General features: G+C 39.2%; 1 protein-coding gene across 1 annotated transcript; it reads right to left on the bottom strand.

Moving 5' to 3' along the window:
* Positions 1–52,243: 52,243 nt before the first annotated feature.
* Positions 52,244–133,218, bottom strand: PIK3C3 (phosphatidylinositol 3-kinase catalytic subunit type 3). Its single transcript, XM_075078209.1, has 25 exons — positions 133,049–133,218; positions 131,074–131,262; positions 130,431–130,574; positions 128,052–128,181; positions 120,292–120,378; positions 118,689–118,784; positions 112,520–112,591; positions 111,319–111,423; positions 110,742–110,834; positions 108,812–108,997; positions 107,417–107,571; positions 106,121–106,208; positions 104,925–104,992; positions 101,840–101,945; positions 100,872–100,988; positions 99,211–99,342; positions 96,845–96,973; positions 96,435–96,504; positions 95,702–95,766; positions 92,805–92,889; positions 91,612–91,686; positions 80,346–80,514; positions 74,213–74,303; positions 58,344–58,469; positions 52,244–52,982 (listed from the first exon to the last, which is right to left on the bottom strand). The coding sequence occupies exons 1-25, from the start codon at positions 133,114–133,116 to the stop codon at positions 52,968–52,970; spliced, it is 2,661 nt and encodes an 886-aa protein (XP_074934310.1). The 5' UTR covers positions 133,117–133,218; the 3' UTR covers positions 52,244–52,967.
* Positions 133,219–144,179: the final 10,961 nt, after the last annotated feature.

The raw sequence follows: 144,179 nt of genomic DNA, 5'->3' as shown, positions 1-144,179 counted from the left end.
AACTTGATCTTTCTGGGTTCCTGGTCAACCCAAATTCTTACCATCATCTTAGCATCATCTGCATCTTGGTGCTCAGAGAGTTTGAAAAAAATTAATTCTCTGTAAGTTAATTGTTGAAGAGAAAAGGTGAATGTTGCTTTGTGGATTTGTTTATTTACACAAGTAGGGCGTATGGAGGACAGCTGTAACTTCTACTTTCTTTAAACCACTCATAAATATTCCCAAGATAGTTCAGTCTGCTGAAAAAGTAAAACACAGTGGATTTATTTTCCTTTCTTTCTTGTTTACCATCATTCCAAACTGAAATTATATCTTTACTCAGTGTCTTAACATCTGAGTGTGTGCAACAGTTTCCCCCTGTGAAGAGGTGGAGACCTCACATTCATGCCATTGCAATTAGATTGGAGACTGCATCACTGGAAGGAATCCTGCATGAAGAGAGGGATGGGGCTAGGCAATCTCACTGTTCTCCCTTCTCCCTAGCATCTAGGACTTCGTGATGCACAGTGCATTCCTCCTCTCCTTGTGATATGTGACACTTCCCTAGGGACACAGCTGTTAACATGCCAGCCATGCAGCATTGCAAAGCAGAAATGTCTCTTGCTTTGGGAGTGCCTTGGCAACAAGGCGACAAGAACAAAGACTGAGCTTATTGGAGCAGTGGACTAACATGGCAAATATTCACCTGTCTTGAAAGACAAGGTATTTAAACTCCACGGAGGTGGTCATACTTGACACTGAAATCACCCAGACAACTGCTGTTGCATGGCCTTCTCTTCATAAATTCTGATTATTTTCAAGGTTTGACACACAGCAGTGAATAAACTTCTAACATTTTGATCAGAACTATTGTTCGACAAAGAATCCTTTATGCTCTGTGTCATCTCTTATAGACACAAACAACTCATTTGTGCCCAGCAGTGATGGTGAATAGCCTACAAAAAGAAAATGTGCATAATAAAAGCTGCTTTGTTTACCTTATAGTTTACTTATGGGTCTGCTCTGGGTTAAGAAGAAAGAAATAAGAAGGGGCCTGAGATCGAGAATTATGTCTGTTCTTTCCATCAACTACTCAGCTGGTATGGGAGTAGATGCTCAACTTTGGGGTTTTGGGGAACTAACAGTTTTTGATAATCTAAATCTTAGTTTCTGAAGTTCCATTTATATTGCAGATAACTGTACACTAGAGAGCAGTCCAGCTCAGCAGGCAAATTTAAGGCTTTCCCTCTACTTGCACCAGGTTGTCATCTGAAAGCTAACTACTAGCACCCAAGTAACAGTAGACATTGAGGACAGCTGGCAAATTAGGGCTTATGGCTGCTTTTGAAACAATAGGAGTGTAACCTTATGCCATAAATTTATTAAGAAGACAAAAGCAGTTCCCTGTAGAAGAGAATTACTGTCAGGATATCTCTAGCAATGATTCTTAGAAGCTGAAATTCATGTGAGTAATTAAATACAGCTTGGTTTATGAAACAATAAAAAGCACATTCAATATTTCAAAATCCTTTGTCTTTAACACTAAGATGCTAATGACTTCACAAACTACCTATTGTTTTTCAAAGGCTGATTCTAATCTGCATGAGATTACCTTCAAGACTAAGATACCTAAATGCAGAGGTTTACAGGTCAATGGAGATCTGCTTAGTACAGCCAGTGGAGCTTGAGTTGTTCAGCAAACTATCGACTGGGGTCAGGCTTTAGTTACCTACATGCAGGGCTCTGGTGACGTTTAAGAGGCTCTAGGGCATATGGAACGTTTTTGGAGGATGGTGGCTGTCATATGGGACCTGTGGGAGGCTCCACCGTTTTTCAGCAGTGCTTAAAAATCAGATAGACAATGCTTGACACCTCTCAGCTCTGGATACCTATGTGTAAGCAACTGAAATGTAAATCCCCATTGACCAAAACAGGAGATACATGTAGACATTTACATGTATATTGGCTTTTTCAACACGGAGCTAACTCTTTGCTAGTTGGCTCGTTAAAATTAATTAAGAAAGAAAAGTCTGGCTAACAGTGGGCTAAGATTATAGAGGACCGCCCTTAGTTTCCCTGTCAACAGTGTGTCTTCTGAAATGTGAAAAAAACTGTAATTTAGTTTCTTTGGCTAAATCCATACTCTTTTGGGGAACGCAGAGCTCAAGCACATCAAGAATGTTTCAAATACCTCAGGGTTAGCTGGCTTAAGCTCATTGCATCTATTTTTTGTGCAGAGGCAGAGAAAGAGCAGGACCTGGTCCTTCTACCGGATCCTTACCCAAAGCAGAACATGAGTGAAATTTCGGTAGCTCAGACCATCTGAGCGTTCATGTTGAGTTCAGAACCAAGACCAAGAAAACACAGGAATCTAGGTGTCACTACTGTTTTTCAGTTTCTCATCCATAAAGTAGAGGTTCTGAGGGTTTGGCTTTTCATTTCAAGACCATAATCTTTGTGAGGCTTGTCTCAGCTTCGCACTATGTTTTTGTGCAAACTCAAGAGAGAAGAGCCTCCAGCACTGTTATAAAACTTCTTCCCTTGTCCTAGAGATGAATCAGGCTCAAATTCTACTAGCTCCATAGTGAGCTGCTCTTTGTGCTTTGGCATACAGTATATTTAAATCCCTGTCTGTTTATGACTTAGCTGATTCCTCCATGGTGGAGGAATATTCTCAGGCCAAAGGGCAGTTAAACACTTAACAGCCAGTCATCCTTTACCCAGCAGATATGTCCAAACAGCTGGAACTCTTTTCTTATTTCCACATCACGGACTCCCCCTTTTAACACATCTTTTTGGTCATTGTCTCTTTTCTCATATGCTTTTGCAAGCTTACCACATGAAACTGATGGTAACATTTCATTTCAAAAAGCAGATGTCTCTGTGTGCCAGATTACTCAAAGGTCTGTGTTTCTACCACATGCAACAGAATGAAATACACCCATATTTCAAACTGCTTTGTATGTTTGTATGTGTCTGTAGAAAGATCACCTTGCCTCTGCGTTGCTGTAATATAACAAATAAAGGACTGAATCTGGAGATGGGAGAAGCAAAATGCTTATTCAAATTGTGGGCTTATTATAGGAAAATACTTCTAAGTCATATTTCTTAAATTCAGGAAAAATCAGTAAGATGGCATAGTATTTTCACACGTACCTAGCATCTCATTTTGTTAGTAATGCCTCAGTTACTGAATTCCATTCAGTGCATAATCAGGTCCTAAGCTATTTCTCCAAGTCAGGGTTGGAGCACCAGACACTTAAAGAGGACACAGTTGGTTAATCGTGCCTTCCAGCTGTATCTAAAATCACAGAAGGCGTTATCTCTTTGCTTGTATTAGCACATCAATGAACTGATAGTTGTTCTTTGAAGAGTTCTGCAGACATCAGAATTAGCTATCAGCCGCTTTAATAGGCTAATATAAACTGACTGTGTTTCCTCCTAAAGCAAGCAATAACAAGAGTAACATTTTTACTCTTACTATTATGCACACAGCAGAAATGAAATAGCTGGGCACATCAATTTGCCTGCACACTTAACAGACAGTAATGATATCCTGTACTGAAAAACTAAGCCAAAGCTGTGCTCGCATTTTTTTTTTTCAGTTGAGTAAGTTCTAAAAGTATTACAATATTCCCAACCAAAATATCAGGAGAAAAAAATTCAAAACCCAAGGAACAAAAAGAGATTGCAAGATTGTAGCAAAAAGCAACATGACCAGTTACAGCAACTGAAAAAGCCTAAGGCATAAAAAACATAAGCTTAATGCTTTGTATTTGTGGTACAATGGGACCTTTTGATGGGTTATCAAAATGATGCCAAGTATATTGGAAATTGGTTGAATTGTAAAACACTGATACTTCAGAAAACAACCCTGATAGGCACCTTTAATCTACTAAGGCACGCAACAGCCCTCTTAACTCACCAGTGCCTTGGCTTGAGTTAAACCTGCATCTGCAGCAGTGTTTCCTCTGAGGTCCTAGTTAAGGGTAAGGATTTTGCTTTCGCTTTTTGACTGTCTGAGTTTTGTACTTGATTTTCAAAGAAAAACAGAATCCTCAAGCTACTGCGTTATCCATGAACTTGAGGCATTTAAAAATAACACTGCACTGATATCCAAGATAAAACTGTGAGTACTGGCAACAAGCTATTTACATAGATCACAGTTCAGAGATTCAGCCTGCTGTGAGGATGCTTTACTCACGCAAGTATCCTTAGAGCCATCAATATAATGGATCACCTTGTATCAGGGTTACTAAACCATGGGTGAAAAGACATTCATTTGGGTAGTAGGAACATAAATATTTATTCTGATTTGTAATTTTAGGATCCTCTTTTTTCCTAGCTAAAAATGAAATGGTACAAGTATGTGCAGAATATAACAGAAGTCCAATTAAATTATTGGACTTTCCCAAAATATTGTTCAAAGTCAATGTAAAGAGGGACAAAGCCCAAGTTTATTTAAAACATATATAGTTTCACTGCATGCAGAGAAGCCAGTTTGCACCAAATGGGATCTAAACTATGCCAAGAAATGGTCATGTTCCTTTACACTGATAGCTCTAGCCCTGCAGACCCACCTGCAAAGCACCTGTCATAAATGACATTCTGTTTCTGAATGTCCAACCCCCAAGACCACAGCCATCTTATTTACCCTTTCATTTTATATTCTGGTAAGGAGTACAAATCTCAGTTAGGACTTCCTTGCATCAAAACAATAATGTGAAATTGGAATCCTTAAACTATCCTATATTTACAATTAGGTTAACTGAGTTTAATGTACAGCTTTTGCTGTTATAGGACTGGAAGAAGGGGAACCAACCTGAGAAAAGGCAACACAGAGCAAACAGGTTAAATTCTGGCTGAGTGGAATCAAAGCAAAACGCCCATTTGCTTTAGAAAGGGTAGGATTTCACCCTGGGGCTTTATGAGAGTGAGAGATGGAAAGCATGCCCTGACTTACGAGGCAGGGGAGAGCCTCACAGGTAACTTTTGTTCTCTTTCATGTAGTGAAATCTATACTTACTTAAAATACTTGATTTATTTTAGAGCTGCTTTTAGCTACAGTTGCAGGCTGAGAATGCTTGAGAAGATGACACGGTTGCTATTGCTCAAAAGCTGAGTGTAGCATGTGGAAGACACATACCTTTATATGTACAAAGATGCAATGAGGTATGATAACGGGCTTTTCAAGGATTCAAGGTGCCCATCAAGTCAAGAGCATGCATTTTCTACAAAACCCCCAGGTTACATTTCCTCTATAACCTGCTAAAAGCCCTTAACCTTCTGTCCCACACTCTCCCTAAAGGTTCCTTCACATTTGAAGGTCTCCAGCTACTGCTTTTACTCCTGGGAGGTTTCCCAGTGAAATTATGTCTCACTCTTTTAGCCTAACTCCACCTCCCTCTTGCCAAATCTCCTGGTCATACTAGTAGTGGTAGACCACCTCCTCCTGCCTACTGGACAACCACCTGCATCCTCCCAGTGATTGTAGCAACAAACCTCTGGTGATAGCCATTTCCCCTAAATTTATCAAGCCTGCGAACAAATAACCTAGCATGCATCCCATTAAACTTGTAAGACTTCATCCACTGACACCTCAGAAATCATTATCTCCTGTTCTACGTGGAAAATCAAAGGATCCTGAATGGTTAATCAGCTAGCTCTTTAAACATGTTGAAGGTATTTAAATAGCAGTTAAGGGAGAGCCCACTGTCCTGACAATCACAGGACAAGCTGTGTGGCTTAATATCACTGGTGTCTCTGAAATGTGTTTTACTTTGTCAGCGAAAGAGACATATCATATTGACTTTTCAAGCATTGAAAATTATGACTTTTACTAATATCGGTTTGCATGCTGACTCTTAAAATGGGAATGTAACCTTAACAAGTGTCAAATCTATTGCAACATACTGATACAGAATGCAGAAGAATAACAATTAGCAAAGCAACCATATTTTCTTGACAAAATCTGTTTTACTGGCAAGACTTGTTAGGATCAATCTCCATATTCCTCATATTAAATTTTTCCATCAGTAGCTGGGATGTCCAATACTGTAATAATGTGGATGGGTATTTTTGCCATTCTTTCATTACTTTGAAAGAAGTACAAGAAATACAGTCTTTAACATATACCAGTTAAAATCATGAGATATCATGTAAGTTTGTAGAAACAAAGGTGAAGGTTGAGCATCTTTTGGTTCCTTTCTTAAGGTGTTTGGTCCTTGGCTGTACTAGCTTCCTTCCAGATCAGCTGTATGCCAGTTCATAGTGGTTTATTATTTCTTATTTGCAGAGTACTTCAACTCTTCAGTGTGAACAGCACTTAGTCCTTCTGTGTCAAACATTTTCCCTCTTCTTTCTTGCCATTGAATTTGTAGCAAATGTATTTACTCCTTCTCTGCAAATTCTCACACACGCTTTTGAAAGCCCATTACTGAAACCAGCAGTACTATCAGCGCAAACTCCTTCTTTTCATATTTCTACCCCACAGAGATTCAGCCTGCAAAATAAACCAGAGACCCACCATGGCATTAGCTTATTTTATTTTTGACCCACAAAGTTTGACTCTTGTGTGGAAAATATCTGTGGGATCCATCACTGTGCTTGGGCTTTTTCCTAGTGACGTGCAGATGCATTGATCCTAATGTAAGATTAATTATCACAAACTGATAATTGTGAGACAAAGGAAATAACACACAGAGTAAAAACTCTCCTAGAGAGCTGAAATTTCTACCAATATCAGCAGAGGTAGGTTAAAGTTATGATTACAGTACTTTTGTAAGTAATAACTCTCTGTAAATAATTGAAAGACTCAGGCTAAATTGTTAACAAGCATCAGTGACAGTCTGCACTTATATAGTACATTCTAGCTCAGAAATGCACAATTAACCATAGTACCTTGAAAAAAAAGGAGTGTTTGGATTAATAAAAAGAAATTAGCTCCTCGAAAGTAAACAACTTCCTGTTTTGATTTTGAAGAGTGAGGTATCATGCTTCATTTAAGATGGATTCTTTCCTACCTGCTGTTTTGAGCTTATGCCTGCTTGAATTCTCTGCTAGAAGTCCTAAAACAGAGAAACTTTACTTAGGCTTCTTACAACAATATTTTTTTTAAAGGCAACATTGGAACTACAATTAGAAAATTCTTCAAGGAAAGTATTGGAAACACAAAGAGCATTTGCTTATCAGTTTCCCTAAATTAAGGAGAATTCTATTACTGATTGCAATGAAAACGTCCTGTCATTAGAGAGCTATTTTGAAGTTATTGAATTTAAGAAAAGTATTTCACATCTATGATATGCAGTAAATCAGGAAAGGCACACCCTGGAGCTGAGTATCAATAAAAATTTTAAGCAATTAACAGACTAAATATTGTAAATCTTTTCAGCTCTGATATTTCTTTTTAAAGAACGAACAAACACTGATTAAGGGCAAATAACATGACTGGTGTTGATGACATTCAGAGTGTGTTGCCTTGGGTTACCTTCCAGACAAGCTGGCAGCGTGCAATTTCCCAGCCTGCTGGTGCAATCCTTAGGCAAGTTGTTGCTCTGGTGGTTTCTAAAAGACCTGCCTAACACCCTGGGAGCTTGACACTGCCCCAGTAGCCCTGGACTCACCACTGGGCACTTTTCGCAGTGGCAGGGCTGTCCTTCAGTGTTGCAGACACAGCTTCCTAGTCTGATGGAGGGGTAGATGCCCTGGCATTAGCCTGGTGAAGAGCTGCCATTCCTCTTGACGTCCCCCGGAGTCCAGCCACCACCTACGGCAGAGGCATTCTTGAAAGCCCTAAGAACTGTGATCCAGTTAGCTCTCATCTGAGGATTAATTAGCTGTTACTACAGATTGCTTTTGAAAATTCTGTCCTAATTTATTTTTGTAACAGTTTTGGAAACTACTGGAGCCATCCACAGAACTTGCAGGGGAGAGGCGAGTGTGCCACCTTCATGGGTTGGTAGGTTCGGCTCTTTTGGCTTTGAATTTAACAGATCTTTCTATCTATCTGAGCCCTTGAGGTTTTGCAGTCAGTAAAAAACCTAAATAAATAAATAATTTAGAATTAGACTATGTTTTGGTTAATATTACTTGAGGGTTTTTTTTTTTTTTGTCATGTTGCTTTAACTTTTAACTGAATAAATTTTCATTTTACAGCATATGCCTTGTGAAATGACTGATGTTTCCTTGCAAATGCTTATTAATATTCACATTTGTAAACACAGTACTTAGCTCCATCCTCAGACATGTTGATTATTGCTCTAACTAGTGTTCTATTTTTCTGCTCTCTTCATAGCTAATAGCCTTTTAGATGAAGATAAGTTTCACTAAGGAAACTTTCTCCTAAAGGACTTGCAAATGTGTTAATCTGAAAACAACATTGCATCTGCAATGTGGTGCAGTATACACATATATTCACCCAGAATCACTGAGAACCACTGGATGCATGGGAAGATGAGAGCCCCAATCCCTGATGAGCTTGGGAGGGAGGAGGAAGACGGGCAGCAATGAGAACTACACAGGGCTCTGGAGAGTCTTTTCTACCCCATGGTAAATCCAGGTCTGTAAAAGCCTCTGGAAGTGAGAAAAGCAGGTCGGAAAATAGATTTACCCCTCATGTTTGGTCAGGTCAGACTGACAATGGGAGCCAGTCTCTCAATTAAAAGTGATGGGAGAGTGTGTGAATATCAGCAGTTCTTGAGCAACAGCGGCATTTACAGAACTGCTTGTAATGGGGTGTTCCATAAGATGATGAAAATGAGCATTTTTAAAGCCTTTTTGCCATTAAGAATGAGGTTTCGGAGACACTTATGCCCATTGTCCAGTCCTCCATGTGTGTACATCTTAAGGCTTAGCTCCTCGGTAACTGTGCTACAGGAGTAAGGGTAGATTGTGTGTAGCTCAAGCAACTCATATTCAGCTAGCTGAAATGTATCTAGGCTACACTGAGAAGAATATAAATATGATTCTTTTGCCTAGCCTTTCTCCACCCTCAAGCATAAAGTGGTGAAGGAAGTCACTACTTTTGAGGCATTTGGATACTATAGCAAGGGTAAAACATTTACAGACTTTAATCAAGGTTTTGTGTGATTTGTGTTTGTAAAAGGAATAGAGGAAAATTAAAAGAACTTCCAAGATTTTTAAAGGAAGCCAACCATCAAATTCAGAAACTCCAAAATGGGCCATGATTGGCTTCATTCACAGGACAGTGACACATTAAATACTTTAGGGAGAGGAACAACTGGCAGAAGTAATAAACTGGCATCTTATCTTTTTTTGGTATACCCACATGAAAACAAGACATTTTTTTCTGACAGCAGATGACAAGACTCGGGAACTTGACTTTGCCTTCAGGGCTCTGGAAACCAGCATCGTCCGGAGGTCTCTACTGACTCTACTATTTTTCCCCAAAGCTGTTGTTTTAGTCTCATTTCCTCCAGCAGTCCTTTCTCTGCAGTTCCTTTCAGGTAGCTAATCTGAGATAGTTAACCTGAGATGCACCGGGATACTGGTACATCAGTTTTCATCCCACCTCTGTACCTTTGTATAACTTGTTCCTGTTCCCCCTCAGCTGCACTCTGCAGACATGTCCCCCATCAAATTTCTTTTCCCACATCTAGTTCCCATCCTCCAAACGCAAGTGACCCCGTAGAGGAACAACTTGCGACATTCCAGGCCAACATTGTGCTGTTAGGCTGCCCTGTCTGTCCTCAGTTTGGAGCAGATGTGAGTCCGGATCTTTGTACCTACAAGCATAGATGCCAAGTTGAAACCACTAACGTAATTAGTTGCTTCACCAGGTTGTGGCTGCAAAGTGGGGAATAAACTCTTGTTTCACAGAGCAAAATTATATGAGGTGGCAGAGAGAAATTTGCATTATGTCTGGCTGTGAAAAATCTAAACTGAGGGATAAAGAGCTGTGATGTGAAGTGCAGCTGAGCCCAGAGTTCTAGAAAGACAGTCAACCACATCATAGATGCTAAATCACTGAGGGATTCTCAGTTTCCAGGATGCTTAGCCTTGTTCCTGCGACTCCCAACTGAATTTAATAAATACCTCCCTCTCCACATTTCTTGAAGAACAAAACAAGATCTGAATAGCGGAGTCCATTATCACTCCATATGGTGAAGTGAGGCAAGATGGGACAGGATCCAAATCACAGCACAGCCGCTTTGCTTTGTTCTTCTTCCACCAGCTGCAACAAAGAATATATGAGGAAAAAAAAAAAAAAGGAGAGAAATTCTATTTGTCAGAAGACAGACAAAATGTAAGCTTGCTAGCCAAGCCTATATTATGACCCAGCTTTCTGATACTGAAGGCCTGGCTGTACTGAGACTTCCACTTCCCCCCTATATAACACTGACTCTGCTGCTTGGCCAAAGCAAGTCACGGCAGAAGAACAATTTCTCGCTCTCCTGCTACAAGTCTGTTGATGGTGACTGGACTGTCATATCTACCAACATGCAACTTCAGAGTTTCCTAATGCTCCTTGAAAAAAAATTTTTCCCCGACACTGATCACTCTTAAGTTTCATTTTTTGGTAGTAATGGGTTTGCACAGAGAATTTCCCGAAGAAAATCTTATGAAGCCACAAACAGTGGAAGGCGTTTTAATTCCTAGACAAGATCAAAAGAAGATATCAGGCTAGAGAAGCAGTCGGTCCCAGTAGACACAGAATTTTCTTTGGGACTGTTTATTTGTGCCTTTTCTTTTGATCAACAAGTAGAAGTTGATGTTTTGTACTGCACTGATATAGGCAAAGAGAAAAAAAAATGTTCCTTATTTAAAAAATTTAGAGAGGCATTTTCTGGCTGTCAGCTGGAGTATTGCACTCCAGTGCAGAGAAGACAGAGGGGCATAAGTGCCACCAGAAGTGACAGCTTGTCTCAGAGACACTGAAGTGGTCACTTTTTCCAGATACACAGTTCACTGCACAGAATTATTACTGAACAGAATTATTACCCAACATGTACTTCAATGTCAGCAGCAATAGATATTGACCCTGTATCAACCCTTTTCTAGTATTGTTTTGTTATTTGGTTTTTGGGTTTTTTTTAATGAAAGCATTAGGAAAAAAAATAAGTAAAATGAGGTGAATGGAAAGGTTTCACAAATTTGACTGCTATGACCAACGAAATCTGTGTTTTCTGGACCAGATCCCCATGCTGCTGGAGCAATGGACAGCAAGGCCATGATGACAGCTTTGTCCTCTTATTTCAATATGTGAAGAATGGAGTAGTTTTCTACTACTGTTCCAGTTCATCACCTTATCCTAAGGCAATATCCAAATGTTTTGTAAGTCTTTGTTCATAGTATTTATGTTGTGTTACAGTTGAGTGGAGAGACAAGTCACATGTGTCTCTCAAGTCATGCTGTAAATTCTGCTGAAACACATCCAGCACAGCCCAGCATCATAGAATACCTCATCATGAGTGTACAGATTTAGTTGCATGATTGAATCTAAATTAATCTCCCTAATCCCCTTACTAAGGTCCCCAGCATCCTCCTAGGCACGCACTATGCAATCCAGGCCTATGGTGTATCACGCTGCGATTGACTGAAGCTTTCACATACTCACTGTGTCTTACCTGTTGAACCTTGGTTTAAAGAGGGGTAAAGAAAAAGTAAATAATCCATGAATAACATTCCCAGTGCTGCAGGAAATGCTTCCCCTTTAATGATCCAGCAGCTGGAACAAATGATTGCTCACTCATAACATACCCATTGCAGTTGTCATAGAAACGCACTTAGCAACAAAGAATCCTTGACCTTTTCCCCATCTGTTTTGGATCTTCACAAAGGCGCATTAATTTCTATATATTGATTTTCCCTTTTTTTTTTTTCCCCCCCAAGAGGGTAATGCCACATTTTGCATGGCTCCCACACACCATCAGAAGCCCTCCATACCTTCAGGGGTAGTCCTGCAGAGGCGCTGCCTCGCCTTACCCCTGCTTAAAGCGGGACACCAGCTAGTTCCTGACAAAAAGATAACTACAAATTCGGCTGTACAGTCGGGAACCCCACCTCAACCTGTAAACTTGAAAAATAATCTGTTTCAATTTGGGAGAAGAAAGGGAAGCTCAGAGCTTTGTGGTTTTGGATATAACCACCCAGGGCATGTACAGTGACAGACTGTAATTAAATCAGAATGTCCCCTTCGAATGGATGCAGACCATCCAGGAAACAAGATTGTATTATCAAAGGCCAATATGTATATAGCAACACCACTGAGATGAATGCATCCTTGGTACAAAGGGCATTGTTAAATTCCCTGAAGAAACACAAATGGATGAAATTAATTCTGACTCTGAGTAATGGTGAAATCACTGCATGTTCTGAAGGCACAGAGTTTTTAGATAAAGCTTGCTGGCCTAATCGGATTAGCCATCAAATTAGATCCCTGGAGTTTGTTTTTTTCCCAACAGGTATGACCCCATGTTTACATTTGGGATAAATAGAATAAACGCAGTTGAAAATTATTTTAAACTAAAGGTAAGAAAAGGGAAAATAAACATTTTTACAAACTATTTCAGTAATTTTGGAAAGATTTTAGGTTTTGTATTAAATTTTTTATTTTACATCTTCTCTCAAATAGATGATGTTTACAGTAGGATATCTTCTCCTCTCCTCTCTTCCCCTCTCCTCTCCTTTCCCTACTGTCCCGAAAAAATTAGATAACAAGGAGAAGATAAAAAAAAATGCACACAGACACATGACGCGCACACGCACACACACACAAACACATGCACACCACCTGAACATCTGTAAAGAAAAAAAAATAACAACTTTGAAACACCCAGTGCTTCTTGTGGAAAATTATTAAATATATCTTTTTCCTATTAAAGCAGCTTTTTGAAGTAATTTCAAATAACAGTTATCACGCAACTTAAATGTTTTCTGAATTATACTATAGAGAAGAGAATGCAAAGGAGCAGCTCTCATTTGTGTAACAGCACACAGGACGTGACAAGGCATTGGCAGCTTTACCAAAACTTCCAAATCAGTGGATTATTGTTAAGGCTCAGATTTTTCCTGCATCATCATGTCTCCTTAGTACCCGAATTTTTATCTGTAAATCACATATAAGGACTAGTATGGGTTATTATGATTTCGAATATCAGTTAGGGATGACCTCCTTGGTCATTTTTCGTCGGCAAACCACAGTTCACGTACCAGTGGTGAAGGAAATGTCTGCCTTGGTTGGACAGACGAACAATATGCCTACAAGCCACCTTCCATTTCATCTGCTCTGACTACACTAAAAGGGGAGTAAAGGAGATACATAGCTGTGAAGGCTTGGAATGAAATCAAGAAACAAAAAAACCACGTTTTGAGGACTGAGGAGTCCTGAATTGTAAGCTTTAAGTTCTTTGTCTGCAATTTAGCTAAAAACAGGTGATGCATGTCTGAGTCTAATGATCCTCAGCACTTGCCATTTAATTGTCAACTGGAAAAATTAGTAAAGAGGAGAGCCAAAGATAGCAAGACAAAGTGCAAAACAAAAGAGAAGCTAGACAAACAGGCATGAAACACAAACTCAACCAGGGCTGCATTTAGTAGGAACAAGAAGATGATGCTTGGATTTTTCTCAGCAAGATAGAGCCATGTAGGTACACCTCCATATTTTGTCAATTAGTCCAAAACACCAAATACCCTTTTTTTCTAGTATTTTTACTTTTTTTTTGAGCATTTTTCCTTTTTTTCCAGCATTCCTAATTACATCAGAAATTTGGTAGGTGTAGGGAGGAACAGGAGGGCCTGTTAGGTCAAAATCTTGTTTATGTGCAAATAGGAAACACACCTTATACGTATAAGGCCAGGAGTTTGTGGTTAGTATAACTGAAATCTTAAAGTTCTAACCTTAGAATCATGATTAGCCAGATCTAACTATTACAGAATGAGAAATAATATTCCGTACAGAAAAAGTTTTTATACTACTACTACTACTATACCACTAATAAAGTTGATATTGGTATATGTACAATTCTTAGGTTTTAAACCCTTTTTCCTATGGTTGTACTCACCTTTCTCCTGCTGCTTTGGGTCCCAGGGTTGGTGGTTTCTCTCTAGAGGTGGTGGGGTGTTACGGAGAGTTGTCTAAGCTCCACTTGGGGCCATTTTATGTTTCCTAGCACTCTTTCACAACTTGCTTTTTCTTCATTGTTTTGCAGCTCCGCCTTACATCTGAATCTATTATATATGTTACCTTTTCCATATATTAAATATTATTTATTTGTTCTGTTACCCCTAAAACCATCTCTGTCCATCTACATATCTACATTTCTTTAACCATTGGTGAGTTGTTTAGAGATGTGAGGTCTCCAGTGCCAGCCCATCAGATGTGCCCCACCTCTATTCCCTAAAACGTTAGAGTGATAAAACCATGGTGGCACCACACAAAGATCTACAAATTAAAACATATGAGCCATAAACACCAGTTGTAACAACAGCAGTTACCGCCAAACCAAGTAGAACTAAGCTGCAGAAGGTCAAGAAATGCTCGAACAGAGCAGGTTGGGCAAGCTTCCATCCTGGGACTGGGTGAACTCAGCCCACAGCCTGTCCCTAGCAGTGGCAGTGCTGTGTTAACAGAGCTACAGGGTTATGGGCGCTTGTGATGTCCAGCTCTTTCTGCTGAATGGTTGGTGTCTCTTCTTCGTGCTCTTAGAACTGAACCAGGCATCAGACTTGCATCAGAAAACTTTGATAAGACTGGTAGAAACTCCTTCCTTCCCTCATTTCCTTTTTCCTTCCTTCCTGCCCGGGCACATGACCCGCTACCTGCTGCCAGCTCAGAATCGAAACTGGCAAACTCCATAGTGTTACAGGCTCCTGACACACCCACCTGTCCTGTCGTCTCTTTTACTACCTGGAATAAGGTTTCTGAGATTTTATTATAAATCCCAGCTGTGCTGCAGCGTGTCATACATCACGTGCATGTGAGTGAGGTATGTGAGGGAGGTGATCAGTCGATTACCCTGGACTACCCTTCTACTGCACAATTGCCTGAGATTTCCTGTTCCCTCTGTCTGCTCCTATAGCCTGTATTTGTAGGTTATCATGAGGTACATATGTGACGGCATCCTAAAAGGTGCAATTTACTTTTCCTGTCTGAAAAACAAGCAGAGCAGGGGAAAGAAGAGTGTGGTACTGTAGAGAGAGAAAAAATCTGTAGATTTTCAGAGTTGCTGATTTTTATACAAGCTGGTTTGTGTTCAGCATTTTTTAAATGTTTGGGTTTGGGTCTAAACGGAGACATCAGAATCAGGCCTTGGGTTCCCACTTAAAATTAATCATAGCTGTGTATCTACAAATCAGTACCTAGGTGCTGTCTTTGGGCAGCCCTTTCTGAAGAACCCTGTATGCACAATCAGAACCTCAAAAAGCATCAGAATTGCTTGTTTCAGGCAAAGCTAGCTTCAGGTCTAATTCCCTTTGTTAATACAGGTCAGAATAGTCTGAAATAGTTAATTTCCCAAAGAGTGCCAAAAGAAACTATAAACAAACCTTGGCAAACCTGTGCCCTTGCTAGAAAGTTATGAGGTTCTTTTATTAGAAATATTAGTTAATGAAACCAAGAACAAACAAAAATCTTTTTCATCTATGAGTCCCATAGACATTCCTGAATCCAGTTCTTCTGGTATGTCATGATGCCCAGTGTCAGCTTAGGTCGTGTCAATGATTTCAAGTCTCTTCTCCAAATGTTACTTATGTGCCAGGATACTGCCTGGTATCCTGAGTTATACAGACAGGCTCAAACAACCATCACAGGCTGTGCTGGTGGAGGACCACCACTGATGACTCCTAACACAGCTCAGACACTACATCTTTTCCTCCTGAACAGGGCCAGAAGAAAAATTTCAGGCACTGGGGAACTGGCAAGAATTACCCATGGAGATGAGGTTTCTCCAAATATTAGTATCTGCTAACCTTGACAGTTCAGGGTCAAAAGTCTTCTGTACAACTAATGTGTAAGAGCTTGCGCAACTTTACATCAGAAGGAGCTTGAGCTGAATTTTCCGAGTCCCTTCTGGGAGCTTGGACCAGCCTTTTGCCCAGACAATTGCATGAGCTCAAATGTATTTTTTCAGTTCTTCAGTTCCACAGCACTTTTAATCTTGCTGGTATTTAAGCTGATGACATGAAAGACAGTTACAGAGATTGAAGATAATTCTGTTTATAGGGATTTAATAGAAACTCTCTGCATAAAATTCACTGAGCAGCATCTTGCTATTGGAACTGTTATATTTTAAACACCATTAAACATGACGGAAATCACAGCACACATCCTCACATACCTTTCAGTAAACTTCAAATGTGGAGGCAAATTCCTCTCCAGGAAGGGTGGGACATAGCAGCACAGTTTCAGAGAGGCCGTCTTAGAGTTAATAAAGCCATTCAGCCTGAAATACATCGTTTCTCCAGAAGTGCCTCTCCTCCATAATTTTTATTCCTTAAAAAAGCAAGGAGGGAACTACTACTGAGAAATTAAATTGCTGAGATGTTGCTGACTCAGTGAGCTATGGGACACAGCGGAGTTTCTGCCACCCCAGCTCCAGAGAGCTGGGCTGCAGTGGTCCCCTGTCCCCAGCCAACTGCTGACACCTGAACCCTCCAGCTCCTGAGACTCGTGGTCCTACACCACAGTCTGTACCCAGACCTCTCATCCTACTGCTGGCTAGTCCAGCCAGAAATTGGCTATTGTCACACACGCATCCTCTGAGACTGTGACTGTACAAAACACAGCCAAAAATAGCGTTGATAAGGACAGAGGACAAGCAAAGGGCAAGAGTGCTGGTCAGTCACCAGTCTGCATGTGACTGACCTTTTTATCCACTTTTCCTTTTATATACCCATGCTTTGTCCCTACCAGTCTCCCTTGAACCTTTGTTTCTCCACCTATAGTCCTTTCCCTAAACATCCCATTAGTAAATCGTGCCCATTATCCCCTTAAAACACGTCACCATAAATTTTACTCGGTCCCCAGATTCTGTTCTCTGCACTCTGGAATAGGTCCTATATGCTTGTAGGTGACACAAGGCAACACAGGGTCCTGTACCCTTCAGCCTGAAAGGTTCTGGGGGAGAATATATTAGGTCACCGCCCTTCAGTGGGGTTCACAGAAGTGACAATGGGCTAATCCTTCTCCTTTGATGGTCTCAGGAGTAAGCAATGCAGTGTCCTCCATCTTCAGTGATTACGTGTGCTTCTTGGGTTTCTTCACCTGACCCTCTGCAAAAATCTGTTTACCATCATTTGCCTTTAATAAAAACACCTAAAAATTTCCCTCCTGTAAATAATACATGGAAAGTCTGCAGTGGAAAGTGAACATTTGCAACATAGGGAGTTCGTTCGTTCATTCTTTGCGCAAATAGAAAAGGCCAGTCTAGTCCTCAGACTCGAGCGAGTCACATCTACTGTGACTTTTCCCCGCAGACAATATTTAACTGTTCAACCTCACAGCCCTGCAGCCCAGCACGCCTAATAGGGTCAGCAGAGCTACCTCGGAACAAAGGTCTTTGTTCTCGTCATCAAGATTTGGCTTGGACTCGAATAGGGGAAGGTAATTTATTCATTTGAAATCGCAGTATCAAATAATTGCATTTAAAATGCTTGCCATAATCCTCAGGGCATGAAACATGGGAAGAACCGTCCTAGAGCTCTTGTGTGTTTCTAAGGGCTAGTAAGGGCTTAGGGAAAAGTAATATCTGCTATAGATGGAGAAATAGTCAAGCTTTTGACACACAAGCTCTTCTTTTGGTCTGAAAGAGAAGCAGCAATTGTCAGTGTTAAATTCAGGTTGAGAACAATTGCTCTGAGCTGAACTTGATATGGTAATTAGTTAAATCACCTGAGAGAAAATGTTTCTGTATCTCTAAAGCAAAAATAAGTGTTTGTAGGGAAAAAGGTGATGAGGAGATTATCTCCTATGGGGAGAACAGAGCTGGATGATCACCTCCAGGAAAGGTAGGAGGTGGCAAGGGGAGGGAGGAGGAAACTGAAACGTACCTAACTCAGCATCTCTCCTGAAGTCCAGGATTTTCAGTATCCAATGCAGTCTTGAATTCCAGTTCACAGACTTACCTCTTGAAGGACTGAGGGTGGGGATTTTTGGAAGAAGTGGGGTGTGGAATAGCTTTCCTTTGAGATTCGGGACTGAGAGGCCAGAGCTAGAATGGTAATTCAGTGAGAAATTCGCTCTCCCTGATACCTTGATGATTCTGTCCCTTATTGATTATTCTTAGAAGCCTGAGCCTGTGCATAATGGATCTCTATTTCTGCACACATGGTTTCCAGGAGAACACATTTTGCATGGGAGGATGTACATTACATTCAAGTATTATCCAAGTGTCATACAAGTAAAACTTACAAGTCTCAGAGGCTGTATCGTGAATATAATTTACCATGATGGCTGTGAAAATATGTTTTCAGACTTCACTTCCACTCTTCAGGAACAGCCTGGCTTCATCCAGAGTGTGTAACGACTGATGAGGAGTTGGCTTTCAGTGAAGAGCTTTGAGAAGCTGGCAAGTGCTTTGTAAAGGCTATAGAAACCTATGAAAATACATGGAAAATCATAGTGTAAAAGACAGTTACGACACTAAGCACAATGAAGCAGAGAGTAGACTGTTGTTGATCCTAAGAAAAGATTTCTACTATTTATGTATATTATAATCACATGCAAACACATATGGGAGATGTACATGTTGTTACATTAATGACTGCCATCAAGTGGCTCCGAGAGGCAAACATAATCAAGCCTAAACCTAACTAAGAGCACTTTTCCTGCCCAGACAGGTGAGGTGATCAAGCATCTTGATCAAGTAAAACCGGATACAGGTAGTGTTGGAACTGTCCAGAGCAAAAATACCACAGAGCCGGACCCCCCCCAGCCTGCTTGAAAACATGAAGGGAAGATCATTAGTTTCCAGACTACGTATTCACAACGCTCTCTGCCATTCAGACCACACTTCTTCCTATTTACACTTCCAGCAGTTATTGGAGTGACTGCCCCTATATTGGGACTCTCATGCTAGAAACGCCCCTCCTGGCCAAATGCACCAACATATGATAAACTAGTGATGTAAGGCATTTACAGTCCGTCTTCTTAGGGGCACCCAGTCTAACTCCTGCCAGAGGGAAAACAGCCTTGCTAGGTCCTTCCCACCCTCCAGATCACAGCTGCACCCTGACCTATGTTACAGGTGATGAAAAACGTGAGTGGTTTTCTGTCTTGTAATACTTTGAAAAGACCAAGTTCACTATAAAACTGCTTTACTAGATGTGGAAAAGTGAGAAAAGCTTTATAAATTTGAAACTTTAAAACAACAGAGTATTATGAAAGAGCTAGAAAACCACACGGTTAGAAGTTCCCCAGAGTTTCTTCTAGGCTTTCTTTTTTCTTCATCATGGAAGAAAATAAAAGATACATTGGTCATAATTCTGATTTCACCTTATCAGCTCCACTGACTGTTAGAATTACTCCCATTGACACTAGTACAAAAGGATATCCTGACAGATCCAAACAAACTCAGGCTTATTAAAAGCAATAAATAATTGTTATGATTCCAGAGAAGCAACATCTACTACTCTATTCTTTTTGTGTACGACTTCAGAGATTAGGGGACCCTGCTACTTAATTGCTCAGAGGGACACTAATCTTGTAAAGCTCTTTTCCTAGAAGAAGCTATCAAATAAAAACAGGACTCCTTAATAAAATTATAGTTGTTAAATTCTCAGTTTTGCTGGGAAGTTACCAGGTCCAGAAACAATCCCCCAGAACACTCTTAGAAGAATAATCAGGCTGCAGTATCAAGATCTGAAAAATTTAGATAAGCTAGAGCTGAGGTTTTAGTTCACAGCCTTTTCGTGTGTTTATGTTATTTGGTCATACATGCTTTTTCTTTCCCACAAACGAAGTTTTCACACCAAGCAACGGTCACGGGAGGGAAAGCTACTTCTCAGCCTCAGCTGTCCTGGGGAGGAGGAGGCACTGTCCCTTTGAAGGACAGCACCAATGGCAGGGCCAGCCATGGGGCATGCTCTAGATAGATAAGGGGTTTCAGAATCGTGGTTTCCAAAATCTCTTTTGCACCTGTGAGATTTTACAGACCCAACATGTACAATTTCTGATACCACAGTTACTCGCCCACTGGCACTTCAGCCTCTCTTGGAGAAATTCTGAGTAACTATGAGGTTTCAGTAAAACAGTGGTAAGAATGGGTTTTGCTGTGTGAAAAAGGAATGTTTGAAAAAAGAGTTCTCCCTGAATTGTTCTAAGACATGGCTGTAGACATCTGACCTGGAAGACGTGATGTTGAATAAACTTTGGGCAAGTTATAGGTAGCTTGAAACATGGTGGTGTAATATGTAGAGGAGTACCTGTCACACTCTTGACTCCAGGACTGGCTGTTTGCAGATAACCAGAGGATAACAGACCCAGCATTATGATACAACTCCCAAATGCTCTCCATCTGCCTTCAGTTGAATGGCAGTAAAGGTGGCTTTAACTGCTAGAAAGTCCATCTGTGCTGCTAATAATAGCAACAGAACTGAAGGAAGGTAGCTCACTGATCAGGCTGAGCTGTGTTATGCAGGAAGCTTCCTTGAACCTCTTTGTGTGGTACCCAGGACTGGCGCTGTTGGTGCTGCCCCATTACACGGGATACAACAGCTAGAGATATCTCCCCAGGGTCTGCTCAGTTCAACGCAGCTCACGCCACATTTGATCCATATGTCAAACCCAGACCAAAACAAACCATCTGACTACTCGATCGAATGGGATTTGCTATGGAAAATGGGGCTGCTGGAGGCCCCTCGTTATTAATAATTATAGCATAATAAAAAGCACACAGTTAATTGATGATCCTCTGCAATAACCTGTTAGATTAGCAGAAACAGTTCTTTCTTCTCAGGAGAGTAGTCTCACTTTCACATTACAAAAATAATTAAAATGTAATCAAGTGCTGAGAAGTCACCCAGGAGGTCTGTGTATAATAGCCCACGCATACATTTTTCCTTTTGAGCCAAAGCTGCTCACAAAGGACAAAATCTGTTCTGCCACCAAGTCCTGATTCCCCCTTTGCACATGAAAAAGAGGCAGACAGACCACGATATGACAGCCTTACCTTTCACATGGGGTCTGCCCTACTGCTGGCCCTCCAGCTGTGGCACTGTCCCCAGTTACACCGTGTCTGTTAAACAGAAAAGTCTTCCCATGTTAACCTATATCTTGTAATTGCACATCACTACATTTTGCTTTGAGATTTGAAGCTCGGGAAGGGGTTGCAACAGAAGGGTGTTTGTCCGTCTGTCCTTCAGATGCTAAATACCGCTACTACTACCCTTACTCAGGAAGCCCAAGCATGGAAGGGACAGAGAGGACACCTCCCTTGTTCAGTGAGGGAGCCCTGGGGATGCTGTCTGGGTCCCGCAAAGGAAAACTCACTCCACTGAGCCCAGTGACATGCTGCTGCAAATGCAATTACAGGAGCTTGCACGTTCCCTGAGCACATTTCTCCCTCTCCTGGGACACTTCAGCACTACCTTCTGTTTCAGTGCAGTTGCTAAAGATGCCTTCCCAGCATCTAAAATAAGCCATAAGATTGCTGCAGCTCCAACAAAAGCAGCACAAACCCAGAGCTTCAGACTCATTGACCAATAAATCTTCTTGTGTCTTTTTTTTTTTCTTTCTAATTACTCTTTTAATCTCAGAAGTAATTTGCAGAGGGAAGATCAGAGGAAAATTTCTACTCACACACACTTACTTCTCTCTCTATAGCCAATTTTCAGCTTCCTTTCACTCCAGGGTGAAAATGTACTGCAATCCTCATCTTTTCTCTTATCTGCACCTGTGCATGGAGTCAAAATTCCCCTGCAATCACCACAACGTATTCACAGGGTTTCAGACTGCAGATCTTCATTATCTATAGAATGAGGCATTAAACACTTATTCGCATATTCGTCTTTAAAAAAAAAAAAAAAAAGTTCGTATCTAAAACTTAATTATGGTCATTACAATCAGAAAGAGAATTTTCACACCCCTCATTTTGGATATTCCATTCTGATTTTGGGACAAAGAGGAAAACACTATAAAAATATTAACTCACAGAAAGACCAAAGTACACAGCTTGATTTTGACAGAATTTAATGGGAAAAAAGGAGCCATTTCTTTATCGTATCTGACTTTTCATATTCTACATGTGACTTCTGTATGTTATCCAGATCTCTCACCTGAGTCAGAGTTGGGCATTTCAGTTCTTGAAAGCATAAACTATCACTGAGAAAAAAGAGAAAGACAGAGATAGCAGTAATGCCCATGGCCCATCAGTTACAGAACAGAGTTCTGTTCAGTATGTGTGCCATATCATCCAAAGAAAAAAATAAGGATTGAAAGAACCCGTTCACCCTCAAAAATCTGAACCCAAACCCCCATGATCCCCAGAAGCAAAGCCTATGGAAACCTCTTTCCACAGCTGAATCCAGCAGGGGTTTGCTTCTGGGTGTGTGGACAACAACCAACCCATGAATCTAAAGAAAGAGGATTCACCTTTCCGTTCTTCAGTACTAACCCAACTTGGCCACGCCTTTGGTCTCTTGCTATGCTAAGGTGATCTTCCTACTCTGAATCATCTTCTGTATTTGGTGTTGGGACTCCCAGTTGTACCTGGCTGCTTTCCTTTTGTGTCTTTACAAATCCTTTATCTTTGACTCGTTTAAGATGTATTGATGCCATGCATTCCGTATCTTACTTTCCAAGTTAGCAATTGGCTTCACTATATCAGGTGTCTTGTCCCTGCTATAACTTGTCCCAGGGATGCATCTTCAATGAGCATGAACACATCTGGTGGGTCAGGCAAAAGGAGTTAAAGAGTGGTCCTTCGTTTGAGAATCCCATTCGGATGCCATTAGGAATTTCTTACCAGGCAGAGCTCTGAGCAGGCATCTGATTCTGCCTTGGGTCAACACTCAAATAATTTTTTCCATTGCCACAAATTGGAATTAATGCACCCATGGAAGTACCTTCAGAAGACTCCACATGAAGAATGCATCTCCCATGCTTCAGAGATTATCAGTGGAGTCTAACGAGTGGGCACAGAGCCTGGAGGAGGCAGCAGTGCACCCAAATACATCTTAAAAATGTGTACCTACTTGACTTCAATTTCACAAACATTATATCTGCTTTTCACCTCTTCTATCTGGAATAAACCAGTAGTGCCACGTGTCTGTAAAGCTAATAGAACAAGAATCGTGGACAATGTGGGGATTTTTCAGTAATCTTTTTTGACATGGATAACATGCTGTCTTTCACATCTAATTTTTTTTTAATTACTGTCTGGTTGGTGATTATTTACATGAGATAAAGAATGTTTGAAGGCTTCTACAGTAATTAAGTTTCATCTTTTTAGACTGTTCTTTACATGTAAAGGTAATTGGTTTTAGTTGTAATAAATCTTGTGTAAAATTCCTCAAGCAATAAACACAAGCTGTATCTCAGTAATTGTCTATTGACTACACTTTCCAGTATGAATTAATTTTCCATTACAAACTTCCTTTTTACAGTATCGGGTTGAAAGTCTGCATTTTGAACACGTAGATATTCTCATCTTGTGTAGATTTGCCTCACATTATACTGGAAAAAAAAAAAAAGAGACAGATTCATTGAGCAACCATCAGTCTGAATATCAATGCAGCGTGACAATAACAGTGTATGTCAAAACTCAGATTTCCTCTGCAAATTCCCAGACAGTAACAAAGACCCATTTCCAATCCTAATTATTTTTATTGCTGCTATACTGTACTCTTCTCTACTGCTTCTTTAAAAGTTAATGGCTTGGTTAAGAAGGGGACCAAAATTCAATGAAACTTTCACCACAACCACAATGAAATCTATCCCTACCAACTTAACCAGGAGTGTTTTAAGGGGTAAGCATCTAAGCCAGCTAAGAGGGGTAAGTAGGCAGCCCTGGGCTGAGCTATCACATCTCTTTCTGAACAAGAAGTTAGAGACTATAGTAAGATTTTCCCAAGTGTTCATCTGAAGTTCGGTGCCCAGGTTGCTCTTGCTGTCAGAAATGCCCCAAGGTACCAACCTGCGTTTTTAGGTGTGGAAAACTTTTCTAATTAGAGCAGCTAAATTCTGTCTACAAAAGCCACATGACTTACCTAGCACCACAAAGTTAGGTGCGTAGCTCTGCAGAGGCTATGCACCATATTGAGAGAGGTGCCAAATATCCTCCCACATCAGATCTGGGGGGGAGCTGCTGGCTTTGGGCCTGAAAACAGACAGTTGGCCTGGTGGAGAGAGTGCCAAAGCCCTCCACAGAGAGCCACGAGAGGTGCTGATTCAAATGCAGGAAAATGCCATAATAGATTTCTGCTGCCAGAAGAGGTCTCCATCCTTTCTTGTCCCTCTCTCACAAGGTCCCACCCTACCTTGAAATGATTCTGGACCTGTGTTGTCCCAATTTAGTTAATCAAATAGCAGAAAATTACGCACTCATCCCTCCCCAAAGACACTTGCCGCCATTTTAGTGAGGTAAGCTAGCTCATGCTAAGGTCCTAAGAATGCCAAAGGCAGCACCAAACAAGCGACAGAGAAGACACCCAGGACGGGGAGGTGGAAGGAGCTCCTACCCCAGTGGCACATGTGCTCACTGATGTCAGCAGCCTTTGCACTCGTTCCCTAGAGGACTGAGGCATCCAGAGTTTATAAAGGTCTTGTAACACTCGGGGGAAGACAATCCCATGTGGTTTCCCCACCGGCTGCCCATATGCTCTCCAACAGGGTCCAGATGCCCCAGATTTCCCATGTCTTATCTGCAGCACAGCAGAGGTATCTCAGATACCCTATAGCATCTAAAATGGCCCTGGACATCTAGGTTTAGGCACGTGAATCTCTCCACCAGTGACCCCACATCATGCCACTAAAAATTCTGTAATCTCAATGGATTTAAAGGGGTGTGTTTAGTCTGAGAAAAGTGTGTATATCAAATTTTCATTAACACATAAAGTGTGAAAAAGCAAGGGTGATTTTACGAGCAGTTCAAGCACAATGAATGGTTTTTAAAGTATAAAATAAGAACTAATAAATAAAATATTTCCTCCATACATCTATGTGTTTAACATATCTGCATTTCAAATTTCTGAATTCCTGTTTAGGATTGTTAATAAGTTTACCAGGCTCAGTGTTACCAAGTTTCTGAAACTACAGCAAAAAAAGTAAACATACACACACATATATCTGTACATGGTCATATATTTAGGCATTTATTTAACAGGGGACATTTTTCTATTCTCTGGTATTTGCTGTAATTGAAAACAAAAAGAAAAGGTAAAAAAAAAAAAAAATCAGATTATTCCACCTGCAGAAATCCTGAGAATGGGACAAAAGAAAATGTGATGGTACAGGCACATAAAATGAGGCTTGACCATGTCACTTGACCACTGCAACATGAATGCCTCCATTAGCGAGAACTGTCTTTCCTCCTCTTCATCTTGTGTAAGATTTGTCCTTCTGTTTGTGGAATAAAGACTTCAGCTAACAGTGCCACCAGATGGGCCCTTGGCGGTACTGTATTCCCTCAGTGATATCCTAATGGAAAAGGAAGGAAAAAGAAAACTCCAAACTTCAGCATTTCTGTTCATTTCATCCTATCTTTTCATCTCTGCTCTGGAAACCTCTCTCCAGCAAGAAACTGAAGGTTTTATAGTGTCTTACATAATAAGGTGAAAAGACCTTGGTTTTACTTTTCAATGCAATAACTTAGTGGCTTGCAAATTTCTCACTTGAGGTTAATTGTATCTTCAGAACGCGTGACCCACATTGCAGGCAGACAGAATAAAACAGTTCTGTATACTTTTAATGGATTTATTTAAAAGGATGAGCAAGAAAATGTTCACTTAAGAGAGCCTATTAGTGAGCTAATATACTACATTTTTACTAGGATAATTAAAGACCGAACAACGGGATGGTCAAATTGAGGTCACAATTAAAATTAAATCAGTAAATCAATAGACTCAGAATGATCAAATCACTGCATTAATATAATATATAATGAAATCGAATTACGAAGTTGATAGCAGATTAAATTACTACCTGATAGTCTTCAGCTTTTGTTGAATTTAACTGAGGCAGTTTTCTTCCAGCAAGGCCCCACTGGTGGTGTACCCACATAGTCCTGACCCAGCAGGTGAAGGCAGCAAATATCCAAATCTGTGGCTCTGCTAGTCTCTTGGTGAGTTTTTCTGGGAGAAATCTAACAGACAGTAATGGAGTCTTGGCTTAGACTGAAAAATATAGCTCCTGTTGTGTGATTTTAACAGTCCCTCCTCAACGCTTACTACTATTAACACTTTGCTGTGGTTGTTCTTAATTACCACCCTCTGGTTTTGCTGCAAAACATGCAATCTCCCTATGGACTCAAACCAGAATTTATGGTTTAGACTTACTTAACTGTGGCTTTGGGGTAACAGTCTTTCTCCAATGCAGAAGAATCCGCTCACTAAATCAGTAGAAGTTTTGTATTTATTTTAGGGAATTATAGAGGTGTTATCAATACTAATCTCATAATGGTATTTAAAATACTTGTGAAAACAGCCCCTCTTTAAACAATGAGAAAAAAAGGAATCCAATTGCCACTATTGGCAATAAGAAAGAACAGGAGAACCGTGCTTATTATATAAAATACTAGATTTCATAATGGTTATTTCTGTTTACTCTGTCTTTGGAGTCAACAGGTACATGAACTCAAGTACTTTGAATATTCAACATGGTCCAGTAATTCAGTCAATACTTAGTATTTTCTAAGGTTTTGTGCCGTGGAAGAAAACTCAAGAATCAATTTAACCATTTCTGTCTGCCACACCAGCTGCTGCAGAGATAATGCTCCAGAAGGAGTGGAAGGTCTTTGATAGAAAGGTACAGTGATGATATTTCAGCCAATAAAACAGATGTGAGATCTTGAAGATTAAGTAAATATACATACAGCAACGAGACCAAAATATTCTTTCCAACTCAGCTTTCTTTTAACGACTGTTCTCTCAGTGTTTTTTAGCAATTCCTATTTTTTCATGGACGTTTTTTTTTCTCAGATAAAAATTCAGGAGCAGAAATTAAGGACTAATTCTAATGGCTTTTGATCTCAAACACTTACAAAAACTTCTATATTTTTAGCAGGATAGGCTTTATATATTATTACAACATTTGGGGTGTCTTCTCTTCCTCCCCATTTCAACTTAGACTCCCTATATTGTTAACAAAAAAAAGACAGGGAGTTCCAAAAGTGGTGTTAGTGACCCCACTTGGTTGTCTCCATTAGGTAAGCCTAAGTTATCTACCCAAAAGGACACAGTAAATCTAGAACAAAGGTTAGAAGCTTGATTCTTCAAATATCATCTCTGTCCTCTTAAAAACTATGCAATTCTTTACATCACTCATCATTTCAGAGCTCTGTTCCTAACTTTCAGAACTCTTGACCAGGTAGTCTTCTCTCTTTAACCACTGACAAAGCTCTCACAAAGAATTTAATAGTGCCAAACCACCACTTCATCAGCTGACTGAAGAGATTTACCCTATTTTAAGAGAAATTATGGAAATGTTTTGGTAAAATCACTTATAAGTATTTTAAACTTTATTTTTCCCAGTTACTAATCCCATTAATGGGCCACTTCATCTGTTATTATTAATCAGTATTTCCTATTAAAATGCTTTCAGGTAAAAAGGGAAATTAATTTATCTTTGCAATAATAAAATAATAAATGTAAACAATATAAATATAGAAATAAAATAATAAAAATAAATTGTGTCAACACCACAGGATTAATGCTCAGATATTATTTAAATTGTAATGCAACAGGCTTGGGAAGCCATTTGCTAAGGAGGGGAAACACGTATACTTCTTTGCATCATGGTATTGGATGGAGCAGACATATTATGTTCTTGAAACAGGAGCACTGGCAATGCACACTATAGAGCACTGGTCTGATGTTTTGCTCTGGGCCTGTCTCTAGCAGCAACATGGTCCTTTGCTGTATTCCTGTAAGAAAAGTTAAAAAGACTGCCAAATTTTGTTTGACAATGGCTGCAGTGATTTGTTTTGGAACTGAGGCCCGATTTTGAGACAAATCCCCAGATGGTCTCCATTTACTGTTCACCAGTTCAGTTATCAGAGTAGTTTAAAATCCCACTGATTTCTGTGGGACAGGGAAGGAAACAGGGACCTTCTTGGTCAGGCACTGGCAAGGACCTCCAGATTTCTCCAACACGTCATGCTGTGACTTGTAAATACTCACGCAAGTAAATACTGTGTGAACTTGGGTCGACCACGCAGGTTGCAATTCATCTCACCTAGCTTCGGCGGGTGTGTATCGAGTCCAAGACAGTCAAATGTACTCTTTGTGCTCTTGTCTGACATCTTTTTCAAGACCACATGCTTATTTCTCCTGTGAATGGCTAGCTTTGACTAAATTCCTGGCTTTCAAGGCTGTTAACATGCACCTCGGTTCCCTGCCCTTTTCCCTGAAAAACAGCCCTTGTCTTTCAGCGGAAAGTTACACTCCAGACTTGTTTTGTGTCTGTGCCAGGGTTTTTTGTTTCAGAGCCATCACAGCCTAACAAACATGCAGAAGAGACCAAAACGTGTATTGCATGACAGAGTTGCTATAGCCTTGGTGTGTCTCATAGGCTCTGTGCAAAGCTGTCAAAGTGGTTCTCCTTTATCGCAGGAGGAGATAGGAAGGCAGCAACCTGGGCTTAAGGAGCAGGACAAGCTTAGTTTAATGCCAAATGTGACAAGCATTTCAGATGGCCACCATGGCTGTGGACTGACAACCAGCAGTTCTTAAGCTCTGCATGGCTTGAGCTGGTGGAGGGAGCGGAGGCAGATAATAACTCATGAACTTCCTAAACAAACATCAAAACAGATTTGAATGCAAGAAGGTTTTGTACTATTATATTAATAAAATCCCTGATAGATGGCTAAGTCACAGGAGGCCAGTAGCAAGCCTTTGCTGCTGTCAAGTGATTAATTTCAGTAAGAACATCAAAGAGAGGAAACAAGGAAAATGGATGAGACACTTGCTGCTTAGGAAGCGACAGCAGTGAGGGATTTTGCCCACATTAGAACTGCAGCCCTATGCCCAGAGCTGCCATAACACATCGTAACTTCCATTGCATTAGATTCACGTAATCGTGACAAGTAGTAAAACTCAGTTTTCTCCAGAGCAGCAGTAAATAGCAGGAGGTATAGACATTTGAGAGAGGCAGGATAGCATACTCATCTGCCCTTACCTACCCCAAAAATTGTGAAATGAAGTTAAGAGTCACAATATTCAAAAAGAAAAAAAAATCATTGTGTTATGATTTGCAGCCTTCCTCTCAGATGGAGATTGTAAACTCTCCTCTGCAGCTGAGAGAGAGATAATTTCATCTTTAAAAAATAAATAAAGGATTCTTATATGAATAAGGTGAATACTGCTGTCACGGCCTTACGTACAAAGGGACCAAAGGGCATGGGAGCCCATTACACTCTGTCACATTTCTATGGGCAATATGCTGTCTAGAAGACCCTTCAGTGTTACTAATGCTCACAGAAAGCTGTCAATGTGGTCCCGAGACAGAAAGAAGAATGTACTCACTGGGTTAGTATTTCCTTCCATGGACCAGTGAAACCTGGGGACAACTGTAGAAGACAAACTAGGAGACGGAAGAATTTTTGAACCCTGATTCTAGCTTCGTATTGAACTTCTGGGGAGGCTTTAGGAAGAACATAGAGTTCAATCAAGACTGAAGAGAGTGACGACATTAATTTTATAATGGAGGTCATGGGTGGTTTGTTTTGGTGGTTTGGTTTGGGTTTTTTTTTGTTGTTTGCTTGTTTGTTTTCCCCTGCGTCAGAGAGTTGTACCTTCATCAGAAAGGATGGATGTTATCTGATGCTTGTGGAGAGCCTGGCGCTTCAGATAAAACCCACCAAGCCAGCTAGGTGGAGTTTGAGCTCCCATTCCTGTGACTAATGTAGCTCAGAGTATCAGCCAAGAGGGTGGAAACTGCCACTTTTAGGGAAAAAAAAAAACAAACAAAAACTAGTGCCTGCTCTCTAGAGATGATTCCAGAGTTGCAATTTCCATGGACATACACACCTACTGCTTTCAGACACGTTTCACCTACTGTGGGTTCTCCTCTGCTCCATTTAGAGGATTTGGACCTATCTTTTCCAGTCATCAGATTCTCCCTAATACTGAGGCTGTAGAGCCCATTGGGGTGATGGGGGACAAATGAGCCTGTATCCAATTCCCACTGCCTCTTTGGAAATGGGATTTAACCCACAGATACTGTAACACAAATTCTAGGGCTGTAGCAACTTGAGAGTGCCTAGGTGACACTGCGGTTTGCTACTGTTTGTATTGAGGCGCATGTGTTCAAAGGCTAGATAATTTTTGAGATTAATACAATGGCAACCAATTTCACATAGAGAAGGTCTGGGACTTCCCTTCACATATTCAGTAAAACACATACCAAATGGCAACCTTAAAACACCTTCCAGCAGAGATTCATAGATCTTGAAAGAGAATTGATCATAGCCCTCTGCAAGCATGACCTTCTGTTTAACACAGGCCACAGGATTTCACCCACCGTGGCGGAGGGAATTATTCTTTCTTTCTTCCTAACTGAACACTATCACGCCCAATAACTTGCTGGTGGCTGAACTATAGCTTATTGTTAAGTAAGACATCCAGTCTCGGCATAAACGCTCCACTGTAAATTTACCACCTTCTTTGGTTAGCTTACAACGTGCTTAAACACCTTGACAGAACTCATTCTTTTCCATTTGGATTTATTTGACCTAAACTTCCTGCTATCCAACTCTATTATGCTTTAGTGCACTGGATTAAATACTCCTTGATGTCATTTCCCTGGTTAAGATTGCTACACAAATCACCACACAGCAGACACCAGGGACTGAAACGGGCACATTTAGCGCTAAAATCTTCTGCCTCCACATTCTGAGATAGTGAAAAGGTGCTGCTCCATGGCAGGATAAGCTAAATTGGGACTGCCACAAACAGACACCCTGTCCCACTTGTACCAGTCATTGTGCTCCTGAGCTCGCTGAGTAAATCAGTTCAGTGAGTTCAGCCCCAAGAAATCCAATACTGTAAAAACAACGGGTCGGGTTTTTGTTGGCTTGCTCCTTGAACTGGGTAGTCACATGACTTACCCAGTGCTGGGACAGGGAAAGGTAGCTCCGACAGACTGAGTTAGGCTGTGATGAACTTGCACTTTGGGAGAACCACAGTAGATTTGCACCATCTGTGAAGCCTGGTCACACAACACACAGTGATCGGTAGGTTACAGCTGATCTGAAGGAGATCTGAAGATGCAATTCTGAACTTAATGCAAGGCTTCAAAACACCAACCCAACCCTTGTTGCTCCAACTGGTGATTCCTAAATTAATCTCCAGTACATTCACCACCGTGTACAGGACTTCTGAGGCCGTAAGAGTATGGGAGGAGTCACACTGTAGAGATGGAGTTTCAAAACAAAGATGGAAGACCAGACCCAGAATGCATCTCGCATATCCTAAACAACCACCAGGAAGAGCTCCTGTTTCTGAAGTGAACTAATGCAAGACAGATTGATGGACTGGCCTGAATAAAGGAGACCCATTTTTCATATTCTTTTAAAATATTATCTTTTCTCCCGTCCTAAATAAAAGGCTGGAATGGTAAATCAGCTAAGTGCATCACTTTGATAAAAACTATGCAAATCTATATATATATATAAAGGCACCATCTATAACACTGACAGTCCAGATAAAGGCTTTAGTTTTAGTTTAAAATATAAGTTCCCGGTATGGAATGTAAATGCAAACATTTACTTTATTTTATTTTTTAAGTACTTTGTATTTTGCACTCTGACAGTTACAAATTGCAGGGATAATTTATTGAACTTTTCCTTCCCCACAAACCCAGTTCCCCCTTCTTGAAAAGACCCCCTAATATAGGAGCCTGGCAAGAAATACATAACTTGAGGGGCAGTGGGAAGGAAGATAAAAAACACAGAAAATGACACAGATTAAAGTAAAATAAATAGCAGGCAGCAGTTCAAATTACAAAGTGCTTGGAGTATTAAAAAGGAATCCATCATATGTGCCAAGAAAATGCATGCACTGTATAGCATTCCTGTGCTAGTCCTTCCCTTCTAACTTGGGATTGCAGTCCATCTTCTTTCCCTTTCAAAGGGAACTGGCTATTACTGATGTGACTAGCTCAAACCCTTGCTTATCAAGAAAGCAAAGAGTACAGCAAGCAAGGATGAAACTACACACACTTCTTCAGTTTCCTTCTCCAAAGACTTTCAGATTGCCCCTTCCCTTCCCTTCCCTTCCCTTCCCTTCCCTTCCCTTCCCTTCCCTTCCCTTCCCTTCCCTTCCCTTCCCTTCCCTTCCCTTCCCTTCCCTTCCCTTCCCTTCCCTTCCCTTCCCCCCTACCTGCACCTCTCCCTGCCCCTCTGCTGTATCAGCACAACAAAGTCTACAAGTGATACTGGGCAAGACAAAAATGTAAAGAAAATGATAAAATAAATCAGAGAACAAGGTTGTGCTGTTGATTTTAACCCAGATAATTTCAGAGACCTGGTTTAAGCTGCAACCCTGCACATAGTTGCATCAACACAGCTGAAGGGATGGCAGGGAACTTTGCATGCTGCAATAAAAATGTGGCATATAACTACTCCTGGTGGAGCCATTTAGTCAAACGGTTTGCTGTGCCTATTCTGCCTGGGGAGAGCAAACTTTAGGACAGATTCAGTTCAATGTGATTGCACGGCAGTTAGGACCTTGCTCAATGCCAAAGTGTTGTGTGGTGGCTTTTCTTTTTCCCCTGAGTTAATGTACATAAATGATCTTTTAAAACTACAGTCTCTAATTTAATTCTGACTTCACAGAATCTAAATGAGGATAAAAGGAAATTATACAGGAAAAATGGAAATCCAAGGAGTCACCTAAAGGTCTGAGGCAATGTGTCATGAAAATTACTGTGAATTAGATAAACGTTCAATTTATTACATGCTGGAAACAGCAGAAACAATTTTGTATCTCCCTGAACAACAAAGCAGGTTAGAAATCCTACCCTCTAAAGACCACTCGTGTATAAAACAACACAAAACTCACCTTTGCCAGGGACTTCTATAAGCTAAAAATACTGAGCCCAGAGCACTTCACAGGTCTGCAGTCATTCCAGCACCATCAGGTGCCTGCAACGAATGAGAAGTCCAATGTATTTCTTGATATTTAGCTGCCAGAAATCACTTAAAGGCCTAATTCAAAAAGAGGGTGCCATCATACCCTCTACAGACTCTTTTTTTTCTTGAAGAAACCACTGTTCAGAGAAATAAAGCACTCCTCCCCTTGCCTTCTGGATTTTTTTGAATCTGTTTTGAAGAAGATAAAGAGCCATACAAGAGCCAGCACACAGAGGTCTAAAGCACTTCATTAGCTTTTGGTAGGGCATTACAGAATAATTATTGCTTGATTACTCTAAGGTTTACTCTCTGCCTTTAAGATATGACTAGGATTCAACACATGTTTTCATCAGTTTGCCTGGAAAAAGCTACACACCAGAGAGGTGGCTTGATAAAACTATCAGTCTTTATCTCACAGCCTACAGTTTTGAAAGTCAGTAATACAGACAGATGGTAGCAAAACAAGTCAAATTCCATGGGAAACTCAGACCTGACACCACTTTCACATCATTGTTATGTTACGTCAGTAAGGACAAGCAGTAAAATAGCTTAATATGCACAAAGTGAGCACTCAGGCTGCAAACAGCTGAAAATTATAGCGAGTAACCCCATGGACTGCAAACAAATTCTCCAGGCAGATATTACAACATCCTACAGCAATGGTACCCTGATGCAGCAAAACTTTCAGGTTGCTAAAATTATCTCATTAGAAACAGATGCCACCCCTGGGTCAGGATATATCTCACCATAAGCTGGCAAGCCTAAAACTGAGACATGTTACGTATGTTAGGGATTTTGGTCCCCCTTTGTAATGAAGCAAGGAAGAAACAGGGCTGCAGAGTGCTGCCCCACGTGTCTCAAGTTGGCACCGGAGCTGGAAAGAGCCCAGCCTTTGGTGAGCCCAGCTCTCCACATCCTCCACGGACAAGGCTCTGTACTCCAGCAGCAGCTCAGGGCAGCTTTCAGACTCGCTTCTACACGGAGGAAAGAAATCTCAGAACGGGGGCATAAGGAAACCTGCCCCTATTAGGAAAGCAGGACTGTAATTGCTGTCTGGCTTCTCATGAAAGGTTTCAGCTGGGTGTGGTGGGGACTGTAAAGCACACATCCTTGGGCCTCCCCAGTCCTCCCCCCTGCCTGCCCTGGCCAAGACCGCATGCCCAGGCTCTGCTGGAAGGAATTCACTCACAAACACTGCTGCCGAGTACCCGCTGTAGTAGTATCAACAGCATCAGGGAGCCTCATCGAGGAGCAGCCCTCCGTACACGTCATCGTGGGATTTTCATCATATCCTAGTGACTGCCCCAAAGCCACACACTGCGCATTTTTTTTTCAGCATTATTCCCCCTCCTTGCTGTACCAAACTCCTTAATTTAATTCTTTCTTTTGATTTTTCTCCCTCCTAAGCCTCCTGCCTCCCCTGTCAAAGCCTCATCTCGCCATCCCTCCCTGATCTAATTAGTTCCCACAGAACACCTGGGTTCTGCGTGCCGGACTGACATCTTTTGCGATGCACCAATCTTTTGCTCAATTGCCTCAATTAGCTTCCATTGTACACCTGGGTACGGCATTAATGTGACATCTGTACAGTTCAGGGAACGTCTGCTCCATTATGGAGCTTTTCCATCACTTCTCGGAGAGAGAGAGATTATTGTGCCCTTAACTGTATCCCTGCCTTAGCCAGAGGGATGATTCTCTGCCTCCTTGTCTCACATACAGCCACTCAGCCTCTCTGCAGAAATTGAAGCTTGGAAAAAATGGGTCCTCTGTGAGACACGTGAAATCGCAAACCATCAAGGCTTTGGAAATAGTAATTTATTGGAATGCTTGGAGCCAGAATTGCAAAGCTGGGTAGAGCTGTTAGAACTGTTGCACCTTGGTTGAACTCTGCCACACTCCCACCAAAGTGTGGCTCTTTGCCCCGTTTGGGCTGGTTATAAAGTTGAGGGCTCCTCAGGCTGCATAGCAGGACCTTAAAACCTTTATTTGGCTCGGACTGCTCAAGTTGCTTGCAACGAATTGCAGACCAGGATGTTCAGGGGATAGGTCCAACTTCATCACAGATATTTTACATTTGCATCCGTGGAATTGCTGGCCAAATTTTCCCCATGACCTTCAAAAGGAGACTGAAGGACAGTGGAAAGAGCACCCTCAGAAGAGGAAACTGCAGAAAATGTAAATTATTTAAAACTTAACTTTAACAATAATAAAAGATGTAACAGAAGTTTGCTGAGTGTAGATGAGAAGTGAGGGCTAATGCTTCCTAACATAGATAGAGTCTTTCTCCCTGGATCCAAAATGATAAAATAGCATTTATCAACAAGTCACCGTGTTGGGTTCATAAATTAAATTTTTATTAAATCCAAGCTCCTAATAGGCCTTATTTTGGGGATTGGTAGGGAAGAAATTAGGTAGTATAATTCTATTTAACAGACATTAAAGCTAAGAACAACATTTTTAGTGATGTTATGCTGAAGCTGGAAGGTTTATGTCACCACTCTTCATCCATCTGTCCATCCTTTGCAGTATAACTGCTGAAGCTCTTGCCAGTTTCAACTATATGTGGTGGACCAAGGTTGTCTCAGAGAAATTATATGAATGTATGTTTCATGAAGATGAATCTTTAATCGAGAAGGGAGACCTTATTCATTTCTCTGCTGATTAAAACAGCTATAGTGTGAGGGCAAGAATCATTAAACAGAGAAGCTGCAGCAGAAGTTATGAACTCCCTAGCTTTAGGGGGGAAAAAACCCAACAACCCCCCCCCCCCCAAAAAAAAAAAAAACAAAACAAAAGAAACACTGTCACTATTTGCAGTTTAGTAAGCACATGAAAATTCAGCTCCATAACAGACCAGTCTCTTCAGTTCTTCAACACTTCCACGGTCAAAACCCAAGTTGTTTCAGTGCATTAGTTTGGGCGTCCGAGAGATGCCCCCTTGGACACTTAGAAGAAAGCAAAGGAGCAATGGGTGATCACTGTGTTGCATTAAACATGTTTGTCCCAGTCTATCCCTCTGCTCAGTCTCTGATGAGACACCACAGAAATTGCCATGAAGTGCATATTTCAGGAAGTCAGCAATAGGTTCACCAAGAATCAGCATTAAACATGCTATCACCTAGTTTCTAAATGGTGACTCCTTTTAGATGTAGCTAAACTTTGAGGTCACATGAAGTGTCCTAGGCATATTTGCTCCTATTCTTAGAAGAAAAAGACGATGATGCTAGAATAAGTCTTCAGGTTTACTGTTGTTGATTAATTTTTCTTCTTGTGGTCATCTTCTTCTATTGTGACTGTTTTATTGCTTCTCATCCACAAAAACCACATCAAGCCTCCTCTTCCACAAAACAGAAATTGAGTTGCTTATGCAAAACAGGCCTCTGGAGCTCAGAATTTAACCCAAAAGCTCTGTTTGGGTTGCTTTTTATTCTGTCTCTTTTTTTCCTTTTTGTGCCCAATTCTGTGGTATTTTTCTTACCTTTCTTCACGTGTTCAGGTCTCCTAGAAAACAGCTTTAGTTCACCAAATTCAAATGCCAGAGCAATCTGCTATAACTTTGCTGGCATGCCTGAAGCAAATAGAGAAGTCTAATGGTTTTTAACGGCTATTAAACCCCTTGTTTCCAAGAAGTTTAATCCACCTCATTAAAGGCCTTTGATTTCTCCCACTGGATTATTTGGTTATTAAAACTAAATGACTAAGTATCAAGCTGAATGGGAGCCAATCTTCTAAACCACCTTCAGCCCTCAATGGAATTTCTGCAAAGCATTTCAGCTACTGCCATAAAGCCCTTAGAAGGCAGCAGGATAATGGAGAAAGAACTGGACTGGTTTGGAAAGGGAGAACTCGGCTGTCGTTAGAGGAGGGAAGCACCGCCTTGCTGCATTCAATTACATCTGCTCTAACAGGGACAACTCAAGCAATGGTGCTCTTCGGGGATGGGGCACAACAGACAGCAGATGCTTGCGGGCTGCTGTACGGCAAGAGCAGACACGTCCTTATTATTGCTGAGAAGCAATGCGTGACCGGAACAGCTACACACTTTCAAAGCAGAGAGACATTCCCCAAGGGCTGGGACGGAGGAGCTCTGGAGTCTCCCTTTCCTCCCATAGTACTGCTTGGCGGGTACCTGCATTCCTTGCCATGCAGGGAGCTTTCTCGACTCTTATCACAGCTTTCTTTGGGCTCGAAGTAGTGTATAGGAATTGATTTCTGTGTCTTTAAATGCTAATAATGCATATGTTCCTTTTGGTTCTAAGTACTTTGACTACGTTCCTCACCTCTCTGAGTTAAATTCTTCCCTCATCCCATTTCTTTATCCATTCCTCTGTCACCTTTCTTCATTTGGAAGGCTCCTGGATTTTTTTATTGTGCTTTGTGTTAATTCAGACGATTTCATCACACACAAACAGTGGCTTAGCTGAAGGAGCGGCACAGTATCACACACAGAGGAGAATAAGCCCTTGGGACAATGGAAAGAAAAGGCTAAACTGGTTCTGTTGCTAGAGAAATACTATGAGTAAGATTTGAAATAGGTGTCCTGAGTCACAACACGTGTCTGCTCCTCATCCTTCGGGAAGAAACAGAAATAAATAAGGCCATTTTCTTCGGCCGCTGTGCTGAGCCAGTAAATCATTTCTCCTGGAAGTAGCACACCATTTTTCATGTCTCTCAGACCATGTGACATGCAGACAGTAATTTTCTTTTGACAGTGGTCTCTTTTACATACTGAGAGACCACAGCATATCGTTATAGCGGAATCCTAGAACGAGGTCTACCACCTTCAGGGGGAAACTATTCCTTCCAGAGCATCCTCTCATGTACCACTGCATTAGTCTGGGCTTCTTCCTGGGGCATATATCATTTCTATTTACTATAGTTTGTCTGCTGAACAGGACAGCTCCACCAGTTGAAAATATTGTTCTGAAAACAAACCTGAACTAAATATACATGTACCAATATATCTATAGTTTTGACTTCTTTCTGGAAAAGGAAAAAACGCTAACACCCTCAATTCCATTTGTCAGCATGGCCAGGGTTTGCTTTCATAGCAAGTCCCTCCATTGAAGAATGATTAAAGAGAACAAAATCACTATATGCCGAGTTTTAGAAAAGTTTGTCCAAATTGTGTGAGAGGCATTTGACTCACTGGAGTGTAGGCTTGACTTGACTGTTATGGACCAAAAGTGTTTTTTCACAGCTCTTTGTGTTATGCCATCTATAACATCTTGAATACTGCATTTTCTACAATGTACGATAATGTGAGCTCACATGCAGTGAATAATTAGCAGCCAATGGACTAAGAATAATGGATATGGACACAGTTTCCAAGAGGGGATTTCTCCTCTTTTCTCTCTTGACTTTTCAGACAAGTATTTGAATAGTCAGAGACAGGAGGGATTATATCCTGAAGGTAATTAATATCACTCAGTCATCAGACCTAGCTGCTTTTGTGAGCTCTAATTACCAAGGAGTCCGGCAGCTTGGTGGATCATGCTACACGGCGGGTCCTGGCCGTTCCTTGCCCTGGCCCCTGCAGTAACGGTGGACCTTCACATAGTCATCCAGTAGAGAGCTCCCTGAGGGAAATACACAGAACAGCCTACGGCAACCAGCGGTGCTCAGGGAGAGGATGTCAGCCCCTGGTTTGCTGCCCGGAGCCCAGGGAGGACACAGCCTTTGGCCCTCCTTCTTCTTGGAAAGTTTTTATCAGTAGCAGGCGACTGTTGTGATGTGGCTGGTGTGCCTCGCCATGACGTCTGAGTTTCCTGAAGGGCACATTTTGTATCTCCTTGGAGTAAATCCACCAGATTGAGCCAGCCACAAACTGAGAGGGTCACCCGCTCTAAGAGTCCTGATTTAAGTTTCAGTGTTGTTTAAACCTAGAAAAACAGGCACTGTGCCTACCCTGAGGCACGAACTTTAAGGTCAAAGAGAGCAATTGAAAGATTTGTCAAAGTCCTGTCTGATTCAGTGGGCTGTGTCAGCACTACAGACACACAAAGTCTGCATAAAAGCCATTTTAATCATGCAGGTTCCTCCTTTTAAGCGCCTTTTAAGCACTCAGTTCCCCTAAGACCTCACTATTCAAATGGAAGCATTTTTTTCCTGCATCCACCACTACTCCTTCGTGTTTCTTTTGTGTCTGATGTTTTAAATGTTCTTTAATTGTCATCACACACGATGGAAGAATATTATCAAAGCAATCAAACTATAGACAAAGGGACTTAGAGCATTTACAGCTGCGTTCAGCTCTCCAGATTAAGCTCATGACAGCTTGAAGGCACAGCAAGCACCAGGCTCAGCTGCCAGCCACAGCAGGTCAGTGCTCACCCAGGGCAAATGTGAAAAAAATTAAAAAGGGAAAAAAAAAAAGCTGGGCTATCCTAAGTGAACTTAGAGCAAGAAATAGATGTGATATTCCATGGGGCTTTTCCTACCCAAACAAAACTACCAGCCTTTCCAGGTTAGTAACCTGGAGTTCCTCCTTTTTACCATCTCACACCAAAGTTTTGCAAAGCAGGCAACAGCAGGAAAAAAGCAGTCTTAAACTAATACCGACATATAATTGATCTGGGTTCCTAATCACTGCTCCGCAGGGACCGGCAGTGCTGTAAAAACAAGATGTATTTAATCACAGTGTCCCACTGACATCAGTTCAAAGGCAGCTTCAGCTGCTCTCATCTTCAAGAGAGAACTTTCTTGCCCAGACTTCAATTAATCCCTATGCTGTCTAATTTTTCAACATTTTCAACCTTGTAAGATTCTTTGCACAAAATCCTGTCACCTCCACTTGTTCTTTCTTCTCAGTTTGAATATACAGGCCTTCAGCCAAAAAGGAAATAAGAAAACTCTCTTATCCAGACCTTTCCTTCCCTGCACTGCAAGACAAGACCATAGTTGCTTTTTGATTTGCTTTATTTGTCATAATCAAAACCAAAAATAACCCCCAGGGCTCAGTCTCCTCAATTTTAGTCCATTATATTGTCAGTTTTCTGGCTTGTGCAAATCAAGTTCTTCACTATTTTGCCTATGAATTAATTATGATGAACAATTTCTTCAGCATATGCTCCAGATTTTCCTAAAACTGTATGATTTGCTTTTTAAGTATGGGAAATTCTTCAGTCTCCTAATACACAGCTATACCCCTGTGCTTTTCAAAAGGAACAGATTTCCTAAATCCCATTTGACTCTAAGGCATTTAAGCAATTGTATTTATACTTATATACCTCAGAATTACACAACGACTCTGTAAAGCATATCAATTTTTCACTTATGCTTGAATAGCTTTCAGTACTATATATCAAATATCATTTTTAAAAAAAGTCTTAGAATACAGTAGTCATCAAAAGCAGACATGAGGTTGGAACTTTCCTGCTTAGCTAATCTGCCCTCTATGCAAATAATTTATCTGTTCAAGAGATATTTTCTTTCTCTAAGATAGTCACCCACTTCTCTCAATCTTTTCACAGAGCATTTGCAATGAAATGGATCACCAAGGGCACATGTATTACACTACTAAACATATGACCAACTATCCAAGGACAGCTGTCTTGTGTCACATCATCAACTGTGACCAGTAACAAAAGACAAAAGAAGAGTGAGGAGCGGGTAAGAATATATTAATATTTCTCTGTTGTATTCTCTCAGTTTTCAATGACTTGTAGGTTCAGGGAATTCAAGAACTGTGGGTAATACTGTGTTTAACTGACCTTGATGAATGTTTCTTCCATGCATTTTTCTAATTATTATTTAGCATCCACAAAACACTATGATAAGGAGCTCCATAGTTCAATTATTCTGTGTGTAGAAAGCACTTCCTTTTCTTTGTTTCAAACCTTTCCCTTGCTAATTTCCTTTTGATACCATCTGTTCATTAAGAAAGAGAAAAAAAAAAATCCTTTCTTGTTCATTTTTTTTTCCATATTGCTCAGGATTTTCCACAGAATAGCTTAGGATAGAAGGGGCCTATTGAGACCACCCAGTCCAACCCTCCTGCAAGGTCACCTGTAGCAGGTGTTGTCCAGTTGGGTTTCATGCATCTCCACGGATGGAGACTTCTCTGGGAATCTGTCTCCAAATTTGACTACCCTCACAATAAAGAAAAAAAAAAGAAAAAAAAAAAAGAAAAAAAGTTTCCTTGTTTTCAGATTGAATTTCCTGTGTTTCAGTTTGTGCCATCGCCTCTTGTCCTGTCACTGGGAACTACCGAGAAGAGTCTGACATGACCTTCTTCATTCTTCACCCCCAGGTATTTATAGACATTCATAAGTCCCTCCCAAGCCTTCTCTTCTCCAGACTGAACAGTCCCAGCTCTCTCAGCCTCTCCTCATAGGAAAGATTCACCAGCCACTTAATCATCTTTGCAGCCCTTTGTGGACTTGCTTCGACAAGTCTGTATCTTTCATGTACCGGGGAGCCCAGAACTGGACACATACTGCAGAATTTAAAGACCTCTTTCACAGTCATTTTCAGCCATCTGTCTTCTAGACTGAAGCATCCCAGTCCAGCTACCGGTCCTGTGTTGGGAGTAATTTTGTTCCCTTGCTTGTCCTTTTTACTTATCTTCATATCCTCTAGGTCCAATATATCCATTTCCGGATGGGACAAACAGCTTTGCTGGCATTCACTGTGTGGATGCGCATACACACACGCAGTGGCATGAGGACGTTTTCTGTACATTCTCTATTCCTTTTCTAACAACTCCTAATATTCAGTTGCTCTTTGACTGTTACTGAGCATGAGAAGATGTTTTCCTAAAACTACGTAGTAGAACTCTGAGATCTCTTTCCTGAATAAGCCTTTTAACAGATGGGGTTGTATAATGCCAGTTTTTCCTTATGGTATTATTGTTATTTTTATTATTAGAATGACTTCCAAATGCTTCCTGCTATTCTTCCTTAGTTATTGCTTTGCTTTCTTAAACAAAAACCGAATAAAATAATTTATTTTGCATTAGTGTTTTTGCCCGCTTTCAATTATTTTCCTATGGCAAAACAGAAAAGTGAATGAAAAGGGGAAAAAAGAGAAGGACAAAAAGGGTAGAAATGTATGTATAAAGATGGAATACTGAAGTAATGTATCGATCCTACAAGTGATTTTCTTTGTGAGATGGTTGCAGCTGAGCTTACGGGAATGCTTTTACATGCTGGTCTATGCAATGACAGAATTCCAATTACTTTATCAACATTGTGGGCACAATTTTAGATATACGTAAAGCAAGCAGCCCGAGAGCTGAAGGGTTGCAGCTTGTGAAATGGAGAAGGAAGCAGAACAGCCATGCTTTCACTACCTACTTCTGCTACGTAATTCACTTTTCAAAGCTACATTGGCTACCACGACCTATGACTAAATGCTTGGAGGGGTCTGAAGAAGTTGCATGTCCTTGTACAAAACAGACATGCATAGAGACTGCTCGATGGTAAATATTTGCATTGTTTTCTTTCTTTTTACATTTCCAATAAAGTCATGTTTAACTTCTGATATGCAGATTAGTAGATGTAAACCCCCATGGGATTTGATGAGAAACAGCTATTTGTTCAGGGGCAGAGAGGTGCGTCACACTATGAACAAGGCAGGAATTTGGGAGTATTTTAGGATTTCATTCTAAATGGATAAGAAGCACTCAAAAAACACTTGGGGCCAAACTGTTTAGTAATCAGAGGGATGGAACACCTCTCGCATGAAGAAAGGCTGAGAGAGCTGGGATTGTCCAGCCTACAGAAGAGAAAGGTGTGAGGAGACCTTATTGCGGCCTTCCAGTACTTAAAGGGGCTTACAAGAAAGATGGGGACAAACTTCTTAGCAGGACCTGTAGCGATAGGACAAGGGGTAATGGTTTTAAACTAAATGAGGGTAGGTTCAGACTAGATATAAGAAGACAATTTTTACAATGAGGGTGGTGAAACTCTGGCCCAGGATACCCAGAGAGGTGGTAGATACCTCAGCCCTGGAAACATCCAAGGTCAGGCTGGACGGGGCTCTGAGCAACCTGATCTAGTGGAAGGTGTCCCTGCCCATGGCAGGGGGGTTGGACTAGATGATCTTTAAAGGCCCTTCCAACCCAAACCATTCTGTGATTCTATGATTTTGTTACTGACAAAGCTTGGCTATCTGCTTTTTGCAATCCAGCACATGGCTTCATGGTGTGGAGTCAGAAATTCACAGGGGTGCACTACTGTCACCTTAACAATAACATTTTTTCTGACTGAAGTTTAGACATTTCTTTCCAACTCTGTCCTACATAATGGTAAGCTATCTGAGTATCTTAACTGTTTGTTCTCCTCCAGAAGTTATCTGCTGCAGTCTAGCAGGCTGACTTGAAGAATTTCATTGGGTGCTTATAGAGTTTGGTTTAACAATAGTTGACAGTTCTTCTTACTTTCATTTAGAAAACAAAACCCTCATTTATTTCTGATATTTTCAGGTTGACCAAAGTGAAAAATGTATGAGTTATTTCTAGCAGAAGACATACGCTTCAGAGGTATGCCCCTTTTCAGAGGGCTCCTCCTGTCTTCTATGCAGCAATCTAATGTCCCTTCCCATTTTACAGTTAATTTAACTATCCAGATCCAGGTATATTACTTACATGTGCCTTTTCATTTGGGTTTGGATTGCTGGTTTCTTCCATAATTATTTGTATTATAGGAATGCTCAGAGATTCTAGATCACTGTGCAAACATAACAATATGATCCTTGCTCAGAAGAGCTTCCAAATTTAAAAGGTCAGGAGAAGACAATACAGATGGATGCAGCAGATGAAATACAAAACACTTGGATCCCTGAAGCTAGATATATAGGATTTAAAGGAGACTGGATAAACTGTTCATACATACAAAACGGCAAACAGCTGGCGTGATATCTATGGAGCACTGGGATCAAGTCTCCTTCACTGTGCCAGCAGAAATTCACTGTAATGATTTCAAATTCAAGTAAAGCTCCTTTCTTATATTATTTAGATTGAAAATAAATGAATAAATAAAAAGAAAGTAGCCTCCTTCCCACCCTCAATCATGCTGGATTTCATGAAATTAAACAAAATAAGAGGGGAATAATCAATAAGATCCTCAAGAGACATTTGAAAACTGCAATATCAGGATAAATTAATGTTTAACTTCAGATAATTCATGCAAATTTCTACCTTTAAAAAGTAGCATCTTTCCACTACCAGGGAATACCACCGGTATACCACTATTTTAAGCTTCACAAAACACCTGAAAGCAGTTAAAGAATAGGGATCAGAGCAAGCACATCTGAAGCCTAACTACCAAGGCAATAGGATGCTACAAGAAGATTTAGAGCCCAAAGCTGGGCATAACAGAACAGCCAGTTGATTTCCTAGGGCAATGTAATTATCCACCCTATGATTTAAGCTTGGTTCATGTGCCTAGTTGTGTGATATACATTTGACTCTGCTCCAGCTTCCAGGAAGATAGCATTTCTGGAGGGTGGTACTCTGCTGCAACATCATCCACTAATGAATGTAGGTAAAAGCAGTCTGTCTTCTTGGGACACCACCACCTCCTGTGGCTCTGCGGTGAGACCTCTCATTCTAGTTAAGTTTATGGGCGTTTGAATTGGGAAAAGTATCTCAGTGTTCAGTGACAGGGCTGTACTCCTAGTGCTTTACTATATGTGAAGCTCTGAACTTCTGCAGGAGTTGGGCTCATGGAAATAATCTTTTCAAGGCAACCAGCTGGATGAAAACATGATGGGATTAATGCTTTCTCTGAACATTCCTGTACCTATGACTCCTATCAGAAAACAAATGTATGACCATGCAGCCAAACAAATTAAAGCCTAAATGTGATTTTGTTGCACACTTAATCCACATCTCACAGTGAATTCCACTGCTTGGAGAGTAACATAGTGTCTGTATGCCAATGGCTGTGACCTCCTCTTAGAGAAGGAGATGGTCTAGTGCCTTGAACCTCTCCCCTGCCAATGAGTAGGCCCTCAGACTCCCTTAAAATTATCCAAACTTCCCGTGACTGGGAGACCCAGCTAGGGATGCCCTCTGTTTGGCCCTTGCAAAGAACATGCCAGTACTGGAAAACAGAACTGCCATGCCTGTAAATACCTGCACCTAAGCTTCCAGCATGGTCCATGGAAGCCTACTTAGTACAGTCAGTGAAATCTAATAATTTCAAAGCCAGCTCATCCTAAAGTAGGCATGTAAGCCCTGATTCAATCTGGCTAAAACTAAGCACACAGTGCCATTTGAAAAGGCCTGGGGTAGCCAAGACCTCCAAGGCAGGCTGGCAGATATAATATGGAATCATGGGTCACCTGGGGTGACCCAAACTCTTCTAGAGCAATAACTACAGTCCAGGAGGAATACTGGTTAGATGTGGACCTACCTTAAACAAACTTCCTTCAGAAATCCTAACCTGTGATCCAAATATCACAATATAAAGATAAGGCTGCTGATCCTTACCTGCTTGCCTGGCAAGACAAATGGGAAGGAAGAGATTACTCAGTAGTTAATCAAGGGAAACAAAGAACTGAACAGGATCCTGTAGATACTGCAATCTACAGGATTAGAACATGCATACACCTGGCAGCTTTGATATAGTAGGATTAATTGCCCCAGATCTGTGTCTGTGTGGTACCAACTGCAATGGTCCCAGGTCCCCTTTTCATGCTCCTGTATTACAGTAGAGTACATTGTGTAAACTGTAGGAAGTATTTGAGCCGTGGCTGCATCTTCAGATACATTCTAGTCCAAGGTTGACACTCTGCAGTCACAAAAATTAGGATAGCTGGTCACCCTACCACCACACTTGTGCTTGCCTACTACCAACCTTTGTACTACTGCCAACACCGTGACTGAAAAATGGCAAGCTACGATAGTAATGCACTAGAACTGGATATGCAAAAAGCTGAGCTACAAAAAGAACAATCGTTATGACTGAACTAAAACAGCTATTGAGGAGCACTAGTAGGTACATAACCAGGGATATTAGCAAGGGCAGCAAAACTATGAAATAGTGGTAAAATATATGCTAAGTAAGACTTTTACATACATACATAATGGTGATGTAAGACTGTTCTGATTTACGCTGTTTTACTAGTCTTAAATGAGTTGGTCTTCCTGCTTATTATATAGCTCTAACTGTAAATGAGAAAATAATCTCTGGAACTCATAATTCTCAGTTGTTATTGTAGACACCCATTTACAATACATATGGTGTTAAACTAGAAAAAAAGGTACAGCTTTTAGCTACCTTATGGCTATATTGCTTCATTGAATAAACTAGTTTATCTTTTGCAGCATATTAAATTAGGATCAGGTACCCATTAAGCCAGATGACATGGATGCAGAAAACATGGACCCTGACAAAAAGGCCGGACAATGTGCCTTGTGGCTCTTGCTTGCTGAAGCTGAGAAACCGATCATCTTATTTTGCTGTGTTTCAGTTAAGCTTTCTTTTTGTATGTACAGGACTATAGAATTAGTTAATGAAAGGAAAGAAACATTTTCATTCTCCCTATTTTTACTAGTTTTCTAAGACAGAAGGATGGAGAGAACTGCCAGAACAGTGTTTGACAGGAATAGGAGTTCCAGCAAGTACATTTCTTCAGGCATCTTTCAACTGTAACATATGGAACAAATACAAGCCAACAAACCCAGGCTGAATGCAAAATGCAATCAAAATGCACCGCAGTTTGGCAGATTACAATGTCATTTCCCAAATACATCTGAAATTAAAGCCCCAAGCTACGGTACTTCTTGTGTGAGACAAGTTAAAAATGGGTCCTGCACCACTGCGATTACAGAGCTGGGAGGGAAATGGGAGTTGAAAAAGTGAAAAATCTTCAAGGGCAATGGACAAAAAAAGCCACAGCCAGGACTGCAACACTGAGCATCTCGGCCATTATTTCAGAAGTAGCGTCTGTCAAATTAGAAACAGAATGGGAGCTAAGACCTGTCATCTCTTGTTTGCAGGGTACGATGCCACTCACCACCTTGTAATGGTCATGTTGTTTGCAACTTGGAAAAGATAAATGCAATATGGCCCAATATCCTTGAAAAGATACCACCTACAGGTTTTAGTAAATTGTGTGGACTAACCACACAAAATACCTCCTAACTACATAACCACATTGTTTTTGTCCATTCAGGATTTCAACAAGTACAGCTCTTGCAGTAGCCAGCTCTCCACCGTGTATTTCCTTTTTAAAACGACCTCATTCCAAGATCTGCTGCTGTGTTCTCCCTTGGAAATTCCCTGAATTAACTTCCAGTTTAATGTTGCCTTGGGAGAACCTGGTCAGAGACCTCAGCTGAATCACTCCCTTCAATAACTTCCTGCCATGCATGCTGCTGTCCTCACTCGAGTTTGGTGAATGAATCATAATCATTAAAGCATCAAAGATCTCCCCTTCACCTCTGCTGGGTCAGAAACCTTAGTATCAGTCAGTCACTGCATCATCAGACCTGAGTGTCAGAAGGGAAGCAGTTATCCACACAAAAATGGCTCCCAGCAGGGGCAGCCAAATGGGAAAAAAAGCGCCCAAGTTTAAGCTGAAATGGAAACTGCCTATCTCAGGGAACAGACACTGCCACTAGACCAGTTGTGCTTTCATCAGAAATGTCTCCCAGGTATGTCAGTCGATGATGATACAGCGTTAGAAAGGTGGCAGACAGCTGACTGGAGTGAAACAGTACAGCTGACATCACCAGATATAGGGGAAAAAAACAATGTAGTATTTACTGGAAGAAATAAAAAGCTCTGCCCCTGTCCTGGGGATACAGTGCCCCTGTCAAGGGGCACTACAGCACCAGCTAGGCAAGATAAGTAGGCATGTCTCTATACCTGCATGCAGACATGGAGCTTTTTATTCCACCTAAAGTTCAAAGGGAAGTAGTTTGTGAATGGTTTGTTAACAGCAGAGATTTTCCCTAATTAACTCCCATCTTTCTCAGCTAGAAAACTCTTTATATATGACTGTGCCAGAAAAGAAACCTATTAAAAAAAAAAATTTTTCTTTTGGGTTCTTCACTGTCTGATCAGCAAGAGATGTTATATTAAACAGACATGGGAGAGAAAAGCCTTTGGATACAATTAACTTCACAATCTGATTCCCAGTGAAAGAAGACACACTGACGAAAGGACTACACAGAAAGTCTTCCTGTTTTATAGATCAAGGACAGATGAAGCAGTTTGTTTGACACTGTAGAATGTGTTTCTGTATGATTTACCCATTACATATTCCAGTTAATGTCTAAGCACCTAGCAAGATGAGGAAAATGCCATCATCCAGCTCTCACTGTGAGTGCTACGGGCTGGAGCAAACAGAATAGCTCACCCATGGAAGAACTGATCCCAGAGCTCCCCAGAGTCCCCACACTGGCTCAGGGCACCCCTTCACACAGCTTTACTTTCCCTGCACTGCAGTTTATGAATTGAACATCCTCTTTGCCTTTAAAATTGTCATCTTGTGATCCCTCACCACTGATGAGTGGGATGGGGAAAAAGTAGGATAAACATGTTTCTGTCAAGGGAAGGAATTCAAAGTGGCTCTGTTAAATTTGCACAACATCTAATTGCGGAGAGGTTTTATTCAGAATTTTAGTACCTGCCTGTGATATAACTTAACCCACTTTGGAAAGCACCAACCCACACACACCTTAACTGATTAATGCCTACGTGCAGATGAGCTATGAATTCCTCTCCAAGGAACATTCCTGCCATTTCAGGTTTGGACCCATGCAGGTGAATCACTTCCCTGCTCAATACCATAGAAGCAAGGGAGGTAAGGTATTTTACCCTCCAAAGTAAAGTAAATTTTACCCTCCAAAGTGAAATTTCTTCTCCCCCAGCTGTGATCCTTCTAACTCACAGATGCTTGGAAGGATATGAGGATACCAATACTGCACTTTAAGTAGCTTCACCATTACCAAGAATCATCATATCAGCTGAAGAGGTCACAAAAATCTATTTTAACACAATCCACCTGCAATCTGTTTTCAATTACTCCCTTAAGACTCCTTAAATGTACACACTTCAGACACCTCATAATAACCATGGTATTTTACTATCCACTGACAATACCAGGTCTTGTGAGTAAAACCTGTGCTGACTACAAAAGGGCGGACGTTTAGCTGTACTACCTCTTTGCTGCTACCCTGCTCTGCGAGGTGTTCAGATTCCCATTCTCTGTTCCTCCTTCTCTTTTCCAAAGCCATTATCCCCCCCAAAGCCATGCAAAAGTACTTTTTTTTTCAGATTGCACACAAGAACAAAGCCAGGTAACTCTGTAACAGGAGCATTTCTTGCCAAAAGGATATATGCCTTTTATATTCAAGCGAAGATCCCATCCATCCCTCTCTCCCACCCATTTCCCGCACTCCCAATACTATTCTGGCAATTACTGCTTCTTGCCTAAAAAAGGAAAAAAGATGACTATGCCACTTTCTGCTCCTGAAGCACTGGCAGTTGAAAGCAACCAATGACAGTGTACAGGTAAGGGAGAAAAAGGAAAAAAAAGATGGAAAAATATCTTTTGCCTCCCTCACCCTCAATCCTAACAGGAAGATGACCAGATGTTCCAGAAAAAAACAAAATCAGGATGAAACCAAGATGTTGAAAGGCAAATAAAGCTCCCACAAGCTGGATTTATAGTGCTTTTTATCTCTAGTTATACAAAATACAACTGCTGGGTACAAAAAGCCCATGGCAAAACTATTTTTGACTATTCTCTTTCTTTTTCTCCACAATGCTTCCTGGAGAGACTTAACAGGATGACTTTTGACAAGACATTCTGTGACACAACTGGTACAGCTTCATTTTCTACCAACTACCGCATCATGCTTTGATACACATGATGGAGCTCACAGCCTCACTCTATGTAGAATTTTGTGTGTGTATGTGCACCCCGTGTAAGCATACACACAAACATGTGCAGGGTAAAACTGCTGTCTGACATTCCCTAAGGACCTTCTTCTGGCTGGGGATCTACCTTTGTGAAATATGTAGGAAATTCACCTTTAAGATTTATACCCCTGAAGTCAAAATTCGTAGCAGTTATTCAAGGGATGTGGCTAGAGACAGTCACGTAATATGCTCAATATTGACTGCATAGAGATATCAAGCTGTGGTAGGCAACCTATTAAACATTCTTACTGCAGTTAGCCAAAGCTTCAGACTAACATATCAGGAAAGAAAACCTTTCATTAAAAACAAAACCGCTTATTCCCCCAGTTTTGTTTTACTTTAAATAGATGATGCTGCACGAAGTGCTAAGAGCCGTCAGATTTTAGAATATAGAGTCAGAACTTATTTTGTATACTAGGATTTAAAAAAAAAAACACAAAAAACAAACTATTGATATGTGGAGTTCTAAGAACCATTTTCAACAATATTTGGTATTTAAAGTAATAACTTTACTTACATCTAGTACCTTTTGGCAGTCCCAGTGCTGTCCTGTTCTTCACGCCGTAAGGGTTCATAGGAGCTGGGAACAGAATATGCAGATCATCCCCACACCAGTCACTAGTTCAATCAGAAACATATCCAGCCTGCCAGCATTCAGCTTGTACATGTTCTACAAAATTATTTGGAAGATACACTGAAAAAATATGCAAGGTCACTCAACAAGCAGAAACGCAGATGAACACACTGGTTAGATTATGTTCCACTGACTCAGGCAAGCTTTTCTTTTTCTGTGCTTGAGGTTCTTTCTCCATATATAAAGTGGTCAGTGATTTACAGTGAAGTCAGGGTCCTCCTAAGCCTTATGTATCACACTCGGATTCCATTTGGGTTCACATGCTCAGATTTATAACTGACGTAGTATATACTTTTAATAGGTTGTTGTGTAGTCCAGCATATGAACAGGTTATTATATTAATTTCAAACCACATAGTGAACAACCATGCATTCATTTGTAATGTGTTCATAAAAGTTACATTTAACACTTTATAAACCTCTCTGCAAAGTGGAATGTGCTGTAGGATCAGGTTGATGATGTCTTTCGGGTTTTAACAAGGAGTCATCCTTGCCTTGTCTGGTCAACTGGTGCAGAGCAGCTCGTGCTCATATTCTTCATAATTAGTCTTGGGCAAGGGGAAGAGTTTTTTTCAAAATAGCTGGAGGGAAAGTCCTAGAATACGTATAGTGGAAAGGACTGGGGATCAGGACTGAAGAACTTAGCCAAATGAAGTGTGGCTAAAACATACAAAGCAAAAAGTTGTGAGAGTACCTAGGATGCCCTTTCAAAACAAATTAAAAAATAATATTTTTTTGGCAGAATTTTCCATGCTTTCAAAAATATAACACAAAGTACTGTATAGAGAAATTCATGGGAAATGGAGGCAGTAGAGAAATACGTATTTTTGCCAGATGAAGCAAGACCAAAAAAAAACCTGTAAGGAAGAAATAATTGCTATTTCTCAAAAAAAAGAGTAAACTAAAGATAAGAGGTACTATTGTGGCTCCTCTGGGGCATTATGTTTTGCCAGCTAACATAAGCACTAAGTAATTAGGGTAATACAGTTCCTCTAAGCCATACATGCACGGGAAAAAGAAGGGCTGAATCAATGTTGTACTTAACTAGCAAATTTGGGTAATATGCTGAAATAACGAAGGGCCCATCACAGCCCTAGTGGACTTTCCTCCATCAAAGCTCTTCTGGGGTTTGCTAGCAAAAGAAGCACAAAGAAAGACTGACTTACAAATACCAGTCATATCCAGATTCAAATCAGTCCTCCTTATCTTTATAATTGGGAAGGATTTCTTTGACTTAAATTACTATCAAAAAAATACAGTAGTATAAGGGCACCTTTGAAGAGATCCACACGTTTATGAAGAGCTAATTACATTGTGCTGATCATTCAAAACAGATTCATTATGAACTCAACATGTGGCACAAAAGTCATTTTATGAGTGGCCTTATTCCTGCATCAAGTGAACTGAGAAGTGAAAATCCTTGCAAAAAGCTGAGAGTTATTAAGATAATCCTCTAGCATGCCATGTCTCGGCAGGTAAGATTAAAAAGACAAAACAACACCTCAAGACTGCAAGAACAGAGAGTTTATTAGATTGAAGAATATATTATCACCATACAGAAAACCTTTCGAGTTAAAGTGTGAAATACTGAACTGCTCACTGTGCGTCCCAGTTGCTGAGCCTGTTAGTGGATGGCTTAACTGGCGGCTGTCAGCTGGCTAACTGATCAGCGCTTGAAGATATTATTGTAAGCGGGTAAGAAATTATTTTCCTTTCTAAATGATAACATTGCCCAAGGTGGGGAATAAAGGACATACAAATTACATTTCAAACTTACTCAAAAAACAACGCTGGTGGGAAGAGATGACCATAATTTTGTGTTTTTTTCTGCACCAAGGAACTGTAGCCTCGCTGTTGTAACTTAATACATATTCATGCTCAGCACAGCAACGATTTCTTTTGCTAAATAAGAAAATATATTAACAGGTACAAGAATTTACCATCAAATCCACCCTCCTTCAGTTATCTTTGGCTTGAGAGTAAGTTGCTTACAAAACCTTGAGGCTCAAATATTTTCGCTGGAAAGAAATGTTACAGCATCTAAGCCCCAAGGACAGAACAGCCTTCAGCGAATCGACTCTCAAAAAGGTTCTCTACTTCTTGAGCTCTCAATTCTCCGTACTGCCAAACCCATAGCTTTTGCCTTCCAAAATTGTTGCGTGAAGTCCACAAGGGCTTGAGAAAGTTTCTTTCTTGAACATTTACTTGTTTCCAAGGCAGGCAGGCAAAAGACTTATTTTCTCCAGTACTAAAAGAAACAAAAACACACAGCACAGCATTTATCCAACTTGGTTTGCTCTCAAAGAACAGAACTTATGCCGGAGTTGAACTCTGCTGTTAAAAATATGGTGAAATGCCTAAAGGCAGGCGGTTTTCACAACCCTGCAGGAGAACAAACAGCATGGAAACCAAATCTGCCCCTTGACAAATGGTTTAATCCAACGTACACAGCCCTGCTGGTAGATGTTCCCTATTTTATTTTGGCATCCAACAGGAGGAAAACAGAAGCCCTGTCTTGAGGGAGAGGAACTACAGTTGCATTCTGGGATGCAGTGGCACTGGGACCACAGCTTGGAGATATCCTAGAGCCACTTAACACTTACAGCTCAGTTTGAGTTTATTCCTGAACAGAGAGCAGCCAACCATTAGTACAACCCCAAACGGTACAGCTACCTTTTAGGTGGGATGCTTCTCATCCCCCAGGCTTTTACTTTTTTAATCACTGCTTAACATGAGCCCTGAATGCAACTTACTTGACCCATAAATTTATAAGGGAAATAAAATGTGAAATTAGTCACTTCAACTGGAGATTGTTTCCTTCCTCTGCAGAAATAAATAATGCTGCTAAAATGAAAATGACTCTCCAGACAGAAATGGCTATCCAGTCTTCATTAGTATCAACTAAAATTAGTAGGTACTTTTTCTCCTCTTGATCACTGTTGTACAACACCATTAATTTACTCTAAATATGAAATTTGTTTACTTTTGAGACAACAGTTTTCTGATAACTGTTAAGACAAGTACTACTTAAAAAGGTCTGTAAAATATTTGTTAATAGATGAGATGCATTACAAACTAAAGGCTTCATAACACAGCTTTGAGCTGAACTCAATTTACAGTATTATTACAATAGAACAATACCAAGCTGAAGCCAAAGTATCTAGATTGCTTTATCCAAGAGCTTTACTTACCGCTGAGTGACACAGAGAGCTGATACACAACAGGTACTGTAATAACCAACCTTATTAAAAAGTTCTTAACTGCTGCAGCAGACAGCACAGATTCCTTGTTGGCCTATTTTGGAGGTAGTAAGAAAATAAGTATCTATCGATAAACAAGAAAATAAGGCTGAAGGGCATTTACATCGAAAAAGTGCGTGGCATTAGGCCAAAATCTGCTGCTTAAGCCTGTGTCATAATACCTGTGTAGGTTTTTTTTTTCTTTATACATATTACTATTAAGAGCAAGGGTACTGGAAATTCAATGCAGCATTATACATGAACACATTGAAAGCTTCAACTGGCCATTGTGCAGCATGACCCCTTTACAGCAAGTTCAATGATGCATTAATTGTTCATTTGTTCAACAATTTACAGACTCTGTGAAGACTAGCAGCAAATTCTTAAGACTGCCTCAGACAAAAAAGAAAGATAATGCTTTTGACGAATGAAGTACTAAATATCAGTAAAAATTGTCACTTGTATAAAAAGAATAGATATTCATTACATTTTATTTTCAGGGATTTTTTGGGTAAGTTGTTTTTTTTTTTTTAATATATAAATAGAGCTCAGATTCCTAAGACTTGTAACTGCTACTTAATATGTGACTATTCTTTTTGTCTCTTCCTCATACTTAAAAGCGTCCAGTATTCTTGCAGGGGGAAGCCTGCAAGTGTAATTATTTACACACCATGAATGAAAGCACTACTCTCAACTCCAAAACTAGAGGAAGAATCAATCTTACATCACATGGAGCCAAGAGATGCCTTAAACACTTACAGAGTAACACGTGACTGTTTTCATTTTAGGCAGCTAGCCAATCCCAAAAGCAGAAAGGAAAGATAAAGCACATATGTAGCAAGCTGCAGCAGTGCATGAGGAGAGCTCAGGGCCTCAGGAAAAACAGCCCAAAAGTCTCCACGCTGGAACCCATCATCAGCCAGCCAGAGAGGTACAAACCCTGAAGTGAGACAACGGGAGCAGTCCTCCATTAGTGGCTGTCACATCTGCTTATCTGGTACCCAGAGTGCAATGCACATGGGGGGCTTGCTTTTTAACTCCCAAAATAGGAATGGAAGATGCAATCTGTGCCTCCTGCTGTATGTATCAGCCCGTTGCTTAGAACACCAATCCTGGGAGCCAGAAGCCCGGGGTTCAAATCCTTGGGTACTTTTAAATATTTTGAACAAATATGCCCTGTGATTTTAAAAGCAGTTGTAAGTGCTGAAGAAAGGTCAAGCAAGAACAAGTCTGAATGGAAAAAGAAAAGGTCACCTAAATTGAACCTGTAAACTCTGACTTACTAATATAGCTTCACAAATGCAATAAAAATTATCTGGGAGAGTCTGGCAGTCACCTAAAACCAATGAAGTAAAAAAACATGTCTTAAAAAAAAGTGACTGTCAGTATGTGATTGAAAGGTCTACACACATATTGGAGGCACTTAAAATTTTAATCTTGAATCTTTTAATGGCTTTTTCTTTTTTTTTTTTGAATGCCCAAGGTAGATGCTAGGTGTTTTTCACTTTGTCTTATGAAATCACCATCCTCCATCCTATGATCAAAGTAATCCATAATGAATGACAACAAATTTTGCGACATTTTCATATGACACTCCTGTTTTTCGCATCATGTAAGAGATCACCTTTATTAAATATACATGCAGATGGAAATGACATTTTTGCTTCTTACCCTGCATTATAGTGCAATTCTTCAAAATAAAAATTAGGTTTGCAGGAAACAATGAGTTAGTTGGAATACCTTTAGCAAAATGGATAGCCATAAGAATAGTTCTCCCTAGTTTCTGGCAGAATTTGATCAGTCTTTTGAAGAAAGAATCAATAAAAAAAAAACCTGGGATACTGACTGGCTTTTCAGATCAGTTTCATTTTTCCTCTCAATTACATTTCTTGTCAGGAGTCTAATACTTAAGGGAAACAGTGTAATATCTTAAGTCCCTGATAAACACAAACTAAATATGTCAGATGGCTCTAAGGAAAAAAACATTGTAAATTCAAAGAAGAAATGCTTTTGTGAATACAGTTTTACTCAACATGAGAATTAAACATTTTCTGGTCTTACTGTGGCTTTTAGTAAGACAGCACACATACATGTGGTTAAACATCTCATTCTGCATAGTACAGCAAGGGTAAATTTTAATAAAAATAGCGAAGACAATAATCTATCACCACCCAACACCATTAGCAAGAACCAGATAGTACGTGAGGGTGGATGGGACCTCTGGAGATCATTTAGTCCAACCCTGCTGCTCAAGCAGGATAAAAAACAACCAGTTGCTCAGGACACTGTGCTGTTGGATTTTAAGTATCTCCACAGATGGGGATTGCTGCCTTTCTGGGAAACCTGTCCCAGTGTCTGGTTACTCTCACAGTAAAAAAAACCGTTCTTGATGTTTAGATGAAGTTTCCTGTCTTTCAGTTTGTGACCACTGTCTCTTGTCCTGCCACTGGGTACCACTGACAACAGTCTGACTCCATCTTCTTTACTCCTTTCCATCAAGTATTTACATGCATTGAAGAGACCCCCCTGAGCCTTCTCTTCTCCAGGCTGAACAGTCCCAGCCCTCTCACCTTCTTGTATGACAGTTGCTCCAAGTGCTTAATTACCTTTGCAGCCCTTTGCTGGACTCGCTCCAGCATGCCCATGTCTCTCCTATACCAGGCAGCCCAAAAAGGACACTGCACTCCACATGCATCTCACACAGCACTCAGCAGAAGGGAAGGATCAACCTCCCCCCACCTGCCAGCAACACTGCCTAATGTGGTCAGCTAAGCTGGTCGCCCTTCTTCGCCACAAGATCACGCTGCTGCGTCATGTGCAACTCGTCCACCAGAACCTTCACAGGTTTCTCTGAAAAGCTGCTTCCCACCTCGCCACGTGCCCTCCTTGCCCATGCTTGTGCATGGGGTTAGTCTGCACCAGATGCAGTACTTGGCATTTCCCTCTGGTGAACTTCATCAGGTATGGTCATTTCCCCAGCCTGTCAACGTCCCTGTGAATGGCAGCAAACAATTCTGGTGTATCAGCTACCCCTCCCAGTTTGGCATTGTCTGCAAACTTACTGAGGGTGCAGTTCGCCCCATCATCCAGGCCATTAACAGAGACGCTAAAACAATTTTGGCCTCAGTATCAGCCTTTGGAGTACACCATTAGCAACTGGCCTCCAGTTGGAGTTTGTGACACTGATCACAACCTTCTAATCCCAGCACACTGGCCAGTTTCCAATCCATGCCAGTATCCATTTCTCTAGTCTGTATTACACTGGTTTGTTTATGAGGGTATTACGGAAGACAGAGTCAAAGCCTTGTGAAAGTCGAGGTAAAGAATACCTACAGCTCTCAGCCAGTCCACTGAACTAGCAATTTAACCTTAGGCAGCTATCAGGCTGGTCTGGCATGAGTACCCTTTTGTAAATCCATGCTGAGTGCTCTCCATCACCTTGAATCTATTCTGCAGGTACAGAAGCCATCCCTCCTAATACCAGAAGTTGCATGGTTCCAGCCATCACCATACTGGAAGCTTTTATCTCCTAACACAATGAGCACAATGCATTCTTGCTCCTCCTTCAATGCAGCTGGAGGTTCAGGCTCTCCTACCTCCAAGGTTCTGGGGAAGATCTGGTCAATCTCATTCTTGGCAGCACCGATACTGTGCAGTTTGCTGACCTCCTCCCACAGCTCCTTTACTTGGTGATGTAGACAACCCACTGCTGCACACCTGCTGCAAGCAGGGACCCCAACTCCCATTGCCCCAGAAAGAGGTCTCAGCCATCCCTACAGCCCCCGATCTGAAAAACTGCATTCTCCCTCAGGAACTCCATCTGTGCTGGGGCCTCTCACATAGGGGACAGCTGCTCAGGTAGCTGCTGGGGACCATGTTCTGTGGTATGCTGTCAACACTGCAGAGGATGTGGATGCCAATTATGAGCAGAGTTCCTGGCCCCTTCTGCACACCCTGCTGTGCCAGCTGCTCTGTCTGTTAATGATTCAAATAACTAGCTGCAATGCACAGTTCAGGAAGTCTAGCAAAGGTAGGAAAGAAAGGAAGTTTATCCTCACTGATTTACTCTGGGAATGAAAGCTAAGGAAGTTCTGGATCCTTCCCGAACTCCAGCTTTCCAGTTGGCAGTTCTTCCCCTTGGTGATACAACCAGCTACATCCCACTTAGCATGTTTGCTAAAGTGCTTTAAAGAATTTTCTAGGACACTAAGAGCTTGCTTTTCAGTCCTGGCAGCAAGAACACACTTTTAACTTGTTGGAAAATGAACTAAATGATCATAAACAAGGAAGTTAAGTCTTGAACTTACTGCTCACAACCTCTCACCTTAGATAGCTTTCACAAGATATCCCCAACTGAGAAGGTATCTCACCTGTGCAAACTTGTGTATCTGCTCCACCACAGCTGCAAAGAGGGCATGGACACTTTCATCAATTAGACTCTGCATATAATGGACAGCTTCTTCATCAGACAGGTCCAAACGAAATTTGTCCTGCACCTGGAATAGGGGTGGAGATGACAATTTAATTCAACTTAACAGTTAAAGCATACAGTATTCTATCTGAACTATACAGTAGCAGACAATTATTTCAGTATGAAAGTTTAGCAGAGAATCTCTCTTTTACTTATAGTTACAGCGGATAACTGGAAGTTTACAACGTTACATACAATGCCTATTTGTAACTGTTTCATAAAAATGAGTATTTCAGTAAGCTAGAAACAGCCCCCTGCACTTCATTCCCCCAACTAGTAATTTCAAAGTTCAAGGCCAGAAAGTCAAAGAGAAGTGCCTGGACGTAAGAGTTTAAACAGAACTAAAATGCTATGAGAAGAAGATAAAATACTCAACACTTACTAAACAGGAATGAAATGCCACTTGAAAAAAAATACACAGCTTTGCATATTAAATACAAAGTTGGAACAGTCTGGATGATCCTAACAAATTTTTAAAGTATCTAAACACTCACTTATTTTAAGCTTACTTTCAAATAAAACTGTCTTTCAGGAACTGTAACACAACTAAGTCAAGAATACAGAATCAAAGGAAGGGGCAAGCCAACCAACCCTGTTAAAACCGACCTTTATACGGCAGGTGAGAATTTCATTAACTTCGATCATTTCTACCATCCCCATTCAGTTGGTTGGAGACAATGCTACCCCTTACACTGATTTTTTTTCTTTTGACAGCAACGTATTTTAACTGTTGTACCAATAATGCATTTTGCTTAGTACTTCCAATTTGTATATGAATTAAAAGCTGAAAGCACTATAATTAAGAATAGAGCAATAACATCTCTACTTTCCTATTTCAGCCTTGGCAAAGCCTTAACCCATGAATATTTACAAAGGTACAGTGGATGCCTTTCTATGAATTCCAGCTAATTCCATGGCAATCGTTCAGGACTGCTCCAGATGGCAACATCTCACAAGCACGGTTACCACAGACATTCCTTTAGCAATACTCATAAAATCTCTGTACATAGAACCGGCAAGACCTTAAGCAGATCTTTAGCAGGGTGGAAGAAAAAAAAAAAAGAAAAATATTTTGCTTTACAGGAGCCAAGTAAATTTTGAAGACATGCCTTATCCCTCACAACATTTATGAGACACAGATGCATAAATAAGCATTTTGGATGAGCTCGAACAATCTGATGGATGGATCTGACGAAGCGCTACATATATCAAAATATTTTCTAAGTTTTCTGAAGTGCTGGCTATGCAGCGAGGTCTGAATATAGGAATGGCAATTGTTCAGATTCTTTCTTAAAAAAAAACACAACTCACCACATATTTTTGGATAACAATGCTAACTTTAGGTGCTCAATTTGGGAAACCATTTGTGCTGTTTAAGACCTCCTAGTGAGTCCATGAGCTCTCAGAAATAAGGAGTGTAAGATCCCAGCATTCTAATCAATCCTATCCCCAAAGTTTAAAACTACTGGTTACCTTGCAATGTAGTGCTGATCACAATATTAAAATTGCCCAGCAAATTCACATTACTTACACAGTAACCGCTGCCACATAATCACATGCTTTATTCTCATAAAGGTAAACGTCAAATGATGTGAGCTCTTGTGGAGACCACCATATTAATCTATTTCAGTCTGGTGCATAATGAGCTAGGTAAAATTGTATCAAACAATTTTTGCATCAAGCACGTAACTTCTAGTTTATCTGAGGGAATCTATTTTATGGAGTTTATACTGAGACAGAACGTATCACATACCAGGTAAATTGTTTAAATGATTAATTGCCCTATTTAACAAGTGTGACTTATTTGTTATCTGAATTTGTCCAATTTCAATCTCAAACAGTTGAGCTCATTAAAACTTTTTACATTAAAAACTGTCCATCAGAAATCCTTCTCATGCAGGCAAATATCAAATGATATAAGTTGCTTCTTAACCTTCTCCTAGGTATGGCTAAGGAAACTGACTGTAAGACAGAATTAAGCCTTTCCTGAATATTTTCCACACGTTCACATTTTTTTAATGTGATGACAAATATATGAGCCAAATTATTTCAACGATAAGGTAATATTTGTGAGATAACTACCTTCTCTTCCCTTTTTGTATTTTTCCTATGCACCAAGGATACTGCATATGGAACCACCCTCTTAACGACAGGAAGATACTCAGAGATTTCATTTTAGTATTACTCTGCATTCTTTTCAAAGGCAACGTGTTCAAGAATAGTTCCCTTCAGTGGTACGATAAAAACCATATGAAAAGGTAATGCTGCTTCACTCCAAATACTGCTGTAATTCTGTGGCTGATACGTCTGAAGCAAGCATAAAGTGAGTTTTTCCTCAACTTCTCAACAAACTTCTTTTTGAGGGTAAGAAGTTGAAAGAATACATTAAGCCAAAGAAGTTCAAACTCTCAAGGAACCAAGTACCAGGGAAAGACTTATATAATATTAGCCTGAAATATCTTCTAACTTTTATCTTCATAACAAACATGATGAGACACAAATTTATTATCTCCTGAAGACATATTAGAAGTCTGACAGCCAATGAAGCACACAGTAGAATCCAACTGAATTTAATGGACTATTTAGATGTTCGCAATTACGCAAAAGCTTAAATACTTCCGCAAATTAGACCACAGACTTCTATTAGATCTATTTACATGCTTACAGAAAAGGTGATGTAATGAGAATTGCTAACTGCAGTTTCAAAAAAAAAAAAAGGTATTACTGTAATGGTCTTCTACACAAGTCTAGTAATCACGCACTTCAGCGATATTCTAATTTGTTCGTAGGAGAACTTCTCAGAAAGTCTTATAGATAGCGATGTTAAGTTGCAGCTTCATTCTAAGAAATTATTGACTATTTAAATCTACTTCCCACCTTCTCCAGGAACAGAATGGCACACTGATATATGTGGAAAGAAATTTACCCAGTTAGACCTCAAAATCTGTTTGCAATTAACAGCAGGATCAAATGCTGCCGAGTACTAGATCTATGCGGGAAAGTTTTTCAGCACTGCAATTAAAACTGACTGCAACCTAGCCAAGAAGAAATATGGCAAGATGACAAATTACCTCTTGAGATGCAACAGCAGCAACAAGATTAATATACATTGACTTATGGTTCTTATAACAAAACCAATAGTAATTCTTATTTCAAGTCTCTGAGTTCCAAAGCAAACCATGTATTCTGAAAGCCAGTAGTTTCTCACAGAGCAGGTGCAGTTAGGCACACACTTCTGCATGGTGTAAAAAAAAGAAAACACTGAATTTGGGGAGGGTCATATACTGATGAATACACTAATTCTGCACACTGAAGAAAAATGGCTGCCATGAAGGCATCAAAAATGTCCCACCTGAATTACTTAAGAGTTCTCACTTTGGCATTTAAATTAAGTGCATCTTGTTAGTTTAGGCATTAGTATTTATCAAAGAGAAAAGAAATAAAATTGATCAATCTGGTTAAACTTCTGTTTTGTTTCTAGAAAGGGAAGCTTTAAACCCCACAGTATACACACACATTGCTTTTGAACATCAGGTCTCAACAACAGAATTTGAATGTTTAAGGATGAAAAGGCTGGATAAAGAAATAGAGTCCATGAATATACTGACATTCAACGTCAAGGTTCCAAGGTGTCCACTTCCTATATCCCCGCACAGTGGATAGCTTAGTAATAAAGCATAGAAGAGCAGGAATCCATAGTTACACAAATCTGCATGACTAGAAATTTTATTATAATTCGGTTAAATTTGAAGTATCCTGTAAGAAAGCTACTGTCAGTTACGACAGAGCTTAGTTTTCAAAGGAAAATCAAAATGGGAAGAGGCCATAAAGATAAACCACAAGGGGCAATTCAGAGGAATATACAGGGGGTGAGAGTGAAGGGAGAAGCATTTAAGTGTAAATTACTTGGAGCTGAACTGATGAGAACAGAAAAAAAGCCGATCATCAATTGCTGCAGAATCACACAGAGGATGGGAACTTTCAAGCAACACTACTTTGCACCACGGTTATCCCATCTAAATGACAGTTTATCAACTACAGCTGAAACAGACTCAACAGAAAAGCACACAAGAGGAGGAACTGGGTACTTACTAGCTCCCTCACCTTTCATCAGTGTGCAAAAACAATACAGTAACAGATACAGTGGGGTTTTGGTGGTGTGTGTTTGTTTTGCTGTAACTGACATATACCAAAGGCCTTCACACATTTCATTACTGCTGCCCCATGCAATGAATTTCTCAGTATATGGAGAGATTGCAGATTAAAGCATTAACTGACGGATCTTCCTTTTTTAATGCAAAGATGAACTTATACAGCACATTTTTTAATATGGTCTAAAGCTGCAATTACTCATTTATAGCCTGGCCACAGTTTGCAGATACATTATTATGCTTTCTAGAATAGTTTAAACGTAAGGATTGAGGCACTAAGACAGGGGAGAGTGGAGGGTGAAATAACAAAAACAGGCATCAGTTTTGAGTAAACTTTTGCTGAAAAAGCTAAACAAACAAAACCACTAAAACCTCCCAAAAAACCTGAACACAAACACCCTGTGAGACCCCACTCAAAATTAGAATTAACTCCCTTTCTTCCTCTACCTGCCAAAACCAAACCAAACACCTCAACTCAAAACCAAGTGGTCACTTTATCCACCTGTTTATCCTATGATAACATAGCCTGATCAAAGCGAACGCTAACTACAATCCCACATCTTAAACTCTGGTGTAAGTAAAGGAAGTCCCATACCCCAAGTGTTGTTATGGGGAAGCAGAACATCATGAGAAATAAGACAGCAGTAGAAATTAAACTATTTAATGGAAAACACTGATATTTCCCACCAAAGAAAACCCTAGCTAAACACCAAAGAAAAACTGTTTTAAAGAGATAAAATTTCTAAACCTGTAAACTTTATGTATATTTACACCTTTATGTATATACTTTATGTATATTTACACCTGATGCGGCATCTCACTGGAAAAAGCGAAGATGTAAAGTTAACTGAGCAGGAAAGCGCATAATATCTACAGGACTAATGGGCAGTATTAATTGCTGGTAAACTTCCACTTCATTTTTGCTTGAAGCATCTTCAAGAAGAACTAAAAAGACTACTGTTTTCAAAATGGTATCAAACAGGTCGTATGAAGCTGTTTTCATAGAAAACTTCCAGTCTGGCCCACAGAGCTGCATGCAGTATAAAAATCTAAATGGCAATAAAGAGAAGAAGAAATACTCAAGAAAACCCTAAACATCATACTAAAAATTGCAGTTAAAGGTCTAAGATAATGGCAGGCCTGTGTCTTCATTCAGTTGACTGAAGCTCCAGGTTTATCCATCTCCCTTTTGGTATTTTGTATTCTTAGAAGTGTGACAGGCTTAGGATTGAGAAATCACACACAAACCTAAGCTGGGAATAGTGCTAGTGCAGGTATGTGCACTCCATGGCAAAGATCCAAGACTTTCACTTATGCTTTTTGCTCCTCAACCACAAGATTGCCCTTTCCCTCTCACCAAAGAATGGGTTTTTTGTTTTGTTGGTTTGTTTGTGGGGTTTTTTGTTGTTGTCCTCCTCAAGTTTTACCTACTTTACAGTATAGGCCATAATTATCTTTGTATTAAAATCAGGAATTTTCCTTTTTTACCACCAAGAATCTTCTCACTGCTAAAACATTACCTAAAATGGATTAGGTACTTAAGGCTCAAGGTTAATTTGGACTTTTTATAAATTCTGAGGAAGTTTTTATAAACTTCAGGACAGTATCCAAATCCATACATCATGAACATGTGTGCACCTGTGCTTCTCATAATTACTGAGGAAGGTAGTGATACATTGAGGTAACATCGCATATGAGAACCCTTTCTCAGTTCTATTTACTTTTCAGACTATTTGCAAGTCAGCCATTCTGAAGAGTGCTGGCTGCTCTAATATTTATTCTACCAGCTACATTAAGCAGCAATGCCTGTCTTTTCTATGACTACTAGCTACATAGTTTTATCACTCCTATATGGGATTGCTCATTGCAAAGTCAGCTACTTAAAGAGAAACTTCAGTGTCCTGTTTCACTGTGTCATAATATGTGTTGGATGTAAGCACCCTAACTACTAAAACCTCAGATGAAAATAAATTGATAGCCAAAAAAGAAAACAATAATATTTAGTGGGGGTTTTCATTAATATTTTTTATATTTTGCCTTATAATTGTTACCATCAGTCACCTTTCAGTGTTCATGTAGTAGAAATTGGCATTAAGTTCTTGGCTTAACCCTTAACACATTTGATCTTTTTCAGCAAAAGACTCTCCTGTTTTCCCTGTTGCTTGCAGTCGAAACAACTCACTGTACAAACTATTTACATACTTCATTTGCATGAACAATTTTAGCTGAAAACTATTCCGACAATAGCTTTCGTTTTCACAGCTTTGGTTTGAACAAACTGCAGTTTCTAAACAAGCCTGTGTAGGCTTCTCTAAATGTTTTTTTTAATAGAAGCCAGTAAAGATGTTAGTGAACATCTCTAAATTGAACTTCCATGAAATTAAGGGTTTCAGCTGCTGCAGTACACAAAGATGACACTGTTCCAGCTCAGAATTTCATCATATTGGCCAAAAACTTCCACTCAAATAGACTGCATGTTACAAAGCAACAGGAGCACAGAACATTCTCACACTCGGTTCATGTAGTGATTTTGAGGCTTTTTTTTTTAAATTTCAAAATGAATTAATATACATGCAAAATCAACAGCCTAGAAACAGAAAAGATGGGTGTGCAGCTGCAGTGTCATTACCCAAATGGGCAGAAAGATGAACATCTGCCTATGCAACATAAGCTCCATGTCAATGTGTCACTTTTGTAAAGAATAAGACTCCCCAGAGCAGCAAGCAAATATTAATACTGAAACAAACAGACTCTGACCAAGGAAAACTTGAGTTTATTTCTCCGATAAAAGTAAACAACTTCTTGGCATTAATAAATCTCAAAAGGTGGAGCTAGGAAACATTCCTAACAAATGCTTGCATTTTCAGTCAGGTGAAAAGGGAGACATAACCACTGCCTAAAAAGGCCAGTCAAGCACCCAATGACAAGTCCTTTCCTTTTCAATAATTTGTGAACTCAACTCTCAGGTGTCCATTGACTCCTGGAAAGGACAGAGGAAGGTGAAAGAGCACAGGGAGTTTCATTACAAACCAGATGAAGAAACTGGCAAAGTTAGCTCATTCTTAGAAAAAAGCTAGCTCAGAAACTCTTTCAGTATCTCAAGTTGCATTGTATCTCTGCTTCAGCTTTTCTACCTGTAGAACAAGAATAATTTTACTTTTACATGTTTAATGTAAAAGGAAGAAAAGATGTCTGCTCCCTCTTCTTGCTAGTTTCCAAACTTTTAACAAAAAGAATAGTATATCAAGGGGGGAATGAGCCCTGGTCAATGTTTGCACAGACTTAGAAACACACAGTAACTCAGTGTTACACTCCGTAAGAAGAAAATTCTCCACTCTGCTGCATGGTTTGAATCTAGCCTTTTCCTGTGTATACCCAAAGGTGCTATCAAAACTAAACAGGGCTACTTGTACAAACAGCAGTTACCTACTGCTTGCTGGAAGCCAGGTACTTGTGGTGTTCACAATAACCTCGCGTGTAAATGCAACAGTTGCAGCATCTTTGCAGCACCATCTTTTATCAACGAGCATCCGAAACACAGCTCTGTCAATCAGGACACCGTCCTCTAACGCCTGCTGAGTTCTCTGTGCACCAATGAATCACTGGTCCCTGATGTTTTCTAATTTAAAGGTCAGAATTGCTATGAAGGACAGATAGAAACCATCTGGCTGTCCTATAGGAAAATCAAAAGCTTTTTTTTGTTAGGAGGTGACAATGCTGAACACATCAGCTACACGTGAAGAGTGATGGTCTACCTCTTCCTTACGCAAAGCTAGCTATATAATTGACTCCAGATTTTAGTCATTACTACTTAAATTTATAGCAGTGGATAATTTTAAAAGCCCAACAATTAGCAATTAGTGTTGCAGCTGTGCTGGAAATAAAAAAGGAAATAGCACTGGCAGGGGGAAAAAAAAAAAGTGAGTGTGTGAAATCTTCATTTTATTATCAGTTGCACATTGTCAAGTCAACATAAAAAGATTTCAGCCCAGCCCTTTTCCTGAAAGCTGAGAAGTGGAAAAGAGTGAAGAGTGGAAAATTTAAAGGCTATTACCCCAGAGGCCACAGTAGAGGGAGAGGCAAGTTGAGGACAATCTTCCACTACTTTTCAATTTAATTTCATTTTGTGACATTTTTGAGAAACAGTGGGTTTTCAGAAAAGCCTAAATCAGATGGTGGCAGTAGGAGATGTTGCCATGAACTATGAGGCAAAGCACACCAGACTGACAGTTTTCTTTATAAATAGTATGGAGAGGACAAAAGGAGAAGAAAGGATCAAAAAGATAACTAATTTCAAGCTCTGCAGCTATGTTTTCTTGGTCAAAAATTGACAAATGTTTTACTGTTAAACAAAATACCAATTTCAAGAGGGTTCCTATGGTTTTGAGGATGGGGACAATTCTGTGTGGTTGGTAATCACTGTTTTCTGGGTTTTTCTATGGTGAAAAGCAGTGATCAAAGCTGGAGTGAGGGAGGAGAGTCACAAAAGTAAGCTTTTCTTACAATAGAAAGGTAGTAGGCAATTTAGGTAGTAATATTGGATATACATGCTGAAAACAGATAGCTGGCTAAAAAAAAATTTGTGAAACTTCAAAGAGCTTTTTTTTGTTTTCAGGCCAAATAAAACTAGCTAATTTTCAGTCAAATTTTAGGTGTGAGAACACATCATTAAGGTCAGCACTGATTTAATTTATGAAAACAAGTGTTACGCAAAGCAAATAAGAAAGTACTGTCAAATTTTGGTATGCTCTAAATCTGCATTGGTCAATGAAGTCATTGGGAGTTTCTGGTTCTTTTCACACTAACAGAAAGAAAATACCCACATTGTCATCCTTCTTTGATAAATCAAGTCAGTTTGTGTAGTGCTTGTTCTCTTTTGAACAAGAAAAATGTGAAAGTACCTTCACAGTTGACAGGAACCAAGCACCCAGCTCTGCTCACACCATCATGTGCCATAAACCGTGTCAAACAGGTATAATCTACACTTATTCTTACAGAAAGTTGTACATGACACAAGCTGCTGTTTCAACTTTGCCTTGAATTGGTACATATTTCTCCCAAGACACTTCGCAACTATTGGACAGTAATGACACCTGGACAATATGCTTGCAGTTAGATTTTAAGCTTGATAATACAATTAATTCTGGTAGTTAGCTCCTTGGGATCTAACACTGTGGCTAGAAGGTAGATGATATTTTTGATAAGTTTCATTTAACATACCAGCCTGAAATTCTTAAATTTTTTTTTTTTTTTTTTTTTTTAAAAATCGCAATTCAAGTCATCCAATGCCTCATTGAAGAGGACACGTTCCATAATGGTGTAGATGTGAAGAGGACACGTCTTTCATGACCTTACTTTGTTTCCTGATCTTCTGAACATAAGAAAGTCCAAGGATTACTGACTTCCAACTATCTTCTCAGTCTAACTAGTGAGCATTCTGTTATAATACACATATATATCACATCAAGTGACAAGAGAGGACAAGAAATCAAGCCATACAAAATGACAGTACTATTCTTTAGTCTATTTCAATTTATTCTACTCTAGCCATCATTATCACACAATATACGCAAATTTTATTTTTATTTAGAATATGTATATGCTTACAAAAATTAAACCCTCATTCTGTCTCTGAAAACTCAGTAGTTCACTCCCTGAAAATTTAGAAGAGGGGAACACCAAAAATATTTCTAAAGGTGGCTTTACTTGCTAGCATATTTTTGCTGTATTTTTCACCAGTGGGCAGATATCTCCTGCAACACAGAGCACCTCCATGCCTATCAGAGGTGAGGAGGATGCATTATGTCGCTTTGTGAAGCTAAAGATTACACTGGAACTTGAGCTACCATCTAACATCACAATGCTTTGAGGAATCAAAACTGTGACCATTAAAGTTCTCTCTTTAGAAATAATCTTTACAATAATTCATGCCTTATTGGTTGCAGCAGTATAGCTGCACCTATGAAAAACATTCCAATATGAAAGATGTCTACGCCAAACGAATTGTTCACCAAGAGAGTATCATACTCCCTTCAGTAAACATCCCTTTGTTTAAAACCAGGAAAGTTCTATTTTTTCCCTCCTATATAATTTTCCCTGTAGTTTAATCATAAACTAGTATTCTGATCTATCACCAGATTTAGATAAAGGTAACCCACCTAGTCATCTCTGTGAGGCCAGCACGTCACTGGGTCACTGGACCCCTAAAGCAAAAATGAGGCCTCTACAAAACAGAGAATGAGTATTTACTACAGCACCAATAAGGAAAATACTGGCTATGAACTTCCACCTACACTATTAATGAGGATACCTTCTTAGATACAGAAACATTCACCTCTGCCTTCCATGAAAGCGATATCATGGTTGAAATGGCTATTGACTTGACTCACACATCAAAGGTAATTTAATTTTACAGGTCAGTCCAAAATGGATCTTTAGCTAATTTGAGTCTGTTGAAATATATATGGATTTTTTGTTTAAAGCTTTAAGAAAAAAAAAAAATCAATTGAGATGCTGAAGGCATTTATTCAATTTTCTTACAACAAGGTACAGTATTATCTTGTTAAATGACTGAACAAACTTGCCACTCAGCCCAAGAAATGCAAGGCACCTTGTTCCTTTTTTTATTAGTACTAACAAAGCTTAAAACTGATTTGAGAGAGTCTCATGAGTGTTAATACCCAAAACAAGTTTTCTGAGCATTTAAAAAAAAATAAATGACCTATTCAACATTCTGTAATGTGTTATGATGATTCTGATCCTAGTTCATTTACAGCTGATTTGCTAAATGCTTTTTCAAAGCAAAAAAAGTAAAACCAAAAAAAATTGAGAACTAAAGAAAACAATTACTGTCATAGCAGCTTTGGACATGGTTGTATGCATCCAGTAGATCATAATGTCAACAACTGCTTTATGGAAGGGTCCTCTGTTCACCTACTCTTTAGAGATCCCATTATGATGTCTTATTTTTGCACAAATTCCAGGAGTATATTCAAAGCACAATTTTTGAACCAAAAAGACTAAACCTGAACAGTTAACAGAAGTTAGAAACAACTGAGCTGTCAGAAAAAAATGACAGTTTATTTAAAACAACAGTCCTTGGGAGAAGGCTGAAAAGTCTACAAATTACAAAGAAAATATTAATGAACAACCTAAACAATTTGGTTATCTTCCTGATAAAACCTTATTGTGTGGGTTTTGTTTTTTAAAGGAACAAGCACACTGTAAATGAACTTACAGAACCTGGGAACGTAAAATCTTTTCCTCTCAAAATATTTGAAAATGTGAGTGTGATTTGCATACCCCACCAGAAATACTTGCCTTACTCGTTCAGTTCTAGTTCTTCACATTCCAAAGCCTTTGTGAATAGACATACTTGAACCTACCGTGAAGGTAGAAGCCACGGTTCACAAAGCTGCAGCATTGTCAGAGCTCAGTATCCCAATAACTAATTGCTGCGTTTGATTTAATAGCAATCTATCATAAAACAACTAAGTTTATGTTCTTTTCATGCAAAGAAGGCACTATTATTTATACTTCGTAAGGTAATTTAGAAGTAACCACAGTGATCTAATTAATCCATAGCTCTTACAACTTCCTTTTAGATCTTGCTTCCATCTCCAACTGGATACAATACAATCCTGCTTTACATAATCTTGATTTTTAACTACTGTACATCAGTGAACTGTAACATACTTAGAGCTGTAGAAAAGACTTGTTGGCTTTCAATTCTGTACCTAATTCATTATTTCAGTAAAATTATATGGGAAATTTAGAGAGTAAGAAGTGTCTGAAATATGCAAATATTGCTACATTAAAACAATACTTTACAAATATTTTACAGAATCTGGTATCCTATTACCATTAATTACAGAAAGCAATATACCCTTGGACAATGCTTCTACAGAGTTTACCAACACAAAATTGATGCCAAGATACTAATAAGAAACAAGGACGGTGCATGTTAATTGGCAGCGAACACTGGGAGACTCAGTTTGATAAAAAAGTCAGAGCTCAGAGAAGAGCATTCAAGACAAGAATGATCACTATCGTGTCAAGCAACAGTGAACTCTGGACTGAGATGAGTAAGATTAAAATATGCATCAAGTATCAAACTTGTTGCAAACATGTAAGAATGAGCATTTCTGGAATTAAACGAAACCATCAGTTTCATCTCGTGATGGCTATTTGAGTCAATAACAAACTTGCCAAAATTAGCCCTTGCACTCCCTGTAGAAACATACTTCCAATCCTCCCAGGATTTATTTTGCTTGTATTTGTAGACTTTGGGGAAAAAAAAAAAAAAAAAAAAGTACCTCTTCCCATTTTCCCAACAGGTGGCAAGAACCAAATGTCATCTTTATAAAGATGAAATTCATATATATGTATTGAAAGCATACTGTTAGAATCATCGGATCATTTAGGTTGGAAAAGATCGTTAAGACCATCAGGACTAACCACAAACCCAGCACTGCCAAGTCCACCACTAAACCGTGTCCCTAAGCACCACATCTACGTGTCTTTTAAAATACCTCCAGGGATGATGACTCAACCACTCTCCTGGGTAGCCTGTGCCAGTGCTTTTACAAGCCTTTCAGTAAAGAAATTTTTCCTAATATCCAATCTGAGCCATGAGCAGCCAGCTTCTCTAGGAGAATGCCGTGGGAAATGGTGTCAAAAGCTTTACTGAAGTTTAAGTAGATAACATTCAGAGCTCTTCTCTCATCCATAAAGTTGTCACCTTGTCACAGAAGGAGATCAGTTTGGTCAAGCAGGACCTGCCTTTCATAAACCCATGCTGGCTGGGACTAATCCCCTGGTTGTCCTGTATGTGCTGTGTGATGGGCATCAAGATAATGTCCTCCATAACCTTGCCCAGCAACAAGGTCAGGCCAAGAGGCCTATAGATCCCCAGATCCTCCTTCCGGCCCTTCTTGTAGATGGATGTCACATTTGCTAACCTCAAGCCAACTTGGACCTCCCGGTTAGCCAGGACTGCTGATAAGTGATGGAAAGTGGCTTGATAAGCACTTCTGCCAGCTGAATCCCATCTGAACCATAGACTTGTGAGTGTCCAGGCAGTGCGGCAGGTTGCTAACCATTTCTCCTTGGATTATGGGGGCTTCCTTCTGATCCCCATCCCTGTTCCATCTCAGGGGACGGGGTACCCAGAGAACAACTGGTCTGACTATTAAAGACTGAGGTAAAGAAGGCATTAAGTACCTCAGCCTTTTCCTTTGTCACTATGTTTCCACCCACATCTAACAAAGGATGGAGATTCTCCTTAGCCCTTTTTTTATTGCTAATGTATTTATATAGACATTTTATTGTCTTTTATGGCAGTAGCCAGATGGACATTTAGCTGGGCTTTGGCCCTTCTAATTTCATGCCTGCATAACCTCGCTACACCTTTGTAGTCTTCCTGACTTGCCTGCCCGTTCTTCCAGAGGTCATAAACTCTCTCTCTTTTTTTTTTTTTTTGTTTGTTTGTTTGTTTTTTTAAAAAACTTTTTACCCTGACTTCCAGCCAAAGCTCTCTGTTCAACCAGACGGGTTGTCTTCCCCACCACCTCATCTTTTGAAACATGGGGACAACCTGCTCCTGCACCTGCACCTTTAAGATCTCCTTCTTGAAGAATGCCCAGCCTTCCTGGGCTCCTTTGCCCTTCAGGATTACCTTACAAGGGAGTCTGTCAACCAGGCCCCTAAAAAAGCCAAAGTCAGTTCTGCTGATCCCCATCCTTACTTCTCTGAGAACCGAGAACTCTATCATTTCATGATCGCTATGCCCAAGATGGCCTTCAACCATCACATCGCCCAAAAGTCCTTCTCTGTGCGCAAAAAACCTTCTGTTCAGAAGGCCTCTTCCTCCAAAAGAAGGTGTCTCTACCAAAATGTAGTTACCATTACCTACAACTCAGAATCATAGAATCAAAGACTAGTTTGGGTTGGAAGGGACCTTTCAAGGTCATCTAGTCCAACCCCACAGCAATGATCAAGGACATCTTCAACTAGACCAGGCTACTCACGGTCCCAGTCCAGCCTAACCTTGAACGTTTCCAGGGATGGGGCATCAACAACCTCTCTGGGTAACCTGGGCCAGAGTTTCACCGCTCTTATGGTAAAAAAGGTCTTCCTAGTAACTAGTCTGAATCCACCCTTTTAGTTTAAAGCCATCAACCCTTGCTCTATTGCTACAAGCCCTGCTAAGAACTTTGTCCCCATCTTTCTTATAAGTTCCCTTCCAACCAAATAGTCCACCCATCAAATCCTTATCTCTCCAGTTTAGAGAGAAGGATGCTGTGGGGGACAGCGCCAAAGGCCTTAGAGAAGTCCAGAAAGGCAACATCCACAGTTCTTCCCATGTCCATTGATGTAGTCACTCCATTGAAACTTGGTAGGTACTGAACTGTTTTGGTTTTCTACTTTAAGCCTTTCTCTCCCATGTTCTACATAAGTAAACTATTCAGTCTTTGCAGGGCATTTAGGGACAGAGGTGAGGTTCAAATATTGATATGGAAAAAGAATTATCTGCCAGTTTCTCAGCAAAACAACCTAGTGGAGGGAGGGCTGTCATCTTTACCACAAAATACAGCACTTCTGGCTAGGCCAGCCTTCCTGGAAATGAAACTGAATAGCTACATGAACTCTTTGTATCAATTTGAAACCAAACAACTCTGAACAGAAACGCTCAAATTCTTGAAGGCAAAAGGAAAGAAATGGCTGGAGTCACAACTGAGTTTTGGTTTTTTTTTTTTTAAGGGAATTGTTCTAGAACATGAAATATTCAAGATTCTGAACCTCTGCTTTCACGGTTTATTGAAAACACTGAAGAACAGCCTATTTCAGAGAAAATGCACTGCTCAAATAAAAATTACACTGAACAGATTTCCACTGGATACACAGGCTCCACAAAGTCTTTTGTGGAATTAAAACAGAGCTCCCTTCACCATAAATCAGGTTATACAAAAAGCCAACATTTGCCTAAAATGTAAGTGTAATGAAATCTACATCAGCATTTGTCCAGTATTTTGATGTCAACTGATGTTGAAACATCAAATGGAGAAGAATGTCCCTTTGTACCAGCCTGAATCAAAGTCAGAATTATGGGACATGAGTTTGTTTTCACAACAAACAAAAATTTATTGGTGATGAAGATATACCAGTCCACTAGTTTTACATCTTCAGCAGACTGGTTTTTTTATCTACTAGTAGACCGGTTTTATATGGTCCTCATAATTCCTGCATACACCCGTGACTATGGATTCTAGATTAGATGGAACAATCTTTCATGATAAAGTAACTTACAAAAACTTTCATAAGGTGGGATCACTGTTCTTAGCACAATGCTAAAAACCCTCTTGGAACAGAGTGATAGAGCAAACTGTGCTCTGCTGCATGGAAGATGAAGAGCAATTCTGTATTTATGGGCATGTATGCCAAGTGATCTCAAAAGTATATTCTATTTTTAACTTCAATTATTCCAGAAATTGTTCAAAACTTATGAAACAGGAGCAAGTATTTTCAGATCAGTTACAGATAAGTCAACACAAGTGACTCAGAATTTCATTACATGATGACTTGGGTTACTGAAAGAAAAGGAACACTTTCCAGTTACCTTTTTGACAGTCTTGTCAGGTTCAAGAGCAATATCTGGAATGTTGGCATCCACCATGAGAGAAAATAAGTTCAAGATCAAGTTGGAATACCTAAGCAGAAGAGCAAATTAAGTAAAACACTTTGTACACTGTACAAAAGACATTTTGTAAACAACTTCATTTAAGAACACATTATTATCTTATCATGAACTGGTAATGCTTCAGAGGAGATGCATTCATAACACTTTAGTTGAGCATACTTATCTTAAAAACAGATACCTGATATTAGCAGTGAAAGTTTAACCTCAAATTGCCTCAAACTGCCAAAACTGAACAGACCAGTATAGATTTGTTATAATTTTCTAAAAATTGTCAGAAAATTGATCCAGAGACACATCAAATACAAACTGTGATTTCATATATTGTAAGATTTAATGCCATTTTTACCTCTAGTAGGAAAAACATATGCTAGAGTATTGATTCAAAGGTTATTTTTATTAAAAAGGGTATCAGTGATGCAGTGGTATTATATAAATTAGCATTCCAACAGCTGAAGTCTTCACAATTACAAGAAATTATTTTTCAAGTTGCTGCAAGGGCTTTTGCCATAACAAGTTAAATATAAGTGATTTAAACAGACTCAGCCTGCAGTTGCTCAGTTCAGCTGCCGTAACAGTGGTAGACATGCTATATTTAGAAAGTACAAATGTCATTTATAACCATTAAAAAAGACAGGACAGAGCATAGTTTTCAGTTTTAACATGGTGTTGGAAGTACTCGCGAATCTTTTGGAGAACAACATTTTGCCCTTGCAGGAAATTAGCTGTAAGTTGCTTTTGAAAGGATAATTTTCAAGCTGTTCAACATAAACTGAAACTTCTCTTCCTCTGTAAAGAGATCCAGTCCCCTTTCAGAGGCAAAGTACGTGACTGACTTCAAAATCTGAAATATTGCTTTGCTAAGGGCACCAGAAGCTTCATAAATGATAGAAAAATGAATTCTTAGCAGCAAAACTTGTTTATTAGCAAGCTGCTGAATATATATAAGCTGACAATTGCAAGGAGTACAAAGTATTTTAACTACAGAGGAGGACTGCTTCATAGCCATATTTTACAAAGTAAATACTGCTCAAGAAAAAAATCTCTCTAGAAAAGCATAATTCCACCAAAAACTCTTGACATGTCGTTATTACCTGGAACTAGCACTACCTAACACATTCCAATATAAGTTTTAACTCTTTATAACACAAACCTTTTAAATAAACTGTTTGGGCAGAAACCTTCAGTGTCTAACTTGTTTCAGCTGTTCCCTTCCAACTCAGGACATTCTATAATTCTATGTTCTGCTTCACTTTCCTTGGGAAAGGGACTCGAATCAGGAAAATTAAAACAGATTAAAAGAAAGAAAATTTATGCTACCATTTTGTTTCAGACCTGGCTAAGAAATCTGGCAGTCAAGTTGCTTTGGTGCCAGGAACAGACACCACAGGTTTTAATGAAAATTTTTTCTACTTGCCTAAAACAAGCAAATCTCACATTAAACATACTTAACTCTTAGAGCTACATTCTCTTAAGTCTCTTCCTAGGTCATTGGTAGCTTCCATTGGTAGTTTTCCCTTTGAATTGACACAGGAGTCCAGAGTTTCAGAGTCCCTTTTGGTCTTGAACCACTCAGAGGATAAAAGCTATGAGCACTACAGGTTACTGGGGTTATTTAAGTGACAAAGGTTTGTAACAGATTTCAAAGGTCTAGGCATCATTGCTAGATGCCAGCTATGAGCTGGCTCTGTTCTACACAATGAAGTCTTCTGGGTTTTGGTGCTTAAAGTAAAAGCACTGGAAGCATAAGATCATCTTAAGAACCTCATTTAAAAAAAAAAACAAAGAAAAGGTAAATTTGGGGGAATATGGAATGGGATGAGATAAAAATTCAGACAGAGCTGCTCACTATACTATCTGCAGTTCTCTCCTCTGCCCTTCATGCCAACACTTTTTTTAACTCAGTAATCAACTACATGGCAGTATAAGAAAGAAAAAAAACTTAAGTAAATTTGTTAGCTGCCTATAGGATCCTTATAACATTTCACAGAGTTTTAGAAAACTTGTTCAAAAAACAGGGCTTGACAGAAGAGGTAAGAGCTTCCTACTTTACAGCCAGTTGGCTGTTATCCTTTCATAGGCAACATCCTTGGCAAATATGCCAAGATGTTAACAGCTGGTGAAAAGAGAGCCCAAATTCATCCTAAGACTAGACATTTTCCCGAAACACCTGAGTTAGAGTCATAGAATCATATAATTATTAAGGTTAGAAAAGACCTCTAGGACCATCAAATCCAACTGCCAGCCCAACACCACCCCATATAGCCTCTTAAACCATGTTCTGAAGTGCCATATCTACATGTTCTTTTGAACAACCCTAGGGATGGTGACTCCACCACCTCTCTGGGCAGCCTCTTCCAATGCCTCACCACTCTTGCAGTAAAGAAGTTTTTCCTAATATCCAATCTAAACCTCCCCTGACACAGCTTGAGGTAGTTTCCTGTCTATCACTAGTTACCTGGGAGAAAAGACCAACACCCACCTCACTACAGCCTCCTTTCACATACAGAGCGCTGATGTCTCCTCTCAGCCTCTTCTGCTCCAGGTTAAACAATCCCAGTTCCCTCAACCTCTCCTCATAAGATGTGCTCTCCAAACTCTTCACCAGTTTCCTTGCCCTTCTCTGGACACGCTCCAGCCCCTCAAGGGCCTTCTTGTCCTGAGGGGCCCAAACCTGAGCCCAGCATTCGAGGTGGGGCCTCCCCAGTGCCGAGCACAGGGGCCCCATCCCTGCCCAGCTCCTGCTGGCCACACCAGTGCTGACACAAGCCCGGGGGCTGGTGGCTTCCTTGGCCACCTGGGCACTGCTGGCTCATGCCCAGCCGGCTGTCAGCCAGCACCCCCAGGGCCTTCTCCACCAGGCACTTCCCAGCCCCTCTGCCCCAGGCCTGGAGCATTGCCTGGGGTTGTTATGACCTATGGGCAGGACCTGGCACTTGGCTTAGTTAAATCTCATACAGCTGGCCTCGGCCCATCAATCCAGCCTGTCCAGGTCCCTCTGCAGAGCCTGCCTACCCACAAGCAGGTCAACACTCCTGCTCAGCTTGGTGTCATCTGCAAACTTAATGAGGGGGCACTTGATCACTTAATCCCCTCATCCAGATCATCGATAAAGATATTAAACAAGACTGGACTTGATACAGAGCCCTGGGGAACACCGCTTGTGACCGGCCACCAACTGGATTTAGCTCCATGCACCACAACTCTCTGGGCTCGGCCATCCAGCCAGTTTTTTACCCAGCAAAGGGTACACCCATCCAAGCCATGAGCTGCCAGCTTCTCTAGGAGGATGCTGTGGGAGACAGTGTCGAAGGTTTTACTAAATTCCAGGTAGACAACATCCACAGCCTTTCCCTCATCCACTAAGCAGGTCACCTAGTTGTAGAAGGAGATCAGGCTGGTCAGGCAGGACCTGCCTTTCATAAACCCATGCTGGCTGGGCCTGATCCCATGGCTGTCCTGTACGTGCAACATGACAGCACTCAAGATGATGTCCTCCATAACCTTGCCTGGCACCAAGGTCAGGCTGGCAGGCCTTTAGTTCCCTGGATACTCCTTCCAGCCCTTCTTGTAGATGGGTGTTATATTTGGTAACCTCCAGCCAACTCGGGCCTCTGCTGCTAACCAGGGCTGCCAGCTCCCTCAGTACCCTTGGGTGGATCCCATCTGACCCCATAGACTTGTAAGTATCCAGGTGGAACAGTAGGTCACAAACGACTTCCTTCTGGATTATGGGGGTTTTAGTCCTGGATATCCCAGTCATACAGAGCAAGTATCTCAGCCCAAACTACAGCTTCTGTCTCCTGTTACTTCCCAATCCTTTGTCCCTACATACGCCTACTAACAGAAACTGAACGTCAGTCTTTTCACATCAGTAACACAGGTGAAACCCTTAAAATCCAGAACTGCACTCTGGAAAAAACTTTCAGATGTTGATGCTGGATTCTTCTCTGTTGGATCCTGCGGAGGATGTGTAAACTGGGAATTCTTGGAGTAAGGGAAATGCAGACACTAAAGATGTTCAGGTCCTCTTACAACAGGCTCAGCATATATAATGAAGGTCTAAGAGGCTGCTACAGCCCAAACGAGGGTGCAAGTTGTGCTGCCAGCCACAATTTGCCCTGCAACACTCAGAATGGAGACGCTGCTCCTTTATTACAGAACTGTTGACAAACACACGCAACTGATTATTTCTTTTTAAAAAAAGTGGAAAGCACCTCCCCCACCCCCCAAAAAACAACCCCAATCCGAACAAGAAACTGCATACCAATGATCATATGCCAAACTGCGTCCAACCTAAGACAAACAAAACTGTTTTTCCAATTGTTTTCATTTGTTCTTACTATGCCACACCCATTTCACCAGGAATCCTGAAACACTGAGATACAGCACTTTAAATGTGTAGAGAATTGTCTATAATGCAGTGAAATAAGTAAGAAAGAATGAAACACAAATTGACAGAGTTGACAGAGTTTGCATCTTGTCTTAGCAATCACAGGTTATGATTTCACACTACTTGGCCGGAAGAAGTATCTGTGAACAGCTTTGTGTCAACATAAAGAACTGTTAGAACTAAGCCATTCCACCTCTATTATTCTTTTTTTCAATTAGCCAGTAATCATAATAATTTTTAGTACTATCTGCTTAAAGTAATAGTTATGGTAATACTAATATTATCCTACGCTATCTGTGTTGAAAGCCTAAAAGATATTTATCCAGAACCATTTAAAAATACTTTCCTATTAAACTGAACAAATATTGGAGAGACTATAATTACAACTACAATCCCAGACATTAAAAATGAAACCATCTTGATTTACAGTTTAGTTTTACACCCAAATTACTGCTATACTCCAAATTTAATGACGATCTTTGTAGCAAATCATTACATAAATTAATGCAATAGATAATCCTTCACTGACACAACAGACCTTCCCATCGAAACAGATAGGTTTATACATTAAAAATAACTTAAGTACTTCACAAATAAGAAATACATTATTATGAAACAGTTTTAAGCAAGATTTACAACATGGTATATTAACCTTCCTGATTGTTCTCTGAAGTCATGAATATTGTTTACTGATAACACAGTGTTATTTTTTCATGCTGCTGAATTGCTTTTAGCCCATTAATAATGTCAGTTCATAAACCAACTCCTTACTCTTTCTCCTTTTAACAGGGAGAGAACTACATGTAGCATTTTTATTTTGAATCACTGCCTGCTTTTCATACTACGTGTACTTTTCTCCCATATGCTTTTCAGCTTACTAATTTTTTTCCCACATATTTGGAGGTATACATTATGTAATCTTGATATCAAAGCGAATATCTTTCATCTCCATGGAAGATGTACTAAATCAATCACTGGACAGACCAAGACAGCTTACCTGCGTTCTGTTCAAACAGAACAAAGCTGAGCTACTGGGCTCAGAAAGCTGACAGTAAGTGACATGGTCACTGCAAAATAATGAAGCTGATTCAAAGTCTAATAATCAGAGTCTGAAGAGGTTTTAGCTGTCACAATTTTGGGTATCTACGGAAACTACTAACATACTTGATTGTCACTAGAAGTAGCTAATTTTTGTCCCGCAGGACCTGAACCCAACTAAGTTTATGTATGCCATCTTCAAGCCAAAGAATTTGATCATCACTAATCATATCACTAATAATAAATCAGCAAATGAGTAATGACTTAGAGTTAAAAGAGAAGTTAATTGATCATCAGTAATCAGAGGAAGTTCCTCAAGGGCAAAAACATATCAAAAAAGCAAGATGTAAATTAATATCCCACAAGAGTTATGAAAAAAGCTGTTTAGGTTATTAAACAAACAAAATTGGGGAGCTTAACTTGAAGGACAACTATATTCAAGCCCCACATTACGCCAATGCTGTGATGTTTTCACTTTGTTTTGTACAAATTCTTGTGTCTACATTCAGACTTCAAACAAGTTTTGAATTTTCAACAGAAGTATTTCCTCTGAATCATTTACTCCTCTCCCCTCCTGCTTTATGGTGGCTCTAATAAATTTTAGCATCAAAATAGTGTTATTACCTGCGGAGATGGAGAAAGGCCGTGTAGCACTGCTTACGGAACTCCTGGTACTGTTCACTCTGCGTGCCTCCCATACCTTCCACCATCTCCTTATTCAGCTTCATTGGGGGAGGTAGAGGCTTAGGGTCCCGTCCCAAAATATAACCAAAGTCGATGTGGAATAGTTTACCTGTAGAAGAAGGAAAGGCAAACATAATCACTTATTTCAACACCTCACATAGTATCAAATCTTGGTACAAAACTTGGGGAAAAAAAAAAAAAATCTTTAAATGCAATCTCTAGAAAATGCCAAGCAGCTCTCAAAAAAAAAAAAAGCAATTGACTATTTTCCGTAAAGCTTATAACTGTGCAATTTATAGGTTCAGCTGCCAATTTGAAAGTATGGGTTTAAAAGAAGTAAACCTATTTTTAAATTCATTAAGAGTATTAACAAACAAGATGTAGTTTTCTACCTCTAAAAAAAAATATGGGGTATATTCACAAAGACTGAATCCATGTTGAAAATGGATTTTAAATTCTAAAATTTAAAAATTTAAGATTAGATATTAAATTAACAGTTATATAACAGATAGTACTAATACTTTGCGCCTTCTTTAGAATTTGTTAGCAAATTAAGATATTAATACACACATTACATTTGGTTGCTGTGGCATCAAATACTGTATTTTAGTTGTTTGTTAAATTTACCAAAGGGAAAATAAGACTTATCATCCTAAGAAAGACCTTCTGAAGCCACTAAATACTGGAGATTTCAAAGCTGCTTTAAAAGTCTTTCAGAGTTGTTTGAGTAAAGTTAAAATTTACAAAACAGTTGTCAAATAAAGAAACATCACTAAAATTCCATATCTGAAATTGGTATTTCAAATGTGCCAAAGTCTTTCACTTTTTCAGTACTAAAATGCAAGAGTTACACCACCTGATCACTACCTTTCCCTTCTCAGATCAACTGACTACATTTAAAATGTTTCTGCAGAATTAACTTGACAAAAAACACATATACCTCTTGCTTCAATTGCACAAGGCAATTTACCTTCCTTTCAAGGCCTTGTGTGCAGCCATGTTGTTTACAATACTGCTGAGACCTTTACTGGGGAATATTCACTGTTTTCCCTTTCAATAGTACTGAACCATATATGAGATGCAATAGGTGGCAAAATGAACAACTGAAACACTAGCAACTTAAAAAAAAATCCTAGTAAAACATTTAGATGATCTGAGATTAAATATTATTGTCAACAGAAATCAAAATCGCACAATTCATAGTTTTTAGGAACGTTATTCACTCACTTAAGTGGAAAATACTGACCTTATAAAGCAATAAATTTTTTGAAAGTGTTCTGCAGACAAATTTAAACAATGACTTAAGTCAAACCAGAGCTGTATCACAAAAAGATGGTAAGAATTCAGAAACGCCAAGAAACATTTATATAAAAATGAAATCTTATAAGTGTTTTCCTTAGGACAGAGAGAATCCATCTTCCTGACCTCTGCAGTAATGAGGAATCAGGAATTAAATTAAGAAGTACAAAAACGTTATGTGCGTTTGAATGGCTCACTAAGTTAAGTTTTGCATCCAAAGCAAATGTAATAATGTCACGGGGTAGCTTTAAGTCTTACATGACTAATTTGTAGAAGAGAATGAAATGTAGAAACAAGATGGAAGATCTTTTAAACAAGAAGGTAGAAAATTACTAGCATGACCATTATCTAAACAGTCACATGAAGCACAGGACACATACAGAGTCTTGCTTCTAAGTTTGGAATTGAATAGCATTATGGACAGAGATCTGTTTGCCAAGGGGTATTTTAACTTGCAGCATCTGTATTTCTTTTAATACTTTCATAAGCTTAGGTGATCAGCACTCCTGAAAAAAATGGAACAGACAGTATTTTTCAACTAGTCACCCCTCTAACCATTTCATTGAATAATAATGTTCTGTCATCAGAGAAGGCTGCTTGAGACCTGTCATAAGCACTCTTCAACCCAAGAAACAAATTCCATCGGTTTTCTAAGGAAGACCATAAAGATGCTCAATAAGCAGGCAACGTATTCACCAGCTGATAAATGGCACAACCACTATATTTTGCACACCTAAATTTTGCTAAAAAAGCAACTCCCTTAATAGTTTTTTCAAGCTTTTACAGGAGTTACTTTTACAGCTCAGTTTTGTATACTTTTTGAAGTAGGCACTTTGATATATACACATCCACCACCATTAAGTTACAAAAAAAAAGATTAATTAAAAAGTTTAGAAGGTCTGTTTTCTGTTCATTTATTCAAACCTGTAACCTCGAAGAGTCAAGAGACAACATTTTGAATAAAACAGTAACTCCTGTAGCAGTATTTAAACCTTTTTTTTAGTCTGCTCTGGAGAAAAGGAATAAGAGGCAACAATAAATTGGTAACAAAGATGCATCTTAAAGATTCAAAAACATGTTAACAACCAAGTGATATAAGTTCATGTAAGTTAATTAGATAACAAATAGTTTACTTACTCACTTTTAGGAATGAAATGTAAAAGAAGGTATGATACCATCCTGCATTAACATTTCCTAGCTGTACTTCAAAATTCAGCAGTTTTTTAGGCTGACTCAATGTATGTCAAAAGCTTTCATTTAGATACATTAAAGATATATTTAATATTTTTCAAATCCATGTACTAAACACAGACTTTACTCATTTTCATTCGTGCAGCTCCTCAAAGATCAATTAAGCCAGCATACCATATTACAGGATACAGGGAGAAGGCTCCCCTTGGTGCCTGCCTGAAGCCACTACACCAGTAAAAACCAACCAGCCAACCTAAGGGAGTACTGCGGTTTTAGAGCTTACTAGAGAAGCCTGATTTATGTTCTCCTTGAGGACTTAACTACAACTGGAACAAATAAAGAACAAGCCTGCTTTGGACAAACGAAATTGGTTGTATATTTAATACTGAAAATTAGGTGAAGCTTATATTATGTTGTTAATACATTTATCAAGTTAATAAACATGATAATTTGAAATCTTTTAATGCTAAGATAAAAGGCTACAAGTATCTCAAGTGATCGATCCAAGTTAAATTTGTATCAGGGTACAACACCGAACATCCCCCTTTCACGCGTTTAATGAACACAATCATCAGACTATCACTTAGGATAAGCTCGATTACAAGAACAAGGCTAGAGAAAGTTTCTGGTACCTATTTGGAAGCTGTAGTGCCAGCGAATACTAGTAGTAGCAGAGAGAGGAGGATAAAACTAGGAACTTGAACACTCCAGCTCTCTATAAAGCAACTGTGGTACATCGTGTGAACAAACAAAAAATATCACTTTGGTCTAGAAATTACTGTACTGAAGACATAATTTTAAGAGGACAAAATATATTTAATCATAATTTTTATTTTGTAAGAATTGACTTTTACTGTGAATAGCATGTTGTCTCCTAACACACCCATCACTCTTGATTCACCTCTGTAAGGATGGAGGCAAAAGCTGCTGATAACAAGTTATGAATTTTCTTTTCGTCAACATAAACATGTGTTTTTTTTTCAAGAGCACAGCTTCTCAAAACACTATTCATTTGAAATTTGTCAGCCTCAGGCATGACAATACTTAAAAAATAACCTTGTCTAGTAACCACAGCTGAAAAAACAGCCTACAGGAGAATCAGCATCTTATTTGGGCAGGTGTTGAGCAAGTTTTTCAGTTCTGGAGTGTCACACAAGTTGTGTTTCAAAGCTCCTGAAAGTTATGTAATTTAGTTGATAAGAAGCATGCTTTCTCAACTGAATTTAGAAGATGACTCTTATACATTTATTTCACAGAATGGTTGAGGTTGGAAGGGACCTCTGCAGAACATCTGGTCCAACCTCCTGGTTGAGCAGGACCACCAAGAGCCAGCTGCCTTGCCCAGGACCATGTCCAGACAGTTTCTGAGTATCTCCAAGAATGGAGACTCCAGGACCTCTCTGGGCAAGCTGGGTCAGTGCTCTGTCACCCTCATTATAAGCAGCAGTTTATACTCATAGCATGACATTTATATACAGTTATCATCTATCCTCCCAGTAAATTAGATTGCTTGTAAACTTCGTGTAACATTACTTTTTCTAAAGGCTTTGAACTTCTATGTTTCATAAAACAATTACACTTCCTTCCTTCAATATACAGTGTCAGTGCCATGACACACACACACATTGATCTTAGACCATCATGTTTTTAACCTCAGCTTCTAATCCATCTTCTTGAGAATTATTACATCTTAATTTGAAGGGCTCTTAATTATTAGACATACATGCTTATAAATTAAAGACAAAACTGGACTTTTCATTTTGGTTTATTGCTGTTCCTGAATGACTGATAAATCATATGGGTGAGGGGTTTTTGTTTGAGTTATGTTTCAAACTAAAAGATAAGTTACTTAAGACAATAGTTGAAACAGATTTCATCCTCCAAGCCTCTTACATTCTTGTAAGGCTAGATATAAAGACCTTGGATTTCTAGTATTTAGACACTGGAACCTTACGTCTACTTAGAACTCTGAGTTCCTTATCAAAATGCAGAATTTTAGGCATCTGAGAAAACACAACATAACAATTCAGGAAATTCCTCAAGACCACAGACAAGCATGCAGGAACTTCACGCCCTGTTTTGGGGATAGGAGCAGGACTAGATGTAGACACCTACACAGGTTCTGTGTTCAAGATACACAGCTTCAGACAAACATTTCTGGTGTTGAAAGTGGCTGAGTCCTTGAAGTCTAAAAGATGACATTAGCACTTTTTCAGGAAGCAGGAAAGACCTCTGCTGGAAAGACTTCAAAGAGTCTCTCATCTTAAAAAACAGTGCCCTAATAATCACTTTCTGCTCCCTATTTAATTACTTTAGAAACAGCAAGACACAAAGCATTTACTGACTAGAAGAGAATGAGATGTTTCCAGGAATATACAATAATGCAGCATGCACACACAGACTTATTCTGTTCAAAACCTAAAAGCTGATACTGTTGTGTACTTTTAAGATTTTTTTGATTTTTAATTTTATGACGTTGACTACCTTTTTCTACTAAACACCTGGTTTTCTAACATATGGAATAAAGAGGACAGGTCCTTGGAGAGTTCAAGGAAATGGCAGCAAACATGGAAAGTAAGTTTCCCTGACTACCTGTCAGGGCATGAGGGATTTGAAAGTCCATCTGAGTTCCTTTCAGCCTTGAGAGTAAAGTGATCTTTGATTAAGTGAAGCATGGACTTGTGGAGACTAAAAATTGGTATCTGGTGCTTGCAATAGCCAATAACATCTGACTGTAGCCAAGGAGGACAATTTGTCCATCACTTTTACTGCTAATGCCTAGATTTTAGTACAGGAGAAAGTTCCCATATAGCGGCACAGAAATTGTTTTATTTCACCAGAGACTCTTAGGAAAAGTAACTGAAAACCTGCACAAAATGTGGAAGCCAAAGCAAGTTAGATTCAATTACTAAAATCAAGTAAGTCTGGTGGCAGTTGTCTTTCAACAGGTAAGAAAGCCTTACGAATTATTCCGAACTCATCTGTTCCCACTTGGGGGGGGGGGTGGGGAGGGGGGGGAAGGGGCATACCCCAACCAACACATGAAACCTCTGAAACTCTAAATTTCAATATATTTCCTGTGAACTGCAACTGCCAGTATTATTTTCACCTGGCTTGTATAGAAAACCCACAATTTACCAACTATTTTCACTGAATTTCTGTTTTAAATTTGGAGCAATATGATAAAAATTCCTGTGATGAAACCATCTGGATGGATGGATGCTTTCCCAGCAAATTCTGATGCTAACATCAAAATTTCTCCTTTGGTAACAGAGCACTGCCATGGTGAAAAAAATCAGAGTGCCTAATTCATTGTCATTATTTTCATCAGCTACATGTTTAACTTTTCTAAGACTACACAAAAAAGGAAGAAGGTAGTATGAATTATTAAGGACTTACTCAGGATACAGATTTTAAACTCAGTATGCAGCAACAGCTGGAGGTGAAGTTTATCATCACGACCATAAAATGGATAAGGGCCCAGCTTGTGCTAAGCATTGCAATTTTTCCCTCCTCACACTCCAAGTTCTCCATTCTCAAAATACAATCCATGCAGGCGTATTACAAGAGATTAAAAGGTGGATAGTTAAAGGAGAAATATTGTTCAAAATACCTATAAGAAAAAATGTTTTAGCAGACCAACAGCTAGAAATTTATAGTCTCTTTCATACACATCAAGGAAATTTGAGTTGCAGGGAGAAATCTAAAGGATAACAGTATGGGTTAGTTTTGGGATTTTTTAGTTTTCATTTGGTTTTCTTTTTTTTTTAAAGGATGTTCCTCTATCAAGACCAGAAATATTAAAAAACTACTTAAAAATTCCACTGCATTTTACAAACTATAGAATTTTGCGACATTAGTAACTGTGTTTTCCAATGTACTGATTTAAGAACTGACAGAGAAGGAGGGTTTGAATCCTATAGTTTTTCCACTTTTGTCATCTGCAGACCTGCTTTCGGATGGATGGTTTTTAACTGAAAGTACATGCTGTCATCTCACACATGGAACTGTCCCGATCTTTGCTATCTTACCTGCAACTATTTCTAACTGACACTGAAGAATAAATCAGACGTCCATCTTCAGTGTGAAGTGCACCAACTGCCTACAGCCCTGCCTCTCAGCATTGCATGAGAAGACAGTCCAGTTCTTTCAGCTGTTTACCCATGATGCTAAAAGCAAATGTGGTTTTCAAGTTCTGAGCCCTCAGTCTTTGACCTGCCCTCAGATATTAATAATGTAATTTTATCCACGTCGTGATTTGCTCTACTGATACAGAGCAATTTCAGGTGTAGAGTTCAGATCAAAGCACCTGCATTTAGGGAACCTATAATGGGAACTTGGATTTACATACAGGTCCCTAAAGGTTATTGAAAGATTAAGCTGGCCACTCACTAGGGGGAGAATTAGTTGCTCAGACACACATGCAATGCTACTCAAGAATGCCATCTGAATGTCTCAGGATATCCTAAATTATCTACACATAAGCCTGCAGATAGGAGAAGACCTTTGTGAAACCTTTGTCTATAAAGCAACTTGATGTTAAGACCTCATATGGGACAGGAGACTTCACTTGTCTATCATAGCTGAAATACTACCTAATCTCTAATGATGACTGTACTGACTGTCTTAAGACTTTAAAAGGCTTAGCAAACATGAAGACATCTGTATCTGGGTGTAACATCAGTAGCTACATCCCAACTCTACAGTCAAAAACAGAGTGTTGAACAAATCCAGAAGAAAGTATTTTCCAGGGAAGGTGTGACATAATTGAAACACTAACATAATGCATATTACGTGGAAGTTAACTGAACATGCAACATCTTGTTATCACGATCAGCTTCACAATCATCCCGCTCTTCATTCCATGGCAAAAAGGGCACATTAGGTGGTAAGTCAGACACTGGCAATAATATATGAATCAGTCTGTAATCCTACAAGGCACTGATGTTAGTTAATGCTGGGTATTGAGCTGTAAATAACAAGACACTGTTTTGCAAGTCACAGTAATATCTGCTGTTATAGATCTGGAAACAAGAAATTAAAACATATTGCAACTGATAACATACTTCATCTCCAAGAGAAGTAGGAAGATGAAATTTCTCAGAGAAAATAAATAATGTGACATTCAGGTTACAAGCTAAGGCACATTGGTGAAACTGATGCAACTATTGTAATTTTTCACGTTACTGATGGATGAGAATGTTTTGACTGAAGGTTCCCTATTATCTCTTTCCAAACTAACTTCTACAGCTGCCCCTGAAGTATAACGGTACAGCATTTAAAAATATGAAAATCTAGATTTCTTGTTTAAGACTACTTATAAAAAAAGTCATCCTATTTCTAGAATTAGAGGCATAAAACAGTAATGAAAGACACAAGAAATCATTTCACCCGGATAACAGACATTCTCATCCTATAGTGCAAAAAAAAAACCCCACACCCAAATGGTTCTAATACTGAGTGGGAAACAATTTGTTTTTATGTACTTCAGTACTTACTGCTTAATATTTAAATTATACCGTATCTATTATAAACATAGATGTCTGTATGTTAGAAGATGATGCAACAATTCTATTTGAAGGAGCGCAACACATATGTAGCTACATTCACCAAACTAAAAGGTAGAGCTGAAAAAGGTAACGATATATATTGCCACATAAATCCAAGCAAAGTATGTGAACCCACAGCTGGTACTCAGTGTTCTTTGACCTATTGGAAAGTGTCGATTCATCAAGAATTCAAATCATCAAGAAAGGATGCATATATATTCACAAAATTTTGAAGAAAGGTACTTAACGAATGAATGAATTTAGCTTTTTCCAGCTTAAGCCTAAAGGATTCTCAGTAACAAGAAACAAGCCTTTGTAGCAAGCCTTTGCTGTATTTGGAACATGACAATTTCTCTTTGATAGCTCAAAAAACCTCTCTCAGTATGTGACAGAGTATAGGCAGCGTATAAAAACAATTCCAGACTCAGAATGTACTGTGGATGTGCGCTGCCCTCTGCTGTACGGCTTAAAACCTTCCACCAAGCCCAACAGCCATTGTGCTGTTACTTTTTAACATAGACAGGTAAGATATACTTTACCCCAAATCAAAACACTAAAATATTACTACTCTGAGCATGCAAGCAGTGAGTGCCTGCTATGGAAAGATTTACACCTGTCACCTTAAACAAACGACAGAGACCACTAAGACAGATTTTTTCAATGCCCATTTGTATATTTCCAAGCAGATAAGGAAAAATACACTGGAACTGTTCTCCCATTTGCTTAGAGCAAGACCTTTTAACCATTGGGCCTTGATTAGGGTAATCTTCCGCTACTTCATACAGAATATGCTGATTCAAAGTAATATATGCTTCAGCCTTATCTGTAAGCTAACAAGCCTTTCACGTGTATCTCTTCTCCAAATAAGACTTTTTATTTATGTTTCTCATTCAATAAATTTTTCACTTTACTATAAACACATAACCACAACTCCTAACTCTTCATCACTATGTAATTAAGGTATTCAAGACACCAGAACTCCTGTGGGAAGCTGTAGTTGAAAAGTAAGCAAATAAAAAAGAAAACACCCAACAAAACCACTCCAAAAATTTTTTCCCCTACAGAAACTGTTTTCATTTGTTAAAACTTTGTGAAGGTCATGTAGCTACATACAAACTCATTTTCAATGAAATCACTTGAATTTCCCTCAACTCCAAGCCACTGACTATAGTAGTTGAAAGTAGCTTTATTTTCAAACCTTTCATTTCCTCTATTAGATAAATCTTTTATTTATCTAGAATCACTGGAATTATTCACTCTACCTGGTCTGTTATTAATCCATAGAAATGGCAACAACCAAAAACCCCACACCATTTAAAAAGTTAAAACAAGTTCGGGAGAATCAAAATGCCTATCTGCTATTTTGAACTTTCAAGGCACACAGGTTTTGATGAAAACTAGAGGATGTACTTGGTTAAACAGTAACTTCTATTACTTCCTCTCCCCTAACCATGAATTTGTAATGAGCAGGGCACTGAAGAGCCTATTTCCTTCTTCAGAGAAGGCTTAAAAAAATATATATAATCTCAACTGGAGCTGAGAGCTACCAAGATGATCGGGGACTGGAGCATCTCTTATGAGGAAAGGGTGAGTGACCTGGGTTTGCTCAGCCTGGAGAAGAGAAGGCTGAGGGAGGATCTTATCAATGCTTATTAATATCTTAAAGGTGGGTGTCAAGAGGATGGAGCCAGACTCATTCCAACAGTGTCAATGACGGGACAAGGGCGATGGGCACACGTTGGAACACAGGAAGTTCCACCTGATTATGAAGAAAATCTCCTCCCCTGTGCGGGTGCCAGAGCCGTGGCACAGGCTGCCCAGAGAGGCTGTGGGGTCCCTCCCTGGAGACATTCACACCCCGCCTGGACGCGGTCCTGTGCCCCCTGCTCTGGGTGTGCCTGCTCCAGCAGGGGGTGGGACGGGATGACCTCCAGAGGTCCCTTCCAACCCCCACCAGTCTGGGATTCTCTAATTCTGTGAATGGTCCAGCCAGCTCAGTTAGGGTGATGATGAAACACTTCAATTTTTGCTGTACAGTGGTTTGGGTTCATCAAGAAGGCAAAATTCACAGGGAATAGAAAATGCTGAAGTGAATCCTGCTCTGACATATCTCATGTAATATTCCCATTTCTGGGACATATCACATAAATTTCTTAGAAAAATATACAGACCTGGAGAGCTCACAGAACCACTTAGTTTATAAAGAAATTAAAATCTGAGACAAGAATTCACATGGACATATCAGTGAAATCGACAAGATTATACCTAATTCCATATGACTACTGATAATACTTGCCTAAACATCTATTGTATTTGAAATAGCATACATAAAAGAAGCAGAATTTTTTGAGAACTATTAAAATACAACTGGCACCCAACTAGTAGATCTTGAATTTGCTTTCTGATAGCATGTTAAAAAAGCTGTTAAATAGGGATGTAACAATTTAATGAAAAATTAAATGGTTTGATAAAGAACAGTTAGATACTTGGGGTTGAAGTCATTTTACAAGTATTTTTTAATGCATCCTTTTTTCCAGCTTTGGACCAATAGCTCTGAAAAAAACAACGTAATGATTTTAGCCAAGGTTAAGGTAAGAGTGAAATGTTTCTTGGTCTTGGGTAAAGGTAGTAAAATTTTACCATATATGACGACTATACTACTTTCAAAAGAGGTAGCACCACTCAAGAAAATTCTTGTGTTTAACAAGAAACAACTTACAGGTCCAGCTTTCAGTGTAAAAAATGTTATGGTAGAACACATTTAAAATAAGTCAACTGAAAACTATACAAAAACCTCAGTGTTTATAAACATGTCTGTGATTAAGTGAAGTTAGACTTCCATTACCTACAAATGGCTCTTAAACTGACATCAAAGCCACATATCAGATATACATTATATCTTGCCTACTAATGTGTTTAGAGAGCAATTAATCTACTTGGTTTCTTATTCTTCAACTGCCACTTCACACTACTAACAGTTTAAACCTAATCTTTGATTCACTGGATCAATTATTACCTTAGATGAGGCAATATAACTTTACATTTAAAAATATATTCTGATCTACAATACTCAGCAAGTTATACTCAGAAGGAAAATGTAGCAAAACAGTACCAACACATTAGAAATTAAACTGCTGTTATAAAATTATACTGCTAAAAAGAATTACCTGTTTTTGTGAGCAAGAGATTATCCAGATGTCTATCTCCAACTCCAAGGATGTATGTAATTACACAGTAACCAGCTGTAACAAGTACATTGTGAACATCAATATAAGTACCTTTCTTGGAGGGCAACAGGTTCCACAAAATTCAACAGCATATGACATGATCTTAGCTCTTATTCACAAGTAATAAATATACCAGAGAGACTGCAGGGAGGGGTGGTGCTGGTAAGAAATAATCAAGATTATCAGCAGTATGAAGAACATTTGAAGTAATGAAACTCCAAAGTTTACTCAGTACTTCCTAGATTTTAACTTCGTACAACACAATAATATGCTTAACGCTAAAAGCCTAAATTAATTCAATATTGGGATTAAGATACTTCAAAGGAAGATGAAGTATTTTAAGCAAAATGAATGTACACATTTTGAACTTAAAGTATTTTAGGATAACTGTAAGCAAGCATTAGACATTGATATGAATCTGAACGTATACATCTGCAGCATTTGCAAGCTAAGCAGTGGGCCAGGCAGTGAAAAAGTAAATTCGAACTACTGCAATCTGTTTTAATTCTTACTTTCACCCACTAACCAGTTTGAAGTAGTTCTAAAGACTGCACCATGAGAAAGAGAATGGGAAAGAAGATACTGCGGAGCAATAACTGAAGTCTTTTTTTTTGTAAACTGGAATTGCTTTTAATGCAATGGGCAGCAAATGTAATATGTTAACATAGGCATCAGTTTACTGACCAAGAACTAGACTACCAGATTTTCTTGTCATCCAAATGGAACAAGAAGTTGTATGTAGCCTGACCCCAAAAAATCCCCGATGTTTTAAGAACAAATTAAAATTTTCTACTACAAATACAGATTATTTTTTATTATAGAAATGCTCTATAACTCCATGAATTATAGAGACCCCAACTCGTGATGTGGAGAGGGCAGAGGTAAGACTATTGTTCGAAAGCAAAGAGCATTTAACGTCTAGTCTCCTTTAAGGGGAACAAAAAAAGGGCTGAGGGGAGGAATTGTCTAAGACATGCCAGGCTCAAAACTATCATCTTCGCAAGGATTCTGACAGCAAGTACATGCACAATGCACTATCTACAGTCATCTAAACTTAAGATGTCTTAATATCTCGTCTACCCTGTCCTTTATACTTCAGATATGAAGTTACCAACTCTAAGACTGTAACTTACCACAGCTTTTAATATATGTGTCCATCACCTCTGCACTTATTCCATGAGGCCCAGTCTCACTAGGTGCATGTTTTCTGAAGAAGTTCTGGAGGAGAAATCATCAACATATTTAGTTATTCCACATGATCTGAACAGATCTTTAGAACTGGTAAAAAAAAAAAAGATTTAAATCAAGACCATAAATGGCCATTATTCCAGTCTGCTGAACTAACAATCACTCCCAAAAAACCTAGTAAGATCTAATTTAATTTTGTATCACTTTATTTTCTGTCTTAATCATCATATGTTTATACTCAACAGAAACAGATGTGAAGTTCAAATTGAAAATCAGTTTTCTTTATTAACAGCTTAAAAAAATTAACAAGTTAATAACCATGCATGCAAAATACTTCCACAGGAAACTGTTTATGCCAGATCAGCAAAAACTGGAACAGGACTAACAGTTCAGATTTGTAACTACGTTTGGGACACACGCTCTTACAAGGTTATCATAATTATGTGTCTCCATATTCCTCAATACAACCAACTGCTACTGACTTTTAAAGGAAAATTTAGTGACATCAAATGGAAATTTCACATTTTCTGTGAAATGTGGACAGGGCCAAAACAGCCCTTCCTACTACTCAGAAGAAAACTGGGTTTTTCTTGACTGAGACACAAGATGGGTAAATTATATCCAAGATTAAGTACAAGTTTCTTCCAGCAAGCAAAGGTAAGCAAGCACTGGACGAGAAGTTTCACAAGCATCCGGATGATATAAGTGACTAAAATCCTAATGAAAAAATTAAAGGGAATCATAAAAAAGAAAAGAAGGTACTGAAGGAAGGTACCTGCAGGATATTTAGGAAAGTTTTGCTTGAAAAGCAGTCCTGTTGTAACATGCATCAGAGTTTTAAGAACTGGAGAAAGTTTTCATTATCTTTCCTTACACAGGAACATGTCCTTCTGAGGTATGTTAAAAAAGCTGACAGTACAGAGAGTCTGTTAAATGAAATCCCTAAGCAAAATGTAGAAGGTAAGTTTTAACTGGTTAACAGGGTACTAGGGAGATCTACTTTCAGTGCTCCAAAATTTTACATGATGGAAGAAAAAAAAAAAAACAAAACACAAAAAAAACCCCACCACCAAAATCACAAACAAACAAGAAAACCCTAAGAAAACCAAAAACCCAAATACAAACAGACTGCAGACCATCCAAATGCTAAACTGTAGAGTGTAGAACAGAAATATCTCCAAAACATGAACTGTAATTTCAAGACTGTTGCTAGAAGGCAACATGCAAACATCAAAACATCTTTTCTGTCCTGCAGATATGTAATACCAGCCAGTATTAGATTACTTGCTTTAAAATTTTTCATAAGTTAAACATCCGTTAATATTTCAATACAGTCCCTGTCTTTATTAATGTAGTTGTGACACCCAAAATGAACATTTACAAAAAGAATAAACCAAACTTTCACAACACCTGAAGATCTTCTTTTCGTTTTTATTTCCTACCTACAATGGCCTACAATGCCCAGCTATTTTATCATGCTTTGGCACAGGAAGTCTGGGCTCTATAATGCATTTTGCCATTGATCTGTGCAGTAATCTTAGATCACATTCTTTTGGTGTCTTGTCTATTTAGATTAGAAATTCTTCACAGGAAGAATTGTGCCTTATGTCTGCACAGCAAATAAAACAGTGGGACACCTATGTTAGATTGGAATATTGTAAGTAATTGCAAAATGACAATTTCATAAGCATTTCTAAATATATTATTTTATAAAAACATATAACGGACTAGAATATCAACAGTACATTTCCAACATGTACTGTGAAGAAACACTTTATAAACTGTATGATTATTGCATGTGTAGCTATAGCTTATCACAATCTGTACAGAACAGAAAGCTCAAAACACTTATGCAACTTGATGCTGGTCATTGATTAATGATAAGCATTTTTTATAAAGGATAAGCATTTGATATGCTGATTTGTTAAGCAAATGATAATGACAAATGATAAGCATTTTTAATCTCCATATTTTTAAAATATATAATTTATAGCAGCTGGGAGCTATTGGCTTTGGCTCCCAGGTACTAAGCTATGAACAAGTGTAAACCTCAGTAACAACTACAAAAAAAGGAAGAAAGGTCCTGTGACAAATTGAATCCAACACAACCATGCTGTGTCTTCATTAAAAAACTTATTAGCTATATATCTTATACAAAAATCGGGTATGTTTTTATCTAACTATATTTATCTCAACCAGCTGAGGTCTGCTACCTAGTTTGTGTGCTGTGTTTGAAATCAACATGCCTTTTGTGTGTCACTATTCAATTATGTATCCCTACTCAATTCCACAACAGTTACAGAAAGCCTGCCAAGAAAAAAAAAAAAAAAAATCACAGTTTTCTATACATCCACCAGGCAGAGAAACAGACTTAAGGAATTATATGGACAAACTAGTTAGTTGTTCCATTTAACAAAAAAAAAAAAAAAAGACATAATTAAAACATACTTTAACAAGGTATCAAGCCAAAACTACTGAATGAAAGACAGAAACACTTTAAAACAAAACTGTACAGAAAAGTATCATGCATCTTCCATTCATCATTACAGCAAAGCCAGAATTTCAATATCACAACTAAATAAATGGTAGTGGTTTTAGGACGTGAGATACTAATGTGGTGATTTATATTTTTTTAAAGCAAAACATCCACTGTAAATAATGTTTTATAAAGCAATAAATGTTTTTTTTAAAGCAAAACATCTGCTGTAAGTGTTTCAAGCTGTAATTTGTCTTCTAACAACACACAGAAAAATCAGTTGAGAGACTAAAGACTTTTGCATAAGATCTAAACCACCAATATATACTGTTTGATCTGAAGACTTAAAATTCCCCCATAACATACCTGTATACTTTCCTCTGTTGCAAGAACTTCTGCAACTGGTACTGATTGAATAAACTGCATAAAGCCTGTCACAGAAAACAAACAAAAATCTCCAATGCACAGAACTTTCAAACTCCTCTATATTGGATATTTATTAAAGGGCAACACTGATACACATTTTCATTTGACTGCTTCTCATCACCAAAAAAACATGTTTTGCCCCCATTTTCTTCCTTCAGTCATTTCAAAACAACTAGTTATTAACATCAAACTAGCTTGCAAAAGGTCTGTTGTTCCAAGTCTTCCTGAGAAGAGAAAGATAAACCAACAGCTTTCTAAATATTTATCCAGAATGTACCTAAAAGCATAGCCAAGTTTGATTTTGTTTTGTCTTTTTTCTTTTTCCCCCCATTTCATGCAAAGATCTATAGACTGGGGTGTTAAAAATTATTTGTCTGAAACCATACAGCACACTAGTGGCAAGGATCACACTACTGACTGTCACATACTCCGAAACCCAGACCGGGCCTCTTTTATGAAGATATTTGAGTCACTTGTGAAATGCTGTGGTCACCCAAGTTGTTTACTTCCATGACTTACATTGCAACAAGGTTTTCTCACACATTTGAAGAATTTTTAGAACACTGGACTAAGCAAAACGTCTCTCATGAAAATAGCGTGTCACAACAGTCTATGAACAGAGAGAGAAAATTCCACCCAATACTGCATTTTTAGGAAATAAAAGTATTCATACCATGTTTTGTACTAGTTGCCAGCACTTTATAGGGTGTCAGCTTCAAATCCAGATTCTCTTTTCTTAACAGCTGGAAAGAACACCACAAAAAAAAAAAAAAAAGCCAAAGATTAATGCAACAGAATGCAGCTTCTATTTCTAAAAGGAATGTGTACTGGACATTGTTCTCCACTGTTCTTCACTGAAATTAGTAATGAGTGAAAGCCTGTTTGCTGATTTATTATTTTTATTTTTTAAATCTACACAGCATCACTCCCTGCCTACAAAGAAAGGAAAAAAAGCCACTTAAGACCTGAGAACCCAGGAATGTATTAGCAACATAAGCTGCATTAACAGTTTTCAACAGTCTTGCTCTCAACAAGGAGAATCAAGAACACAGAAGGACAAGAACAGGGATTAATAACTCTCACCTTATCCATGAGTGAAATAATCTGAAGAATAAGTTGATCTTGACGTAAATCATCACCATGCTTAAAAATTACAGGATATTTGCCTCCATCTTCTGTCTTGAAGAATAACTGAGCAGGCATTAAGGCACTCTGGAAAAGGAAGTTTATTCTACTAAGCTGGTTCACAGCAATTTTCATCTTAACATGTTGATACAGTGGACTTCTGAAATATAAAGCCTTGCTTACTGCACTGTAAATCAGAAGTGAATTAAGCAACTATCAGGTCACAGGATTCAAGTATCAAATTCAGTCTGGAAAAAAAATTTAGAATAGTCCCATCTGAATACAAACAGCATGGCAGTGAGCACCAGCAGTCTCTTCATGTTCCTCAAGCTTGGTAGAAAAGAAGCAATTCTAAAGCTTCTAAAAGCAGTTACTCACTGTCTAGAACATACCATTTTCCACTTACCAAAAGTGTGATCTCAGCATGTTTTTAAAAAAAAATCTTAAGGCTTTCCTCCTTTTTTAGCAAGGAATATGAAGGATAGATACATTCCTCCCATGAAACCCCCCCACCCAGGAGCAGAAGAGGAAATGACAGAAGGATTCAAATTTTGTTTGTAGGCATGTAATTTCAAACAACATAGAAGTATTATGCAAAAGGTCACAACAAAACAAATTTAAACTGACCAAATCAAAGAGAGACACAATTATAGGATAAACATCAAAGAAATGCTAGGGGCAAGACATCTTAAACAATTAATTGCTTCTTTAATCTATTTAGTAAAAGCAAAAATGCCTTTTTACATTGTTGTTAGAGAAAGCCAATTTAATTGTTTGCAATTTGTCTGCATAAAATGGGTTGAAGGGGATCAATTACCTACATGAATGATTTAATCTATTGCAACTGGCCAACACACTTCCCTCAAAATCAAAACAAAGAAAAATAAAAAGATACAGAGTTTAATATTTGAGCAGATTTTCATATACAATGAATGTTTCAAAATTACTATGTTCCATAAATAAAGGAAAAATTCTTTAGATACTCCCACAAAAGCTGCCATGTGATGTCCCAGAGCACCAAAAATTAGTCATTCTTCCCTCTTCGGGTTTGTCTGTTTTTTATCCCATAGTACATAATCAAAGATTAAATAGAGATATATAACCTTCAGAATCAGGATTGAAGCCACCTGTGATTTTGATACAAGTTACATCTTACACTTTTGGACCTAAGTGTTCTACACTGCTACTTAAGACCAATGTGTAGAAGACACTCTGACTTTGTCCTGATCAAGTTGAGCTATTATTCTTGATAGGAAATATTTAGAAACTGTTCCAGCAGTCTTTTTGTCAACATTCTTCCCCTGATCCTTAAATCATACTGAGTCTAAAAGTTGACTCAAGTCTGCAAAACCTTGTTCTCATTACAAGATCTTTCCAATGTTGCCTCCACCTGAGGTGCAGCAGCACGGAAATGAAGTATACTCTTGAGAGACTAACTGATATATAAAGAAGCAAGCCAAAGCTGGAACCAAGAGACGGTAAGCTAGAAGACTATGCAAAAACATTCATCTCTGACTAAGTAAACACAAATTATATCACAGTCAACAAGCAGCCTGTCAAAGTTTGAAACTACTGGGTAAAATACATTTGTGACATAGTAGAGACGATGGATCACCAGGAGTTGCCACAGCAGCTTGATCATTTTTTTAATTGACAGAGAATGCCTCCTGGACATAGGCCTGACTGGTAAAGCTCATTTTGGTCATCTTAAAATTAGTTCACAGTCACCTGTATGAGTTGAAAGTAAATTTATAAAGGGGTCCTACATCACTGGACAGTGGTAATAACTTACACTCCAAGTAGTACAGGAAGTAAAAAATCCCAGCTCTTCCAACAGCACATTGACTATTTATTGGCTAGATTAAGAGCTTGCCATATGATCAGAAGCAAGTGCTACAGATAGGATCTACCTGTCAGTCCACAGCAACTGGACGGGATGAGCCACCTTATTGCTTTCCAGTCTCTACCAATTTAACAGTTTTATTTTGCAATGGAATAGACATACAACTGCTGAGATGCAGCACCTGTTGAACGCAGTCCAACTAACCTTCAGAGAGATTCTGGACTAGGAAGCATTCCTTCAGCTTGAGGACTTCATAAACTTTATGAGCTGTACCAGTCTTACACAAGGTGCTTTCAGCTTTCCACATTAACTTGAAAAAGTGTTTCACAAAGAAAATAGAGTTGTTTAACCACTTTAAGAGCACATTATAGTTACATTTTGCTCGACTATGTCAGCCCCTTTAAATCTTTCATCTGATGTTTCCAAGCTTAGTGCTCATAAGATTTGTTTGTATTTCAGCTACTCAGAAGACCTCATTTACCTTGAAGAGTGTGGCTTTTTCAGGGATTATCCCTTTAATTTTCACCTGAGGTTCCAGAGGAAGTGGAATAAGTTCCATATCTGCTAAATTCATCTTTTCATTATCGGCTAACAATGCCTGAAGCCGCTCATTCTAATAGAATAAAAGAATAAAAACTTGTTTAAAAGAACACAAAATACACGCTAGGTATATATGAACAGTTAAAAAGGATGTATTAGTAAATATCCAATTTATTAAATTCTTTACTATCCCGAAGAATTAAGATTTCACTCTTAAAATCCAGCAAAAAAATTTCTCCATTTGCAGTAATATGAATAAGAAAGCAGTCTGAGTAGAGTACAGCAATTCTATAAGTGTCAGGTATAAGTCTTATAACAATGTATATCTAAATTGCCTGCACAAGTAGCAGGATTATTTACTTTCTATACCAGTATCAAATGTTAGTTGTTTCAGAAACTTGATTCAAGTCTTCAGCTCTGATCCTTTAAAACACTGAGCTCAAGGAGATCCCTACCACGAACGAACCGAGCTGCCAACAGCTTGCATAGGTGTTATTTCAGAGCTTGCTCTACATTCCTACATCTGTAGTTACCAGAAACACAGCACTAGCCAGTTTTTGAGTTCTTTACACTTGTTGTCCTACAAAATAAAGGTCCAGTACATAGAAGTCTCTAGTCTTTTCCCCAGCCGAATGTAACAGGCATAAACGCAGACAAGCAGCAAGATAGCCCTCTACTGTCAGGAATGCTTCTGTTCCTTAAATGCTGCTAGCTAGATTTTAATTCAAAAATCAAAGCCATGTGTTTCTTAGTTTTACAAAAATATCATGGCAATTATAAAACAACATTTGACAGAATGTTATTAGTGCACTGCACAATCAGGAAATACATTCTTACAAATAGAAAAACCCTCCTTCTCTTTTAGTAATTACACCTTTATTACTGATACATAGCACATTCACAAAATTTCATAAACACAATGCTTAAGTGTTTCATTTTCCCCACACAAATATACGCCACAGATTGAAAAAAAAAAAGAAGGTGAAAAGAATTATTACACTAAAAAAATCCATGCTTAAAACTTCCCTTGGTATTCCTGCCTCCTCCTCATCCCTGTCTGTCAAGTTTACATGAAATATTTTAGCTAAGAAGGACAAAGCTTCTTAAAATGCACCCGATAGAAATCCTTTTCCTCAAGATGCAAAAGATAACTATTCTTATATAAGGTGTGTCTCAGAGAAGGCAAAGTTCTGCTAAAGGTTTGTTGCTATTGTAATACATGCAACCCTGCTGCCAGTCAGATTTCATTATCTATCCTGGCAAAATTCTCACACCACAGTAACCTCTGCTCCCTTCCTATGCCCCCCACAACGTGTTCACTAGTATATCATCAGCTACGCAATTATTCTCATGTCTTCCTTTTGCTAGAATGTCCCGAGATTCTTCTCAAGGGCTTCTTGTCTTTTTCATCTACAAACTGTCACAATATTTTTGAACTTTGACTCATCTAAACCTCTCCTAAGTTTGTTTGAAGTTTGCTAAAATTATTACAGGACAGGCAGACATCTGTTACAGATCTCAGTGCTAAGAATTTTTAGTGAAAAGCTAACATTCCTGTTGTCACATTCTAGCCACAGATAAGTTTTCCAATCCTTTACTTACCTTCTTCTTACGATTCCCACTTTCACGCTGCACTGCTTTCATTACATGAACCAGACGATCTACAAATGTCTGCTGGGCTGCCAACAACGAACGCATGACTCTGACAGACTTATCGCCCTAAGTGAATTAAAAGAAAGAAAATTAGTTCTTCATTCTGTAACTATTTTATCTAGAAACTACTCTTTTGTTCTAAGACCTTTAGGCTTTTAAGAGGTAAGTGAATAAAGTTCAATTTCCTATAAATTCAAAAGGTATTTTCAGTGAAACACAATCAGAATCACTGTAGCTGGCAATCAATCATCTGACCTATCTGTGCACTTAAATTTGCATTAACAATTTCAGTGGTGAACAGTCATGCATGACAAACCTATTCACACAACCAAAATAAGTTAGTAAGGATAAGCATATGGAATATTCTTATGAAGCCTAAGAGTCAGATTTGTATAACATCCCTAAAGTGCTAATTAATACGAAGTATGAGATACACTAAAATCAGGAAAGAATGCACATCTGCTATAAATTATAGCAGATTCACAATAGCACAATATTCACAAAAGCAGATAGCAATTCACAAAAGTGTTTTTTTCCTGCTGGTCTAGCACCCTCTACTGCTGACGCCCAGAACAACGCTTTGTGAATGCAAGATGTCTCGTGTCTCAATTTGCACTGCAAGGACAAGCGCTTTCAATAAAGCAAGCAAATAAAACAGACTGATTACACAAGGCAGAGGATTTTAGGACCAGTATGCTACTAACAGGAACAAGCAATACAATGTAGGAAAAAGTTCTCAATACTTATTTTCTTTTTCACTAGTTACTCTGGTTTACCAAACTCAAAATTCAAGCAGAAGCTTTTTTTAAGATTCCAATACATATGACATAGAAAACCATCCTCCTTCTAGACATCTGTGCCTTATCAAGGAATGACTGCCCCAAAACACTATGTATTTTCTTACACAGAGGCATTACCTTCAGCAAAGCCTGACTAAATCTTCTCATCACATTTAAGTACATTTCGTGAGTCTTTGGGTCCCTCTGCTGAGTATCTTGGTCTTCACACTCCACTATTACATACCTGCAGCATAAAAACAACCCAAGTTATGCTGTACTCTGGAGCTACGCAATTTGAGTGAAATACAGCAGCCCTGTATTGTAAGTCTGGAACTAAACATAAAGTTGATTTCTGAATGAGATATAAGCCAACAGGTGAGCTCCTCTAAACTGCATAGTCAAACTCCCACTTGGATCAGGACAGCCTATCAAAGTTTGAGATCCTTCACTTAAAACTCAGACAGGACAAGTCTGAAGTCCAAATCATATGAACACCCCAACTAAGCAGTGCATGCGGGAGGAGTGGGCATTCCACTGTGCTGCTACCCTCTACATAATGTAGTGGCTGCAAACTTGCTATTCAGGTAGACCTGCAAAAACAAGAAGAATCTCACCCTGCTCCCTATTTTACCGTTAGCCATGGTGGAAGAGACAGTATTGGTCCTGAAGAAGCTCTGCAAAGTCTATGTTCCAAAGTAAGTTTTCATTTCTAAAATTATGATTCAAGTACAAGATTTAAACAGTACGATTTGAAACAGGTATACTGAAAATTTAATTTATGTTAAGCAGTTGTTTGGAAAGCTTTTGTGCTTATTTCTATTCGCAGCACTGACAAGCAAGAAGTAGCTATGCACAGGTCTTCTGTTAACCAATACATCTCCTAATATTACCCAGTAAAAACATAATCCTACTATTAAAAAAAGGAAGAAATTAGCAAGTCAGTCAATTTTCAAATACTGCATTTGAATTAAAAAGTGACTCCATGCATTCAAACACACTTGCACTTTACACTGGCAGCTAGAATTACCCATTCTTTATGCACTTGTGCAGCATCTCTTTGCAGCTGAATGGTTACGGGACAAGATTAAAGGTCTGTCATTTGTAGCTGATCAGATTTGACTAGTCTTATTTATAAATACACAATATATACTATACATTAAAATAAGGCATATTTAACTTATTCCATGAGTATTTTCTTAATGAAATCTATAACTAGAGATTATTTCTAGAACTTTGTAAAAACATTGCTCTACACTGTTCCCTCACTAAAATGACAAAATTAGATTGCAGTAATGTGTATAAAAATAAGCCCGTAATTACAAAGTCTGTGCACCAAAACTTCAGGGAAAACCAGATGTAACGAATTGGAACATCCCATCTTCATCTTTATTTCTTAAAAAGCCCTAGACAGTTTCTCAAAGCTACCTTGAAACAAGGAGTAAGAGTAATGCTTCATACTTGGATAAGTGTCTCATATGTCCAAAGGAGAAAAAACAGCAATAGCACTGAGTTCTGCAGCCAGTGTTGAAGGACAGGACAGCTTTACAGTGACAAGTGACCAAGCAGGGAGGTTTGATTTTCAAGGGTTACTGTACTTTTTCCATTGATTATTTCAGGTGCGTGCTGTGTCTGGATAGTTGAAACAAGTAATTGATCAGCAGCCAAGAGGATTTACGGCTACCTCAGCTCAAACAGTAGCTGCAACATTTGTATTTTGTCACTGAGAAACTGAGATGTCTGGAAAGAAAACAAAGAATAAACTGACTGGGTTGGGGTTTTGTGTTCGTTTGTTTTTGTTTTGTTATTATTGTTGTTTTTTAAGTCCTAAAACTTCAGAGTTCTGGATGCTCTGAACTTCCCATAGACTGAATGTCTGAGATGTTGCTGAAATGTTTCTATTAGGTTCTATCAATGTGATAGAAATAAGTTAACCTACTAACACTTATATGAAATGAGGAATACTTGATTAGGTCAAGCATTTGGCTTCTGCCCACATCAATTAGACCTGCAACTATTTTAATCATTTAAATTTAATAGCACTTTTTTCTTAATCCAAACATTATCTTTGGCCACTGCAACACAGTATGTACACTAATGAACTGCAGTTAAGTCATGCACTTACATATTTTAAGTTTGAGATACTGCAAAAGCAGTAAAATACTAAAACTTAAAGACATTTACAAATGGAGTCACTCTCGGGGTAGGTTAGGATTCTTGTAAAAATTTTATAAGAACAGTTTAGTATGTTTACATGACATATCACACTGTTCCTAATTTACGGCGTATCTGTAGTTAAGACACATTATCATATGTTAATGTGCTATGAATATTAAGTGTTTTTTAATTATTAGATACCTCTACAACGGACATAAATAAGAATCATTTGACTTAAATTTAGCCATGTAAGAGGCATCTAAGCTCTCTATTTTAAAATATGTGCATATACAAGTAAATAGCTGTACGCGCTAAGTATGTGTGTATATGCATAGCATATATGTATATACATTAATACATACACACACTTTCCGAAAACAGCTCTATTCACCTCAGCTTTCCACGAGTGACATAATTCTATCTCCAAATGCTTACTCAGAAGGCATGCAGATGACTAGGTTTAGACATCTAATTTAATTCTTGAACTGCTAAAGTAAGAGAGGATTCTTAGCTGAGTAATCCTACCTCTCCACTACCTAGATGAACTATTCACAGATCAGGTTCCCCCTTAAGAAAGGGCACATCTACAATGATACTGTTTGTGCTCATAGCATAACCACAGATGGAATCTAAAAGTTAATTAGTTTAGCACAAAAAAATTAGTGATTTATGAACCTTCATAAAGTACACTCTTGATTAACGCTAAAGTAATATTCTGGTCAATACTGCCCAAAACTATAAACACAAACCAAACAGAAAAGCAGAGCAGAAGATGAACTTTATCTCCTTCCTACCACCATAAATGAACTATAGTTAGGTGCTTTTTTTTTTCTGGCACTGTATTTAATGTCCTGCAAATGACCTTCCTTTGTCTAACAGTAAAACATGTTTGAGCATTTCAAAAACCAGCACTCCTTTTACTCATTATTCTGTTCAAATGCATCCTGACAGAAACTGAGATTCTCAAGTTCTCAAGAAAGGTCATCTTTTGCTATGCATCCTTCTGGGCGTTATAGTTTTGATTTCAATTAGACATTGATATAGTATGAATAAATAGTTTCTAACATACCAGTATAAGTAGTTTGCCAACGTCGAATTTTTGCATGCTCGTGAAATCAAGAAAGTGCAGAGGTCTTGCTGGAAGGGATTTAAGAAAAGTAAAATTAAAATACAAAGAAGTCTAAGCACTTGAGAGAGAGATGAAGTTAGGGGCAAAACCCCAAATAATTGCAGGGTGTTTTAAGAGATACCAATTAATATTTAAATCATATTGGTTTTAATATTACTCCAAATCCAGCAAAAACATTACAAGTAAAAACAGGTCTGCTACTAAAGGAATGTATCACTAACATGTCAAAAAGTACAACAATAAACTTTTAATGTAAAGTTTCTATTTATAATATATTACACTTTCTTCCTAAAGGATTACCCCTCACCTAAGATTCAACCCTGAAAGGGATGTGCTACCCTGTTTTGCATCCGGAACATCTAAAATTCATTAAGATGTTCTACATTTTAAACAGAAAGAAAAAGATCTGCAGAGGATACACAGCATTTAGCTGCTTTTTCAAAGTTTAATATTCCAACCCAAAAGAAATCTGCATGTGTTTACTGATATGCTCAATAAGGCTTATTTTCTATGCAGTACTTCGACCCAAAAGGGAAGATTTGCAACAGGGAATGGACCTTTAGTTCAAAGACAAATTAACCGCACATCAGATTAAAATCAGGCTCCCTCAAACTGTCTGTACCTTTTGTCTTTCCCTCCCTTAAGACCCATTTTTATTACTCTTCTACTTGTGGCGTAAATTGAGTATCATCCTTGGCAGACGTAAATCAACAGTGTCTCACTTAGGTCCAACGCGATGACACCCATGCCAAAGAATATGGCTACAGGAAGAACAGACTCCGGAGATTAAAACATTCGGATAACTGTTTTCCATTAAAAACCCTGCTTTAAAACAACTCAAACACATGCAATTGTCAGTATCTAATCAGCATGTGATAGCCTTTGCAGTAATTTTCTCCTTTAAACAGAGTACTTCAATTTTATGAAGAATTCACTGCCCAGTCCCCCCGTTTTGGATTATGTGACCATGTACATAAATAGATGGCCTCCAAAAAAATCAGTTAAGCTATTGCTATTTTCTTAGCATTTATTCTTTTCAGCAAGATACAGTAGAAAGATTCAAATATTCACAAAACCTAAAAACAGTATCAGGTCACTAAAAAGGTTCAAGGACCAAAAAATACAATTTGACTTACATCAAGGCTCTCATTATCTGCAAGCTCCTTTGTCTTGGAAGTAAGAGGCGGCGAGGAAACGGGTGGAATGGGACTCATGATCTGGGAACTGCATAAAGGAAAGCATGTAATTGGCATGATTCAGAGTTCTTGCTTGGGGAGGGGTAGGGGGCATGCATGGAAATAGTAACACATTTCACTTCCACAGCAAAATAAATTCAGAAAACTGGAAGAGAAGTATCTTTGAAGACAGTACCTCAACCCTGTTTCAGAACAACCACATGAACAGCAACTTTGACAACTGCAGTTCCTGAAAACAGCAAAAATCTGTGCCTGGATAGCTGTACAGTTTATGGCTGCGAAGGACATGCACTTAGATTTTGATTCACCTTCCATAAAAAATAAGCAGACATAGATGGCAATTTAGCAGATCTACATTTTCAGGATAAGCTTTTTTTAAAATGTTCAAGATGAAATTGCTAATACACAACACCTGCAAGCACTTGTCTGCAACACAGTTGCACATAGCAGAGCAGACAAACCCAATACTTGCAAAGCAAAACTATCAGACAGTAGATTTACCTGAAAGGAAGTAATCAACAGCTCTATTAATGTCTGAGTGTCACTGCAGCCTCAAAATATACCATACATCCCAAGACACCCACTCTACAGCTTAGCAGCAAGATGAAGGAAAAGCAGTACTCTTGTAATATGAGAATTACACCCTAGTGACACAAGTGATTAGACATTGAAGCTTAAGACTAAAAATCCTGAAAATTTGTATTAAATATTCACAGAAGACTTCGGTTAACCAGGTTTGTTTGCACCTTGCTTAACACCATATTAATTAGGTATTTCAGCCCTTCTTTTGGATTCCTGCAAGAATAAGTGTTCTCCTCCAGCTTCTTTACATTCGCACAACTCTCCCTACACCTTCTTCTGCAGGAACAGGAAGAAATTTCTTTCCATTTCAGACTTTTAGATTCATATTCTTTGATGAAAGTGGGAAGTGGAACCCCTTGCACCAAATTCATTGAAGACATCCCAACTTTTGCAAGGACTAAAGGAAGCAATGCCAGTGTTTTTCTTGTTCTCCAGAAGTTATCAAAGGCTCTGTAAACTATTTGTAGTCAGGAAATATATTATGTGAAACCTCGAGGGTTAGTTTGGGGTGTGGTTTTTTTTTTTTTTTTAATGTCACCACTTCTGATTATAAAATAGGATGTTGAATATGCAATGGTCCCTAAAAATGAGGAAGAATGAGGGCTTACAGTGTTACATTTTTCTACTTTTCTACCAGAAATCTAAGCTTCTTACCTGTCTAATTCTGCACCATTACTTCCAGATGTTGTCATGCTTTCTGCCATTGAACCTTGACTGTCCCTCTTGCTGGGTTCCAGTCCATTCTTTATGTCATCAAAGTTTTCATATTTCAATGCCTGGACTAACTGTAGTAGATACATCAGCAAATCCTCATGGAGGAAAAAAAAGAAAGTTAATTGAGGGTCCAAAGCTAACTAGGACTCCATATTTGTAGAAAAACTTAGTCAGGATTTAGTGAGAAATGGAAATTGGGGTCTCCCTAGCAAGCAATATCAATAGAAAAATTGGTGTAGGATGCAATTTGACTCATAAAAGATACTGAGTTATCACACTACTAATGTTTTGTTACTCAAAGGTAGTAAGTGCTAATTAAGTAAATATTTAAGTATAATTACTATTCTGAAGTGCTCTTTACTTAAGCTGCCCTACTTGTTCCAGCATCCACAAAAAAACCTTTCAGTCTGTCGCTCCCCAGAAGAAATTCAAGCATAAAATCTGGAGCACGGTACCAGGCATTCAGGTTCTCTACTCTTGTATGCACAACGTGTTTTTTTTTTTTGATCCCTTTGTAGCTGGGAATCCAAAAAAAAGCAATGTATCTGATCTATTTTAGACTGAAGAAAAGAATTTTAATAACTTTTTGTTTATAATTTCTTATCTCTACTATTCAACTTGCTCTGTTTAGCTGCTTTCAAATGTTTCATAAAAAGTATATTTTTGAAGTCAAAGCACTACGACTTTGACTACTGAAGTGGGCTTAAAAAATATGATATATTTATGCTCCCTATTTTAAACTCTATTGATTATCACGGATTCAAGAGTTATGGTAACACATTCAAAGTATTTTTTTTACTGTCAAAATAAAATAAAATATATAAATAAATTTTAACAGATTAGCATCTATTAAGTGGGCTCTACTCACAAATCACGGCTCATGAATATTCTAATCAGTATACAATTAGAAACACCTTATTTCCACAGATGCTTCTCTACTCTCTTTAGCAAAAGAGTATGACAATATTCTGCTTTGATTACTAGTAAGATTTGTTGGAAATCTTTTAGTCGACTACTTAAGTTCTATGCAGATTAACATTCAAAATTTATCACTGATTTCTGGGGAAAATATATGGTTGTTTCACCTAATTTGACAAAACCAACTATCACTGGCTGTTCACAGTAGGGCAGTTACCAATGACTGCCACTTAATAATGTGAAGACTGCTCCATAAAGAGCTTATACTACATAGCATGACAGTAAATTTCCTTTTTTTTCCCCATCACTATTATTCACTTAAATGCCTTAAGAAGTAGCAAACATTTCAAGTACTCAATTAGACTAAAAATCCTGAGACGAGCTAACTTTCACATGTACCCACAGAACAATGAATACCTCATCATCAGCCTGCTGAAGCCTGGCAACAGCATAGCGCCGAACTGTTGGGTTGGTGAAGTGAGATGACAGAAGTTCTAGAGAGTCTTCCACATCCATGGGCTTCCACTTGCCCAGCAGCTCCAGTGCTTGCTTTGCCTCTTGTGGTAGGTCCCAGTTGACACATTTTAAGAATTTTGTCAAGGCCTAAACAGAAAGAGGTTGGACAATTCATCAGTGAAAAGCCAGGCTAACCAAATGATTTATAACAGAATATAGACTATTTCAGTTGAAAGTCACAACTGTCCAACTGCCCAACCAATTCTGGGCTGACCAAATGTTAAAGCATGTTGTTAGGGGCATTTTCCAAATGCCTCTTACACATTGACAGGCTTGAGGCATCGATCACCTCTCTAGGAAGCCTGTTTCAGGGTTTGACCACTCTCTCAGTAAAGAAATGCTTCCTAATGTACAGTCTAAACCTCCCCTGGTGCAGCTTTGAACCATTACATATCACTGGATCCCAGGGAGAAGAGCTCAGCACTGCCCTCTCCTCTTCCACTCCTTGGAAAGCTGTAGAAACCAATGAGGTCACTCCCCAGCCTCCTTTTCTCCAAAGTAGACAAATTCAAAGACCTTAGCTCATGCCTTCCTCATAGGACATGCCTTCCAGCCCTTTCACCAACAGCTTTGTTGCCCTCCTCTGGACGCAGTCAAGGACCTTCACAGCCTTCTTAAATTGTGGGGCCCAGAACTGCACACAGTGCTCAAGGTGAAGCTGCACCAACGCCAAATACAGCACGATAATCACCCCTTTTGACTGGCTGGCTCTGCTGTGTTTGATGCACCCCAGGATGCCGTTTGCCCTCTGGGCTGCCAGGGCACGCTGCTGACTCATGTTGAGCCTGCTGCTATCCAGCACCCCCAGATCCCTTTCTGCAGGGCTGCTCGCCAGCCACTCCTCTCCCAGTTTACACTTGTGCCCAGCATTACTCCATCCTATGTGCAGAATCCGGCATTTGGACTTGTTAGATTTTATCCCGTTAATCATAGCCCAGTGCTCCAGTCTATCTAGACCTCTCTGCAAGTCCTCTTGTCCCTCAAGTGAGTCAACTGCACCTTCCAGTTCGGTAGCGGTGCATTCAACTCCTGCATCCAGATCATTGATAAATATATTGAAGGGAAGTGGCCCTAGAATTGAACCCTGAGGAACACCGCCGGTGATCGGTCACCAGCCAGATGCAGCCCCATTTGCTGCAACCTTTTGAGCTCTGCTCTTCAACCAGTTCTTCGCCCAGCACACCATGAATATGCTCATCCCACAGTTAGACAATTTGTCCAGAAGGATGCTGTTTCACATAAAGGTAGAGCTAAATTCAGACTACATTTACATAAGCACAGACCCAAGAAACCTTACTGATGTAAGTTAAAAACAAGACTAGGTTGTTTTAGTATGTCCAAAAAAAAAAACAAAACCCACAGCTGGGTTGTCTTCCAAGTAAAATGTGAAGTCAAGAGTTACTGCTCTATCACAATTACCACTACATAAAAAATGCCCACAGCTGGGGGATTATTTAGTTATTTAGCTTACTTTGGATTTTTGGTGTGCTGCTACTTATTCTGTTAACGCTAGCCCTTGTCTAAAGGGATGAAGCAGCTCCTCTTTAATAATTTTTCATTGCTGAAGACAAAATTGGCAACACTGTTATTTTAAGCTGACAGACAGTGCATGTAGAAAGACTGCTGTAGTAATAGCCAGTTTGTATGATTTAAGAGAAAATTACAGGCAACAATTTCTACATCAGTAACATTGTAGAAAAAGTTAAAATAATCTTGACTAGCTTTTAAGACAGTGAAGCTCTGTATCTCTGCAAGGACATAATGTTGTAGAACAAGTGCCAGATGAAGCACCTCTTGGCATTAGTAAGTCCTGTCAAATCATTCAACTTACCTTCTCCTGATGAGTAAGGTAATATCTGAATTTCCAAACTAGGTCCTGTTCCTCGTACGTTAGCTGCTTTGTTGGTGGATAACTCACTATGACCTATTAGATACACAGTCAGAAAGTGAGTTTAAACACATGAACAGGCATAATCGACAACTTAACAGACTACACAGTGACAATGACCACACTGACAAAACACATAAATAGCTAGGGAGAAAAAAAAAAACTTTCCAACACCACAAAGTTCTCATGCTATCAAGGTGATGCTCCTCAGCTATGTGGTTCATTGAACTGGCAGCATAGGCAAACATGCACAGTTACTGTAAGACCACCCTTAACACCTACATGGTAAGTGCTTAACATGCGTTCTTATCCCCCCAAAACTTTTACAAAAAAAAAAGCGAGTACCTACCGCCTTCTGAGTTAGACTCGTCTAACTAGACTTGTAAGAAACACTTAACAATATTGCTTCGTTAATTACTTCGTTAAATTTAAAAGAACTGTAATTCCTTTAAATTGTCACCACTTATTAATACCAAACTACCTAATAAAACTGAACTTAGCCATCATGTGATTGACTTACATTAAGCTGATCTCGTGTAGCTGCATTAGGCTTCAGGTCATGATCAGAAGGTCCACTTCTTAAACTTCTTGCAAGCTTGTGATGCTTGCTTTCTACTAAGTTCTCCTAAACGCAGAGGGTAAGTCAGTATTTACAAATAGTTAAACTCAGAGAAAATTACTTCTAAAATGAAACCATCTAGCAAAGACTCACCAGTATCTTGTATAATGCATGATAATAAAAATTCACATCTAGAACTACAGCATCTTCTGGATTTTTTTTTTGTTGTTGTAGCTTTAGAAGAAACTCCTTCAATAATACGCGGAGGCTTGTTGGGGATTTTGAGGTTTTGCATTTTTTACTTCACACAATTTATAAGCCCTAACTTGCCTTTTGGTGAATTGCTGCAAAACGCAAGCGCTTCAATCAACAGATCTGTGACTTAGCACTCAAACGTGCTAGCCGCTTTATAAACATTTTCAGGATGTTTGCAGTATAAAGCTTTGTATGCAAGAAAAACTTCTCAAAAAGTTTTCCCACTGTTAATACCATGTTAGCAACTGTAGGAGCCACAAAAGGAGCCACAGTGTCAACGAGATTTCAGCAGCCAAGGCAGTTTTCAGCATTGTCAGACTTGCTCTTGCAGTGTTAGATTACACAGTGCTCAAACAGTGTTGCCAGTAGAAGCCCACTTACATTAAGGTTCCCAAAGCTGCCAATACCAGTCCCACTGAATTGGCATCCACAATAATGGAAATCTTTTCTAGAACTGTACTTAGGCACTGTCTACATGAAAGACAACATACAAGAGAGTGTAGGGAGAAAATATTTTAACAGATGAAGCGACCAAGAGTTACTGCACCTTCCGCTAAATTTCTGTTCTTCAGCTCCCTCTTACCTTATATTCCCACCCTCTGACCTCTTTTGCCAACAATCTCCCTCGTCTGCTTTCCTACACCTCAGAAGCAAGTGCATTAGGTATGGAAAGAAGCAGCATTAAAATCAATTCTTATATTTTAATCTAGAAGCAGGAAAAAAAATACAGGAAGCCCACTGATATTTCTCAACTGGTCAAATACACCTTTCCACTGGAAATTTTAAATATTGAAGACAGCAATACAGGTAAACTATATAGGTAATATAGGTAAACTTTCATATCTATCTATGAAAACTTCAACAAAAATACTATAATACATACTGCATTGCATAGAGCATTGCTTACCACAGACATCTGGGGATCTGGAATCTTAACAATTTCAGAACTTGTTAAAATTTGAGATGACTCGTCACCATCCTGAATGACAAAAAGTTAAAAGCATATTAAACATCAAGTTTTAGGATAAAAGCAACATGTCATATTAATATATTGTGAGTTAGACAACAGTGAAATAATGATGCAACTGCAGCTTGATGACTTTTGATAGTTATAAAGGGGAAAACAGGAAGTAAGAAATAGATTCTTTTTCTTGTTAGTTTCTGCCGGAAGATAAACAAGGTGGCAAGACAGATGGAAGTTCACCCAAGGAGGAACAGTTTGGCAACTCATTACCATGCTGGCACACAGGTAAGTGGAGCAATTTGCCATTTTCTTTACATGTCCCCTCTGGAAGCACAAAGAGAACCCAAATCGGGGTATGTATTTCCACCGAAAAAAAAAAAATAATTTCCTGGAAGTAACAACTATGTTGCAGAAAATATCTAATAATTCAACATACAGGCTCTCTGAAACACAAATTTATGAAAATATATGTGCATCTATCTACGGCATATGGAGCATGACAGTCTGTTCTAGAAGTTCATGCTGTGCTGCTCTGAAGCAGTACAACGGTAGCCTGCTAGTCTTCCTTAGAGAAGTCTAACCTGCTGCTGCATAAACAACGGAAAGGTGAAGCTAAAAGTTTTCTGTTGGAACCAGGCAGAAGGAAAAAATACAAAGCCTGTCACCACATCACAGAAACAGCAATTCTATTTCTCTCTTCCAGTCACAAGTAGCCATTTGGTTTTGGTTTTTTTTTTTTACCTTAGGAGTGTAAAGGATAAACATTTACTGTTTTATACTGTCTTTTAAATGAAAACAGAAAACAAGACAATGCCAGCAAAGTATGTGCTATGCTACATTTATACTTAGTTTGTTCTCATTTATTTTGGAGTAAATTTCAGCTCAGCATAAAGTTCTTGTTGATATGTCAACATTTCCTCTATTGTAAATTTTGAAATAACTGGCTCTGGTTTGCTTCTGCCTCCACCCTCCTTCTTTTTTCCTCCTGCTTTTGCAATCACATATGGCTTTTGGGACAGCTTTGCTTTCATACTTTTTAGGGGTAACTTTCAAATAAGTGAGGAGCTCGTATCAGTGGACAAACAAATATCATGGTTCAGCCCCAGTCAGCAACTACGTGCCCCACAGCCACTCGCTCACTCCCCCACCCCAGTGGGATAGGGGAGAGAATCAGAGGGTGAAAGTAAGAAAATTCATGGGTTTAAATAAGAACAGCTTAATAATTATAATAGTAGTAGTAGTAATAGTATGATGAAACGGAAAATAACAAGAGCAAACGAGAGGTGAAACCTCAGGAGAAGGGAAAAAGAAAACCACACAAGAAGTGATACAACTGCTTACCACCCTCAAACTGATGGTGCTGGTCCCTGAGCTGCAGCTGCTGTTTCCCGTGGCCAGCTGCCCCTAGTTAATATACTGGGCATGATGTCACATGATATGGAATATCCCTTTGGCCAGTTTGGATCAGCTGCCTTGGCTGTGCCCCCTCCCCTCCCGGCTTCCTGTGCACCTGGCAGAGCGTGGGAAGCTGGGAAAGTCCTTGACTAGTACAAGCATTACCCAGCAACAACTAAAACATTGGTGTGTTATCAATATTATTCTCATACTAAGTCCAAAACACAGCACTGCACCAGCTACCTTGAAGAAAAACTCTACTCCAGGAAAAAAAAAAAAAAACATAAGAAGTCAACAAGAGAGAAGGGTTAAAACTGCCATTAACATTTCAGGAGAACCATTTTTTTCTAGCTCCATAAATTTTGTGTAGCTGACTACAGTAAAAAAATCTCTTATTACTAAAATGAATGTTCAGGAAGACACTTCTATAATATTATTTAGTTTCCTGTGCCTTTATGAAGTAATAATTTTACAGTCAAAGTAACGACAGTAACTACACACACATTCTTCCTAGTTAAGGGAAATACACAAAAGACCTGGCTGTGGCCAGTGATGATCCCAGAACGTAAGGAGGATTGCTCTTTCCATTAGTCTTTAAAAAAAGTATGCATGCAAGTGCTGGGGAGGTCAAAGAGGACATTTGATTACAAGTTTCTTCATTCTAAAACTACACTGCCTAAATAATGAACTTATCTAATCGTATAGAATTAATACTATTTCCAAAGTATTTCTATTATAACAAAATACTACTGTATCACTGTAACGGTAGACTGAACTTTGAGTCACACTGACAGATCAGCCCTGAGAGATCAGCACTAAAACCTCTGCCATCTCATCAGACAGAACTTTCAGATTATTTTACAGTAGTCTTACAAGGTCAAATTATATAAAAAACAATCAAATTGTTGGGGGGCGGGGGAATCTTTCTGAAAAGAAACACATCTGATGACAGACCAATTTCTATCTACTATCTGCAATCTGACTTGACCTTTATAAAACAAAGGATTACCAATCCCCTAGAGACAAGTCTCCACTCTGTTTTGTCCCTTCACATAAAAGCGCTATAGGAAAAACTTGACACAGGAATGGATTCACTAGCAACTAATAAACGTTCAGACTCCTGCTAAAGCATTTAAAACATCCATATCCCATGTGAATTCTCTATGGATAAGCAGTAATAATACCCATGCTGCTGCATCTTTCTCTCCATGAAAATATTCAGATAAAATAGTTGTAAAAGGGAAGAATCTGACAGAGATTTTAGGCTGGTAAAAATGGAGCACCCACCCCACAATCAAAAGCCAGTGACAGCTACTACCAACTTAGAACTTAGGAGAATGAGAAAAGCCCAATTCCCTAAAATTTGCTTCCTTATAAAACTACAGTAAAAAATGGCACAAAGCCTTCCAGGACTAACATAAAAATGTTTATAACACCCTTTAAAACCAAGATTCAGGATTTTTCCAAGACTTGTGTTAAAAGAATGATTTTTAAACACCTTGCTGACTGAAAAATCAGTTTCACAAGATCAGTAAAAAAGGAGGTTGTATTCATCTTATTCTTTAGTCAAAACACCATTTCAAGTAACACCAATGGGACCCAACATCTCCCAGACAAAAAGTAAATGGACACACAATGCTGTAGACACTTCTTTCAAGCCATGAAAAAGGCTCTGATAAAGAAAAAAGTAGTTTGATTTAAATAAACTGGATGCAGCAGTACAATCTATTTATTTATTCAAACAAAGGTTTCACTTGAAAACTGCACAAAAACACATTAATGTTAAATGCTGGTGTTATTTGCACTTGAAAGTCACACCAAATTTTTGCCTAAATGAAGAATCAGAAGTGATGCCCTTGTTACTAGCACACTGCTATCCTTCATGCCTTGAATGCTGTATTAAAATAAAGTTAACAGAACATGGAAAGAGCCACTGCCACTTCACTTCACTGTAACTGAATGTTGAGTCAAAGAATCTCAAATTCCATCAGCCACTGTTTAACAGCCTGCTTCTTTGTAAACACTTAAAAACAAATTTATCAACAAAACTGCGACAAGTAATCTCCACTTCGACGATCGGTCACAGGCAGGTGACAACAGAAGCTGCTTTCATTAGACTCAATATACTGGATTGGTGATGCTGGATATGTATACTGTACACTGTAATTGGAAGGATGACAAAACTGAGAAGACAGGCACTAATTTATGTACTGTTTCCCACTGCTGCCAGAAGAGGGTCAAGAACTTGTTGAAAAGCTACTTCATAGCAACAAATCCCTCAAACTTCAGTTAGTTATAGCTTTAACATGTACTATTACACATTCAGTTACTTTATTGCCACAAGAGCAGCCAATTCATAGTTATTTTGTTCCATGCACTTTTAATATGCTTCAGAAACATCTGTTAAAAGAAAGATGCATGCTTGAAGTCTGAATCTTCTTCCCAGCACTTCACACATCTGTAAAACCGTAACAATGACAAAAAAAGTTTTGTGTGTAAGTCAAGAATAATTCAACTACAATGGTAGGTTTCTGGAGGTGAGGGAGATAAATCATTTTTAGGAATGTCACATTCAACTATAAAAATAAAAGAGCCAGAAGACACAAAGCTGCCCAGCAGCCATGCTCATCTGTTTGCACCCGTGACAAGTACAGCACATTCTAATGTAAAAAGCTAAAGGTTAGTAAAATGTTTCAATATTTTGATCATATTCTACTATGCCCTCCAGAAGAATATTTCCTTGATTTTCACAGAAGTAAATAACTGTATTTTATTTTATGGAGGCATCTGACACATTGTAGGTTTCATTCTGATTTCTAACACAAGGGAGTTTTGTAATAGTAAGGTCCTCTACAAAAGCTGGTTCTAAGATAAGTGTATAAAAGAACTTTGAAACAAGGTATCTGAAGGCAAAGACTTAGAAGGTTAGGGAGAGGTTCCACTGTAAGCTACAGTCCACAAAAAGAAATGCTAAACATCTAACTTAGACATCTGCCTAAGGAACAGTTTCACCAAATTTACCAAAACAACCCACAATAACTACAACAAAAAAAGCCCACAAGAAGCCCACCACAGCCCAAACTAAAAAACCACCAAACTCACACCCAAAAAAAAACCACAAAAAAAACACCAATGAACAACCGCCCCAAAAACCCAGATAATCAAAGAAAAAACCCCCAGAACCAATCAAACAACAACAATAAACCCAACACATCGGGGGGCGGGGGGGGGGGGGGGGTGAATAACACACCAAAAAAAAAAAATCCCCAAATGCAACACCCCCGCCCGCTTGCCCCAACACGCCCGACATATTTGCCCCAGGCTGTGTGAGGAAACACTAAGTGACAAGTGGAACCACTTCCTCCAGAAGCATTACAAAAGCTGCCACCACTATATGGGATATGTGCACAGAATGTGGGCATCCACATTAAATATTTTTCTTTCACATCTGCATGACACAGCTTTAGCAAGGACTTAGAAAATTTCTTAAACATCCACTTTTTTTGTTATGACTATACCAATTTGAAAAATAACCTTAGAGCTTCTTCTACAATGACATCTCTGTTAAGGGCTACATCAATAGCATTAAAACAGCTCGTTTTTCAAATATTCACAAGCTTTAACTTGGGACAGATCACACAGTTACGGCAGACTCTGATCTGTGCCTTCTCTGAATTTTTTGTGTGGAATCCTGGTATTTGCAACTTATTACTATAATTTTCACTACCTTCTTCAAGAATCTTAAGTTAGGTCACAGTTGTTCTGTCCAGATCAACTGGTAATGTCACATACATAGAAATACTTGTAATCTATTTCCCATTGCATTAACTTTTTGTGTACTGAATTACAGATTCTTGTAAATTCTCAAAACAGATGTTCCTTAAAGTTAGTGCTTTTGATCTCAACAGGACTGGAGTCTCCTTTTCTGCCTTCTTTCTCTTTCCCATAAAAGCTGTATTATTCAGTAACTTTTGACTTCTTGTGAAACTAAGCATACTGAAAGTTTTAAAAGGCAATTACTGACAAGATTTTCTGAAACCAGATTATAGGTATAGTGCTTCTTCTATTTCAGTGGGTCTTTCCCCAATACAGAGGTCTGTAAAAGTACTGATGCCTTCCAGTGCCACACTGATGTCTGTCAGTCCTTCGCTCCAATAAATTTGAACTCGTAAAAAAAACCACTGGAGGCACGGCTTTGGAGATCTGTTTAGTAAACAGAAAAGATGCAAGACTTTCCAATCCAGAAGTCTTCTACGTAATGATTTCCAAAGCGTTTTCAGCATGAAAGACTAAACTTTTATATTTGTTCGTTTTAGGGAAAGCGTTCACCAGCAAAGCTCCTGCGCAATGTTTTAATAACTTATGTTTTATAAAGTTACCAATCAATACAGGCACAGTTCTTCCTGATGTAAGACATAATTTTACATACAGCTACTCCGAAAGTACTGCTGGATGATGAAAGGAACCATAAATCAAAAAGTTTTTAATCACTCACACTTATTACATTCTGTAATCTTGAACTGTATTACATGAATGATTGACTTCTGCAATCTTGTTGCATCTATACTATTTGATTTGTATGTACATAAACAGGTGCCACTGACAGCTGTCTGCTGCTATCCTGCCAAAGAATATTTCACCTCAGCAGAAAAACCTAACCATTTCAGGTGCATATCTTGCTTTTTAAAGAAGAGCATAAAACCTGTAAGGCACATACCTTTTCGTAGTAAACTATTCCATATTCTTTATCATCACACTTGACACAACGGAATTCAATCATCAGGTACATAAAATTAGAACTTCGTTTTTCCCTCTGAGAAGAGAACCACCACAGATGTGTATCACATATTAAAGTGCATCAATCTTCAGCATTCTCGGTGCAGCAATTACCCTACTTCCTCTGTGCTGTAACTGATTAATTGGATTATCAGTTGTTGTAGCAATTATTCAGGTAATCATTCCATAGCACTACTTGAGACCGTATCACCTACCTCCTGCCACTCTTACTTCCTTACATTCCCACTTCATGATAAACATCCACATGTAACAGAAAAATCTCACTGCTTTCATCAGCGGCTCACAACTGTGGACTAAAAGTCTGCAAAAAGGCAATGAAGAATAAGCAGCTGACAGTTGGGTTTTGTGTGGGATTTTTTCTTCCAAATCATGCCACACAATTATGCATGTCAGAGTCAAAAAGATGGGGGGGGGGGAAGGAAAAAAAAAAAAAAAAAAAAAATCACTGTTTCAGATAAAACCATGAAAGAAACAAATTAAACTTGGACTGCAAGATTAGATTTGCAGCTCATTCACTTTCAGACAAAGTTTTGCTCATGTATGCATTTTTTAAATGCTTTACCTAGAAAAAGTGCTTAGAATTTTAAAATATATGTGGGAAACAAGAAAGAAGTTATACATAACTGCTACCAGGAACATATATTTAATAAAAAAAGTAAGTATCTCCTTTAATAATGAGAAGCTCAAGTTTCATTCATTAATAATGGATTGAATTTCTAGCATAGGCAAAGCAGTTCTGCATTTAAGGCACAGCTCTAGGAATCAGGAATTTTTAGTTTTCTGTATTTTTACAGAAAAGGAAGGGGGTGGATAGGCTGAGTTCTCAAAAAAATGCCATAGGGTTTATAAAAACAAAAATTTAAGTTCAAAAAGACTCACCCCAAAGACTAATTATAAACAGGACAACAAAAATCTCAGCACTAAGAAAACAAAGGAGTTCTGTTAAGATTAATATAATTACTTAACAGTTTTGGGTCAATTTTGCTCACTGAGGGTTAACACCTTGTTCAGTTAGTTAACTACTAGTTTTTGGTGGGGTTTTGTCGGGGTTTTTTTTTTGTTTGGTTGGTTCCCCCTCCTCCCATTTTTGTTTTTTCTAATATTTATTCAAATTTTACCAGTGTTTTTCCTTAGCATGCAAAAGCAGAACCAGTAAAGCTGACCAGGTCTAAAACCAAGGTATGGCCTGTACATCCAAAAAAACTTCCCATCACAATCTAAATCCTGGAGTTAAGTTATACCTAGCAGTATCTGTTCCAAGCTATTCCAAGTTATTAATAAATTTTCTCTTCTGTGTTCAGGTTCACTTGAAGCTGACAACTGATAGGACAGACATCTATTCTTGTTATTGTCAAAGTAAAATCAACTTTAGAAAATTAAAGAATTTTTTTTTCCTTTTGTCATATACACCGGTGGTTGAAGAAAACTAGGACAAGTGCTCTGAGTTAGTCTCCTAAGCAAGCAAAGGTTCCATATTAGCGAGATCCCAAAAAACATTACAAATCTGATGTACCATGGCCTACCTCATTGATCATTTCTATTTCTCTAAAGGTCAGTCTGTCCAGCCAGTCCACTTTCACCATATGACCCTGTCGATGAGACTTTGTGAGCTGCATGAAAACACACAACGATAATACTTAAATTGGTGGGAACAAGAAAAAGAATATCAAAGCTATAATTTTACAGAGACACTAACATAAAATCAGGGGGAAAAATAAAGGAACTGCAAAACATGCTTGAACAGTACACACATAGTAGATCCTTGTAAACAGCTAAGCCATGCCAATATCCCAAAGAAAATGGAATTTTCTGCTACGTAATAACAACGAATGTGAACCTGGCAAAACAGAATTTGGCAGCCACAGATGGGAACTGAGAGATAAAGAAGCACTTGTTTTATGACTATATCTTTGAGGAAAGCTGAGAGACTGATAAAAGGGAACATCCCACCTCAGCAGCTGCTAAAGAAGGAATGTCAAGGACAACAACTATTGGGATGTTGGTAAGAACTAAAACTAAGTGTGCTTTAGCTGAACTATCCTCGTTATAGTACTAAAATTCAAGCCCATAGACCAGAAAACCCCCTACTCAAATGAGCCCCTTATTCTCTGAGCATGCATGGAAAATTTAAAGGAAGTAGTACCTTTAAGTTGAAATGAAAAAGAAAATAACTAATTATTAGCTGAGGCATGTGAGTATTAGCTGTATTGACACATTTAACTGTATAAACATCTTGTAGTTTCTCAGTGCAGCATGCTAGCTTTGTGGAGTTACCACCTACCACCCATGTTTGTGCAAAAATGAAATTAATAAAATACCTCCGCTCTGTGGTAGTTTGGCATTTTGCACACCAGGCAAACTAACTCACCTTTTGGGAAAACAGTGCTATAAAAATAATTCTACTGTCTAAAACATCAGTCATGGCAGAAACCAAAACCATGTTCCATGCACTTCACCACCGAATTAACACATTAAAAATAGGAACTGATTTTTTAAGCAAAGTCACATAAAAATATTTTTTTCTGTTGCTATGTTTCATATAATAAAACTCGCCAAGTCAAACAAAATGAAGATATTTCAAAAAATATTCAAATTTAATAACTCTGCCCTTGTTAGCCTTACCAAAATAAGTTAATCACAGAATCCCAGGTTGGAAGGGACCTCAGGGATCATCTAGTCCAACCTTTCTAGGAAGAGTGCAGGCTAGACAAGATGGCCCAGCACCCTGTCCAGCCAAATCTTAAAAGTGTCCAATGTGGCCGAGTCAACCACTTCCCTGGGGAGATTATTCCAATGGGTGACTGTCCTCAGTGTGAAAAATTTCCCTCTCATGTCCAATCAGAATCTCCCCAAGAGCAACTTGTGTCCATTCCCCCTTGTCCTCTCCATGAGACTCCGTGTTAAAAGGGAGCCTCCATCTTCTTTGTAGCTACCCCTTAAGTACTGGTACATGGTGATGAGATCCCCTCTAAGCCTCCTTTTCTCAAGGCTGAACAAAACCAGTTCTCCCAGCCTATCTTCATATGGCAGCTTCCCAGTCCTTTGATCATCTTGGTTCTTTGAGGGGAACTTCACATTGCAAAAGGTCAGCCAAAGACTTACTCAGAGAAAGTCACAGCTTGTTCTCACCTTCTTTTTAGTCATCTGAAAAGTAGTTCAAGTTTTACTCCTACATCTACATATTGCTCTAAAGATAGCAAGGAATTTGAGTTGTTTAAAGGACTACCTAACAGAAGAGTGGAAGAGAAGTAAGCTATAAGCCATAGTACCTGTAGTTTCAGAAGCACCGACTGACAATAGTTTGTCAATAATTCAGCAGAAGTTCACACCAATATGAGCAAGAATCATCCTTTCAGCTCCTAAGAAATCACAAGCACTCCTCAAGAAATTAGTAATTCTTGCAGCATGCAAGAAGACATGAAAAGGGATTAGAAGACATCAAGTTCTTTCATGTTTCAAAGAAACCAGTATCTGTCTAAAAATGGCTAGTGAAGAGACCCTCAAAATTATTCCTGTTAAGGGGTTACAACTACTACTTCATCAGCTTTTTTCTGTGGTCAACCAGCCCACCCATGAGCATTTCAATCTGAACAATGGCACACCAGGTGCCATTTCTTGCCTAGCTGACAACAATGGGACAGGTAATACACAAAGAGTACTAGGACAGCATATGAGCGGAACATATTGTATGTAGGACACAGGATACACAACAGCAGCCTACTTCTTCCATATAGATCTGGAGATGAGGTTACTATAAAAAAAAGACACATAAGACTTAAGACTTGCATTATGCTGGGAGTTGTATAAGTTGCACAGTTGGTCAGATACCCGCACTTCACTTTTCAGTAGCTTGCCACTATAGGTACAAAAAAATCACTGTGAAGAAAAGGTTAAGAGTTTGCACCAGTAGCACTGTTTCATTATTCTCATGCAAATGCCCAGTAAATTGATATCCTAGCACTATGGGCACAAGTATCATTACATGCGACGGATGACCTGGGCTAAATGCAAACCCCATCATGATGGACTCTGAAAAGAGCATGAGCTTCATGTTCAGGTACAGACGCTGACTGATCTGGAGAGTAGATTATGACAAACTCACAAGAAGCCAAGCGTCTTGTGATTACGCAGAATCAAATAGCTTTTTGTATCTCTTAGAAGCAATGCTGACTAAGAGTCAAATAATTGACTAGACTGCAGAAGACTGTAAACAGCCATTAAAACCATTAATTAAATGAAATTTCAGTGTCCTGCAGTCTCCCTACAGGTGTTCTTTTATTAGTGGAACAGATCTGTCAAAGATTAGCTGGTAAGCATTTATCCTTGTCTTTTAATACCTTGATCAACTGCCCTTCATATCCAACAACAGAGCATCTTGCTGTTTAAGACAATTTCATTGTGGTCCGTCCGTCCGTCCCCCATTCACCTCCCCAGAGTTTAATTTGGTGTTATGCTCTAACATTTTGGATATTGTTCCTACCTCTAAGCAGGAAACAACTCCCAATTAATTTAGTCTTCTTGGAAACAATTTATGACAGAAAGAGCTGAAACACATTACAGCCCACAACGTAGCCTCTGCGCCCTCTCAAGATCTGAATTAAATTTTAAGGCAGCTTACTTATGAAAGCAAGCATGACTTCTAGCTCTTCACAAATATGCTACATAATTCAGCTTTTCTGATTCTTCGTTCCTACTAAGTCTAGTAGAGATAAGGTATAAAATCTTTCACTGAATATTAGTTAACTATTGTATAGTTAACTATTGGCTCTACCGAAGTAAAGGACTATTCAAAAGCAGGCACAATTTAAAAAGCAGTCAAAAAGCTATTCAGTTGGGAAGAAAGTCCTGCTCTCAAAAAAAAAAACGAACAACTTATTTTCAGATTTGCTAGGAACTGGCCATTTCAAGAAGCACTAAATAGTAAATCAGCCATGAGCATCTGATCCCCTTTGTTGTGAACTTGTTCTGTGAAACACAAAATCATAATCCTGTAACGACTTATGAGATTGTTTGCTTAAAACAGCTATTTACCTAATATTTCTTTAAACTCTAGACCACAGTATATCTTGACAGAAATAGTAAGATTTTGACACAAACTTCAGGAGACCATCGCAACTTCTAAGAATTAATTAACTCCATTCAGTATATAAGTAGGGGATTTTTTACATTTGTTTTATCTCCAGTAAACTCTGGAATAGCTAATATTCAGATTAGCTTTAATAAACCTCAGAAATTTAACAGTACAAAAGGAAAGGGAAGAGCGGGGGGAGTATAATCCTTAGTAACATTTCAGGATGCTGGACATAACCAAAGCACAGGAACCCGCTCTTTGGGATGTTTCAACTTACCAGCAGGATTGTAAACAGGAGCACAATATAGTAATATTTTTTGGTTATGCAGAATTTGATGAACTGGCTGCAGAATATTATCTCCGCAATATTACAAAGACAAATTGTGCCAGGACTGTACTAAAAGGATAATACAAGACTTGGCCTTTGCCTCATGTAACTTCATAAAGTATTTCAAAACTAGCAGCATGCGGACCTGTTATAACCCAAGATGCTGTTTCAGGCAGGCTGGGCATCACTGATATCCCTAAGAAAATGGAATTTCTGGAACTGTTCACTAAAGACAACAATGAACTATGCGAGCCTGGCAAAACAGGAGTTGAGGGGCAGAGGCAGAAACTGAGAGATAAAGAAGCACTTGGTTTATGACTATAACCTTGAGGAGAGCTGAGAGACGGATAAAACCAAACATCCCACCTCAGAAGCCACTGAGAACAAAGCCACTGAGAACAGGCTGATAAAGTGTATAGTCAAGGAGAACAACTAATTGGGCTGTCGATAAGAACTAAAACAAAGTGCCCAGCAGAGGAAACATCCTCCTTATACTACTGAAAATCAGGCCCATAGGTCAGAAACCTTCCCCTCCTCTATTAAGCTCCTTATCCTATGAGCATGCATGGAAAATTAAAAGTGAGCCGTACTGTTACATCCAAGCAAGAAAGAAATTAACTAATTATTAGCTGAGGCATGTGAATATTAGCCGTGACTGACATATTTAACTGTATAAATGCCATGTAGTTTCCCAGTGCAGTGTGCTAGCTTTGTGGGTTACCATCTAGCACCCATCTTTGCACAAAAATGAATTAAATAAAATACCTCTGTTCTGTGTGTAGCTTGGCATTTTGCACACCAGGCGAACGAACCCGCTTTTCGAGATAACGTCATCACTTAATGCATTCACAAATCTCCTACCTAGTTCACAGAAAAGGTATTCTCATTCTCAGCAATAAAGAAATTCCTTACTCTTACATGTCCACTGTTTTAGCCGCTTCTAAATTATTCCCTACTTCTTTTTATCTAACAAAAATATTTCTACTCTTATTTCCACTACCTCAAACTAATGCATCAAAATTTTCATAATACCACATATTCACATCCAGCATTGATACACAGATTTAGGATAGCACTTATCAAAGCCTTGGCAAAAGAAGTTATCTAGATACCTTGGTTCGAAATCTTAGCTCATTTTCTTGTTCACTGCACTGAGAATAAAGAAAAAAGTCACTCTGTATATTTTAAACTACTCATTTCTTATACCTGCAAACCTCTCTTACACAAAGGAAAAGAGTCATAATATGGCAACTAGTTAGGCCTGCATACAAGACCCAGAAGGTCCGTAGACATATATACACACATGAAGACCTGTTCTCTTGGATTAATATTTAAAGACTAAAATAAGAGAGGAGCTAGTGCATTCCCTTCAGGGAAAGAAGCATTCATCATCTGCTACTGAATAAAAGACATCCCTTTAGATACTATCTCACCACTGTTATTATCTAATTGCATCCAGCCAGCAAAGGTGTGAGGGAAATTAATGGATCAAAAAGAGCTTAAGAGTACTTTTTGTTTAAGTAGAATAAATTAAACAGACCACTCATGGGAGAAACATCTTAATGTCATTAATATTTGAGTGTGCTAAGGTATACCATGCTCTTCCCATTAATATTCCTTAGTACAGGAAAAATCTGCATTCACAATGATTCCCAGGATGCAAAGCCATGGCTTTTTAATCAGTGGCAATTTTACAAGCAACATTCATGTGTCTTCTAAAAGCACAACCATATGGCACCTCAACATGGAATGAGACTTGCCACAGTATCAATTATTTAAGGTAAAAGGATGCAACTCCTCCAGCAGCCAGTCATTGATTTTACAGAAATTCCCTACAATAATAAATACCACACATACACACACACTAACTCAGAAGTATGTCAAGAAAATAAAAAGTTCTTTTAGGTGGAGAACATGTCCTTCAGCAAGCTCTTCTCAAAAGCTACTTATCTCCCCAGTGAAGTGGTTGACATGGCCATATTGGACACTTTTAAGATTTGGCTGGACAGGGTGCTGGGCCATCTTGTCTAGGCTAGGCTCTTCCTAGAAAGGTTGGACTAGATGATCCCTGAGGTCCCTTCCAACCTGGGATTCTGGGATCTGCTGGGCTCTGATCTGGCCTCTACTATCAGACATCAGTCAATATCATTACACATATAAATGATACGTCTGTCCTATAAACAGAATAAAAACCAAACAAAGAAGAACAAAGTCCACACAAACTCATCTTGCATTTAATTAGTCCTACTCCTCTTACCTATCTCTGTATCTCCACATACAGTAGCATCAGAAGGCATTCAGCAGCTGGTGAGTAAGTCATAGAAAACTGAAGCTGACTGTACTCAAACAATGGCTATTCAGGAACAATACATCACAAGAACCTCATCTCCCATATAAACAGCTGTGCAAATGAAAGCTTTCACAGACTCACTACCCAGAAACCCTATTCACTTTGCTAGCATCTGATGGTAAGATGTTTTTATAAATGAACACAACAAAATATCAGTATAAACACTCTCACCTTTCAGAAATTAGTATCTCCCAAAAAAGCTTACTGCCACCATTCTTCTCTTCTGAAATGTTATTAGCTTTTTATCAGCCATTAACTAGAACTCTCAACTGATATGCGAAAGGAGAATTCCCTCCCTTTCCTCAGAGGCTTTGAGCCCTCGTCTCCCATAAGCCAAAAGAAGAGTCTAGAACGGACCCAGGCATTTTAAGAAATACTCTACATTATTTCTATTTCTTGAGCTAGGGAGCATAAGGGAGCAAAGGGATAAGGAGAAAAAAAAACACTGGCAGGGTATGGTCATGTTTGCATAACAGAACTAACATGAAAGGGAAGGCCCATGGCCTAAAATCTTTTCTCAGAGACCCGCTCCCTGAACCATGCAACCATTCGACAACCTATAAACAAGCCTTGATATTTAGTGTCTGCAAAGCTTCCTCAGGCTAGAGGGGATTTATTCTACTATGACCAAGAAATGGGGCACCACCACAGGCAGAAAGCTTTAAGTTTTCTATTATAAATTCAAGGTGAACTACACTAATAAAAGAGAGACTCTAAATGAAAGTTAGTTTATTGCCGTGATAAATCTCCAGATGAGAAAACGGACATATTTATGGCACTGGACCTATCTTTCACTGGGAGTTGCAGAAAGGTGAGGATGAAAATTAGGTGACAGTACACCATTAGAAAGTACACCAAATAAGTGGGTTGAGCGATTTGGCAAGCTTGGGGTAAGCTTACTTGAAGAATGAGAGAGATCAGCTAGTAAAACTGTTCAAGAACTAACATCCACTGATCAGTTACAGAAGTAGCTCTCATGGCAAAAATATGCTCTGCCATCAAGCTGGTAGAAGAAAATACTAATATACACACATATTCATGAGCTTAAATGACAAACTTGGGATAATTCTTGCAGTTCTACTCAAATTATTTCTAATGCAGATGTATGTCATACACAACTGAACACTACACCAGACAGCCTTAAATCTAAAGGATGGCTACTGAAAGAAACTAGGCTGTCTGCACAAGTTACTCTTAGGAGCTGAGCTTACTGAACCTGACGGAATTTTGGCTTCAAGCACCTTCAAAGCTTATTCATATTTTCCTCCTTTACAAAGAATGAGGATGTTACATTTTTACAACAAAATGCTATATATATTAAAAAGTATTTGTATGTCCCCTTTTGAAAAATACTTCAGAAGCAAATGAGTATGGTCTAGTTTACTTATTTGTATAAATCCTGTGGAACATCTAACCAATCAAAGGAAGACAGCTTTCACATGAGAAAACAACATGAGAAGCTTGTCTTCATTTCACTCCAGTGAAAGTGCAAGCTTTTCACATATGCCTTAAATGTTACTTGCTATTCCATCACCTTTGCCAAGCGGCTCATTTGATCTTCAGAGACTGTGCTGCTGGTTCTCCCAGGTGTTTTGGTGGGCTCCGAGCCATCAGCTTCTACATTGGGCCAGACTTTCAAATCATGCATTCCTTGACGAAACATACTACAGGGAAAAAATGCAGAATCGGTTCAGTAAATACAAAATAATACAACTGTCAGGAATCAAAGTACAGCAGCAGCTTCAAGAAAATGAAGTAGCTTCCTTTGCGAAACCTAAACATGCACTGCCATGCATAACTTAACTGAACTGCAGAAGTGCACTCCACCTTGTGCCCTTTATGGCTTTCACCTTTATTGGCACATGGGTTTTAGAAGAATATTAGTAAGTCTGAGATAACTTATTTGGCAAGTGGAAGAAAAATGGGTAATTCCCAAGGTCAGTGGGGTGGTACAAACACAAACTGAGGACAGAGCTTGACCTTCATTTTTTTATTATTTGTAATAAAGCAGAAAGTATCCCTCCTGACTTGCAATTTAGAATATTGACTTTAGGTCTGCCAGTCTGAAAAAATTCAACTAAAAAACTACCTAAGTTTTCTTTGAAGGTCAACTGATAAAAAACAGCCTTCTGAGCTGACAAAAATTAAAAAAGAAAAGCAAAAAAAAAACCAATAACAAAAAACCACACCCACAACACACCATTTTCTCTATCTGTGCTTGAAATTGAATTGCTCATTGAAACTGTGCAATGAACAGAACTTCACAGGGTAACTGACCACACCTTTTCTCTGCAAATCTCTGCTTTCCTGCATATTTGTGCTGATCTACCTAGGAAAGATGCCCCAGGAAATCAAGTGCATTAGTTTTGCCCGTAAGAGGTGATCACTTAACTCTAACAACTTCTGGTAAATACACCTGGAAGGAACACTTTAAAAATTCAACCAATAAAAATGAGAAATACTGATTAGAAGAACCATCTGACCTTGAATTTACACATCACTTTTGTGGAATACTATTACAAGTGTTTCCATTTACAAGTAAATAAAAATTTTTTTAAATTATTAGTTGCTTTCTGTCTATTTCCCCCAGGCCACACAATCTGGAAAAAAGTAAATTTCATTTGAAAATTTTATCTTTTTCCAGGAACTATACTCTACCACTTTAAAAACTACCAGCAGTCCTTGGGGCACAGTCCAATTGATCCATTTCAATTTTCTGCCCTAAGGCAATGTCAATCTTTTTGTCAAAGCAATATCTTCAGTGACAGACACAACCTCTCTTTACAGTCATTTTCTGCATTCCAGTGTCACTAGAACAGCTTTCCTAATGCTAACCTAAACTTTCCCTGCACTTCAGTTTAGCCTTATTACTTCTCATCCACTGACAAGACAAGAAAAGACTATTTCTTCCCATTTTAAAATGCTACCCATGTAGTAGAAAGGTGTTTCTACGGTCTTTTCTTCAGTTGCACTAGTCCTTACTCCTCCTCCACCGCACCTATTTCCTAGACGTTCAGTGATATGGAGTCCCTTAAGCTGCCATTAGTCAGCAACTTGCTTAAAGTCAGTTATATAGAACTGAACATAGTGGACAAGTATGGAGGAGGAGGATACAACATTGTCCCTGATACACACACCTGTAGACTATGCATATATTCAATGTTGCTGGCACATTTCACAACAGTATCACGATGCTGCATCTCGCAAAACTTAAAATTCCCTCTAAAACCCAAACCTATTCTGTTTTCCTGGGCAGCTGCTCCCCATTCTGTATCTAACTACAATCAAAAAGTACAAGAAGTACCAGCACTTCATACTTTTCCTTAAACTGCATTCTATTTTTCCTTTAGTCTCCTTTGCACTTAGTCAAGATCATTTTTATGTGTTGTCACCTTCCAGCACACTTGTTATCCTTCCCATCTTAGTGTTCACACACAGTTTTACTAAACTGCTTCTATTGGACCACAGATTATGAATTTTCAAAATTCCTTATTTACTGAGTTACACTTTATTCCTAATAAATAATATTGCATTAACAGCCCAATTGCAAGCCAATTAAATCAATATGATAAGTAATCAGTACTGGCACCCATGCATTACAAAAACATAAATATGAAGCGATTTCAGCATTTCCTACCTTAAAACCCAAACTTACAGATCTAAAAAAAAGCCTACATTTTAGTGTTATACAAGAGAAGTCTTATTTTTACAACACTGTAGCATGTATGAAGTTACACTCAGGAAGAAGTAGCATAAACCATCCATGTATCTGATTTTTCAAACATGGAACTGTTAACCTGGTTTAAAAAAAATTTAAAAGAAACCAAACACAAAAAAACCTCTAACAACCACTGTCGCCTTACTATTCACAAGTGAGCTTCAAATATGCACCACGGAAAAAAAAGCAGTATACCCATATTTCCCAAAGAGCGAGACGGTTGTTCCTCCCACAGGAACTGCTTTACCAGGTCCATACACATCCCAGATGGTCAGAGCCACCTGTGCATTGCGAGGCAAGTCTGGATACTTCACAGGCAGTTTCAGCCATTCATTCCAGCTGCAGAGAAACACCTTTTATTAATCATAAATCTTCAGAATTCAAGTTACTCTGTATTAGTTTATACAGCCCAAATTCTCCTTAGAGTATGAACTTCTATGGGCAGATTGGCTATTTATTTTCCTCTGGGCTTTAACCATTCAAATACTTGTCTTGAGCATGATTAAAAGGCTAGAGACCAAAGTAAAAATACCCTAGTTTGACGACTAAATACCAAAGATCAGTCTGTCCAGTAAACAGTATGAAAGTGCGCTAGTCCAGGCCCTAGGTTTTTAAGTAGTGAGCCATGTTAGATAAAAATCACAATTCTATTATCTACCCATTACATAAAAAGGTTGGGACTGTGCTGACAGGACAACACTTGATAACTACACAGAGACCTTAAGTAAACAATAGAAAACAAATCTTTTTAACACAAATAAAAATAAACATAGATTTATTTATATAACATGATGCCCCAGTAACTGGGAGGAACATGAATCAAGCAGCAGCCACTTACTTCCACCTAGTGCTAAAAGCTTTGTAGGAAGTCCTAACTGGAAGAGCAAGAGGCTTCCCTTCTGCAAACACCTGACAAGTTACATACAAGTCAGAGCAAGTTTCTTGATACAGTCCCGAGAACTTCAGCATTGGATCTTCTAAGAGAGCTTTGTAACTCTTCTGTTCTCTTTTACCTTCCAGACTGCCTCTATGTAGGGAGTCAAAAAAAAGAAGGGAGGGGAGGAGAAAAAAATAAATAAACGAATATTTATTTTAATCCTATTGTATTTCCATAGCTTATATTTAGATTACCTAGTATTACAACTATCCTGTTTGCATTACTGGCTGGTAGTGAAATCCAAATACCAGAGAGGAACTCAGGATGTGAAGTGATGAACAAATACTGATTTAGGTATGAGGGAAGAAGAACAGGGAAAAATTGCTTGTTTACATTTTCAGTGTAGTTAATTTCTTCGAGTACAACCTGTAGATTCTCAGAGAGCATCAAATGAGGTACCCCATGCAGGGCAGGACTGAGATGACATATGCTGCTAACATTGAAAAACCAAAACAAACATCAGACTACATGTGCTTCAAATACTATTTTAAAAAAATCAGATCAAGAAAAAAAAAAACCACAAACAAACCAACCATGATGTGAAAGACTTATTTTTAAGCTGTATGAAAAGTAAAGCATATGACTGGCTTTGGATGAGAGTCATCTCTCAAATCAACAATAAATCAAAGCCCAACTAAGCAGACTATCCAAATCAAAGTTGATTAAATCCCTGCAACAATTTGCAGGATGCTAGTTTTAGAGAAAATCAATGGCACTTCTCCAGCCTCAGCTAGAACACAATTAGAACAATCATTTACATTAAATCTCTGACTGCGGATGTACATGTGAAAACAAAAAAGGAATTGTGGTGCTGATGGAAAAACATGTCAGATCAATCTTCCAGCAAACATAAATCTATCAGTACCACAAAAACACTTCAGAGTAGATGGACAAGTTTATTGCAAGAAACTAGCATAGCACATTCCAGGATGACATACACTCTGATGCACAAAAAGACACTAGTTACATTTTTGTTAGGCAGAATGAATTGGCAACGAGGACACATGCATCTGACTTCAAACAACATCTTTCATTCAGAGGTTAAACAATCCCTGAATAAGAATCCACAAGTTAATTTTCAAAAAAGGTGCAAGATACATTAAAGTAGCAACATTAGGTATACTACATATTACAGCCAGCCACATCCCTCCTCCACAAATGTAAGCACCCCATTGCTGTGATGCACAACAATTCCAAACTTAAAAATTAAAAAACGAACCACCAATACACCAGCACGTGATAGCACCAGCTTCAACAGAGTGCTTGCGTACACCCAGTTAGGAACTTACTAACATGGTGCAGCACCTGATCTACCTACAACAAAGAACCCGCTAAGAGCACCTTGCTGTCCAAGGAGCATGCAAACAAGTAGGAACGAGTGTGCAGGTTCATCTCCTTCCCCTAACGCTGAGGGGTGAGCTCTGACATCTGCAGGTGACAGCTGGTCACAGACACTAGCGCTGACCTGGCGATCTGACCCTCCCTCCCTGGGAGCACCGCCCGCACTACAGGACCTCAGGCCACAAACGCTTAGAGAGGCGCTTAGAGCCCCGGCCTGCGGCCCCCTGCCCGTCCCCGCCCCACGGCCCGGCCTGGCGGCGGGGGGCGCCCTCAGGCCGCCTCCGCCCGTCCGCCCCGAGGGAAGCGGCCAGCGGCGGCGGCACCCAGGAGCTCCCGGTGTTATCGGGGAGGGAGGACAGCGCCAGCGCCGCCGCCCAACAGGGCTCCCGCGGGGCAGCCGGGCGTGCGGACCCGGCGCAGATCCGGGGAGCGGGCGGGCGGCCCAGCCTCCCCCGCGCCGGAGGGGACCGGGCCTCTTCACGGACAGCCCCGGCCGCTCGCGGGGGAGAGGGGGACACTGCGAGCCCTCACTCACATCTTGAGCTGCACGTTGATATCCAGGTCGCAGCTATAAACATAATAAAGCTTCTCGGTCTCGCCCATGGCTGCCGCCGCTCCCCGCCCGCCCCCTCAGCGGCGCCCGAGCCCTTCAGTACAGTAGCCGGCCCAGCGGGCATGAGCGCCGCCCGCGCCGCCGCCTCCCTCTGAGCATGCGCCGCCGCCGCCATCTCGCTTCAGGGAGGAAGGATTGGGGATACCGCAGCACACTTAAGAGCCCTTTCCCAAAATGGCCGTCAGCCTGAGATCATCCGAGTGGGCGGCCCCAAGATGGCTGCGCCCACGTCTCCCTCACCGACGTGGTTGCCGCCATGATACAGTACGTAAGATGGCCGTTTCCGCGAGAGGCATAGCAAGATGGGCGCTGCCGCAGTCGGGTGCGAGATGGCGGCGGGTCTACCCCCGAGGCTGGAGAGGGAGCAGCCTCCAGCGTGATGTGTGTGACGGCGTCAGGGCTCTCGCCCCTGCTCCGTTTTCCAGCAGTTTACCCAGATTTCCCACTATCTCCTCAGGCTGTAGTTCTCCACGCAGCAGACAAACCCCTCATCTCCAAAACCCTTCCGTGCCCTGGAAGGCAGGTGCTACTTCTGTGAGGTTTATGGACTGTATAGATTATGTTTTTCCAGGGGTAGTCACACACTGGGTAATTTTAGAATTAATAATTGCTTTATGTAGGCAGCTCTGAAGAAGACCAGGTAGAAATGGCAGTCATCTTCTGCCACCGTGCAGCAAACATAGTGCAGGACATGGACGCTGCAGGTTGATTGCTGAACATATTGTGGTGATTTTATCTCGAGTCTCACCACGTTTACTTTGGGAGCATTTTTGGCTCATTTGTTATGTTTTTCCTGAGGCCTGAGCTGTCAACAGCAGTAGGTGATCAGTGATGTTCACCTAACAGAAAACAAAACTGTAAAATGTGAGTAAAGAAGGACGACATGTAACACGGGCAACTGAAAATCACCCACAACTTACATATTGTAAGTAACTCTATGATTATAGACAATCCTTAGCGTTTCAAGGGTTAATAAGGATTGCAGGCTCTTTTAAGTGACAAAAGTATACATGTCATTACTATCCTACGCTTACTCTGTCTATGTAGGCAAAGCAACTGGGGCTAACTAAAGAGGAGGTTCGTGTTTTATGATCCACCACAGCTGCTGAACTTCTCACCTCTGCTGAACAAAAGTATAAAAAGTGCTGTTTTGGTGTAACTCTCCGTACAAAACACTAACACTAGTCCTGAGGAAGCGCCAAGACATAGGTGCTCTCTCCCAGCATGTGCTGCTCATATGAAAAAAATATAATTGTCATTTGGAACCAGCATGTTCTCCTCCATTTTCACAGCAAGAACCATTAATGGGTGGAAGGACACATCATCAGCTAGTTCTTTTCCCTTGAAATTCAGCAGCAGTGGGGAAAGAGGCTGAAGCAGAGAAAGAACCCTTCTTTAAGGGAAGAAGGACTATTTCACCTCAATGCTATTTTTCCCCCCTTGGGTACTATGGCCATGAGGTCTTTTTTTTCCTTTTTCTCCAAAACAACTGGGAAATTGGAAAACGCCATGATGCAGAACCATATATCACTAAAATTAAGTCTTTGCTTTCCAGCACTGCCAAGCCGGCATATGTCACAAATGCAAAATGTCATTTAAACATAATTAAATTAACAAATTCCTTTGCACAGATGATGTTAAGATAACTTTTGTTTGTTTTTTTTTTTTAAAAAAAACCCAAGTGATCTTTTCTCCAGCTTTTTCTATCTTATTTTTTTTCACTTTTTGATCTCATTTATAGTTTCTACAGCTCTGGTAGCTGCCATTCATTTATTGCCTGCCTTGTAATTTTTGATGGCTTCTGTTTGTTTGTTAGTTTGGTACCAGCCCAGTTTTCTACATAAAATCTCTGCTTTCTGTAACAAAGATAAACAAACTTATTGCTATTCTGGGCTGTGGCAAAAAAGTAAAACATAAAACTGTAAAAATTTCAAAGACAAATAAATCTCACAGTTTTAAAGCTAAGCAATGTGTATCTCTGTGTGTACGTAAGCAGCAAGTGCGTTCATGTGTGTGTACCTGTTTTGGTATTATTTGTCCCCAGAAAAATTGGATCCTTTTTCAATTAATGGAATTACTAGTATCAGTTAAATAACTTCCCCATTGATTTCACCCTTACAGAGACATGAATTAAAAAATTCATTACTCAAGTTTTGTTTATTTATCAGAAAAGAAGCTAAGGGAAAAAATTACAGAAGACCTCTGAAATTGGCACTAAAAAAAGTTTTTGAAGTGGTATATTTCCCAACTTTCTCAGATTCCAGTGTGTCTAACTAAAGAAGTAAATCAGGTCTGTGGGAGTCAAAAGAGGAGAAAAATGTTTAGGAAAGACATTTTTTACAATAAAATTGTAAAAAATGCGATTTCAATCAAAAACGTGGCTTCATACTACTTTCTCATATTAATAACCTTATAAGTTCTCTAATACTGCCATAGAGGCAGGAGGAAAGAGTATTTTTCACCTTGAAGGGTCCTAAAGTACTTTGAAAATGCAGTGATGAACATACCATACATGTGTGGCGATCATTGCCTACAGTGCTGACACAGATCTTGCCGGAGGTGACAGATGTCTGAGCGGGTGCGGCGTCTGTATGACATGCCACACTCCTACAACTGAGGTAGCATATTAAAGCTGAACAGAGCCATTTGGTACGGACCAGATGCAGAGCTAGATAAGGGGGCATTATCCCATGTACTCTCTGTTGCCACTTCTGAGGATCCTTCAGGGCACTCGGCATTCGTGGCAACACCTATATTGCTAAAACCAGCCAACGCAGGCTGATGCCCATGAATTAAGTAGCACATACAGCTCACATCTACCCTGTCTTGACTTGGCCGCTGCACACTGGTCCATCTGTATCCCAACTGCAATAATATTTGGTCCATCTCCTCTCTAAGCTTCAGTGACCACTCCTGTGGCCAAAAGACAGTTATTTCTGTGTATGTTTTCCAGCTCAAAGTGCCTGCTAAAATGTAAGGGTTGTTTTGCAGTCTGCAGGAACTTCTGATGGAAAGTTTTTATAGTGTGACATCTAGGGCATGGCATGCAGGCATGTTGTGGTGGTTGAGTGTTGGTGGCCTGCTGAAGTAGGGCAGGATTATTCCAAGCACCGGGTGTCAAACAAGGGAGGTCTGTTCTTGTGTTGTCGATGTGCAGCACACCCTGCAGCAAACTATCCTGGCAACTCTACTTCTTTAAGGGGACTAATTAGTGTCTTCCAGAAGGGAGTTTGGGAGTGAACTAGCATACACATTGTGCAGGCAACTGCATATATGTGATAGCAGGAACAAGTTCTGGAAGCGAACCAGAGTGTCAAGATTGCTGATGCTCCAACTGCGTTGTGAAGTGAACTCTGACCTTCATCGTGCCAACAGAAACTCCCTTGGGAAGCTGAGAGGGACCTGACAGACTAATAGGCCTTAATGGTCACCAGCTTCCCCTGCGTATGGCCCAGCACCCTGTTTTAGGGGAATTCATTCCCCAGCAACACCACAGGTATCTGTCTTCCTGCTCCACCACAACCCTGCCTGGCCCAGCCATGGGCCCCACTGAGCTGACTCCCACTCCTGGACGGATGTCCTGGCCTGGCTTCAGCCCATCCCCATGGGTTTACTTCACGCCCAGGGCTGGGGCTACCCTGGCTCTCCCCCAGCCTGCCCTGCCCTCTGGCTGGGGCAGTGGGAGAGGCCCTGGGTTTCTGCCACAGCGCTGCCCAAACACACATTCATGTAGTGCCTGACATTTACCTGAGTGCTTGGTCTTGAAACATCAGTTTAACTCAGCACACAGAAGCATTTACAAACTTTTTCAATACATGTACACAAAGAGAAATCTATTCTGTTTTTTTCTCATGAAGAGTATAAGAAACTGGCTAGCTGCATCTAGATTTAGTTAGTCTCTGATATTTTATCTTTGTTATAATTGGAAAACCTATAGCAATCATGGGATTGACACTCTTCATTGCATTGCTCATGCATTAAAATCTCTCCCATCTCTTTTCTGTTTTTCAGTCCGATAGTTTGTCAGGTCCCAGAAGCCTGATGAGATGAACCATCGAGCAAGCTGTGGGAGCAGTAGAGAACTCTGCTGCTGACATGATTCTCTTTGGAGGGAATGGAGCTATTTTTCTTGCTTTGAAGTGAAAGTATCATTCACAGTCCCTATTCGATTGATAGCCTCAGAGAAATATGTAACCTCTCAATCCTGATAAGGAATATATACCATCTTCCAGAGGACAGCATTGCTTCCTAACACACCATCTATTTTCTGCTAATGGGACTACCATGATAAGCAAGAGGACTGATCAGTTCAGATCTTCAGCCAGGTCCCACATTCTTGGAAAAAGACTATCAGCAAAGTTGCTGAAGGTAGCTGTGTTGTCAGACTTACTTTGTTTCGCCTTTTGTGAATGTGGACATCTGTCCACTAGAAACCGGACTGAAGCAAGGAAAAACTATACATAACTCTCAAGACATCTGTCAGATGTTAATGATTTTCAGTCACTAAAGAACTGGAACAAAACTGAATTGGCAACTGCCTTTTTTTGTTTTGTAATATCCTGAGAAAGACTTTACATGGTAGACAGACAGACGAGAGTTTCTGCTGTTAGGATACTGCAATTGCAGGCAGGTCTTCAGAACCACAATGGAGAGGTGGTTAACACAGTGGTTATCTTATTTCCTTTAAAAATGCGTACAAATGGGGTTGAATAAAAGCAAACAACTTTCCTTTCCCCAAGTGTATGTTTTACATTTATTTGTAGTTGCATTAAAATGTCACTGATTCATATACTGCAGATACTGAATAATTTGAAGTATCCATGGAATCATAGAATGGTTTGGGTTGGAAGGTGCCTTTAGAGGCCATCTACTCCAATCCCCCTCCAATGAGCAGGGACATCTTCAACTTGATCAGGTTGCTCAGAGCCCCATCCAGCCTGACTCTGAATGTTTCCAGGGATGGGACATCAACCACCTCTCTGGGCAACACATGTCTGTCTTTCACCACCCTCATTGTAAAAAATTTCTTCCTCATATCTAGTCTGAAACTATCCTCTTTTAGTTTAAAACCATTACCTCTTGTCCTATCACTACAGGCCCTACTAAAAGGTTTGTACCCATCTTTCTTATAAGCCCCCTTGTGAAACAATAGTTAGATATAAAATAACCTACATTAATTTGGAGTTAAATTCAAACTTATTAGTATAATTTGGGTCCAAAACATGATACTTCTCGCTATTATAGCCTCAGAACAAAGCTGTACCTCTAACATGCTCAGAAAACATTCACATCTAGACCATATTGTTCAGGGAGCAAATGTCCAAAGTCTAACAGAGAATGTTCAGCCGGCAGCATATACCCCTGTAGAGAGCTGAGGCTCTCACAATGGTGGCCCTCTGGAAGCTTGGCCAGATAACAAAAAGCCATGCATAAAACACAAATTGAAAACTCAGAACACCAATAACTTAGGTTTATGCAATGAGGTTTTACCTAACAAGACTCACTTCCCAGTTGATTTTATATTTTTCTGTAATTAACGACTGTTAGTTTTAGAATAGAGTGCTTTGAGGAAGATGTCATTAGTCTTCTACATTTCTACTGCACTTTGCTGTTACAGGACTTAGCTCATAAACACTGCTGTAAAAGGTACAATATTTTCTCTCTAGTGCGTGTCAGGCCTTTTCTCAATAAGTGACACTGCCACTGAAGAAGCTTTTCAGGTTCTTGTTTCCCCAACCTTCTGTCCAAGCACACCAGCATCATTTTTGTGCTCAGAGAAACCCAGGACATGCAGGCATTTTTTCACATATTCAGTCCTATCTTTTACTATTACCAGCACCAACTCTTCCATTCTGTCTCACCAAGTTCCACTTTACAAACAAAAAGGGTTTCAGCTACACTAAGACCACAAGAAGGTTGTCCCAAAACGCTCCTGGTTAGGAAACACCTTGCTTTTTCTGGCCTGTCCATAGGAGTCTGTTTTCACTGAGCCTGATCCAGACTGGTGCTGCATTTCTGCTATTTTAAGGAGTCAAATCTTTAGACTGTCACCTTGCTCCTGGGACAGACTTCATACCGCTCAGTAGGCCCCTCCCTCAGCTGCCATTGGTAGAGATATGGTGGAGAAGGTGGCCATTCTGGTTGGCCATACAACTCAGAGTGCTCCAGGGCATAGGTAGACATGAACAGGAGTATTATTAAATGCATTCTTGATAATATTAAAAGGATTTGTTCTAATCCATTAAAACGAGGTATGATTTTACCTTTTTGTGCTCAGTACCCTCAGGTTTCATCACATCAGCTGAAGATGAAAGCACCGGGCTTCTTGCAACATTTAATTTCCATTAAAATGACAAAAAAGCTGTGGACTTCCCTTTTATTATAGAATCAGCCTGTGCAATAACCCTCTTTGGAGGAGTCCCTGAACTCATTCATCCCTATATAACTTGAACTCAATAAAGTTGCACTAGGGAAGAGTTTGGCCCATTAACTTTAGTTTTCTAATGCTGTTTAGTCAATAAGCCATATAATTCCCAAAACAAAAATGGGGAAGGAATAATAATCATAGGAAACATGAAATGTCAACACAGCCTATTCAGAAGGGAAAAAAAAGCTAAAGCAAAACAAAATACTGAGTCAGGTCATCAGCTAGAGAAAATCAGTGTAACTCCAGCAAAATCAATTAAATGATATTGGATTACACCAGATGAAGATCTGGTATGTAATTTTCAGGTTTTTCAAGTTCCTTCTCACCCTCCCCCATCATAAAATTTGTTTAAAAAAATCCAGTCTGACAGATTTTGCAAGTTCAGTAGTCTGTTAACTGAGTAAGTAAAGATATAATGAAAGCAATAAGTGCTGAAACATCACACATGCAGTACATATCTCCAGCCAGTCCAATTTTATGCCTAAGGAGACTGGCAGAGTTCCTGCTGCGATTCAAATCTTATGTCAAATTTATAAACTTGTTTTCTCCATTCTCCTCTCCTATCCCTATGCCCCATCAATCAGAGCTTATACCTGCACAAAAGGCTGATCCATCATTAAGGAGGCAGGTTGCAGCCAAATGTAAATTTGCACTTTAAAAAAAAAAAGAAATAATACTCCTGCTGCAGGGCAGGGTCACCCTCTGACCCTAGGCAATCTGCCTCTCAATCTGCAGAACACAGGCTAAAATAATGTGTCCGCCAAACAAGCAGTAAACTTTTCTGCCTCTGCCTTTTTGATGATTCTTGGAGTTGCTGCGTCTGCCGGCTGACACTCTGTCTGTCTTTTAAAATATGAAAATCTCCTCCATATGCATTGAGCTCAGTTTTGTACTTAGCATTTCAAGAGCCCTAAGGACCTTCAGGGGAAAAAAAATACCATATTCTGAATTTTCAATTTTGATGACAATTTGCTTTCCCTACAGGATGTGCAGAAACACCTTGAAAAACTTGTCAGCTGCACTAAAGGAAATGTTCCTTGCCATGGGAATGAGGGCACATCACTTTCAACTAACTTAGGGAAAACAACTTTGACTCTTTTATAAGAGTGGGTCATATCTTCACCTGCACCCTGTGCTTCCCCAAAGTAGCTGAACATCTCTTTTAGGTTGTTCCAAACAAGAAGCAACAATAATAGGAACTTAAAAAAAAAAAAAAAACAAAACAAAACACAACACAAAACCATGAGTTTTGACCATGCACCTAGAGGCAAAATTTAGCCCATCCATCCATCCATCCATCCATCATCCATCCATCCACTTACAGAGGAGTCCATTTTCAGAGCATCTGAATACAAATCAGGCCTCAAGCCATAAGCAAAGATGGTTTTCTTTAACACTAGATTGTTATTGTAGGGTAAATTATTTTACCTTGTCTCGGCTAGCCTCACCTTGCTTTAGAGTCAAGGGAAGGAGACAGTAACATTTAAGAGCAATATAATCACACTTACATTCAATAATTATGTGAGTCTGGGATGTACCACTGTTTGCAATCCTGTTTTCCTACAAAGTTGTAAAAGGATCCTAGATGACCTACTTATGTTAAACACTGCCTTTATAAGCTAATATTAAATGAGGTGTATCCCACCCCTAATACGAGTTTTATGTGTTTTCTCATTAACCACCAGATCATGAAAGGACACATTGCAAGTGTTAGTTCTGTAACCACCAGGTATACCCAAAATGTTTAGGATGTGCTGGGTTTTGTTGCTTCTGTGCCACAGACGGGAGGTGCTGAGGTACAGGGGATATAAGGCTCAGTGTTTTCTTCTCCAGCTGAAGTTAATGACAAAGCCATAATTAATCTTAAAGGGCTCAGGAGCAAGTTGTATGGGCTGACTGTTCAGAAAACCCAAGGTTACAGAATTCCGGAAGAAATCACTGGATTTCAGTATTCTGGATGCTCAGTATTCAGCCTTCATTAGCTCCTGACGGATGAACCACGAGCTGTGTTAGGAACAGGGGAGATAAGCCTTGATTCCTGGGCTTGTTTTCCAGCCATTAGACAGCACTTACCTTTAATGCGAAACTCCTAGTTTTAGAGATTGGACTGATGACAATTGTTTGTTTTGTTTTGTTTTTTTTGATATTGCCAGCATCCCCGTGTTCTACACAGGGTAGACAGGGATCCATGAATTCTAACATCATTTAGTATTTCTGCTGCTAATCCTGGTTTAGCCTTGACACAGACAAATCTGGTGTTAAGCAAAGGAAGATGTTGCAAAAACACCATGAATGCTGCCTCTCTTCCTTTCAATGGACTCAGAAATTCACACCAGGGCAGTCAGTTAGAATATGCAATTTACAGTACAGAGTATTTAAATGTTTTAAATGGAATGGTTCATTACAAAAGCCTAGAAGGGCTTTTGTCCAGGGTAGGGTGCAAATACAGCAGTGCTGGTAAAGACAGACATGTAAATGAATGTGGACATTTGCATGAACTGTATTTCTTTGCTGTTGTGGAATGAATTCTGCTCTTAGTTACATTTAAGCGTCTGCTGTTGATTTCAGTGTAGTTATGAGTATGCAGCTGAGGGCAGGATAAATCCACCCATCCACCTATTCACTGATAAAACCACATTTTTTATTATGGATCCCATTTCCATATAGAAATGAAGCAGGCCTTGACCTCAAGGGCAGGCTGTGCGGCATCATTGCTGCAGCCCCACGACACGATATGGGTATATGCCTCACTCCAGTGGTCGCTCCTGTTGGATACAAAGGGCGTGAAGTCCTCCATGCCTCTCTACAAAATACTGAGGGCCAGATGGACACCAGCAATTAGAAGTTTGTTATTTTCTTTAAAAAGATATTTAATAAATAGTCTAAGCTCAAAAAGCAAGTTGAAAGCTCATAATCAATTTTGTCGTTCTTGCTTTTCTTTCTTATTTGTAGGAAAAAATTAATCACTTTTCTCCCACCCTCTGATAAGACCAGGCTTTTGCACTCTATTAACCCCAGGGGCTAAAAGATAGACTGTTTTCTAACAGGTGAATTAGTGCAAGATAGCATTACCACAAATGCCAAGTCATTAAACATGTAATTGGAATTTTTTTTTACTATCTTAACTTTTCTACATTATAAAGGATCTTTACAAATTAATGACAGAATATGAAGCTGCCCTGAGAGCTATTTGCCCATTAAAAATAGGCATGAAAAACTCCCATCCCAATCACATGAAGAACTATCCCACCAATTTCCAATTACTTCTGCCACTGACAGTTCACTGGACTGTTAAGTTATATTCTGCACCATGCTGCTTAATGTGGTTAAGTCAGGCAGGTATTTGCTACTCTTCTTTTTTTCTTTCTTCTTCTTTCTAATTTTTTTTCCCTGATTGTGAAGCAATTAAGCTATGTCACTAATGAAAAAGCAGAATTTTAGTACTATAAAGGCACAGTTAATTTAAAGATGAATCCCTGGCAATAACTACATAAATCCTCATAGCACCCCGGTCCAAAAATGTTTCTGGAAGTTTATTCAGGACCTCCAATAAAAGCCTTTCCTATGGCACTCACAGATATGCTGAAGCAAGAAGCCTTAGTAAAAAGAGCTAAAGAATCTGTGTTGGGTAATGACAATGAAAATATAATATAATGATAATTTAAAAATACAACATAACATAACATAACAGAATAGAATAGAATATAATGGCAATGAGAGGGAGGAGGATTAGCTGTGGGATTTTTTGTCTTCCATTAGATGAAAACCCTCAATTGAAAATTCAAGAAAAGATTGACAAATATGATCACTTATCTCAGGAACTGAAAACAAAAAAATCTAAGGCTTTAGTAGAGTAAGCAAAATACTAGTGATGCAGAGTGCTTTGAAGCTCTGTGATGGAAAAATCTAAGTGTCAGTGTGTACTAGCTGTATTATTAGATGATGGGGCTTTTAAACAGAGTTGTTAATGGTATCACTGGAAATTGAATAAGGCAATGAAGTTTATGGATGCTCCTGTGTGAGTTAGAGCTACTGGTGTGTTGTGTTCCTTGTGTCTTGTGCAGTTTTACTTGTCACATGCAACCTCCTTGAGGTGCATGCAACATATCTAATAAGGCATCTGCTCTCTACGGGTTGATCTTTAAGTAACACAAAATTCAGCAAATTGTTACGTTCAATCTCTGTGATTTAAGTGGGAATACTTCTTAAATAAAAAGTAATCCATCTCAGCATAGACAAGGGTAAGATAACCAAGATGTAGATGGACTTTTATCAAAACATCGTGTCAGGTGTGGATCTTTCCTTCAGGCTGCTGATAGGATCCCTTTTGAACAAGTTATGTGATATCATTCAGAAGCTTTGGAGGAATTTTAATGTAGCTATTTCTGACTTGAAGAGAGAGGTCATCCATTATTACTGAGATGTGAAAGACCTGGGCTTTGTGGAAGTTGTGTGGTGTCTGTGGCTGAAGTGATGCAACTAAGGAAAGGTGAGTACAAAAAATTTCTAACAGGAACTTGGAGGCACTAATGGCCACAGAAAGACAAATCCAAAATGGAGTGGGTACAGAGAAGGACTGTTAAAATAACCAGGGGAATGAAGAACCTGTTTTATGTTGAGAGATTA

The sequence above is a fragment of the Phalacrocorax aristotelis genome, chromosome Z (genome assembly GCF_949628215.1).
Source record: "Phalacrocorax aristotelis chromosome Z, bGulAri2.1, whole genome shotgun sequence".
NCBI classification, from domain to species: Eukaryota; Metazoa; Chordata; class Aves; order Suliformes; family Phalacrocoracidae; genus Phalacrocorax; species Phalacrocorax aristotelis.
This window is presented reverse-complemented; position numbering and strand designations above follow the sequence as displayed.

What these genes read in the sequence shown, in the direction of transcription:
- PIK3C3 (XM_075078209.1), bottom strand. Translation starts at nt 133,116, where the DNA reads ATGGGCGAGACCGAGAAGCTTTATTATGTTTATAGCTGCGACCTGGAT. An exon ending in GGCAACTAGTACAAAACATG is followed by an intron (nt 95,767 to 96,434) that starts GTATGAATACTT and finishes TTTCTGTGACAG; the next exon opens with GCTTTATGCAGTTTATTCAA. An exon ending in CTGACAAGACTGTCAAAAAG is followed by an intron (nt 58,470 to 74,212) that starts GTAACTGGAAAG and finishes CCCCTATTCCAG; the next exon opens with GTGCAGGACAAATTTCGTTT.